This window comes from Haliotis cracherodii, unplaced genomic scaffold (genome assembly GCF_022045235.1).
Source record: "Haliotis cracherodii isolate W230 unplaced genomic scaffold, xgHalCrac1.p SCAF_1, whole genome shotgun sequence".
NCBI lineage: Eukaryota > Metazoa > Mollusca > Gastropoda > Lepetellida > Haliotidae > Haliotis > Haliotis cracherodii.
Window position 1 is genome coordinate 38072453 of NW_027266264.1, and position 118676 is coordinate 38191128.

Genomic DNA, 118676 nt, shown 5'->3' on the forward strand with positions numbered 1-118676 from the left:
TCATTAACAAAAAAAAGAAAAACACAAGAAAACAAAGGTCTTTACGGCCATTTGTCATGCCACGCCTTTCAAATGTGCAACGTGAACGTGCCATCGGAATGTTGCAGACGGGAACGTCCGTAGCTGAAGTCGCAAGGACGATGGGTTGTAGTCGACGGACTGTTTATGATTTACAGACGCGTCTACAGCAAACGGGTACCACTGCTGATCGCCCTCGGCCAGGTCGACCACGTGTGACGTCACATGCAGAGGATCGTCAGATTGCCTTACGTCACCTCCGTAACCGATTTTTGAAGGCTACATCAACAAGAAATGAACTGTTAAGGGGTAGAGTGAGTGGTCAAACTGTTCGAAACCGTCTGAGAACGGCTCCCCTTCAAGCACGACTGCCATACTGCGGGCCGATTCTGAGTCAATTACATAGACGTCAACGTCAATTGTGGGCACAGTGACACTTACTATGGACTCAGAGGAATTGGAATCAAGTCGTCTTCAGTGATGAATCCCGATTTAATCTTCGATTTAGGGCGAGGGTGTGGAGGCGCGGTCATGGACGTTACGTCCAGTGTTGTGTACAGGAAGTTGACAGATTTCGAGGCGGAAGTGTCATGGTGTGGGGTGCTTTCTGTGGCAATGCACGTTCCAGGCTTTCTGTCATCCGTGGCAACCTCAACGCTGCTGCTTACCGCGCCTTTTATGGCAGCACATGGATCCGGTTTGATCTTCCAACACGACAATGCCAGACCCACACAGCAATTTTGACAAGGAATTTCCTACAGGAGTCAACGTCATGGATTGGCCGTCAAGGTCTCCCGACCTCAATCCCATCGAACACGTCTGGGATGCTCTTGGCAGAAGTCTGCACACTCTCCAGAACCAACCACAGAATTTGCAAGATCTTGGCACCATTTTGCAGCAACAATGGCGTCGTCTTCCCAATCATATGTTCACAAGCATCACGAGGTCCACGCGGAGTCGTTGTGTGGCAGTTGTCAACGCACCTGGTAGCCATACACGCTACTGTGCCATCAGATTTTCGTGCTTGGGACTTATGATTTAAACTGTTGATGTTATTACCGAATACCGTAGGTGCTTGGAACAAATTATGGTTACCACCGTCAATTAATATCCTTCTTTGGACATTAATGATTAAAAATTACCTTCTCTGATACATTTGTCCGTTGTATATCATATATGGGATTACTTTTAAAAATGTGAAGTATTTAATTTGACTCAGTATATATTGAAAAGCAGGGAGATTATGTTGAAAAATAAAATTAAAAACACTCTTACAATTGTTCATTTTCCAAATCACCAACAATATCTCCGCCGATAGACAAATATGCGGATAGACATCAGAACTGTCATATCCTTGCATAGCATGTCCGACTCGTTTACGTGACAGTGAAACCCTCCTCTTGTCACGACACATGATTTGACCAAGTGCTTAATTAATTCCAGGTGTACATGTGTTTTAGATCAGTTGCATGATGTATCAATCATTATTTTATTAAGAACGTTATCTTACTTATCCTCTACTTGATGTTAAGTAAGAAAATATCCATTCTTCCGGTTCGATCACAGTACATACCACTAGCACTGTGTCGCTGCGACCTATACACAGGCTGGTGTTGAGACTGATCCATACCAACAAAGGGGTAATTAGTGGGCGAAACACCACACCATATCATCATTTCAGTAGGCGAACGGCATTGTAGGCGAACTGCACTGGAGGCAAAGTGACTGTAGGCGAACTGCAATGTAGGTATATTTGCTGTAGGCAAGGCGACAGTTGGCGAACTGCACTGTCGTCAAGGCGACAGTAGGCGAACTGCACTGTAGGCAGGGTTACAGTATGCAAACTGCACTGTAGGCAAAGTGACAGTAGGCGAACTGTACTGTAGGCAAAGTGGCAGTAGGCGAACTGTACTGCAGGCGAAAGCAGACCTAACTCCTAGTTCCATTTTTGGAAATAAACAGGTCTCCGCTTCCTCTTTTGAAAATCTGTGTGAATACCGAGTTTTAAAGAAGGTGAAAATACAGCGACCTAACAATGCACTCATACAACGAATCACTGCATCCACGCGGAACATTCGCATGATAACAACTGGGTGATTCAGGGGCTAAGATGCCGATGTGTCCTGGAAGAAGAATGCTCTCGTAGACGTTCTTCGTGTACGTTATCAAACGCCTAAACGAAACCACGAACCCAGGTGCTATCTTGGCCGAGACTCCGGAGACGTGATGGAGGGACATGTCACATGGCTGTAGCATTTATTCACCCGATTCAGAATGACCAATGGATGGTTGGTGTGTGAATTACATCATGGTGGTAGATAAACTTTGGTTAACCTATGAACACTGTGTTTTCTCAAAAGAATAATCTATTATTTGCCTTATATTAGTATACATAAAATTATAGGTTTTCTCTCGATGTCAATAACATTTGTGACTTTGAGGATTTTGATTCTGCATTATCGATCTTTTTACCTCCAAGTGTACATAGATACATACGCACGCATCAGCAGTTACTTAAAAGAAAAAAAAAAACACCTCGTATTCATGGCCAGTAATTCTCGAACACAGGAGTTCAAGTACACTTAAACTGAACCAGTGTCGACATATTTATCATAGTGCATGCAGAAGTACATATGCGTGAAATTCGTTGTCAATTTTACAGGAGATCAGTCAAATTTGGCTGATATAAAAAAGTAGATCCAATCCCAATTTAGAATTTAGCCCTTCCAAATATGTGCGCAATTTTTAAATAGGGGAATAATACGTTACTATGATAAAGGACGGTGAGAAGCGGACAAGTACCCCAGCAATCGGAACATCATCTAATGCAAATGTTATAGAGCAAAACATTTTAATACTTTTATTCTAAACTTCATTTATCTGAAATATCTAATTGTTTTAATATGCTTCCAAAGTGCACCGAAATTCTGTGCCCTTTGTATACAGCAAATATTCGGCGAATCCCCTCTAATAATATGCCCCCTTCGGGCAGGACCGTCAACACCCTGCGCTGTCTACAAATGTCAATTAACACCTCCTCACGTCGCTGGACGTTACGTATGTACATACACGTGGGTCACTGACCTCGTTCCTTGATCGACAATGCCAGACTGACATGGTCAACCCGGAGACGGTCCCGGGCCATCTACAAACCCAGACTGACACGGTCAACCAGGAGACGGTCCCAGGTCATCGACAAAGCCAGACTGACATGGTCAACCAGGAGACGGTCCCAGGTCATCGACAAAGCCAGACTGACATGGTCAACCAGGAGACGGTCCCAGGTCATCGACAAAGCCAGACTGACATGGTCAACCAGGAGACGGTCCCGGGCCATCTACAAAGCCAGACTGACATGGTCAACCAGGAGACGGTCCCAGGTCATCGACAAAGCCAGACTGACATGGTCAACCAGGAGACGGTCCCAGGTCATCGACAAAGCCAGACTGACATGGTCAACCAGGAGACGGTCCCGGGTCATCGACAAAGGCTGACGGACTGTACGGCTAGCCGTCGCGTCTGTCAAGGCCGTCGACAACGAAAAATCGCCGCCCAACTTTTTGCTGTGACAGAGCGGGTCTCCCGACCCGGGCGGGAACATTGGTCACTCGGTCCCGGTGTGCGTTCTGTCACGTTATTATCCACCTGTACCATTTCAGCCTGCAACAATAAACATGGCTGCCGTCTTCACCCCTGAGTGTGTTCCCACATTAAGCTTACACGTCGTGATATAACTACAATACTGTTAAAAGCGGCGTTAAACCCAACTTAATCACTAACTCGACGGCGTGAGCGTTGCTCACAATTTCAACCACTGAATTGCGACCCCAGACTCGAGTATTTCCGGGCCGCCTTTATAGAACTGGAACAGTGCCGTCATGGGCGTAAAGCTGCCTGTAATCACTTCTGTGATTCGGATCATAACTCCCGGCATTGAAACAATATGGCGACTTGTTCAATGTCACTTTCTGTTTGATGTCATTACCCGAGGCAAGCATGTTGCCTTAGAGGAAATCTCAGAACAGTTCAAACACAACGCATATTCAATGGCCGAAATTATTTATTCGAAAATTATGAATTATATTTTCTCTGACTATTGCATTTCAAAACTGATGAAGATTTCTTTCTCAAAATTAGTATTTTCACTCGCCAAAAACATCTATTCGTTAAGTATATTTATTGATGACGAAATGTGAAACATGTGAAATGCAACATTCAGAACACACCTATTAAGTTTTGCAATGAATAATAAAACCTCGTTATTCGGAACGGATCCAATGCAATCGTCCGGATTTACGTACTGGTAAGGGGGAATGTCCCTTTAACGGCATGTAGACGTTCCACACAGTAATGGTCTGGTAAGCTGGATTAACGGTATCCAGATTAACGAGGTTTTACTGTGTTATTTAGCCTTGGAATAACAATAAACATTAAATCAATGTTGTACATTCATATTGACAAACCCGTCGTTTTTTTCCAAAATAAATATATTTCTCTGTGCATTTCTTTGAATTAAGTATATAATCGTGATTTGATATATATCTACAGCACCATGACACAACTATACAGGACTTCACACAACTCAGAAACCTACGAATGGCACATATTGAGCAATATAGATTGTGTGACAACAAAACACTCTATTTCCGAGGTGTCAGAATATCAAGCGATAACAACATATTTACATATTGCTGATGACTTCTGTAGATGTACAACGGGGACAGTGGCCGAACAGTTCATCTCAATTTGATAATTTCTGAAAGTATCAATGGAGAATGTACACTGATGTGTCTCTGCACAACTAGATACCTACAAGAACAGCACAGGTGTGCGTCAGAAACAACAACTCGCATTACTAAACTACCACAAGTACATGGGTGGATAGGAGCCGCAAGTTGCTTCAGAAAATCATGCAACTATACCATAGAAGAAATAGAAACATCGAAATAAATTAGTAATTAAGTAGACATCATTTTGTCGGTCGTAAAACTAAGGCAGCTTTTTAGAAAATCTAAAGGACTCACTAAGCCATTCTTGGAAGTTATCATGAGAAAAGACATTCTTAATTTCATTTGAGAGGAAAATGTGTTGGCTGTCCAGATATTTGGTGAAATAGAGAACATCTACCATGCGGAGAAACACAGATTGAAAGACAACCAGATATCGGCGTGTATATAACGACATACCAGCAAGGTCATAGAAGTGCATATATCTATTTATCTACGATGTACACAATAACAACAGATTGGACTACTTCATATGCTCTACCACAAGAAACCCATTGCCCTTCAAGTGTAACCTTATATTGATACCACAGTCTGTCACTGATAAAACACAATACCTCCCTCGCTATATGTGCATTGCCTCAAATTTCTTTAAAATGTTGAAATTGCTTACCCCATTGGATATTTTCCATGTCTGTTTTTACAGATACAAACTTATGTAAAGGGAGGTAATACAATTGTATTCCCGATTATCTCCCCTTTCCCATGTGGGCAATCCCCAACGTCTCTCTAATAGCCCCCATAATAATAGCCGTTCAGATCATTGTCTTTCCCCTCCTCCGCCAGCTCTTCGTACAACTCCTCCAACTCACGGGGCTGGAGATTATCCAAGATGGACTCCAGAGATTCATCATCTCTCGCCACGTCGTCCTTGCCTTCTTCTAGCGGTTCCGAGGACCCTGGGGGCAAGCTAACGGTGTCCGGCATGTCCTCAAGCGCAAGGTCACCTTGTCCGAAATTCTCCCATGACCAGTTTGGTGGACCAGAAGTAAAACAGTAGTTGTCGTCCATGATCGTCTTCCCGTCCACGTAGTACATGATGTAGAAGTTGCACATTTCGTCGTTCTGGGTGGCTCTGCAATCATTCATAATCAAAGACGGGCTGCTTAGTACAGAATAGTTCACGCCCTATATATCCCTTATATAGAATATTACCATAGAATCCATTATTCTTTGTTCGAATCAAAACAATATCACCGAATGATTCATATTCAAAAGCTTCGCATCCTGCATTCATGAAACACGTGTAGGTGTTATGTTCTTAAGTACGAACTCTCTTAACATAAACAGGCTATAGAAAAGGAACCAGAATTGTTACTTTTAAAATAGAACGCCCATATACAATGTGACACGCCTGCTTGCACAATGACAAATTTAATACGACATATAATTACAAACATGAAGCAAAACAAAACATCAGACAATCAGCGATTTCAAAAAAGTTTATTTACTAAGACGTATTTTGACAATGTCAGTGCACCTGCACATCTGTTCAGTTCACAAGACATTATAATCTGTATACGAGCATTAAACGTGCGTCAATTTGAAATTATATCATTATAAATAATCTGAAGTTATGCTATATTTGAAAGTAAAATGCTTTTCAATATTTGTCACCCACATTGCGCGAAGATATCGACAGTTGAACAAAGAGCCTTACCAGCAAATTGTCTAAAGCCATTTATCTGAACAAATCGGGAAACCATGTTTCTACATAAAATAATGGGTTCGCGCACAGTCATTCGGGAACTAGTCTTTATGAACAGGGTCAAACGCGGCGGGTGACGCCTGCACTGCGCTCTCATTATTTACAATATCAGTGTGTGGAGCCTGGAGATGTTCAGAGCCATAAAACCCGACGTCACCTTAAGTATTTTGCATTAATTGATATAGATATGCGCGTTAAAATAAACCTGCTTGTCTTCATTAAAAATGGTCTACTTATAAAAAAAATATTGCTTTCTAATATTCGAAGACACATAGGCCAAAACGATATAATGTTCCCGCTTCAACTATGACCTTGCTCCTCCCTAAGGGTTTACCGACAAGGTAAGGTCAAGGTAGTATTCACTGAGCTCTTTAGTTATGATCTTATCGTCTACAAGCTGTTCAAAGTAGGAACTCCACACCATGCCAACAGGGTGCAATGATCTGGTGTCAACTGTTTCATTCAAAACAGTTGTAGTTCCTGGAATGACGCTGACGGTGTTGGGCATGGCCTCCAGGTTCATGTCCCCGTCCCGGAAGTCAGCCCAGGACCAGGAAGGCGCGCCACGGCTGGAACACACGCTGTCTTGGACAAGTTTGGTAGTGTTGACGTAGTACATGATATAGAAGTTACACATCTCATCATTCTGTGTGTTCCTGGAAAACGTAGGATAATATGTTAATATATGGATACATGTCAAAAGGTAGTGATCAAAGGTTCATCTCAAATGATAATGACGTGCAAATGTACGTGCAAATGGTATAAGATATGCTAATATCGTACTATTTGATTATATTTGTATTTGTCTTCCACTGGTAGTTTGTCATTACTTCAATTTTGTTGTCAGAAAACTAAGGATATATTTGTCTTTAAAGAACGTACTTAAAAGAAACGTTAATGTTACTACTACTCTGGCTGCTGCTGCTGCTACTACTACTACTACTACTATTGCAGCTACTACTACTACTGCAACTACTACTACTACTACTGCTACTACTATTACTGCTTCTACTGCTGCTGCTACTACTACTACTACTGCTGCTACTACTACTACTACTGCTGCTGCTGCGGCTGCTACTACTACAACTTCAACTTTCATTGTATTAAGCTGCTGTGTTAGACAGAAAGAAACATACATAACATGGAACAGCAGAGGGCTAGTGGCAGGTAAGCAGGAAAATAAATCATAATGAGCAAGCGATACACTGAACGCATACACCACAGAATACAGAACAGGAAGACAGATGTACTTGTATTCGACAAGAGGGTATGACAACATGGACAGGAAGCAGAGAAAGTGAAATACGGCGAAAAAATATGAAAAAACAAGAAAATCCAGGAAATGAAATGCCAAGCATCTCGACCACAGACGTGACGACGAAAACAGACACCATAATGTCACACAAGACATGAAATCAGTCAGGATTTACCCTTTCTAAGTTCGTCTTCTAGTAATCCCATCAAAACTGTGTGTCAGCTTCCAGATACCGCCATGAGCGAGCTCAGTCCTCGTCAACACCCTCCGTGAACACTGAGACCGGCGAACTATACACATCCTTTACTACTTCATCGGACCACGACCATACATCAATCGCTTCATATACGTTCACAAGATTGAACCTGACGTGAAATAACTGTTAATATCTTCGACGTCAAGTCAAGTCTGAATTACACTAGGGATTGGAATAGCTCATTCTCGAGTTCCACAACGGAGGCGTATTCTAGTTACATGCTAGTGTCGTTATATCTTATTGGATCAATATTCGTTTGTGAGAAACTTACCCTATGTTCACAGTGGTGTCCCGGTCATTCAACATTGTACATCTGGCAGCCTGAAGACAGACAATGAGGATTACATCCAGAAACTTACTGACTTAAGCTTGGTTTATCAATTAACTCTTAACACAAATAAAACTGTTACATAACGAAAGGTAATATTGACTTAAATGTCATTCTATTGGAGTAGAATAAGAACTTACAAGAATATCTCCCGGCTTCACGGTCAGGTTGGGCGTGGTTACGTTGTAAAACATCTGGAAAATACCCATAATGAACGAGGATTTATGACATTTAATAAGTCTACGCACAACGACAAACGACATACGTCCTTTTTAGGTTCAAACGTAACACATGGGTGAACGCAACTTTCAAGTTTACTGGCATCTTGTGTCGTGTTTTTGCTCAACAAAAGTACATTTAACCTACATGTGATTTATTATAATCCAAAATACGACTTGCCAATGTTTCAACCACTCATCGACCCCAAAACGGTAAACTGTGGTCCTGTATTTGTTGATTGTATAGATGAAATAACATATTGTTGGTGTACAGTTTAAAAACAAATAAGATCTTTGAAACGCGAACCTGTGGTTTTTGGGGATTCATTCTGCCAATTTCAGTCCACTTGCCGTCGCGGATTCTGTAACCGGACACTACCCGTCCTGGAACACATGTTTTAGACATAGAAATTAGAATGGTCTTCATTAAAACAAAACCATTGTACAAAACTTTCAGTTAAATAGAATGCAGGTCATTCAAACGCATATGGCGATATACGGTTACACATCTATGCATAAATATCAATGTGTTAATATCGCGATACAGACGGTTGACGTGCTGTCTTCTGTAAATGTAATACTTGTTTTAATCTTTGGTGTCTCTCCCTAGGTGAGATAAGTCTGATGGATTACACACGGCGGTGTGGATTATACATTCTACTTCAGGAAAACTACTTGGATTAGTCTACGTTACTCTCCCAACAGCACGTGACGTCAACTCGGTAATTACAAGACAAATACAACTGAAACGTTGAATGTGAATATCCTGTACACGTTCAAGAAAGAACGAGTTCAAATGATGCACTGAAATACGGAGGTTTGTCCTACCAAGCGTATGAGTGTGGGTCCTGAAGGCGAAGGGGTGGATTTCGAGATTGCTGTCGAACTTGCATGCAGTCTCCATGAACACTGTAAAACAAAGACGTCAACGGTAAGGGATACCAAGCGTGAGGTTCCAAAGTCGTGTATACAGATGATCAAGCCATATGCCCACATTACCATTACTTTAACATATCGTGGTGTTTTCCTTGCCCGTGTCGCCTCTTTATTCATTCACATATACTAGTACAATATAACATCATCTGACATACGTTTTACATAAAGATTCAAATGTTGCAATCAGATCAGATCACGAGGTTGTGACCCCTTCGCGCGCACGCACGCACGCACACACACACACACACACACACACACACACACACACACACACACACTGGCATTCAGATATGTTCATGAATCATTTTATGATTTGAACTTTCGAAATATTAGTACGTGCGCGTTATGTCTATTCAATTTATAATAAAATAGTTTAGATTTGTATAGCAGACGCTTAAGACTTATTTTACCTAAAGAAACATGAAACGATCATTCCTTGATCCATGGGGCATTTATTAAAAAACCTGGTGACCATAGATACAGTTATATATCTATCTTCAGAGGTTCTGAAGTTTACAGGAGAAAACAGTATGTGAAATGCTGGACTTGCTCATCTATGTAAAATCTGTGGATAAAATAAGTAGGTATCCCCATTGGCACCAATACATCGGAATTTCTGCTCGGATTGGCAACATCAAACAAAGGGATTTGGTCAAGAAATTGAACGTTTTATTCATAAGATTCAGGTATATCGATTATCTGATATCATTCAATAACGGCCAAATACCCAATTCACTTTACCAATGAAAGCGCCTCATCTGTTGCATATTTAGGTTTATGCATGAAGGTTCATAGTCAACTTATGTACTTCAAGGTTGACTTCAGACTGACAATAATCTCTCCACAAGACAGTATGACGGGAGGGGTGAGTTCAGCTTTCCAATAGTCAACTTATGTCCTTCATGTCGAGCTATATGCCAGCAGCTACAGCCTTTAGTACCTACATTTCACAACTTTTGAGATACATTCGAGCATAATCTTTCCACAAGATTTCGAAAAGCGTCATACGACGTATTATCAAGCTGTTTGATCAGGGTTACAATATTCTGGGTCTCCATAACGCTTTAAAACGTTTTATGCTAGGTATGCGGAGGACATTTCAAAATTTGACGCATCAGGGAAAAAAATGATTCGCCATTTTAACTTTTTTACAGATGAGCAATTGATTTGTCTTTGCATGTATTTCTGACGGGTGCCACCGATGGGTAGGATACGCTGACCTGTTCGCGAACACCTGGTACTATCAATATTTGACAGCAATTCGAAAACAAATTCCTATGATGTAATCGGAATTGCTCAATGGAAACATTCATATGATTATAGAAAGGCTTAGGCGCATATATTATAGAAACGAGGTTTACTGTCAACAGTACAAGCTCAGGTATGTCTAAATTAGCCGTTGTTCAGCACACTCCAATATTCAGATCACTTGGTATATTGTAAGCCCTGCATTCTAAAAGCATGTAAGGTCAGTTCCTAGTAGTTCTATAGCATACTGATGTTTGTGGCTGCGACGAAGGAGTACAGTGTTCCTGTCGTTATGTAGTCTCGTTGTTTATACAAAAATTAGTTTGCTGTAAAATGAATGCGTCGCAAAACTGTGTTACCTGTAGACTTTGGCTTGATCCTGCCCCCAGTGCCCATCAAGTAGACGCCAGCACGCCTTGGTAACCTGCAGCACAGGATTTGCATGTACATTGGAGGAATCTGACATAGAAATCAATTAATGATCATTTGTTTGTTTGTTGTTTAACGTCGTACTCAGCAATATCCCAGCTATATGATGGTGGTCTGTAAATAATCGAGTCTGGACCAGACATTCCAGTGATTAATACAATGACTATCTATCTACGCAATTCATCAACCATGACATGCATCAACCAAGTCAGCGAGCCTGACCACCCGATCCCGTTAGTCGCCTGTTACAAGCATGGGTTTTTGAAGGCTAATTCTAACCCAGATCTTCACAGTGAATTAATGATGGTGATGATGATGATGATGATGATGATGATGATGATGATGATGGTGGTGGTGGTGATTAGTGTTTATACATACTTGTTTTTCTGTGTGATGAGATTCAAACCAGATGTGTCGTTGCCATTCTCTGAAACAGTCCAAGAGAGCAAGATTACGTAACGACTGCTTACCATCAAGGATGACACCTATGACTAGCATGGAACAGTACAACAGGAATGAACTTCTGGCTGTTTACTATAAATGTTTTAGCAAGCATATAATTAGTTCTGGTGTCTTTAGTTGCCGTATACGGTGTCATATCGGGTTAGCAGAATAATATTGGGCGAGGCGTCAGCCATAACGAATTTATTACGCCGATAACTTATCACGGTCTTAATCGCACATGTCGCACATGTCATGTCAAAATTAAGAAATGGACACCCACAACGGTTGACGTTAAGAGTCAAAGGGAGACTGCTGTCCAAACCGTGGAGGCCAAACGTTGTTGAAATTAATATAGTCACGAATGTGATTTTTGAAAAAATTAATGCCCTTGCACATCACAATTAATGATGTAATGAAGAATTTCTGTACCGGAATGTCCATGTGTAATATGTGAGGTGGGTGTCTCTATGATGGCTGTAACTGACGGTATATGGTCTCATATTAGGTCAGTAACAACCATCTTGTATTTTTACTGACGGCATACGGCTCATATGGGGTTAGTAGTTGTGTCCTCTGATTGGTCAATCTCACTTTGAGGCATGGCATAACAGGAGACATGAACATGTGAAATAGCATCGACTGACAGTACGTCAACGTACGTGGGGGAAGGAAGGTGGTTACGTTCTTGTAATGGACTTGCAGCACCAGGTACTTGATGTCTGTATCGCCTCCAACTGCAAACGCCACATCTAGAAAAGGAAATATATCAGCATAAAAAAGTGCCGTATAGATTTCTAATAATGTCATGTCGTGTGTGTTGCACACATTGGTTCACCTCCTCTCGTCGCCATCAAACATCGACAGACCACAGGTGGTGTTACTGACAACTACAAAAAGCCTCTCCATGCAATTATTTACACGACAACCTCCAAGATGACAGCGTGTTTCATCTATGTAGACTTCCAGATGCCAACATTCTTACATTTAACGAGAGAGCTTTTAACACATTTTTTTTAGTTAAGGGAAACATTTGTTTTCGCTTTGCACTGAGCGATTTGTTACACTAGATGCACTGAGAAAGATGCATATGGAACTGTTTCGCATGCACACAATCAATTCTCAATATTCATATAAAGCCAGTCCTTTTGAAATATTCTTAGCTTAGACTAGCTATGGTATCGGGAATGTGAGTAAGCAGCGCAAATAGCACACACACTGTGTTGGAAGTATAAGTGATATTGTACAGCGCCAGCAGGGGCGGCAAGCTGGAGCGCAAGGCAACCTGCACGTGTACGCTGTTGTACACAGTCATAACATTGCACTGCTTCACGAACACATTCATTATATACAATACCAGAAAAATGGAAAATCTGTTTTTTCAATCTGGCCATTTTGTAGTAAAGCTACTTGCATGATAATGTGTTTAAATCTGCTAAGTGGATGAGCAATCACATCACAGTCGAGTCATACATTTTACCTAGTTCATGACAGCATTTGGCGCATCTCTCTTGGTAGGCAGTGTTCAATAACAAATAGGAAAGAGTATAATATCTACATTTGTGAACTTCAATACGTCACAACGCACAACCGCCATCGGTAGTCACGCATCTCTTTTAGTGTGTTAAGTTCTGGCGTTGAGAAACATCATTGAATTTTCTGTCCCTTTGGACAGTAATGTGATTGACAAGATTGAGGAAAAACCTGGCAAATATGCCGACCTCGCTTTCGAAATGTCACGCTTGCATCCCAAGTACCAAGTTGTCCGACTCCCCATTGATCTCGGTGCCTTAGGTTTGGTACCTCCCAATCTGTTGACTGACATTGGGAGAGTACCCGGGTTTACTGTCAGGAATACAGCCCTTCTGACGATCTGGGCTGCAGTGTTGGGGAGTCCTCACATTCTCCGAAAGGTTCTGGGTGGATTCGAATAGGCAGCACTTCCTGTGAGAATTCCTATTCGCTGTCTGGGCTGCGTGTAGAGGGGCAAGGGCCCTGAGCTGATGGGTCTAACCAGCCTGATTGTGCAAGGATCACCCAAACCCTCTTTGCTACATTTCTTATTTTAATGTGTATATAATAATAACAATTACAATAATAATATCCGGATCAACAGATCATTGTGAACTATCATCTCCCTGGGAGTATACACTCCATGTCATCTCATTCTTTCGTGAACTTCTCGCTGCATTAACTAAATTAATTAACTGCAAGCGCCTGAATTCCAAATTACCGTTCTCGCTTGAATCGGAACAGAACATGTTTTCATGACTCAGAACAATACTATAAGAGTCATCCAGTGGCAAGTGTGTTAGCAGTGAGTGTTTTACATTACCGCCGTCATACAGTGTATTTGCACAGCATGTGACTATGCGACTTGGTACTCTATGTGCGACAAGGCAAGCACCATTGCTTCTCTCTTGAGTAGCAGGAATCAATACGCAGCCACCAAAGTAGGCGAGGATCACGTTGTGTCGCGGGATTCTGAGAGATTAACAAACATACCTCAGAAATCGGAGACAATTGAAAATCATTTGGTAGTCAGGCTTGGCCCTGTGTAGATACGTCGGTGTTTCACAGACACTCTCACAGACATGTCAGTGGCTGGTTTTCATGGCATGGAAGGATATTATCCTACAAGGGATATTGTTTTATGCAAGAAGCTTGATATTTCACCACATAACCTCTGATGAAGAAAAGAAATAATTATATGAAATATGACTAGATTATTATTCGTGGTTAGGAATTGTGGTTAGTTGCTGGATGTGTATTACGGGCATTATATAAGATTTCGTCTTCAGCGACTCGCGGCCATTTCAATTTGGGTTTCTCCAACACTCGTGTATGGTTGTACATTTAGAAATGAGTGAGTGAGTCAGTGATTATGGTTTTACGCCACTTTTAGCAATATTCCAGCAATATCACGGCGGAGCACCTGAAATGGACTTCACACATTGTACCTATGTGGGAAATAGAACCCGGTCTTCGGCGTGACGAACAAACGCTTTTACCACAAGGATACCCAACCACCCCATGTTGGAATAGAGCAAATGGAGATATATGTGTCACTTCGAACCGAATTTGAAAGGAAATATTTTCCCTCTCATACGAAGAAATACATACACTTGTGTGTCATGTATCAAACGTAACGCAGCGTCAAGCATTGCGAGAAAATGTTGGAAATGTCAAGGACGTAACTGCTATCAATCCAGCCTGCGATGTGCAGATAATTAGGTACAATTCGACCACTGTTTCGATGGGAATCAACTTCTACAAAAGAGAAGATGACGTCAGATAGCAGTGGTACAAAAGTTCAAATAGCAACACAATGGCCATGCCGTGGAAACTGAATCGATGCTTAGCCTGAAGTGATAGCACAGCCCTGTACAATGAAGCTTCAGGGAGTCAGTGGTGGAGTAGGTACCAAGCCATTCTAGGTGTGATAGAGTAAAGGAAGATAAGTCTAAGATGCTGTCGCAAAGAATAGGGCGTGAGTGGCGTCGTACGCCAGCGACCCAAGGGCGAATATAGCTTTTTGGAAGTACGAAGGGTGTATATTGTGATAAGGCAATTCACGTTCAGTAATCATGTAATTGTGTCAATAATATATCAGTCCTGGTGTTGTTGTTTCAGTTTACCTCATCACCTGCTCATCTCCGAATATATGTTTAGTGTGCTTAAAAACACAGAGGGGAGTATGTACGATTATGCCAACCTAATGTGAAATAAATGAAGAAAAAAACAAAGCAAAATCAAAACCAGAAACATATTAATACTAAAAGTGAAGGTAAGTATCACAAACCCGCATCCTATTTAGGTCCCTTGTGAAACCTGTCCTTAAAAAGCCAAGTGGGTAAACAGGGAAATCGCCCACCACTATGCTAACCTTCAAATGGCCCTGTCCACCTTTCAGGAAGCCTTGTATACAGTGTACTGTATTGGTCTTTTGTTGAAACACAATACCTGCCTGCGATTAAATGTTCCCGTGACGCAAGCCTTAGTTAAGGATGAGATACGATTCAGTAGTTGGTCAGGGCTGACTGCCTTATACATAATTATTACTTACCATATACATTTTAAAAAAACCACAACACTTTATTTCTACGAATGTGATCAAATGACCGGATGTACATTTCAAATCAATATCATCAGGTCAGTGATCAGAAAGATATGTACATAGCCAGAACGTTTGACCATTATGTTACAGGTGATAACTCAAATTGTTTCCGCTACTGTGTCAACAACATGCCATGCGTATCACTCCGTGGGTATACTCCACTGCCGGACACAACCAGCGGCCACCAGATGTCGCCATACGATCACATGCAGCCCCAAAGCGTTACACAACGGCTAGCACTCTTCAGTTTGACGAAGTATGCGTATAATTGAAAACTGCTAACTGTTCAAATCAATAACACAGATTGCAACAGTTGTCACCAGCTGCAGATAAGCTGTACACGTACATTAGGTATCTGAAACATACGTAACCTTCTCAGTTCGTTGAAGATAATCACTAATTCGTACGGTTTACCTCTCAAAAATATCCATATTAAAGGATACATCAATGGATACATACGTAGCATATCAAAGACCCTAATACGCTGATCAGTATTTAAAGCTATGGATTTGTTTGTTTGCTGTTTAATATATTGACGGCGGCCTGTATATAATAACGTCTGGACCAGAAAATCCAGTGATTGATATTGTACCCCACGCCGTCAGGGTAGACGATCAGTTTTGTCATCCCATACAATCAGCATGTTCCCGGAACCTATTCTAACCCAGAGTCCTAGCGGGGTGACAGCTACGGGAGGCATGCCTTTCAAGGTTTATTCTAAGTTGTATGACACCATGGTGTGATCTATGTTAGCATTCGGAGCAACAAAATGAGGTACATAATAATATCCACGTATGTACGTTCATTCCAATGTGTCTAGGGGCCAGAGCTGTGCTTTAGCAAAATTTGATGTGATGTCGCCATTTTGCGAATTGAAACTGGACGTTCCGAAAATAGACCTGCTAATGTTCGTTAATGTGTTGACTGTATAACTGTTGTTGGGGATAAAACATCTACTGCTGCGCTACTCTATGATAAGAAGAATTCTCGTTGAGGAGTGCTTAAAATATTGGCAAACTTAATTCCTTGTTAGCTTATGAAAAACAGAGTATTTAATTCCGAACTTGCCTTTTATGTTGCTCGTACCTGCCAAAGTATTTACATGATGTTATAAATGTTAAGTGTATATCTGAAAGCGTATCGTCTTTCATACATCTCTGAGCGATTGGCCTTTTGTACGTATATTGTTTCGCTATATGTATTTGAATATTGTAAGAATGAGACGTTACTGGGTGCTTCTATTGGGGTCGTGCTAACCTATACGTACTCCGTCCTTCAAATCAATATTTGAGCGTGCGAGCTCGGGGGATCTCGACATCCACAAGTGAGGGGCGCATATGTTAAGAAAACAGTAATGCTAAAACCAGTACTGGGACGTTATCAAAATCACACCTTTGATCAACAACACCAATATAATAATCGTATTACGGAAAGACTACTAGCCTACAAACTGTTTGCAAACAAGAAAATACACAAAGACTCCTAACTTCATTGTTAATAATAAAATGTCAACAAACATGCTATACATTAACGAATCCCTATTCTGAATTGTTTGATAGGCATTTCTTAGAAGTTGACGGATGTCAAAGAGGACCAAAAATATGGATAAAAACTTCTTTTATGGATAACAACTTCTTTATTTATGGAGGTGAGGTGAGGTGAAATTGGGTTAAACGTCGCGTCCAAGATTATTGCACTTATATAGAGACTTTTTTATGGACAACAACTTCTTTATTAAACCGTAATTGCGACATTTCGGTATTGACAACGGTATAAGGATACAAGTATATACCGAAACGTCGCAATTCCATTATAATAAAGAAGTTGTTGTCTACGTTTTTTGGTCTTCTTTGCCCTATTCTGGAGCTGACTTATTTGTGCCGCAACCTTCAACTCAAGTGTAGGGAACTGAAGCTTACATGAAAAACCCATATATTCTTCAGGCTTCTGTAGCTCACCGTCGCCTGTGTTGGTCCGGAGTAATAAAGGATCTACATCAGCAGTCAGTGTTTTGAACGCCGTGACGGCTGGAATCCAGGGATACCTTTGTCGAAAGGGGCTGACACACTATTTTTTTGTTTAGAACAACCATTGCGACTATACATTTGAGACATAATGTAGATAAGGGTAGAGAAGTCTATTCATCGACCCCAGACCAGTGACACCAGTGACCAGAGTTCCATCCGGAATAAGTACATTTATTGGGGGTGCTTCCTGACTTTTATATGCCCAGCGTTTGTATCATGTTTCTCAGGGATCATCAATATCAGTTCGTCACAATTCACAGTTATGACTCTGGGATACATAGGAGGTTCTCATGTCAGGATGATTTCTATCCGCCTTGAGAATAGTTTCAACAACATTTTATTTCCATGAATGAAAACCTGGAGTGTTTAACAGCCATAATGCCTATTTGAAGCCTATCTAGTATACATATGATTTATACAATTTTCAGAAATGCGTGCCTTGAGTATGGCCTTCAGTTTGTCGCACCAGTATTCATGGGTGACCTGCGTCCTTTCGGGCTTTCCTCCAACTTTAAATTCACACTTACAGTATCAAAATGACATAAAATTGGTGAATTGTAACGAGTTTGTAACAAATGTTATATATAGGGGAACACTTAGTTAGGAAAGTACAGATTCTAGAACTTTTGGGGGTTGAGTCCCATATGGGATTCGAACTTACACTGCCCGAGTGAGGCACCTAATCGACAACTGATAGTCAGATCACGTACTTTGTGTACCCCTCTGACGAGTGTAAATTGGCACGGATCCAATGGCCGAAAGCTATGAACACACAATGCCATTTAGAAAGTGGTCAAATGTAACAAATGTTATATTGGGGATAACAAAGTGTCCTTTGTCTACTTCGAAGGGCAGTCGGTAGGTCAAATGCGTGACATAATGACACGTCCTCATCACCTGACAAGGAACTAATCAATACAATGCAAAAGGCGATTAACTTTACACGCCAAGAATATTCTAATACGTGATACAATGACATATAAATAGAATACCACTAGTATTACTGGCAAATAGGAGGTGGCATCGGAACATATCTACTGGATTGACTTTATCGTGGAGGTTTATTGGCGAAGGAACATTTAATTATCGGTGGTGTAGACGAGTTAAATTAGTTTCTATGTCCTGTATCACTGGATTAGACGTGGACAGCTTCACTGACATTAATGCCTGGTCATAACAGTAAACATCCTTTCATGTTGTAGGCATTTAACGCCTTTGACACTAAACTTATAAGGTTATTACAATTTACGTAAAAAGTTATTACATTTTACCGCAAGTTGAGATTATTACAATTTACGTCAATTTTTATTACAATTATAAAACCGTTTCGATCGTTCGAGTTTTTATATAGTTACATGCTAATGAGTATGTTCTTTGCCACTTTTTTTGGCCAAGTTGAATTAAGTATATTCATAGCTAATGTATTAAGTCTACAATGGGAGGAGCTTTTGTGATTACGTGACACTTGTTGACGTCTTACGAACGCATCGCTGTCTTTGCTGCCATTGCGTGATACGGTGTTTCACTCACAATCACAACATCAGGTATATAACATGTAGTTTATGTGTCTTTGAAGATTGTACTGTACTGTATTTGCGAGCCTCGGACAAATCGAATGTAAGGCGAGTTGGGTTGACTCTGTAATTCGCATATCTCCGAAACATTCAACGATGCACAGTAGCCCTGATCAAAACATTGACATGATTTGGCTATTACTTTCACAGCAATTCATACCCAACACATTTAAGAAAAACCTCTTGTCACCCAGCTCAATATTCATACAATACATCTTTCTCTATTTTTAATATGCAAGAACAATGCAATCTCTGCGTATGGCAAAAGAAGGTCAACTACAAGATACTTCCAACTACAGTTTTATATTTCAGAATCCCGGATTATATTCCAGGCTGTACAGTAACATGTTGTCCCAGAAAAAAGTTGTCATATTTAAGATATAAATATATCAAATAATCTAAGTGGCGCCTAGAACAATGTTTTTCAATCAGGCCCAGGGCAGAGGCAATCAGGACTTGCCAAATCATTCTAGACTTGAGTTGGATTCCTTTCTGTACATGCTTGATAGTATATATTGAGAGGGAGTGCACTGTTTCTGCAAGGGGCATGACGGAAGTTTAAATAATTTTTCGATGGTCACATACAGAACAACTTCTAAAAAAGGATAGTCTTTTCACACATGTAATTAAGCGTGAACTGTTGCTATGGCTCCCGTGATAAACGCCGTTTGCAAACAGCAAATATTCTTGCTCAGTTGACACAGGTTGACCTGCACCAAGCATCAGATCCATGGTAGGAATCATTGCCGGACTGGACTGTTCCATGACGGGACTCGGATCCGTGGTATGACTGAGGTTCATGGTAGGACTGCTACATGGTATGACTGAGGTTCATGGTAGGACTGCTACATGGTATGACTGAGGTTCATGGTAGGACTGCTACATGGTATGACTGAGGTTCATGGTAGGACTGCTACATGGTATGACTGAGGTTCATGGTAGGACTGCTACATGGTATGACTGAGGTTCATGGTAGGACTGTTACATGGTGTGACTGAGGTTCATGGTAGGACTGTTACATGGTGTGACTGAGGTTCATGGTAGGACTGCTACATGGTATGACTGAGGTTCATGGTAGGACTGCTACATGGTATGACTGAGGTTCATGGTAGGACTGTTACATGGTGTGACTGAGGTTCATGGTAGGACTGTTACATGGTATGACTGAGGTTCATGGAAGAACTGCTACATGGTATGACTGAGGTTCATGGTAGGACTGCTACATGGTATGACTGAGGTTCATGGTAGGACTGCTACATGGTATGACTGAGGTTCATGGTAGGACTGCTACATGGTATGACTGAGGTTCATGGTAGGACTGCTACATGGTATGACTGAGGTTCATGGTAGGACTGCTACATGGTGTGACTCTCAACTCGGATTAACGGATAACCTGGGGAACTTACAAACAATTCACTGGGGACAGATACGTCGCTATTCCGTGTACCTCGTAGAATATAATCTAAATTAGAGACCGCGATTACCTACATTTTTATACTTTCACTCTATTTGATAAAACTGATTCTACTTCTCATTCTATATTTCTTTTACAATTTTACAACACAACGTAATGAGGAGGTGCATGTCAAAATAAAGATACACTTGGGGTGTCTCCCACCGTGATACTGATCAATTGAATATTGTTATTGAGTATGGCGTAAAGCCATACTCACTAGAATATATATTCGCGTATTGCAATGTATTGGTAAATCGGCTCCCCATATTGTTCGTGTGCAAAGATAATACGTCTATATGTGTATATAGTATTCACCTGCACCGTGTTTCACGGTATGAAACTATCAACGTAATCTCATAAATCTAACTAACCTACTGGCATTGTTATCTTATGCTTCAGCTCGCGTGCAGGCAAACATTGTGTCATTTAATCACTTTAAACTACATCTCCAGTTCACATAACACACTAGTTATAAGGCCAGCTCTAATACATGACTGGAGCCGCGCCAATCATTGCTGGAGACTCCCACGCATACGTAACTATGGTAACGAAACATTCTGACAAAGTAGTCCTAACTATTCCCGACTGTCCGGATTAGATCAATCTGAATTTTCGGACGTGGACTCAGCACTCGGATAGCAGAACACTTACAGCCAGTCCTATTCCTTGATGAGGGCTAGTATCATTTCTCATATCGCCCACATCGAGATTACACAAAGCTGTATCTATTGATCTGAGCGACGGATTCTAGGCAAACATGCGGGGGTGTTCAAAGAGGAAAACTCACATTGATTTCAAGCGAGTTATACCATTAATGTCTGTGAGGAGAAACAGTAGGCCGTCCCCAGAGTCGAGGCAGTTGGTACTACCGGACATAGAGGTTTGCTGCCAATCAAGTTAGATGGATGGCGGTAGTTGATGTGAGACAACTAATTGTGTATATGTGCACTACATTTAAGTTAATGCATGTATACACGATGTGATGCCAAGGTCAGATACGCGTGGGGGAGGCAACCTTGACACGTGCAGCTTCCAATACGTGCACCATCACATACAGCTATTAGTTGTTGGTTGGTTGTTTTGTTGTTTAACGCCGCACTCAGCAATATTCCAGCTATATGACGGGGGTCTGTAAATAATCGAGTCTGGACCAGACAATCCAGTAATTGATAACATGAGCATCGATCCACGCAATTGGGATTGATGACATGCACCAACCAAGTCAGCGAGCCTGACCCCCCGATCCCGTGTGTCGGCTCTTCACGGGTCTGCAGCAATTAGACAATGTTTGAAGCTGCCTGGACCCACCTTCTGAACACTTAACTCTCTAAGTATCGAACACAGAGGGAATCCGGAAAAAACATGTAGATTTACTAAATCGGTGTAATTGGTTTGTAAAAAACACACCAATACACTGACAGATAGATTCATATGGAAGATAACCAGTTAGTTTTCTTATCAGCTTTCCATTCGGAACTGATTTTAGGTTCTGGTGTGAACAGTATTCATGTTTTAACGAACTCCAGGTATGAATCTTTTGACCGTTGACGCTTTGGCAAAAATAAACTAGAATAGAGCCACATATAAATAAGGAAAGGACAACACGAGATTAACATTATCTGAGGGTATGACGTTGGACGGGACACGCACTAGACTTATTACATGATTAGTGACAAGAGCAGATGGCAAAATGAATACTTATTATGTAAGTCACATACTGGGGGTGTCCGTTTGATCAGGCCCCGCTCAGTTGGTGATATTACTAAATCTGTAATCACGATAATAATATCACACTTAATCGAAATTGGAATAAAGCCAGCGCCTCATTTACGCTAATTAGCGCCGGAGAGTTACGTACCGAGGGCTGACCAGTGACCGTGTGTTGAAATGCAATAAAAGCATAAGACATCTCTGCTGATAGGTCAGAACAAGACCCACTTTGTCCAGAAGCATGACGCTTAACTGACTAACTTTAAAATCAATATCAGTTCATTACTTGACGACCAGCTGCTTCCAGTCTTACAACGTGTTAATATATACACATGATTGAACAGTACATCCATAGCCAGTCCATAATACATAATACATATAATCTAGTCATGCCGTCGGTAACGTTGATTGCACATATTTACACATTCATATCCTAATTAAATCATCGTAAGGTTTATTTTTTTTCTTTCGTGTAATCATACGTTATAATTGTTTCATGTGTCGTTTCATTTTCATATCTCTTTACAGAATCATTCGGATTTACAATTCTCGTGGTTTTTTTCATAATTTCTTCAAACACATTTCTTATTTTCACTAACTGGGCCTGTCAGTGGCCACATCATTCCTGAATGCCTTCGCCTTCAGGACATCCACACGCAGCTGTTTTAGTTCACCCGTCTTCCCTTGATAAATATTTTATAAAAATACAACGCCATGTATGCAAAAGCGTCATTATTTTCTTAGATTTCGCAAATGACACATAGAACACCTTTGACATTCCATTGAAAAACACGTCTGGTCAGAGAATGATGTCTTATGTATACCATAGTATCCTACTATTCAGATGCCCACGAACTCAGTGCGACATTTGGTCATTAACCCTTTCAACTTTTTCTGTTTCATTTAAATATCCTCATGGGTCTAGAATATAACAAAAATGGCTAAATGAAATATTCAGAACGATTGAACACACGAACATAAGACATTAGGCTTGGCGATAATAGCTCTGGGAGTTCCCCGGATGGTGAAAAGTCCTTGATAGACACATGGTTCTTTCTACTTGATAGGATTGAAATTGTGCCAAATGAATAGGCCGAGTTTGGGAGCCAGAGTTCAGAACATCCAACCAGCGAAGTCCTGCGGCCGTGAGATTGCTGAGCAAACATCGGTGTATTCATGGGGATAATGGTACGGAGGCAGACACTGGGACATCGTTATCACACACAAAACATCCACCGATGAGCTTAGGGATATTGCAATACATAGATTTTATATTCCCATGTAGCTGGTTGTGAGTATGGTTGATTTGATTCAAGTAATTGTTGATGGGGTTTGACGAATGTCTGTCCAAGTGTGATAACGAGGTGACCAAATGTTGCTGTCCGTTCATCATTTACTAAAGTAGACTATCGTGTATCCCATGTAATTGTCCGTTCATCATTTACTAGTGTAGACTATAGTGTATCCCATGTAATTGTCCGTTCATCATTTACTAGTGTAAACTATCGTGTATCCCATGTAATTGTCCGTTCATCATTTACTAGTGTAAACTATCGTGTATCCCATGTAATTGTCCGTTCATCATTTACTAGTGTAAACTATCGTGTATCCCATGCAATTGTCCGTTCATCATTTACTAGTGTAAACTATCGTGTATCCCATGTAATTGTCCGTTCATCATTTACTAGAGTAAACTATCGTGTATCCCATGTAATTGTCCGTTCATCATTTACTAGTGTAAACTATCGTGTATCCCATGTAATCTGTTCATCATTTACTAGAGTAAACTATCGTGTATCCCATGTAATTGTCCGTTCATCATTTACTAGTGTAAACTATCGTGTATCCCATGTAATTGTCCGTTCATCATTTACTAGTGTAGACTATCGTGTATCCCATGTAATCTGTTCATCATTTACTAGAATAAACTATCGTGTATCCCATGTAATTGTCCGTTCATCATTTACTAGAGTAGACTATCGTGTATCCCATGTAATTGTCCGTTCATCATTTACTAGTGTAAACTATCGTGTATCCCATGTAATTGTCCGTTCATCATTTACTAGTGTAGACTATCGTGTATCCCATGTAATCTGTTCATCATTTACTAGAGTAAACTATCGTGTATCCCATGTAATTGTCCGTTCATCATTTACTAGTGTAAACTATCGTGTACCCCATGTAATTGTCCGTTCATCATTTACTAGAGTAAACTATCGTGTATCCCATGTAATTGTCCGTTCATCATTTACTAGTGTAAACTATCGTGTATCCCATGTAATTGTCCGTTCACCATTTACTAGTGTAAACTATCGTGTATCCCATGTAATTGTCCGTTCATCATTTACTAGTGTAGACTATCGTGTATCCCATGTAATCTGGTCATCATTTACTAGAATAAACTATCGTGTATCCCATGTAATTGTCCGTTCATCATTTACTAGAGTAGACTATCGTGTATCCCATGTAATTGTCCGTTCATCATTTACTAGTGTAAACTATCGTGTATCCCATGTAATTGTCTGTTCATCATTTACTAGTGTAGACTATCGTGTATCCCATGCAATTGACCGTTCATCATTTACTAGTGTAAACTATCGTGTATCGTGTATCCCATGTAATTGTCCGTTCATCATTTACTAATAATTTCATACTTTGAGGTTTACACTGTTTCTTTCATGATGATTGGCTGAAGGGGTAGTCACGTGATCTGATATTTGGAGTTCACACACCTGTGAACGGACAGAAAAAGTTCACACAATGTGAACAATTTTTTTGTGAAATTGATCGTGTGCCGGAACTACTTTCCGGGGTTTCCCCGAATTCTCGATCGTTGTTTACGATCAACTCGATTTTACATTTTCTTTTTAATACCTGCATTTATCAGCAATATAATTAATTTAGTATTTTTGCCTGGTATTGTAACTTTTCAGCGGACTTATAAATAAATATATGCTTTGGTTCTGGTGATTGATTTCCAGTCCAATCCGCGTCGTCCGAATTGGTTTGCGATTATCCAAACACATGCAACACATTCACAAATCGGTGATATTCCCAATTTGCTCGTGTCATGAGAGAGTTCATGCGTCGGGGTGTTTTCCATAACTGCTCCATAAACGTCATTTTCAACAGCAGTAATTATAAATTTCATCCTCATGCTCCCATTCGACTCGAAATGCACCTCTTTGCAAACTTATGTGACGTCATATATAAACCCGCGATTGAAGGTTGACCTCGCCTCGGTGCATATGTTTGTTCAACTTCCTGTAACCTATTTTTAAGATTTGATTTATCCCAAATATTGTTTGTAAATTTGTTCAGAGAATGAAATTATGTTGACATATTTCTAGATTATGTTGTATATATTCAAAGAACTATTTTTCTTGGCGTAACTGAGTTTGAGTGGGAAACGTATGTGACCGAGAGCCGGCAAATACCGACAAAATAACGCAAGCTCGGAGGTTCACACAGTTTAACCAGCGCCTTTAAATCGTTCACACTTCAATGAACCCATCTAAACTGACGTTCAATTCTTAAGTGTACCCCATGTAATTGTCCGTTCATCATTTACTAGAGTAGACTATCGTGTACCCCATGTAATTGTCCGTTCATCATTTACTAGAGTAGCCTATCGTGTATCCCATGTAATTGTCCGTTCATCATTTACTAGAGTAGACTATCGTGTATTCCAAAGACAAAGGCAATTGAGATGGTAACGTCTCTCTTAATTCAGACGCGAAGCAATACCTGTCGGTTTTCCATACAGACAATGTTCACAATACACCAAACGTGATCTCAGAGTAATTGAAGTATTCGGCAGTTGTAATGAAACGATATTATGGATGATAAACGTCTTTGTGATGAAAGTAGTCAGACTGTCGAGGATCTGTCTTGTATCTATCTGTGAGACGAGTCTCAAGTACAATCTCCACTGCGCTGGACACGACATGAAGATATGAACTGCAACCGCAATTATTGTGACATGCATCTACACATTGCCTACCTTTAGGTAGAGATAGGCTGGGAGCGTCCATGGCCCAGGCGTACAGGATCTTGGCTCCAGATGCACAGGTGGGAGCCGTATCAAACATCGAGGAGTCGGAGGCCATCTCGCCACAGTTCCTGAAATAGTCAGATCCCGTATACTTATTTAGACACTTATATTAATCGATGTAGAAATATTTCGGGTGACGTATTGGCGAACAATTGCCCGAGACATTGGTGCTGATATCAAAAGACAACAATAACGCTTGTGCTGACAGCTTCATATAACTTTCTACCAGTCCTTATGATACTTTAACTATTGGGCAGTTTGGCAAGGACTACAGGACTAGTGCCAATTTCAACATAAATTGTATGCACAGACTGCCGTCATATAGCTGGAATAGTGCGCAATGGTGATAAATGTAGTTGTAGGCGCTACAAATGCTCTGGTTCCTGAGATACAAAACTGCCACCTGATATAAAATTAGCAATAAAGAAATTAGTTTGCTACTGCTTTCTATTCGTACGACATTGTGTCTATTTATAATTGTAGACGGGAACTACACAAATGACACGCCTAACCTAACATTTTCAGGAAAGGTCAATGTAGTCTAAATTTCGCTCTTCTTGCACAGAGCCGACAGCCATGGCGTGTCAACTTCATGGAGGCGCCAAGCACAACGTGACGAAGGTCGTAGACACTGACAGTCAGTAGTGGCCTGCATGACCACTTGTGTGGTGCCAACGCATGAAGGGTTATAACAGGGTAGAGCATATTGTTTGAACATGTTTATGGTGCCATGCCGTTTATACACTGAAGGTAAGATATCAATCTTGATGAAGAAGACAGTGTAGTCAGAAAAATAGGAAACGTATGCAAGACAATTTCGGATGCTGCTGTAATATTTCAGCTTTCACGTATCTCAGGGCAAAACAAAGATCGATTGGTCTTTATGCAACTAGTACAGTAATGATGACATATAACTAACTATACTAGCCGGAGATTGGGGTAATTACCCTGGAGAGACTCTCTGGCATACATCTATTCTCATGAATAAATAAGCCAATATTGCACACTTGACAGGTGGTATGTCTGTATTGATCTCGGACACCATGGTGGTGGCAGCGTGTTTCTCCTCACACACAGGAGTGTAAGTCGGAACCAATCTACAGTTGGTCTTCATGCTAGATGTGATGGCGGGAGAGCCATAATAATCGTAGCTGGATTTGAAAAAACCCATTGAGAATGTGGTTCACAGTCTACTTTAAATCAGTATCAATAACTGTGTTCCCGGGTATTCCCTGAACACCTTCCATGTGTTACCGCAATACTCCGCTCAACTACATCTACGTGTAGCCTTGCACCCTTAACTACATCTACGTGTAGCCTTGCACCCTTAACTACATCTACGTGTACCCTTGCACCCTTAACTACATCTACGTGTACCCTTGCACCCTCAACTACATCTACGTGTACCCTTGCACCCTTAACTACATCTACGTGTATCCTTGCACCCTTAACTGCAACAGCGTGTACCCTTGCACCCTCAACTACATCTACGTGTACCCTTGCACCCTTAACTACATCTACGTGTACCCTTGCACCCTTAACTACATCTACGTGTACCCTTGCAGCCTTAACTACATCTACGTGTACCCTTGCACCCTTAACTACATCTACGTGTACCCTTGCACCCTTAACTACATCTACGTGTACCCTTGCACCCTCAACTACATCTACGTGTACCCTTGCACCCTCAACTACATCTACGTGTACCCTTGCACCCTTAACTACATCAACATGTACCCTTGCACCCGTAACTACAACAGCGTGTACCCTTGCACCCTTAACTGCAACAGCGTGTATCCTTGCCCCCTCAACTACATCTACGTGTATCCTTGTACCCTTGACTACATCAACGTGTACCCTTGCACCCTTAACTACAACATCGTGTATCCTTGCACCCTTAACTACATCTATGTGTACCCTTGCCCCCTCAACTACATCTACGTGTACCCTTGTACCCTTAACTGCAACAGCGTGTACCCTTGCACCCTTAACTGCAATGCGTGTACCCTTGCCCCCTCAACTACATCTACGTGTACCCTTGTACCCTTAACTGCAACAGCGTGTACCCTTGCACCCTTAAATGCAATGCGTGTACCCTTGCCCCCTTGACTACATCTACGTGTATCCTTATACCTTTAACTGCAACAGCGTGTACCCTTGCACCCTTAACTGCAACACGTGTACCCTTGCCCCCTCAACTACATCTACGTGTATCCTTGTACCCTTGACTACATCAACGTGTACCCTTGCACCCTTAACTACAACATCGTGTATCCTTGCACCCTTAACTACATCTATGTGTACCCTTGCACCCTTAACTACATCTACGTGTATCCTTGTACCCTTAACTTCAACAGCGTGTACCCTTCCACCCTTAACTGCAACAGCGTGTACCCTTACACCCTTAACTGCAACAGCGTGTACCTTTGCACCCTCAACTACATCAACGTGTACCCTTGCACCCTCAACTACATCAACGTGTACCCTTGCACCCTCAACTACATCAACGTGTACCCTTGCACCCTTAACTACAACAGCGTGTACCCTTGCACCCTTAACTACATCTACGTGTACCCTTGCACCCTTAACTACATCTAAGTGTATCCTTGCAGCCTTAACTACATCAACGTGTATCCTTGTACCCTTAACTACAACGTGTACCCTTGCACCCTTAACTACAACAGCGTACCCTTGCACCCTTAACTATATCAACGTGTATCCTTCACTACATCACTGTGTATCCCTCACTACATCACTGTGTATCCTTCACTACATCACTGTGTATCCTTCACTACATCACTGTGTATCCCTCACTACATCACCGTGTATCCTTCACTACATCACTGTGTATCCCTCACTACATCACCGTGTATGCTTCACTACATCACTGTGTATCCCTCACTACATCACCGTGTATCCTTCACTACATCACTGTGTATCCTTCACTACATCACCGTGTATCCTTCACTACATCACTGTGTATCCTTCACTACATCACTGTGTATCCTTCACTACATCACTGTGTATCCCTCACTACATCACTGTGTATCCCTCACTACATCACCGTGTATCCTTCACTACATCACTGTGTATCCTTCACTACATCACCGTGTATCCTTCACTACATCACTGTGTATCCTTCACTACATCACTGTGTATCCTTCACTACATCACTGTGTATCCTTCACTACATCACCGTGTAACCTTCACTACATCACCGTGTAACCTTCACTACATCACTGTGTATCCTTCACTACATCACCGTGTATCCTTCACTACATCACTGTGTATCCCTCACTACATCACTGTGTATCCTTCACTACATCACCGTGTATCCTTCACTACATCACTGTGTATCCTTCACTACATCACTGTGTATCCTTCACTACATCACCGTGTAACCTTCACTACATCACCGTGTAACCTTCACTACATCACTGTGTATCCTTCACTACATCACCGTGTATCCTTCACTACATCACTGTGTATCCCTCACTACATCACTGTGTATCCTTCACTACATCACCGTGTATCCTTCACTACATCACTGTGTATCCTTCACTACATCACCGTGTATCCTTCACTACATCACCGTGTAACCTTCACTACATCACTGTGTATCCTTCACTACATCACCGTGTATCCTTCACTACATCACTGTGTATCCTTCACTACATCACCGTGTAACCTTCACTACATCACCGTGTAACCTTCACTACATCACTGTGTATCCTTCACTACATCACCGTGTATCCTTCACTACATCACTGTGTATCCCTCACTACATCACTGTGTATCCTTCACTACATCACCGTGTATCCTTCACTACATCACTGTGTATCCTTCACTACATCACCGTGTATCCTTCACTACATCACCGTGTAACCTTCACTACATCACTGTGTATCCTTCACTACATCACCGTGTATCCTTCACTACATCACTGTGTATCCTTCACTACATCACCGTGTAACCTTCACTACATCACTGTGTATCCTTCACTACATCACCGTGTATCCTTCACTACATCACTGTGTATCCTTCACTACATCACTGTGTATCCTTCACTACATCACCGTGTAACCTTCACTACATCACCGTGTAACCTTCACTACATCACTGTGTATCCTTCACTACATCACTGTGTATCCTTCACTACATCACCGTGTATCCTTCACTACATCACTGTGTATCCTTCATTACATCACTGTGTATCCTTCACTACATCAATGTGTATCCTTCACTACATCACTGTGTATCCTTCACTACATCACTGTGTATCCTTCACTACATCACCGTGTAACCTTCACTACATCACCGTGTAACCTTCACTACATCACTGTGTATCCTTCACTACATCACCGTGTAACCTTCACTACATCACTGTGTAACCTTCACTACATCACTGTGTAACCTTCACTACATCACCGTGTATCCTTCACTACATCACTGTGTATCCTTCATTACATCACTGTGTATCCTTCATTACATCACTGTGTATCCTTCACTACATCACTGTGTATCCTTCACTACATCACTGTGTATCCTTCACTACATCACCGTGTAACCTTCACTACATCACTGTGTAACCTTCACTACATCACTGTGTATCCTTCACTACATCACCGTGTAACCTTCACTACATCACTGTGTAACCTTCACTACATCACTGTGTATCCTTCACTACATCACCGTCTAACCTTCACTACATCACTGTGTATCCTTCACTACATCACTGTGTAACCTTCACTACATCACTGTGTATCCTTCACTACATCACCGTGTAACCTTCACTACATCACTGTGTAACCTTCACTACATCACTGTGTAACCTTCACTACATCACTGTGTAACCTTCACTACATCACTGTGTATCCTTCACTACATCACTGTGTATACTTCACTACATCACTGTGTATCCTTCACTACATCACCGTGTAACCTTCACTACATCACTGTGTATCCTTCACTACATCACTGTGTACCTGGAACATTGCTGATCGCGGTGTTAGACAACAAAGAAACTTAACTGAACCGGTCTACAGTTTGACATAACGTGAAGATATAGATACCTACCACACCGGCTTCTTCATCCCTGGCGAGGTACATCCGTACAGCAACATGTGGTGGGCGATGTTCATGTTGGCGTTGGGGATGAAGCCAGCTGGGGGTGAGAGGGGGCAGATTAATGTAGGGAGGTTACATATGTGAGGTTCTCAAAATACTGGGTACACAAAAAACAAATGATGCATGAATTAATCGACTTTCTTCCCTGTTACAACGCATAGCGTGTTGTAATAACATACTGCTGGGGAAAACGAATAATAGAAATTTAAACAAAGTGCCAAGGCACTGTAGCTCTCCACAACATGGGTGACATGCGTCACGTGCAGTGAAATCTGTAGCAATAGAAAAAGAAAAAAAACTGGCATTGTGGTTTCTGAGATTATGAAACCTAAAGATTGTCCACAGTTTGAACAATATTGTTTCATCCAGGTCGCATTAGGGTTCTACAAATCCTCGTGACGTGCCAGTTCTCTGGTTCATGTGGTTTTGGCGAACGATTAAATAACCTGTTCCCTATTAACTGTTATGAAAGGTTCCATTGTCCTGCTACGCATCATAATACATTTTGAAAGTTTCATAGTAAAAGACGGACAGACAGTCCACAGACATACCATAAGCTCACATCGACCTTTGGTCGTGCGAAGCTAGAACATTGATATCATGCGGACCACAAGCAATGATTTGGTGGAGTGGAAATGTTTCAACTTACTTATGTATGTTGCCGATGAATTCAGCTTCATCCCGTGACAGAGGTATGTGTCCGGCTGAGAAAGAGACAGTGTTAATATCCGATTAGATGTACTTAGATTATATGGATGTGTCAGACCTAGACTCACTCTTTGACCCGAGTGTAAGGAAACAGGGTTCTTATCTTAACCTTGTTGAGTAAGTGTGTGTTATCGAGTGAATTTTGTATTACTTTACTATTTCCTCCAAAATTAGTTCTGGGCTGGGTAATCCCGTGACTGACTACACAACGTCTGGGTGCGGAGACACGCCATCGGTAAAGCATTGTAACCACTGTAGTTCCAATAGCTTCCAGCAAAACGGATAAGTGATATGATTGTTACACCACTTTGGGCAATCTTCCCAATTGTTCACATGCGGGAATAGTATGTGTGAGTTACTATTTACCCCTAAGCTCCTAATTGTTGTCGTAATAAGAATATTGTATGAGCTAAAACAATGAAATGTTCTTGGTTCTTACACAATCTTTCTTAGCATAGTACATGTTTAAAGTGACTCGGATTGTTCCATGAGTGTGTGTACTGTGTGTCTGTTCTACTTACAACTTTAGGCTGTACGTGGGGCATGAGCAAGTCGATTTGCTTGGGCGTGTCTGGGGCAGGAGCTGAAAAGGCCCCCACACAGAGTCCCAACACCAGACTGATGACCACCAAGGCCATTGGGCTGAAACAAACAAACAAACAAACACACTCACAATAACGGAGATAAGGATAGAACCTATGGATGGAACACTCGGATAGAATACACAAAGCACAATAGCGAGACCCCAACTGATGACGGCGGGCAGGGTAATGGAAAATAGCGATTCCAGATACGCCTTTATAATGAAACCTGATTAAAACATGATTGAGATTAATGTTTGATCTCACATTGATCTTAACATCATAAACAGTCATTGAAGTATCGTCCTGGCTTTGATAGAGCTACGCAGCAATACATGCAAGTCTGTATACCTTCCAAAATAGGATATTAACTGACAGTCACAATCCATGGCCAAGAAAACAATGAAGGACGAACAACTAATAAACTCCTGCAGTGGTTATAACGACTCTACTCTTGGATGCAATAATTATAGGCAGTCCAATCATACATGACATGCGAGTTTCTCTCCAGCATAATTACGTTATGCCAATAAACCTAGGGTTGGAATAGCATTAACGGTACTACTCGCAAAAAGAAACTGTGCTTTGTTAGAATTCTTTCTGAATGTGAAAATATAACAACAATGAAAAGTTTCCATGTAAATCGTAATAGGTGGATATTGAGAACATAAGAAGACGGCAGAACAGCATGTATAATGTCCATGACGTTGACGTTACGAGTACAAATGGAGGGGCAGGTATCAAACAACAATGTCACAAACTCAGTGACTGGTATGCCCACCGTGAGCAGCGATATCAGCACTATATCGTCTACACAAATGGGCACGGGGGGCTTGTTGTATGGCTTGCCATAATACCTGAAACTCTGCTGCCAAATAACGAACGTTATCAGGCGGATTTGGTACACGGCGTAGACGTCGCTCCATTTCATCCCAGTCATGCACTTAAGGGCAAAATCCTTTGAATTTTCAGGCCATAGCAACACTTGCCGTGTGGGCATTATCCTGTTGGAATGTCAATCCTGGGACATGACGTTGAAGAAACGGAATTGCCACAGGTCTGAGAATCTGATCTATGTAGCCCACACCTGTCAAATTGCCCAGAACAACAATTGACCCGTGATGATCCGGGGTAGAATATGTCTACATCAAACCATGCTTGCCGTAAAATGCGAATATGCTTGTCGTAAGAGGCGACTAACGGGATCGGGTGGTCAGGCTCGCTGACTTGGTTGATCCCAATTGCGTGGATCGATGCTCATGATTGTCTGGTCCAGACTCGATTATTTACAGACCGTCATCATATAGCTGGAATATTGCTGTGTGTGGCGTAAAACAACAAACAACCAAACTCAACAACTAAAGGGGTTCTCTGACGTGCACTTTTCCCACCCCAAATCACCATGGAACCACCCCCAAAGCGGTTTCTCTCCATGATAAAGGCTTGAGCATAACGATATCGGCACCATCTTTGACGGTTTTGTTGATGACGTTGCGTCAGGATAGGTCTTTTCCCTTAATGACGTAAGCGGTTCCTGACAGTGTTGGGGTGGATAGGCCGAAGCCCTGGAATGGTCTGGGCAGGAGCCTGGAACCTGTGCCGGAGATGGGTCACCCGTGTGCATATGTCCTGTCTTGGCGTTGGTACGTCCTGCACATGGGCGATCGGCAACTTCATTATTGTTCTGCTAACGTCTCAAGAGTGCTGAATTGGTGTTTCGGTGGCAATAGAAATGCGCTGCTACCTGACGTTGGGACATTCCCCCACGGACAATCTCGTGACGTTGTGCAGTCGTGAGTCGTGGCATGATGTGCGGTTCATACACAAACGTGTTGCACGTGCCCATGCGGAAACCACTGACGTCACGAAACGTAACACACGCATATTTGTTCAGTTCATGTCACTTATTACTGTGTTTACATCTGTATTTGTGTATACGTGTAGTTCCAATAAATATATAAAATTTTAACATGTTGACCAGTTATCATTGTGGGCCCTTATTGTGTATTTAAACAGTAATGGCCACGTATTGTCTTCAGATAACACCCGTTTTTGTGCAGGTGAATCGATCAAAATCATGTGCACAGCACTATAGTGGCAAAAGTGTTTTTTCACGTGCAACTGGTCATGTGGCCATAATACCGAACGTGTTTTCAGCCATACTTGTTAGCAGTCATTAACAAAAAAAAGAAAAATACAAGAAAACAAAAGTCTTTACGGCCATTTGTCATGCCACGCCTTTCAAATGTTCAACGTGAACGTGCCATCGGCATGTTGCAGACGGGAACTTCCGTAGCTGAAGTCGCAAAGACGATGGGTTGTAGTCGACGGACTGTTTGTGATGCTCTTGGCAGAAGTCTGCGCACTCTCCAGAACCAAACACAGAATTTGCAAGATCTTGGCACCATTTTGCAGCAACAATGGCGTCGTCTTCCCAATCATGTGTTCACAAGCATCACAAGGTCCATGCGGAGGCATTGTGTGGCAGTTGTCAACGCACATGGTGGCCAAACACGCTACTGAACTTGTGTGCCATCATATTCTCGTGCTTGGGACTTATGATTTAAACTGTTGATGTTATAACCGAATACCGTAGGTGCTTGGAACAAATTATGGTTACCACCGTTAATTAAAATCCTTCTTTGGACATTAATGATTAAAAATTGCCTTCTCTGATACATTTGTCCGTTTTATATCACATATGGGATTACTGTTAAAAATGTGAAGTTTTTAATTTGTTTTATATATATATGAGTGTGCACAGTTTTTTTTGTGTGGCGAGTAGATGATAATTTCACGCTGAAGGCAATACAGTTGTTGGGCCTCTGGTAACATAATTCATGATAATGTTCTTAATGTTGGGTGGAGTTGTTCGTGACATTTATTGGTTTCAAATAACTGTAACAGTATGTCAGTCAGAGATAACGTTTGCAGAGACTTGGTGTCATGGTGATGTTACATTGCTTCTTACTTGTACGTCGTTAGGTAGATGAACACTCCCGTGCTGCCACTTCTAACTTAAAATGTAGATATGCTGGATGGATTTTTTATATGTGTTTGCAAAAACACTACATTTTGCTGTGGCATTAAGGAATGATGGTATTACGTGTAACATCTTACAAATACGTGGATGTGACTTTTTCCTGGACACACTACCAATACAGCATTGCAAGCTACGCTAACACGGCACTGTGTATTAAAACCTCTTGGGAAACCTGAACCCATTCCATACCAACCATTATTAAAGGTTTGGATTGCTAAAGTCGACCCTATATTCTTTTATTGCGCTGAAGTACGGGGACTTAATTCTTGTAAAGTACTGCAATATGTTTGCATGCTTGCAAGCAAGCGATGGTTGGGTATAAAACAAGCCCGGAGTTGTGGGGTGGAATGTGGCAGGTTATATATTATTGTGAAAAGGTATGTATACAATATTGGTGTTAACACCTTTCCTGACTAAAACCCGTACAACATGGCGTACCTGTCAACACCTGATGGAGCTGGGTGTTCAACATTCGGTCTAGGATGCGATGGAAAGCGATTGGATTTTCCCGAATTCGTATTACGCGACAAATTAGCCTCTTTACCGGGCCATTCACCAATTAATAGTTCTCAAATGTAATTTTACGTATAAGATATTGTTTTGATTATCACATCGTAACACCACGTACAGCCAATATAAGTTTATGTTAAAGTATGCCGTCATGATGAGGTTATATTCAGCCAGGTTTGTTGAAGAGTAGCGGTGATATGCTTACAATATATACACTTCAGATTACATAGACTACAGAATGTGTGTAAAATGTCTAAAAAAACGTTTCAATGTATATCATGCGAGGAAGGAAAACAATAGAAGCAATGCGAGGATAACAGTGTACTGAAAATATCGCCCCAAAAGTCTGTAAGACTGTTCCAGCATGTTTGAAAGAAATGACATTTTCAAACTAAACTGTTTGTACAGTAACGTCACGTGGGGTGGGGCTGGTCGGGTTGTGGAAATCTGTCCTATACCATCTTGAGGTTATATTTTAAGTTGTACATTTAAATGCCTATAGACTGGGACCTTCTTTCTTTATTTTACATTTCAGTAAAATTGCAGTGTATTTTAAGTCTTTGGGGTTATAATGGAATACTAACAAAAAACGTGGAGTGACTATACCCCGACAGCCCCCAACACACACGATGACAAGGTCTTTTCACTTAATTAACTGTGAAATCAAAATTTTAAAAAGTTTCAATTGACATAATCTTGAACTGAATAATAACAATATCACTTGTCTTATTCAGGAACATATTAAGTAAACTTAAACTAGGAAATCGAAATAATGACAAGAACAATCAACTAACGTATTGTTTTGATTTGACATCATTATAAATGCCTTTTATTCGGTAACACGTCAGGCGAAAGTAAACTAGGAAATCGAAATTATGACATCATCATAAAAAAAACCCTATCCTTATCAGGCACATTTTTGTGCAGAATGAACGTCTATGTCAGTGACTACCCCTTATGGAAACAGTCAACTGACAGTGTCAATATAGCAACAGACGTCAGAAAAGATCCCATATGGTGGCAACATCGACTCTATCGCCCTCTGTCCCAGCCCTCGTACACAGCTAGGGTCATCAGCCACTATGTGGTGGTCATCTTCTCATAATACACAGAGTCAATTCAATAACATGAGTTAGGAAATCAACACAAACAACCTCACCACCATTGTATTATTTAGCACATAGATTTGCCATACACTCACCTGTCTTTTGGAAGTGACTTGCAACTGATTGGCCTAGATAATAATCCGCGATAAAGGTAATCTCCTGACTTTAACTGACAAACAGATGTTTCCAACACAACACGAGATTATATAGTCCCAGCTACGTGCAGGTTAGCGTGCTTCGTCCACTGTGTCACAGTCGTACAACCCCAGGGTTCCGCCCTATGAAGGAAGAGCCACACGGAATTAATGAATATTTGACGCAACCCGTTGCTCTGGCAACGACCAATCGGAGATGACGCCTCTCTAAACTTGTCAATGAAAAATCGATGCAATCTCTCCTGGTTGTCTTGAAGTCTACTAGTATAACAACCAAGTGGTTCCTGGGTTTATGATTCGGGGAGGAGGATAAAAGAGCGGGCAAATTGTTAAACGTTCGGTTATCTGGGTGTCCTACACTGTAAGGGTTTATTAAACAATTGTGTGCGATGACAGGTGTGATGTGAGGTTAATCAGTCGACTCAGAACATCCCCGTATCGATCTGAGCCAGCATGCACTGAGTATTGTCGTTGTTCATAGAGTGTGCTCGCCAACATGCCTTGTCCGCTCAGGCTGACTTTAATACACCCAACTTTCTCATGACATTTATTTGATAACTCTAGCAAATGTATATTCTTATATTCAGAGTTCATTTTCATAAGATACACACGTCATTTAATTAACATCTGTGTAGATAGTGAGATAAGATTTCCTGCAGACAGAACAAATCGATCGTTAATCGTACTTGTTGATGTTTACATACATAAAAAAAGTCGTGTTTGAAAGGTGCTTTGAGCGACAATGAGAATTTACAAAATCAAAGTTTATATAACGAATGTGTCTTAAGCTAATTGTATTATCATTTTTTTAAAAAGATTTTTAAATCGTATCCTATGTTAAAAACAACGTGGTTTAGGTGACTGGTATAAGTATTTGGGTTATATATGTCTGCAAGGCATTAGACCTGATTTGAGATGGTTGCCTTAGATACAGTTCAATTTCCCTTTGATGAATGATTTGTTAAATGTCACCGGGTAAATAAATATTTCCATATTCTCTGTGATTCTAATATTGCAGGGTTCACATAACTGCCTACAAGCCTCACTAGGGTGAAGCCACTGAAGGGTGGAAGGAGTACTATAGGGTAATACATCGTCGGTAATTTAATATATCTGATTACGGGAGTCAATAGTTATCTGACTAACGGGCAGTATGTCACGCCGGCAGTCGCAGATATACAGTCAAGTCTTGTTTATCCGACAATCGGCTTTATCCGACACAAATGATGGGAACCGATTAAATCAGTGCTGTTTAGACCCGTTAATCCGACAGTCTCGCACTCCGACTCCGACACACCTAATTTGCAAGGATTTGCTGAAATCACTCATTAATCAGTCTCGTTAATCCGACACGGTGACCATCATACTCCATGGTCATCTGCCCGCGGGTACAGACCCGCGTTTTGATGCGATTTTGTATGTGGTAGAACATCTGTGACGACTACCGTAATTTGCATTTGCCTGCTGTGTTAATTACACACAACTTGGTAATCCGGACGGTATTACTGTTACTAAGCTACGAGCTAAGGGGAATTACGGTTTATCTATCCCGAATTATATGGGCAAGTTCCGATCCGTGGCTTAGGGGCGATGGGGTAGTCAAGTGGTTAAGCATTCGCTCGCCACAAGAAGACCCGGTATCGAATCCCGTATGAATACACAGTACGGAGCCTGTATTTTTGGTGTCCCCCGGCGTGATAAAGCTGGCGTATTGTTTAAACGTGGAAAAAAACACACTCACTAACACTGTGTGTTCTCGGCAGTGTGGGATCAGGGAATTGTTCAATGTTTTACAGTCACAAGGTGATTAGCATCCTATGGAACAGGTACCAACAAACCCAACATGTTGACGATCGACCCCGTTCGGGCGTCCCATGTCAACGTCAAGAGCGCAACCGAGATCAACGAAATTGAGCTCAAACGGCGAATAAATTGCTGCAAACTTCCATCAGGCTACTGGAGGGCGAGTTACATGCAGCTCATCTCCATGCTCGACGGCCACGTTTTGCCACCCCTTACAAATCGTCATATTGCCAACAGACGTCAATTGTGTACACAATGTCGAAACTGAGGTAATCGTAGATGTTCACATGTCATTTTTTTTAGATGACTTTTGATCATTTTGCACTTCCTTGAGAGGCTTGGTCGTGTCTTGCGACGTCGAAATTGACGTCAAGCCAATGTCAACCTCAGACCTCATGACAGATTTGGCAGTGGATCGGTTGTGGAGCCACTATGGCTGCACGAACCTCATTCCATTTGCGCAAGGAAGGGTCACTGGACAATACTATCGGCACAACACACTGACACCCTTTGTGAGTCGACGTTTTGTCTTTCAGGACAACGCGCGTGGTGACAGATGCATGCAGAAACGGGCAAATTCTTAAGGAAATAATCGCTCCAAATTCCAAAAGTGGATCAAACCATATTTATCAAACGCAAATATTCTTTAATCAGGAAAACAAAAAAATAGTAGTGTCCATTAATGGAGACGTTGCAAGTCCGAATTTCCAGCGACCACCAAGAGGCCACAACACACAGGAACACACACCGCCCGTAAGTGGCAGGTAAACCCTGCCAAACATAATATAGAAAAGTCTCTACTGATGGCAAACAATATTATTTAGTGTCAAGAACAGTAGATAATCGACTTTCTCATGACACAGGCCCTGCAGTCAATCATTGCTCTGTTGGTTGACTGCACAATAAGGAGACATTTCTCTGAAGGTGAAACTTCAGACAGAGCAACTGGGTGGCTAATCTTTGCGACCGTGATTATTACTTGCAAACAGAAATTCAAGAGATCTTAAACAACAGTAGAATAAACAGTTTCAGTCCACTAGTCCTTATAATGATAACATATAGCAAAACCCTTAAAAAATGACAAATTTCTACTTGTCCTTATACCTAAACTATGGGGCAGTTTGGCAAGGACTACAGGACTACAGGACTAGTGCCAATTTTTAACACTGTTAAACATAGTGGACATATCATGGGTCAAAGTAAAATGTTATTTTGCCCATGATCATGATCTGTCCGGTGAAGATGTGTTAGAATTGGTCTTCAGCATTCCATGCTCGTCATAAGAGGCGAGTAAGGGGATTGGGTGGTCAGACTTGTTGACTTGGTTGATGCATGTCATCGTATCCCAATTGCGAAGATCAATGCTCAGGACACCAATCACTTGATAGTCTGGTCCAGACTCGATTATTTACAGACCACTGTCATATAGCTGGAATATTGATGAGTGCAGTGTTAAAAAACAAACAAAGAAACTTTTTTACAAAAATGTTAAAATAGTTATCTCTTTTAATCTTTACCTGTTTCAAATTCTGTAGAATGCCTGTCACAGCTCATGTACAAGTCATGGTTACAATGATTACTTGCCAACCCACTGCTGCTGGGAACCTGCTGTGCCTTGTAACTTACTTCACACAGTCACACCATGATGATCACACCATGATGGTCACAGCAGATTTACCCAGCTTCACTTTATCAACACTCCCAGCTTTACTTACAGGGATTCATGTGCAAGTGCACGAAGATCTGCCAATTGTTCAATGGAGGCTTGGTGGTGTAAGAAGTATATTTCTTTCTGTTTACATTACCTACACAATATATATGAATATTATTAATATACATGCAGTAGTTGTCAATTGTTGGTGCATGACATATCTACAGACAGAATATTTTGTACATGGTCATAACCTCGTACAAATAGTATAAATTAGACGTGTTTGCACATACTTGCAAACATAGAAGCTGGCGCTATTACTGTCATTTCCTCAAAGCTTCAAGTTCAACTTTAAGTACCACCATGTACTTTCAGTCCAAAAATACATTACTTCAAAACCATGTCTAATGTTCCAACAATTACCAATGATGATTGATTGATTGTTGTTTAACGCTGCTCTCAGCCATATTCCAGCTATATGATGGGGGTCTATAAATAATCGAGTTTGGACCAGACAATCCAGTAATTGATAACATGAGCATCGATCCACGCAATTGGGATTGATGACATGCACCAACCAAGTCAGCGAGCCTGACCACCCGATCCGGTTTGTCGCCTCTTACGACAAGCATAATCGCCTTTTATGGCAAGCATGGCTTGCTGAAGACCTATTATTCCCCGGATCTTAACAGGTTCAACAATTACCAAAGCAAGTAACTGGCAATGATTAAATGATTAAATGTTTTACAATAACCACAAAGATAACCTTGGCCTTTGTTAGACACAGCAAAAAACATTAGATGTTTAAAGATTTGTAAAGAGATATAACCAAGCCTCAGATAAGGACATAACTATGTTTACAGAAAGCTGAATGCTGACTTTAAAGTTTGGCTAATCTTGACCAAAACCTATTTACAGCAGTGACCAATCCTAGAGAAGGTATTACCAAGTTTAATAATAAAGTTTCATGTTTTTCTATCGATTGAATTTGACATTTTCATGACATGTGCCAAAATAATTCTCCAGAGCCATTTGGAAGAAGTCACTGAAAGAATCTCTAATGTCAATGTCTGTGTGTAAAAGTCATTATGAAAACCACTGCTGGAAATGGTCAAATTCCAACAAAAACTTAAAGCTGTCCTTTCATGGGGCTGTTTATTATCAGTTGTTAACCATTACAATGATGTCACGCTATTGTTATTGCCATTAATTCTGAGCCAAGAATTCACTGGCCATTTTGTGAATGCATATTTAACAAGTGAAACTGATGCTACTAGACCTCATTATGCAAAATTATAGTGAAATTATGTTTCAACCATAGCTTGGATGAAAGTCAGGGAAGTCACTGAAATATGACGATTCCGGAAGTGGATACAACACGTCCCTTCTCCTGACATCTCAATTACTAAATACAACAGCAGAAACTAATGTTAACGAAAATACACTTTTATTTTCATTAATACAAGATAAATATATATCAAACATGAGCACAGAATACCCTGCACAATATACTAGCAGCTGATTTGATAGATTGTTAATTCAATGGTAGTGAAGCACAACTTTTCACCCTTCACACCAACAAAAACATGTTCATGATGTAGATATTCACCAATGCACTCAAAACACAGTGGTGCACCATAATTTCTTCTTCAAACTATTGAATATAATTAAAAAACAAGCGCCTGTCCAGTTAGCATGATTATTGCACATTGATACAACACAATTACCATTTAACACATAGTGAAGCACAGCGTGAACTAAATGAACTAAAACTGAACAAATTATACCCTCAACAAAGCTTTGCTGATATTGACACTTGTTTATTGTAATACAAATTTTACTATCATGATTAATAAAAAAAGAGAACAGCGATACATGAGATATGTGTGGGAACAGTGAACTACATAAGCTGTGTGTTGTAAAAGTGAGCTATATGAGATATGTGATGACAGTGAGCTACATGAGGTGTGTGGGAACAGTGAGCTACATGAGGTGTGTGGGAACAGTGAGCTACATGAGGTGTGTGGGAACAGTGAGCTACATGAGATGTGTGGGAACAGTGAGCTACATGTGATATGTGTGAGAACAGTGAGCTACATGAGATGTGTGCGAACAGTGAGCTACATGTGATATGTGTGAGAACAGTGAGCTACATGAGGTGTGTGGGAACAGTGAGCTACATGAGATGTGTGATAACAGTGAGCTACATGTGATATGTGTGAGAACAGTGAGCTACATGAGATGTGTGTGGGAACAGTGAGCTACATGAGGTGTGTGGGAACAGTGAGCTACATGAGGTGTGTGGGAACAGTGAGCTACATGAGGTGTGTGTGGGAACAGTGAGCTACATGAGGTAGGTGTGGGAACAGTGAGCTACATGAGGTGTGTGGGAACAGTGAGCTACATGAGGTGTGTGGGAACAGTGAGCTACATGAGGTATGTGAGAACAGTGAGCTACATGAGGTGTGTGGTAAAAGTGAGCTAAATGAGGTGTGTGGGAACAGTGAGCTACATGAGGTGTGTGGGAACAGTGAGCTACATGAGGTGTGTATGGGAACAGTGAGCTATATGAGATGTGTGTGGGAACAGTGAGCTATATGAGATGTGTGTGGGAACAGTGAGCTACATGAGGTGTGTGGGAACAGTGAGCTACATGAGGTATGTGAGAACAGTGAGCTACATGAGGTGTGTGGTAAAAGTGAGCTAAATGAGGTGTGTGGGAACAGTGAGCTACATGAGGTGTGTGGGAACAGTGAGCTACATGAGGTGTGTATGGGAACAGTGAGCTATATGAGATGTGTGTGGGAACAGTGAGCTATATGAGATGTGTGTGGGAACAGTGAGCTGCATGAGATGTGTGTGAGAACAGTGAGCTACATGAGATGTGTGTGAGAACAGTGAGCTGCATGAGATGTGTGTGAGAACAGTGAGCTACATGAGATGTGTGTGAGAACAGTGAGCTGCATGAGATGTGTGTGAGAACAGTGAGCTACATGAGATGTGTGTGAGAACAGTGGGCTGCATGAGATGTGTGTGGGAACAGTGAGCTGCATGAGATGTGTGTAAGCAAAGTGAGACACATGCAACAGTGTGTAAGAAGTGAGCCACATGTTTTCCCATTGTATTTATCAGAGGTGAATACTCCTACACAGCTTCTAGTCTGTATACCTGACAGAGAGCCACCATGAGTCTGAGCACCGGTGTAAGAAGTACAGTGATGACAGGGAGGCTGTAGTACTGTAGATAGTACATGACGTCCCGCACAGGAAGAACACTCAGTATGGACAATGTGCCATGTGTGGTAGGTGGTAAGCAGCGTGTACGCCAATAACTCTGCACTGTATGAAATATCTGGAGGTCAAGGTCAGTGTCCACAAGGTCACCCTGGAAAAAAGAGTTCATATTGAGCACATATTTAGAGACTGAAACTTACTGTTTTAGTCTACTAGTCCTTATTATGATAAAGTATAGCTAAACCCTTTACAATGGCAAATTAGTCCTTTTGATGCTTTCACTATTGGCCTGTTTGACAAGGACTAGAGGACTAATCCATGTATGCTTAGCAGCCATTGTGAACACTATCCCCATTTCTTATGGGTGAGTGATGTGGGGTTTCATATGTATCGTAGGCAGTTGGTATCGAAGGCAGGGTATAGGTTTTAACAGGGATGTTTATATATGTCTTATATATTTCCTGAGTTAAAAAAGTTAAATATATATAGATAAATATTCACAGCACTGCCCAATACAAATTATAACAGCAGCTGGACTATTATAACAATGGCCAACAGCACGGAGTCATGTGCAGGTCAGTGGTGCCTAATTAGCGCTAGAGAATGGCCGGTTGGCCACTGAAGCTTGACATTGTGTATGAGTAGTGGGATGCTGCAGGCTGACCAGAGAGGTATCATATTCGATACGTCAGTGATTTGACTGGTTAAAATTAGAATACTTTCTGTTAGTCAGGACTTGACCTTCTGACAGAGCTAGGCAGGTTGATGCCTCTGATATGCTGCCTGGCCATGTCTGTCCCATTACCACAATCGTGTTTATATAGATGCTGTAATTATTATATCACAAATAAAGTGTTGTGGACCCACTGATGGACTCCTGTGTTTTGAGAAGGACAGACATCCCAAACTTAACAACCCAGGATATATGGATCAAGAACTTTACAAGTAACAGCAAATAAGCTAAGGGACACAACTCTACACAGCCAACAAGCTATAGTAGGTAGGCAAGTCTGAGACAGGTGGGCCCTTGGACTTCGTAATGGACTCCTTAATGCATCTGTATCAGACAGTATGACGGTGGGTATCTCTTCAGATCTGAAAAAAACCCTCAATAATTAAAAACCCTTCTAAAGACAAGTTGTCAAGGAAACAAAGTGTTGGTTCAGTCTTATTTACAGAAAGAACATGAGAATTGAGGGTAAGTCTCAAGTAAACAAACAGTTAAAAATAGAATATTAGATTAAGCTAAAATCTTTACATACTGTGTTACCAAGCCAAAGCTGAAAAGCTTGAAAAGTCCCCGTGTCGGGTGTGTCAGACTCAACACTGCACGGGTCAGGCAAGACTGGCTCCCAACAGGAAGACTTCATTTAAGTGGTTACCTGCTGGGCTACTACCCGAGGGCCAAAGCTACAAATGCCTTCGCAACTTTAAGTGCCACATCATGAAGATAATGGCTGGCGAAAACCGTGTCTCACCTCCAAAAACATCCTTCCATGATTGCTCTAATAGAACAGTTGCTGTGTAGAGCCATGGCTGAGGCAACTGCTCTGATCTCATGAGGATAGTTCGCTCTCATTGGATCAAGGTTAGCAATCTCGTAAGTCTGCAGGATGACTGTGTGTAACCATAGAAATATTGTTGCGACTAACTTCGGTCGTGGATGTACGGGATACGGGAATGAATAGCAGTTTCCGCGAGAGGCACCTTTTTTAGCAGCGAATGAAAACTTGTAGTGTGTGTACAGGGCACAAGAGGAGTTCACCGTCATCTTCGACCCCCATGATCATAGAGATTGGTGGAATGGTGAAGGACCGGTAGTTGATTTTTAGCAATGAAATCCCAGCACAACCCGAGGTGCAACACCAGCTGACCATGCTCAGTACGGACATGGGTGATGTAAAGAGCTCACCCGCCCTGCATCGTTAAAGGATGATCCTCAACACAGCACATTCAAAACCCATGCATGGGTGACGAAATTTGGGCCTTCTGATCCTCAAGCCTGAAAGAGCGTAGTAGGGCCTGTATACAGTTCCAGGACCTTAGTGATTTTGCAACACTGAATTAAGCGCTACCAATTACTTTGTAATGGTGCTAACTTTCAAGTGTCTTTTGGTACACAAGTGTAAGAGGTATTCAGCTAAGAATTGAAGCGATGCTGTTGTGGGATCTTGATTCTTTACCTTACAAAAACTTTCAAATGATTGCCACTTGTCATTGTATAACCCCCTGGTAGAGGATTTGTTTGTTGTTTAATGCCGCACTCAGCAATATTCCAGCTATATGACAGCGGCCTGTAAATAATCGAGTCTGGACCAGACAATCCAGTGATTAATATCATGAGCATCGATCCACGCAATTGGGATCGATGACACAAACACCCGATCTCGCCTTTTATGACAAGCATAGTCGCCTTTTACGGCAAGCATGGGTTGCTGAAGACCCATTCTACCAATCTTCATGGGTCAGTAGGACGACGAGCAGGAATGTGAATTGGTTTTGTCCTGCAAAAAGTAGACTGGCAGAGGAAACAACACTTTTTCTTCCCAGGACCATCGTGAAGCGGTATCTTTCTCTATCGTAAGGTAAGCAGTAGATGCATTAAGGAGCAGGGTAAGTGAAGGACTACTACCATGATCACTCCACATCCATGTTTCGTAAATCTGGAAATGTGTTAATCCATAAGATTTTACTGGGAGCGGTACTGTCGGGATGAACAGGGTTTCACTGTATGCAAATACAAGGAAAGAAGAGAACCACAATTTATGACTTGAGAGATGAGGGTGTGTTGAACATGCAGCACATGGAAGGGTTATCTAATCATTTCGTATTTATTGTTAAAATAATAATTACTGCTTGCTAATTCCTATTCTACAGTCTATGATTAATATCATCAACATCATTTACAAACACAAATATACACACACAGAGTTGAGTTCATACAAAAAGAAACTCAGAAAATGCATCTGAAAACCTAACTGTACTGTAGGGTAAGCTCTTGAGAATGGAATTTGTTCACTATTTTGTTGTAGCCAGAGACATACAGAATGCAGGTGAGGACTGATAATATTGTTTATGGTTTATAAACAAGTAAACAATAGTAACTTACCAGTGTTTCAGAGAGACGGTGCACATTTGTTTCTACAGCATACTCTAGCTGGTGAGCCATGACTAACCAATACAACAAGAGTACGGTCCATGTGCCAATCACAGTCAGAAGAGTCACCCTGTAAACAGTGTTGGATGTATAATAAGTCAGGTAAGTATTTGATTCTTATATCTTCATATGCTCGACATATTAATAATGCATGACATTCATCTTTTTGGTAATATATACCGGAAGAACACATTGATGTTAAAATATCTATATCTTTGGAATTGGTAAAATCTTAATATTTTTTACATTTGTATACTTATCCTGCATTACTCCTAAATGCATTTACTGCTTACCTTACGACAAAAGAGACATCGCCTAGCTGGGTCTGCTTTTTGTAGGACCATCACTGCTGTCATGTGACTGGATGTGACTTCTCCAAGCCACTGACAAGAGTGGATGTGGCAGTTGGAGATCATGTGGCAGATTGTTGTCTACAAGGTTGTGAAAGTTGAAAAATCAACTACAGGAGGGCTTTCAGTCGTGTCGTGTCTGGACAAGACCAGGGAAATAGTGTTTCTTAAGCTAACCACTTCCAGCTCCCATGTAGACTAAATCAAAGTGCTCCTCAATCGATTGCCAAGGTACGACGACACACAGGTGCTGCTGTTCTTATATTGAGGTGACAGTGAAGACAGGTTCCTTGTACTCCATGTGTCCCTCGATAATGCACATGATGACACCAGTGGTCTACTGAAGTAAGTGACTCGGTTACATTGATGAACAGCAACAGGTATCTAACTGAAAGGTTGCAGCAATTTGTACCAGTAAGTATGCAAACAATGACCCTGCACCGCCCCCATTAGATTAGACCCATTAGACCTAATTCTAGGTTTTTACAGTCAGAGTTCTTAACTGTTGATATTTAAATCACTCTGTGCATTAACCTTGAATCCCCCAATATGCTGAAGGCGATGTACGAACCCCACACAACGGAGAGTCCATTGTGAACTATGTGGTAAACAGTCAAGATGTGTGACTTGGCCGGTGTAGGCGAAATTGATCTCCATGAAATTTGTGACGCCTGGCGCTGACCTGTTGACAATGATCCCAACAGGTGGGTACCGGGTAGCATATGACGATTCTGTCAAATGTCTAACTGATCTTGAAAGTGTGAAGCTCTTTAAGTTTGGTACGGCTCATGTCTACCAAATGCCACATGAAACAAATTCAGTGAGAGTACTAACCCCTCTCCGTGGAATCATTTAGCCAATGTTGAATGTACACTGCTAGAAGGGAGATTTGACAGCAACTTTCACAGATCCTAAGCAGGCGCTGCGGAAGGTTGAGGAAAAATCAGACCTCCATTGTATGCTGAAATGTTTGGTCTCATTAAGGCCCAGAATGAGAATGCCAAAGCTTAAGTGAGTGTCTGACCTCGGCCTCAATGAAAACGAACCTAACATCTGGAATGTTAAGTATGGTCTGCTTCGATGAGCCAGTCATCCTCTGAGGGTCCTTCTACCAAAAGCATCTGGTCAGCCACTTCATTTCAAAGACATGAATAGGAAAGTAAACTTTCCTACATTTGGGCGTCTTAGAAACTGGTGCAAGTGTCAACTTGGATAATTTTTTCATCTAACGCCTAATGCATATCCCTGAGTACTGGGTCCGGTGGTATCACTGTAGGGTGGGATCAAATGGTGTCCTTGTCAGACCTGGGCCAGGTGATGGACCTACCACTTGTGAGTCGGTTTGCCATTCAATCCACCATCTGTGCCAAGCTGAGGTGGGTATTCCTGCCCAGCGTTCCCGTTTACCGGTAATTACCAGTTTTTTACCGGTAAAATTAGGCTTGGATCGGTAATTCATGTGACTGCCAGTCCCTGTGGACCAGCATATAAAGTACCTTAGAAATCTTTGTTGTTGAACAAAACATCGGTGATATTCATATAACTACATTTTTCAAACAAAGTCAGCTTGTCTGTTACCATTAGGGTTTCCCCTTGTCTATTTCTAGGTTAAATATCCATTTGTAGCGACTTCGTCTCAAAATATTAAAAAAAGAAGAAGAGAAAATTGTGACTGAAGTTAGTGTGAATGACATATAGACCTAACTAAGTTACTTCAGAGATGACATCTTTGCACTGAACATTATGTTGAAAGAATTGAAACCAAATAATTTTCATATTTTCTTTTATTTGTTGAAAGTTGAGACTGGCAAAAATTAGGGGGGACTGGAGATTTTTAAAGCCAAGTGTCTGATGTACAGCAGACGCTGACGTACTCACAAGTGCTTGTGTTGTCTCCAGCGTTGAGGCTCAGTGGCAGGAGTGGCTGGTACATTGCCGCCAACGCTAGATACCACTGTGTCATAGACTGCTACCACATGGTCATTTTGAAGGCGTTGAGTGTATCACTGGCATCTGGTACAACAGGCGCTGATGTAATAGTAAGGGCTAGGGTTATTTCATGTGCTAGTGGCATGTAGCTGGTGCATCAGCGCAAGCACTGGATGCCTCTGTCATAGACTGCTGCCACAAGGGCAAACCAGTCTATGTGGCAGGTGGAGGTGGAACACAGGCGCAGGCCCCTGAACTGCATGAAGTTATGCATGATGAAACCCACACATGTGCTGATGTGTTGGCCCTAGCTGACGGCCCTGCTGGTCGACGTGGAGCACTCAGCTGGAGTCGCTGACGTCTGGTGTGAGGCAGATGTTGATTGGATTGGATTGGATTGGATTGGAACACAGGCACAAGTGCCTGATCAATCTGTGATGTATGGTGCCATAGGCTGTGTGTACATAGGTTGCCCTACACCGGGTAGATAGGTGGTGCAGCTCTAAGCTGACCCAGCATTGAAGACATCGCAGGATACGCTGGAAGCCCTGATGCTGTAGTCATCGTTGAAGCATCCAGGAGGGCGTAGGCAGATACTGCGCTCAGCACAAGCACTTGTGATGAGACGCCTGTAGGTGTTGACTGGATCATGGCTTGGCCGGCGTCGACCCAGTAGAAGCGCCCAGGGACCGTCACTGTGGAGGCCATAGATACCTGAAAAATTGAATCAGGTGCGACACTCACGATTGAGTCCGAAGTCGTAGAACATGGAGTTGAATGAATGTCAGCAGCCACTATAACTATGGACAAGGCCTCACCCGGCGGCAAGGGTAGGGTGGTAATAACCAGGGCCTTGAGGACGGTAGCCTCCTGTGACTGAGACATCTTCCTGGCTGTAAAATACGCTTGTGAGTGACTTATCTAAATATGGAGAACATCGGTGAAGAGAGAGGTGAACAAAAATTTGAAGTTTGGAGTGCAAAACTGCATGTGTTACACAAAATGAGAAGTTGTAGTTGAAGAAGACTTGAGCATGCCAAAGAAGACCACTCGGTTGCAATCGGCAAATATTTTTTAAAGTGTATAAAATACAAACGCCCAAAAACACTATGCCAAAGGCTACAGTTAATTTAAATGTACAAAAGCATGTTAATACCTAACAAAGAATTGCAAACAAACTTGACTATCTCGGTAAGAGATGAACAAATGTAATGCAATTTCAAAATGGCAGAAACAACAAGCCAGGTGGTGGGGGTCTTTTTACAAGGAAAACACTCGCATATTAATACACAATCATGTGAAAATAATATGAAAGGAATACATCACTCATCGCAGTGTGGTAGCAGTATGCTAACCACTGAATTAAACAAATAGATCATGGGAGAGCCAAGTGAGACATGTCCTTCCCTGTCGACGACGAGCAGTAATATGATTTGATGTGAAGTCACATCCGGTCACATGACAGTGGCGATGGTTCTACAAAAGGTTGTAAGGTTAGCAGTAAATGCATTAAGGAGTAATGCAAAATAAGTAAAAAATTGTCTGTATAACTGTATATAAAGTGTATGTATTCCACATCTGAATTTTGTTAAACACCGGCATAAACACATAGATTGAACAGTTGTTAAATACATCTCTAGTGTAACATTTATCTTATACATGGAATAGGCATGTAGCAATTACTGCTTCAACATTTTCAAGAACATAATTTTTATCATACCTCCAAATGTCCAAACGTTGAGGTTTGATTGGTTCACGTGATTTTGATAAAATACAATGCATCCCGCCTGGGAGGGAAATAAATTTCTGAGCACGAGAATAAATCCCTTATACCCCGCCACAAAGAAGACAGGCTCCATGTAGATTTCTGAGCAGGAGAATAAATCCCTCAGAAGCAAGACACCGTACGCTTTTTCCGGGTCAATGAAGGTTACATGACATAGCACAAGTTAACCTCAGCTCAAACAAACAGCTGTTTTCTATCAGTTTTGAATTTATTTTTATTCTTCTGCAATGGCAGATTAAAACATGTCAGTAAGATAAATTTGTTGTAGCAGGATCACGATGGGTACATGTGGCTTTATGTGGCCCTCGTAGGTTTTATACCACCTGCCTCCAGGTCATGGTATAAAACCTGAAGTGGGACACATAATTAGCCAACAAGTGGTGTTAAACATAACGAGGGACGCATAAAGCCACAAGTACCCCTCGTGATACTGCTACAACATATAACATCCTACATCCTGGGCTATCCATGCATATGCACATCTATGATATGCAACACCTGAGGCCCAGTTTATATTGCTCGAGTCATCAAGGTGTATAAGCCTGTACCAGCATCACCTTGAGTACCGTGTATCTGGTTGTCTAAGCAAACATACTCTGTAGGAAACAACTTGGCATTGACAGTTTACAAATATCAGCACCTTCTGCTAAAATTGCCTTTATTTGGTGATAGTAGCCAAGAACAAACATGCAGAATTCTATATGGATTTTCTCAATACTGTGGCAATATACATTTCCGAGCAGTACATCTATATTGGCTGTAATCTACCATCAAATATCTTAAACACTTATTCAACAGGTATATTTCTAAATTTACTAATAAACTCCTTGGCTGAATACATTGCTTTATCTACTTGCCTTGAAAGTGCTTCACTTGCTTTTGTAAATAACTTTTGACATGATACTACTTCAAGTCTTTCATGATCAGGGAACCATTTCTCATGTTTAGATATCTTTTTACCTTTCTTGAAAACAACAACTTTTGTTTTCTAAGTATTTTACAGATGTACACCATCTGCAAATATTGCAACATCATCTGCAGACAGTAGAATCTATAATGCATGTGTGTAGCTTGTCTTCAACAATACCTCAACAATGTTCATGATATCATTCAATAGTTCATCAATGTACCAGATAAAAAGAAGTGGTGCTAGGCCTAGAATACATAAAATACAGTCCTATGGTTTCCATAGATCCAGGGTGATTTCTCTGTTTACTCGTATTGAGTTGATTTTATGGCACAAAATGCTGACACGGCAACATCAGAGTTTCAAGTAGTAACAGGAGCAAGTTTCTGTTGCTCAGTGACAAACTGAAACACTCACCAGTTTTTTATTCTTCTTGGTGACAGTTTGCTCTTGGCGAACATATTATCAACGAGATAGTACATCAAGACAGCCAGCCCCATCAGGTAGCCACAGAGAAACACGATGTCCACGCCAGACGAAGAGTTGATGTCAAACCTCTTGTGTATCAAAGACTGAAAAGCACAAGCACATATTCATATGCAAATATGTAAAAATACAAATATTATACAATTAATTACTGCACGCTTGGTACGGTCAGTCAACCTCAGGCGATTGGCCCTTGAGTCCTTGTTTTCACATACTGACCTTGTCACGATTTATCAGTCTTTTTGTTATACCGAAATTCACTTTAAAGTTTATGAAACCTTTAAACCACCCTGGGCCCCATCCCACATAGCGATCGTAGTGCTGAGACGATTATAACTCAATCGTACAATCGTAGCGCTAGGATTGCTTTGTGGGCCCTGTTTCGTTACAAAAACTTAGCTGTGAACTGTGAAATGATAGTACCAGACCAGGGTACGATTTCATTCTGTTCTACCACCTGCACCAGGTACAACCAAGTGAATTAATCAGGTTGCACCACCATATTATCATGAATTGAAATAGTTCTGAATATGGCTTCTCACATCTTGCCATCCAGTAATCAACCTTTAACAAAAGTTCCAATGTGTCTATTTATTGTGATTGTAACCAAATGAGTGGCTGTTCTAGTGGTAATTGAGAATTAATTAGTTTGGGCACAAAGTTCTGCAAGTTCACTGCATTCAGAGCCCCTGTGTATCTATTTTTTTTCATGAACGTTTATTTTCTTGAGTCTAAAAGAGTTGCAGACAGTTCTAAAAGAATTCAACTTTTCACTTTTGTCAATGTTTTGCCAAATACATGTATGACAGTACATCAAGCTTTCTGTTTCTTCATAATGTCCCTATCATCACTTTAGCTATTTTTAAAAGAGAGTTTTCACTTTCTTTCTGATATCATTACTGATAGAACTACTACTAGAACATTGTCTTTTGTTGCATTTTAAGTAAGCAGTTTCACTGAAAGGGCTATCATAACAATCCTATCGCTGTCACTGACAGCAGACGATTCTTTATCAGCAGAGGTATATATATTCATAACCAACTTAACTATCTCCAGTAATCAGGAATAAGAACTAGTAAAATCCTAGATATATTTTATATTTGTATACTTACCCAGCATTACTCCTTAATACATTTACTGCTTGTTCTTGACAGAGATCTTGCTTGAAGAAGTTTCAACTAGTTGAGAGGCCAACCCTATCACACATCTCCCACAAGACTAAGGGAAGTGACATCACGGATCCTCACATTACTTGTTAAGACTGGAACATCGGAAGGCATAGTGGGGAGGCAGACTTGAGATGAGTGGGTCTCTTTAGACACATTAATGCATTTTTATCTGACAGAATCGGTGGAGGGCAAACCTTCAGCTGTGGACTTTCATCTCAGAATTCCCTCAGCCAATCATCCACTGTGCAGTCAGCAGCAATCGACCAGTTTGTAGACGGGGAAAACAGGAGTTAAGTATGCAGATTGTCAAGGTACGACGCAGCCATACACGATAAATGAGTTAAGGTTGTAGACTGACATACCGAGCCGTAATGCATGGGGCATTGAACCTTCTATACCAGGGCTATAGCCGGGGATGTCGTGAGGCCGGCTCTGGACAGGAGGCGAGGTTAGTGGTGTCTGGTAGTGGTGACCTGCTGGGCCACTACGAACAGACCAAAACAGTGCGCATGCCTTGCACATCCTCAAAAGCAACATCTCGCAGTTAGTGACTGGTGAAGACTGGGTCGATTACCAAAAGCAGCCTTCCATGATGGCTCATGTTGAACATTTACTGTGTGTCGCCATGGTGGAGACAACCGCCCGGGTCTCATGTGAGTTGTTGGAGCTTGAAGGGTCCAAAGCCGCGGCCTCATAAGCCTGGAGAATGATGAAGCCGGAGAGAGATGTTGTTGTGGCTGACTTCTGCTTGCGAGGTTGCTGACACCAGTATGAAGAGGCACCGTCGTTGTCTACGGCATTCCTTGGACTGACGGATGCAACAACATAATGCTCTCCAATCCCTAGCCTCATAGGCCTGGAGAATGATGAAGCCAGAGGGCAATGGTGTGGTGGCTGTCTTCCGCTTGCGAGGTTGCTGAAACCAGTATAAAGAGGTGTTCTTGTTGTTCTCTCCCGCATTCCTTGGATTGGTGGATGTAACAACACAATGGGTGAGAAATGATCTATCGGGCTGTCCTGAGAGATGATTCTTGGCAATGAAGTACCAGCACAGTCTGAGATGCATGGCGTTCCTTGCTCAAATTGGACATCCATGATGTCCAGGACGTGTAGTTCACTGACGCGGGCGGCTGTGGAGAGTGCCAAGAGGAAGACCATTTTTTATGCAGATGGTAGAATGACGCTGTGTCGAGGGGCTCGAAAGGCGCATTTCTCAGCAGGATGGGAACGATGTTTAAATCCCAAGCTGGTTGACGAAACTTTCCATTCTAGTCTTCCAGCCGGAATGAGCGGAGCAAGGCCTGTAATTCCAGGATTTTTGTCATACGCTGATCTTCCGGAAGGGCCAGTACAGAATTGAGAGCTACAAGGTAGGTCATGATGGTACTACCCTTTAGCCGATGATTGTGGTGGAGATAGAGCAGGAATTTGTCCAAGAATTGAGGTGATGCAGTGGCTGGGTCTTGATGTTTTTCTCTGCAAAAACTCTCAAAAGATAGTCACTTGTCATGTGCAAGCACCTAGTGGATGGACAATGTGCCATCGTGATGGCCTTTGCTGCTCTGGCCGAGTATTCTTTAGCATATAACGCTCTCTGTAGATGGACCAGATGTGTAGACATAATCTGTCTGGTCCTGGATGTGGCTGCCTGCTGTGGGGATGAGTTAGCGATGGCTATCTCGCCAAGTTCACGCCATCTTGCCACGACCAAAGTCAGATCAAGGCTCAGCCTCGACTTGATCTTTTGGATTACCCTGGGAAGGAGTACAGGCGGCAGAAAAACATACGCTTTAAGTCCTTCCCAGGGGACGCTGAAGGCATCGACCGCCCAGGCCAGGGGATCCAGTACCAGTGATGAATGTAGGTATCTGATGGTTTTGGCTGGTGGTGAACAGGTTGATGTTGGGGTGACCGTGATCCTGACAAACAAGAGCAACGGTGTCTGGGTGGAGCTTCCACTCTGTGGGGGCAATTTTGTCTGGTCGGGATAGATTGTCTGAAATTGGATCCATGATCCACCATGTTGAAGAAGCGAAAAGTCTGTTAAAGGAACGAGTGATTTGTTCCCCGTTTCCGCAGGCACCAGACGATGGTCATGTTGTCCGTCAAAATGGAGAGTCGGGCGTGTCGAAGGGTCTGCTTCCAATGGGAGAGAGCCAGAATAAGCACCTCCAGTTCAAGATTGTTGATGTGCCACTGGAGCTGAGTGGCGGACCACAGCCCCGAGGCGACCAGCCCCTCTCGATGTGCGCCCCATCCCTGAATGGAGGTGTCAACGCGGAGGTGTAACAAGGTCGTAATCCCTGGCAAGAAGACGCCGTCTAAGACTTTTGATTCCGACGTCCACCACTGGAGATGAGGTTGGAGGTGATCCAGAAGGATGATGGAGATCGAGCGATCCTTATGCCTGATGTAGGGAGCCAGGAACATCTGGACTGGGCTCAGTTGGAGCCTCCTCTGTAGGTCAAGTCCTGTGCTGAGGTTAGGAGGCCCAGGAGGACTTGCCACTGACATGGCTCTGGAGGGCCGGGACCAGGTGTAGTTGAATATGCGCCCACCCGTCCCTGGGTACAGAAAATAGATCGAGGCGGTCTGAAAAAGACTGCCATTGAACTGAAGGTGGAATGATGGTGTCAACTGTGACTTCCTGAGGTTGATCTTCCATCCCAGTTGTTGGAGGAGACGCAGGGTGAGTGAGTGAATGAGTGAGTATGGTTTTATGCCGCTTTTAGCAATATTCAAGCAATATCACGGCGGGCTTCACACATTGTACCCATGTCGGGAATCGAACGCGGGTCTTCGGCGTGACGAGCGAACACTTTAACCACTAGGCTACCCGACCGCCCCGACGCAGGGTGAAGTCCCTGTGACAAAGTAGAGGAACCATGCCCCATTGATTTAGGAGGCAGTCGTCTATGTAGGCCTCATACTGAATATCCTGCAGGTACGGCAAGGACGAGGTTACTATGCAACAAATGATACAGCACGTGAACCACATTCATTCTAGACCACGTGGCCACATAAAATATTCAAGATGGCTACTTGAAACAACAAGACACCTCAGATTACCTTGGTGTTCTTAAGAACTCAAATAGGTGTCAAAACATTATGCAATGCTTAAAACATATACAGTTATGCCTCGTTTATACGGACACTTGCGTCATTTCAAAATTCGTCCGTATAAACGAAACTCCGTATAACTGAAACCAGCTTTTTACTGGAAGAGTTACTTCCCTTCAATTATGCAACTCATGACAGATGACAGAGCAAACAGATACATCCACTCAATCTTTATTCAAGACATACACGTTTTAAAGAATCTGTCATGGAAGTTTGAACTTTACATTTTGAGGTTTGAATTTAAAACAATAATTCCAAATTGTCCAGATCGCCTGTGTTCTCATAATATGTAATCAAGGTCTCTATACAAGCACAAGCTTCCTTGTGAGTGACTGTAGTGGCTGTACATGTACAATAAACAAGCTCGTCTTAAACGTAACTCAGTGTCACTTGGTTAATTGACTTCTCACGAATCAAAGGATTACCACCAGCGGAAGGATTACCACCAGCGGAAGTGTATTGTCCGCGTAAGTGAGACAATTTTGTGTGCATTTCAGTGTTTTGTGTATGAAAATGACCATCCGGTTCCAGAAACTGAATTTACGTTTATACGGGTAAATTTATATAGTAATTATTTCGTTTTGAATGAAAATCGTCCGGGAAACGAGGTTTCCAGAGATCTGAAGTCCGTATAAGCGGGGCTTGACTGTATAATGTATGAAGAAACAAACCATAAGCACAACACAAGCACAAGAATAGCAACTCAAAGAAGCAAAACATGTGAGGTTTTCAACAAGTTTTACGAGCAGATAAATAAATAGATCTTCACTCTCCAAGTGACAAAAGTAAGTGAGGATCCGTGACATCACTTCCCTTGATTACGTTGAAGCTGTGTGACAGGGTTGGCCTCTCAGCTAGTTGAAACTTCTTCAAGCAAGATCTTCACAAAACTCTTTCTCTCTGTCAAGAACAAGCAATAAATGCATTAAGGAGTAATGCAGGATAAGAAAATAATTTTCAATTGAGCATGATCCATAATTTTTGGGTGTTTATGGGGGGTTCATCAGAATTTAACAAATTTGTGGTCAGTAAAATACCCAGATCCGTGGAAGATTCTCATCCCTGAGTAATGCTCACATTATCTGGAAGAATGTTTTGATGGATGCTTTTTAAATGACATTTTTATTCATAAATTAAAATTATTTTCCATATGAACACAGTGGGAAAATGTGTCAGCAAATTCAACCTGTCCACCATTACAAGTGACATATTATCTTGCATGAAACATCACAATACTGAGTTACAAACTAATTAGCATAGCCTTTCCTGATGACATATGACATATGACACTGTGACCTATCTCACCTTCCACGAAACGTCACAAGTTTGTGTACACAGCGCGTGGTCTACGTTACTTGTTAATGGGCATGAGAACAGACACGTTTACGTTTTTTCTTCAGCTAATTGATTTTAATCTGATACACACGATAGGAGTAAACATTTTTTAATTAAAACTGCTGCAATTCAGTTGTGGTGGGAAATGTTAGCTGCACTGGGTGCAACCTGACAATAAACGTTATCTGCACTAGCAATGTTTTACCAGCGCTTGTGCAGCTTGGATATAACGAAATCGTTACCTTGACAGGCCAATACTCATCATGTGACAAGTCAATATTTAAGATCAGTGTCAGTCACATGATTTGGGGGTCTACATTGAAATGTATTGTTCCATCACGTGGTAAAGAATAACTAATGGAATTGCAAGATTCTTATTACAGGTATAACAAATATATATGTCCACCTGTCCTTCAGCAAGTGCACTGCCAAAACCCACATCCCAGCTGGAAACTAGTCTGGATGTAACATCCGTGTGTGTTTTGTGTTCTGAAGGGCTCAAAAGTGGAGTTACCAGTTTCTTCTATAATCACAAATGGTTACTTTGAGACAAATCTTTAGTAAATCTTGAATTTTAAGACAAAAACTTGTTCACCATATGGCAGAATGTGCCGTCCTAGTGACAAGACATGTACAATGTTTAAAATCATCTTAAAAAGGCTGATAGTGTCATACATGCCTTAAGTGCATTGATGATCAACTGAATTAGCTGTGGATATATTTGGATATTAATAATAAATCAAATGCACAAAGATGTGCACAACATCTATTCATTAGCATGTAATAAATAATCTAAAGTATTCACTAAAAAGAAGTTAAGGACCATTCAATACTTTCATAACTGTAGTTAATCCGTCATGCCATGACATATTTTCTATAGTTATTTGAAAGAATAACTTAACTTCCTTGGAGTAGTATAAGGCTGGGACGAGTCCAAATTTACTACCCGGGTACCCAGTGCAATTCTCAAGAGTAGGGAACAAAATGTCTGATTGGTAATTACCGCAGCCATGGCTAAAACTATTTTGATACATGTATCAAACAATCAGATCATGCGTTCACTGAAGCTTTATCTTTACTCAAACATAAACAAGTCAAAAGGAATGTCTGCATAGTCAGAAAGAAATGCGAACATTGGCGACTTGTAGTGTAACCACTGAGCTATAATGCCTTTTTGTCATTAAACAATATATCATGTGACTAACCACGGGTCCGGGTACTCCTATGGGTACCCGGGACCTACTCAGGACCCACCTGACCCGAGTACCCGAGTTACCCGTCCCAGCCCTAGAGTAGTATATAATATATACTCGGACCCCAATGTACCGCGGCATTCATCGTATCGCGGCATTTGTGATTTCCGATAGTTCACGCGGGACACGCTTCTTAGCGGCTGTCTATTAATGCAAATCAGTAACCAGGAAGTGCTCACTTCATAAACAATTTCAATTTCCTCGGAATGTCCCGTCTGCTGTAAGTAAGGAGTTATTAATCCGTTGATACATATTTCTGGCATCTGTTGTAATATTGCCTTACCCCCATCTATCAATGGCCAACGATATAACCCGCAGTTCCCCAAGTAAACTTTCTCTATCGACCTGAACTAGGCCATCTGCATATTCATGGCGACTAATGAGGTAACGGAAGTTACGTAGTCCGCACATTTTTTCCCGCTCTGTGCCCAGAAACTATTGGGAGATCATAAGGGCCATAATGCCAAACTTAGAAATACGTTCTTCACCAGTAACCAAAAGATAAATACATACTTTGGACATACTAGGAGTGTTTTTTATTGTATATTTATTGTTGACTTTTAACATTTTTCCATTTTGTGACAAATTTTTGTCATCCAATTTTTAAAAAATAATCTTAAAATATCATTTCTGATATTTTGATGTTGACTTATAAAAATATTTTTCTCTTACTTTTCGGTAAGTATGCATTGAATACCTATTGCTGATAACACATTTAGAATTTTACTTGTGCTGTCTTTGCACTTGTCTGGACAAATCACTGATGTCCTGCATGATCATACCAAGTGGTTGGTAGAATTATGTCCTCTTTTTGTCCAATTCGGACCTCCATACACAACTTTTCTCTGTACCGCGATACGATGGGGTTCTCTCCCTTGCCAAACAGAGCGCGAGGCCCGGCTTTTACTCGGAGCTACTAATGTAAATAATGAACTTTTATCAGTAAAATATGCATTGTTTGATAACATGAATGATATCTGATACAGAGAACACGAATAAACATAAAGGTTAGTGAGTGCATTTTGTTAGGTTTAGCGTACATGACAAGTACCGCGATACCCCGAGGTTGCAGGCTACTTTTGAAACTTGATTTAACTTGCTTGTTGACATGAAAAACTAGTTGCATCCTGGTTCCATGAGTTTATCAAAGTTGAAACAGAGATGCATAACTAGTCTAAATAAGTACAATCTCAGATCTCTGATGACTGTGTCATGAATTACACGTACATAACACAGGGATTAGTGATATAGTATGGTACCATCACAACTGGATGTTGTGTTAGTCAGAAAAACAACTGAATTCTTTTTACATGCACTTTTCAATAACAGGTTGTATTGTTCCAAGTTTTATATAGCTAAATCAAGCTCTGAAATGTAATGTTGTTGGATAGTTAGAAAAATTGTTGAACTGCATTCAGTATAGTGTAACTCACCAGTAATGTCTTGTACTTTGTATGCCAGGAAATGAGAGATGACTTGAATCTCTCCTGCCCTTCATTAATGCCAATCACATGATGTCTGGAGAAGGTGTTCAGCTTCTCGGTGTAGGCTTGTAAGTCTGCCAGGGAACAACCTGAACCCCACATAGTGTATACACATTTTAGTCAAAAGAATCATTTGAGACAAATTCTTTCCCACCTGTTGAAGTGTTTTTCTAGTGTTTAACCCTTATTCCTGATATTTTGTGTTACTTTGTTCATGCCTACGGATTTTGTGTCTCAATAACACTGGGTCTTACTGCTTACCGTGGAACTTATAAAAAGTAAACACCACTGTGAACATGAGTCCGAGTGATGTCAGGATGAGCTGAATTGTCTCCCCTGAATTCAGCTTCATCCTCTCCATCTGTGGCCAGAGTGAGACACCTCCCCCAACACTGAGCTTGTCTGCCCGCTGCCGCACTTCCTCATGCTTCTTTATCAACACTTCCTGTTTGTTCCTTAATACGCGACCTGATGGGAGAAGAGACATCAATCGGGAAAAAATAATGTTGTGAAAGTTTAAACACAAGGCTTTTTTCAGCAGTTCAACACTTCAGCGGTATATTGTATGAAAGAATTAGAGTACAGTGTACTATAGGGACCACTAATATTTATTTTGTTATTACCTGAAGTTCATTGAAAGCATTTCAACTCTCAGATGTCTTGGATTAGGTTTCCCCACCCCCTATAGTCATCACATTTTATAGACACAATATGTTCACTTCAAAGGCTATGGCCTTGAAATCACTGTTTTGCTATTGTTAATTGAGGGTGTAAATTGAGGTGAGTGTCAGTACTTAAACCAGTTAATCATTTGCCTTCAATTATTCATTGCCGTTTTGAACAACCGCAGATGTTTTGCAAGGCTGATTGGTGACAAGTAAGAGTACGCAGGGAGTTTGCTATATCCGTTATAAGCATGTATGTGATATACATCAATTTTATATGATAAAATATACAGCAAATGTCAAGGACCAAAACATACAGTTTGATATGTACGTCAGTTGAAGGTAAGTGTGTTCATTATAAACATAGTTTACTGTAGTTGTAAAGTCAGTTGTATTGTAACCACCATGTATCAGTGATGATAGCTGCTAGTCTTAAACCCCAGTCAAGTAACATTTCTGTAGGACATGTAAATGTTGCTAATGAAACAATGGAAAATTATTGCACTCCTCTCAAATGGAAATGTGTGGGGCCCCAATTGCCGGACAGTGTCATTACCTGGAGTCATCCTGAGTCGTGCCAGACCTGGACTTGTGTTGTCTTCAGTCTCCTCACTGCCTCTTCCCTCCAGACGGTCTTCTAGCCTCTGTCTCAGATGAGAAATTCCATTCTGACTTGGTGTGCTGATGACTTCTGGGGTATTCATTATGTTGACTGACCCATTTGATGATGAGTGCTTCAATGTTGTGAAGTGATTGGTTAGTTTGGCTTGGCTCCGTGACCGAAGCCTCACTGCAGCAGGTTCTGATGTTCTCGACATTGCAGTTGAGGTGTTTCTACAAAGAGAAATATCTAAAAGATAGTTTTGAATTTTAAAATTGACTGATTGCTTTATGTAATAAAAAAATAAAAACATAAAAGATATTAATAGTACCCGTGCCAAGGTATAATCTCTTATCTGAGATCCGAAACACAAAAAGGGTTCCAATGATTTGTCCATTGGAACAAAGAGTGAGGCCTGTCAGGAAAGGTACAAGGTACTCTGACACATTCCTTGTCATGCAACACTTATACCCCGTTCACATGCCAGCTGATACTCATGTGAGGAGTATCTATACATATCGGAGTAAATTTACTCCTGGTGTGCTTATGGGTAATGTGAACACATTTACTTACATATGCAATATTGCTCCTGGAGTATGTTTACATGACCTAAAGAGGTCATGTAAAAGTATATTTACTTATAAGTATGTATTTTGTGCCATGTGAACGCAAAATACTTTTGCTTAGGTACGCAAAACTGTTTCATCATGCCTAAAAATAGCAACATGTGACAGGATCTCTATTAATAGCTCAGATCAGACTATCATTCAAAACATTTACACAAGCCAAGTTGCTTACAAGCCGAACAGAACAGCTGAACTTTGCAAGTTTTACAACAGACTGAATGAAATCCTGGGAAATCTGCCAGCCACCTCACCTGTGAAGGTTGTTAAAAGCATAACAAGAAAGCGGAGATTGATCGAATCTGATGATACAGATAACTCTGATATTGTTAATGATGATGATCTGGAGACGGAGACAGAAAATAGTAGATACTGAAGCAAAAGAGACCGGTACAGATTTTTAGTAATTGAAACCAGAGAAGACAAAAAGAATGAAGGTCCTGGAGAAAATACTACAGAGGGTGGAGAAATAATGGCAAAGGAAACTGGAAGGAGATGCATATATTCTATACAGTTCAGAAATCCCTAAACCGATTCAAAGCCATCCAGCACTGCTTTCAGATCCTCCTCCTTTGGAAATTTGACATAGTTCAACATCATTGTGTCAACAAGGGCTTCACAGACATCACTCAGGAAATTTCCAAACAGTTAATTTCCCAACTCCACATAGATTTGCAACTGTCCTGAACTCTGCAGAGGATGCAAGCCAGTAGACTGCTACAGCTACTTTATGGTCAATGTCAAAATGTTCCCTAACTGGCCTCAAACTCATTGGACAGGGATTCCTGTCAAATATATCAACGAGTGTCGATATATTTGATATCAAAAGACACAAGGGTAAGATTTTATTTATCATCCAATATCATTCTTTCATTGAAGACCTGTGAAGATCCAGTGTAGAAAAGGTCTTCAGCAACCCATGCTTGCTGTAAAAGGCGACTAACAGGATCGGGTGGTCAGGCTCGCTGACTTGGTTGATGCATGTCATCAATCCAAATTGTGTGGAACGATTCTCGTGATAATAATCCCTTGATTGTCTGGTCCAGACTCGATTATTTACAGACCGCCTTCATATTGCTGGAATATTGTTGAGTGCAGCGTTAAACAAACCAACCTTAAATTGAAATATGTGAAAATAACAAAAGCGATATCTACAATGTAGATGTAGGTGGTCCTGTAAACTAATGAAATGATGTAGAGTACTGTACGTTTTAATAATTATTTTAGAGCATGGAATGAATCATTGATCATTAGGACAGCAGTCATGATGGATGAAATAACAGACACCAATAACTGCGCTGATGCGCTGTCGGTACAATTGTGCGCCCGATTGGCGCAGTATATATTTTTTTCTTATGCGTCCGTTCTCAACATTTGTGCATCGCATAAAACCCTGAACACCCAGTCCAGAACATCAGCATTATCAGCAGGCATGCTGGTCTCTGCTTTCAGGTGAGCTTTCACCTGTTTCAGCTTTTGAAGAATACCTTCATTGACTTCATGATCACCTGGTACTTCATTTGTGAAATGAGCTGGTCGCTTACTTTGATCCATCTTGTGAGTGAGTGAGTGAGTATGGTTTTACGCTGCTTTAAGCAATATTCCCGCAATATCACGACAGGGGGACACCAGAAATGGGCTTCACTCATTGTACCCATGTCGGGAATCGAACCCGGGTCTTCGACGCGAACGCTTTAACCACCAGGCTACCTGGCCGCCCCTGATCCATCTTGAGAGAAAATCAGTATGGCGTGGTAGAAAACAAGAGCTGTCCAATTTAATGGATAGTTGGAGTCAATGAACAGTGGTCAGTCCCTGAAGTGATCTCATGCTAAAACAAAGCAAGGTTCATTTGGGGGTTTGGGGGTTATGGGTTGGAGAGGTACAGATTGGTATATTATTATAAGGGGCTTGTGAATTTTAGGCTATTATAAAGAATTTAGGAAAACAAAGGTTAACCATCAAATAGAATGAAAATTAACTAGTTGAAGTGTTGGTATTGATACAGATACCAAAGGGACAATCAAATGTTCTTGTTGGTGCCACTGTCAAAGCAATGATATTTATTGGAATGTAATTTAATACTACTCTGCTTTGCATCAAAAGACAGTTCTGTGCATAGGCTTGAACCCCGGCCTTTAACTTCTGACATATAATATCACACAGTTAGGTGACTTTTAACCTTCAATTGTTCACACTCAATCTTCGCACTTTCGCTTACCATGCCACGTCCGCCATCTTGACACTAGACACACCTGCGTAGAGGTGAGGGTCGGTCCTCAGTTCTGGTATGACGTCACTATGACCTCACCAAAGCAAGTTCGCGCGAGGATGAGCACGACCATGCTCACCATATAATTTTGCGCCATAAGTCAACCCTTCTCTATCGTCTTTGAACTTGCCGCCAGCGGAACCGGAAGTATGATGGGATACACACATAATGTACTGGGATAAAGGTAGTCGTTAACTCAATATTATTTGTTATTTCCGCCAATTAAACGCAAGTAAGTCTTATTTCTGAAAAAAAAAAAAATATTATCCTTGTACAATCATTACTTAACCAGCTTGCGCAAGAGTATATGAAAATATCTTAATGTATGTTTTCTGTACCTCTTCCGGTGTTATGGACTCATCTGTTGCAAAACATGGCGCGGGAGGGCCAACAAATTTGGATAGCGTTTTACAGATCGGATTGTGCACTGTGTAGAACCGCCTTGAAATTATCGAGGCCCTTCAACTGATTAATATTCCTAGTGTACGCATGTTACATGTCTTTAGCATTTATATCGTTTGGCTTTGTCAAACAATCAAATATGACTAGAAATTACCATTCACAAAGTAATATTTCCAACATCAATACAAATGGATACCAGACATACCACTTTAAATACACGCAAAACCTAAATTTGACATGATTGCTTTTTGTTTCAAATGTGTATTGCGACCGAACAAGAAAACAAGAACATTTTACAATCTCATTTTACGAAGCCAGGCATTTTCTCTTTATTTTTCTCCTTTACTGATCCAAGTTGCACAAGCAACAGCTATCCAAAATTCCACGTCAAATTGTTGAGTTTCTATAGCTACAGAATCTGTTTTACTCTCAAATGATTGCCTTGATCTGATTCTCATCTTTAACATTATGCACATGTATGTAGAAGTATTTCTCATATTTTAAAACCAATATCAGAAATGGATTTACTGTCCTGAAATAGAGCACTGTTCGTACGACTACCAGGTGTAAGATAAAGGGTTAGCTGTGTCGTCAACCATGACGTCGTACAGAAGTGATGACATAATACAAATGTACCAAATCTGATGACTTGGTAAACATTCTATGAACCGTCCATGCTTGTCATTGAATATATTACACCAAGTGTTCATGAAAAGAATAAATACAGCTTCTGTACATTTCTAGTGGTGTTACAACACGGTGATACAGTATTGTATTGCGATACAGGGCCCACGAGACCATGCATCAAATTAAAACTTGTGTGTCGCGTAATATGATACATTTCATCACAAGTTATTTTGGTGCAAAAACAGGTGAATAACAACAGAAACTTTTCAACCACCAGCTTACGCAGATTCTGTTGTATTTCATGGTTGGGCACAAATTGCATTACATTCACAGTGCCATATGGCCAATATGTTCTGTCCTGCAGGTCTCTCAAATTTTATAACAAATGATTCAGGGTTGTGATACTCCTGCAAAAGGAATGAATATCAACTTGTGAAAGAAAAGTACTGTATCGGGGTACAAATTGTATTGCACCCATAGTATTGTGATTCGTATCATATCGCGACCCCACCATATCGTAACACTTCTAACATTTTCTTTGTGTCCATTGAACTTGTTGAGATGCAAAACAATGTCTTATCCATTAATAATGTAGTATGACCCATAGATGATAGTTGCACCTGTTTTCATGGATCAACACTTTTTATTTTGTTGTATCAGTACAGGCTATGTGCACTAAATTGAAAGTAAATGGATTTTTCAAGAACAGATACACTAAGGTTCATTATGTATATAGTATATTAATACAGAACTAGGACTTTCTGGATTATTATCAGATTATTATGTTGGTCTGGTCAGACAAAACTACTGAAGCAAATTCTGTAGTCTGTTTCATACTGATTCTGTTGCTTTCATGTTGGGCATATATGTTGAGAGACAATAAGGACTTCACCTTTACTCCATTACAGATTGCCAGAATGAGCATCAGTCAGCAGACACCCCCATACAGTATAGCTGTGGACATAGTGGAGGAAGAATCTATTTCAACTGACAATCACATTGTCCCAGCTGAGACAGTCAGTGATATCATCGCCACCAGGGACTGGCTAGATGGCCAGTTGGTTAACCAACTCAGTCAGATCCAAGCAGGTTTGTCATACATGTTTCGTTTCTTTTTAGTGCGGGGTCGTTATAGTACTCATCTTGTTTGTCAGTCTGTATGTCCACCTGTCCGTCTGTCAGTATTTCGTTTCTGGAGCATAACTTGAAGACCATGAAAGATTTTTCCTCCAAACTTGGTACATGTATTAACCAGGGGCTGAAGTGGTGCCTTTTGCTATTGTGGAGGCCGGGGGGGATTTGTCACCATCTGATGACTCTTGTCACAAGCCGTGCATGCTTTCTGTTATTTAAAGTAATATTTGTAGCTAAGATTCAGTCCTTTTTACTTAAGTTGTATGTCTTGTAACACCACCTCTGTGCTGAGCCCTGTAAGCGATCTTGATATTGACTAGTCGCTACACAGAGCTATGGGCTGTCGAGTGTTTTCCTAATAGATCCCCAATCCGACTTTTTATGCTTTAGTGCAAGTGTCATGATCTAACAACAGCTGCAACATGATTTACTTCCTAATGTTAGAACGTGCAAGTTCTTGTCGAGTTGAAAACTGGACTGGTAAAGATATTTTATACGCCTTTCCGCTAAGGGATGGTGGCCAAAATTCTGTAGCCTCTCAATGATTCCAACCTGGAGTAGCTGTTCTCTTTATTTTTCAGATCAAGCAGATGTGCCATTAACGAAAGATGTTGAAGTGGCAAGGGAAAGGTAGAAGAATTTCAAACGTCCTCTCATTGCTTTCACACGTCATCCTGTATCTTTTGTGCAGGGTTTAATTGAAAAATGCAGATGTTCACCACCCTTTCTTTTAATACAGATTTTATGTAAAATGAAGTAAGAAATTCGAATACAGTTGGACCCCGTTCTCAAAATCAGCTATCTTGAATGATATCAGATATCTGAGACCTATTCTCAGTTCCCAACCGCCTCACTATACTATTACAAATACATTTGATGTCTTGTCTCGAATTTGAGATACAAATACATAGCACTGTGTAGAACCTTGGACTCAGTCCCAACTTTGACTTCACTGTAGACTTGTGTACCTTTGACTTGAAGTTTGCATTTGAAAATTTAGCAGCTTTGAGAAGCGCAAATAAGCATTTCACATAGCTGAGATCAATTCTCCTTGGTACAGGTTGTGAAAATCGAATTGAAGTCGCAAACAGCGAGCACTTGTAACATTGTCTAACTTAGTTACATCCACAGATTCCATGGGCATTAAGTGCAAACACACATCTGTCCAAGACATTTTCCGTGAAAAATAAAGTTAATTTCTTTTATCTTTTCCTGCATTACGACTAATGCTTCTACTGCTATTCTCTGGACCTAGGAGACGGATCTGTGAGAGGTCCTGGCTACAGAACAAGTTGTACCTACCAAGTTGTGTGGCTTGCACCCTCATTTCTGACCCCACGTGACTTACTGTAACATCACGTAGTATCACATTGATAGATTGACAGACGTCTGTGAATTTGCTCAACAGTTCAAGAAACAGATAGCATCCTCGGCTTATCCTTTTACATATCCTTGGATAACCTACATGTTCTCTGTCATGTACAATCTAGTCTGATATACGAGGGTGGTCCGTTCGACATACGATAGCATGTTTTTGCCTACTTAAGGTTTTTCTGGCTTTCCACGAGCACGTGTGTTGTACCTCCTGCCATCTTGTTTGGCACGCTGTTGTGTTTACATGTCTCGTGCTTTGATAATTCAGAGTCTGTCTTCATGGTCTTAGCTCTTCTTTCATTTATTAAATAGCTTTCTATCAGGGGCCCTTAATAAGTCTCAGTTTTTAAGTTGATCAGTATGGCTGGCTGGCAGGCCATGCCTCGTCATGGATGTCCGGATATCTGGAAGTTACAAGATGCTTCTGGTTGGTTCAAGATACCACTGTCCAACTGTATATTTGTTTTAGCTATTGGTGTCACTATACCAAAAAAATCTCTCACAATTGTATTCACAGTGCAACAAGGGATGATACAGTTGACAGTGTTTAATTGTGGAATGTTTTTGTAAACAGGATGAGTAGGCTACAAGAGGAGCTGCTGTCCGAGTCCTCCAAACTGTCCTTGCGGGAACTCACTTTGAAAAGGTAAGAGAGAGCTGATAGGGAAAAATAGTAAGTGAAGTGAGGATGCATGTTATTATGCTTCTTAGATTTTTACTTTAAAATAATTGATGTGTTTTTAAGACATTTCAAAACTGAAAAGATATCTGCAAATTTCTTCTCAAATTTGTTTGCTTTAAAACAAGTTTTAGCACTGCAAAGGAAGTCTACCAAGTCCATACATGCTTTAAAAAAGGCCTTGAATTGTAATGTCCGTCTTGAAAATCCTTGAAAGTTACAAACAAACTGACATTTACTTGTTAATAAAACTATTAAAGCGTATGAAAATATGAACCAAGGATGTTTGAGTGAGAATTTTCACAGTGATAGATTTGTGTGCCAAAGACAATGAAGAATTCATGAGAAACTTAATTTACTTTTGTTTGGTGTGAATATCGATCTTGTTGGAAAGTTTCTGATGATCATACTGCTTTTGATGGCATAATATAAGAGTATAGTTTGGTTGATTCTTAAAATATTAACAGACAAAGGCCTTTGAATTTTGATGTTTCATACAGATCCATATCTGTATGAACCTTGGAAGAATACTTATTTAAGATGATGAGGCATGCCCTGAAATATTATTTCTGTTTCAGACTCCAGCTAGGCACTGCACTTTCCCAGGAATTGTTTGGCCCAACTGATCCTGATGGCCCAACAGTGGACAACACCGTCAAGAAGTGAGGACTTGTGGAGCTGCCCCTGAATAGCATGCTCAACAGACCAACAAGTCCTTTGAGTTGGAAATACAAATCAGTATACAAATGTAAAAAAATGCAGAGTTGCATCCCTTGGCTGTGCCAGAATCTGCTGATAGAATAGGTTTACTTTTAGGATGCCCAACTTGAACTGTTTTGTATTGGTAGTCCTTGTATTTTAAGTCAGTCTATTGCAAAAAAATAATAATAAAATCAAACACTAGCCAGTCTATCCATCTGTCCGTCCGCCCGTAATCATTTCCTTTTTTCCGGGGCAGAACTCGAAAACAATTCAGTGTATTTGATCGAAACTTGACAAATCTATCAGTCACATACTGAACTGGTGCCTTTTGCTATTTAGGAATTTTAGAATTTTTTATTTTTTACGTTTCCTAAGCAACAAGTTGGATTTAAGTTTTTAATACAGGGTGGGTTCACTTATGGAGTATAACAAATAAACTGTTAAATATTTCCTTGTGGAACATTGCATATCTATATATGAAGCACATACTGAACTGGTGCCATTTGATATTAAGGAGTTTTAGAAATGTTTATTTTAGAATTTCCATTGCAGCTAAGAGAAATGTTGGATCAGTTACCTGGTTTGGGACCATAAGGTTAAAGTGGGCTGGGGATATAGAAGACTTTGTTGACCATACGCTTGTTTAGTTATTGTTTCTTGTAATTTGTCATTTGTTTGCATAAAAGAAACACACTTGTTTTACTTTCCATTTCATATGGATGCGATTATGGTGGATCTTTTGTGAGTAAGCAATGTATGCTTCTTCAAGAACATTCAACTGTTGACTCATTACATACAGAATTGCACATTTACTTGTGGTTACTTTACAGACAGCTGCCGGGGGGGATATGTCATCTTTCTGATGACTCTTGTTTAGGAACGAAAAAAGAATGTGAAATACATAGTGAGAAATAGGATAAGTATAAGTTGACTGACAACACCGAAGACACAATTTATGGATAACAACTTATTTGTTTTCTGTAAAGGCGTTTCGGAATAGATCCTTATACCGTGGTCAAGCAAGGTTGGGTGAGACTGTTGATGGTGTTGCATACACTTTATCATAACATTTGCAATTACTCTAAATACCGACCAGCAGACATCATAAAAGCATTATTGATAAACGTTTGTGAGCTGTGCCACTTCCATCATGTTATCCTGCAGAGGATATGACTGAAGGACTGCGTAACTACCTGCTCAGAAGGGACATGGTCGCTTGCGCACACCAGAAACCTATGCTTTTAGGTTCTAATCCTGGTTGACCCTAATTATGTTTCTAGTTTTGCCAGCACCATACAATGTGCTCTTAGGTTCTACTTCAGTAGTGATCGTCTGAGACCTGCATCACTTCGGGCTTTCCTCCCATATTAAACTGACACGCCGCGATATAACTGGAATACCGTTTCAAGTGGCATTAACCCCAACTCACTACTTCGTGAAGTGCAGGAAGAAGAGACCACCAGTCCCCACATCGGGCTGCATGATGCCGTCATGCTTCACCATCTGTACCCACATAACAGTCACGGTACCATGGAGTTTGTCTCCTGAATTATGGCTTGTAATTACCCAGACGGAATCTGTATCCCTTTCCTGGTGAACATGCTCCTATCATCGTGCTAGTATGCAAAGTGTAGTGAAGAATTATGTATTTCAGAGAGCTGGAGGATATGGTGCTGCAACAGAGCAACCTTGTGTCCAAGATTATGAAGGAAGAAGCAGAACTCGAGATGCTCCACACAGAGCTCAAAACACTCAGAGAGAAAAACTTTGGTGAGCATCTTGTGCTGATTAATCTGATGCCGGAATACATTTCAGCTTGTTTACTGGATAATTAAGATTTAGCATATTCTCCCTTACTCATAATGATTGGTTAATAAATGTCATGTTATCTACTGCTGTATTAGTGTACCTCAAATTTATGAACTTGCATCAACACCGAGGAATGTGGGTAGCAGAAATTGTACACATTTATAATGATCAAAAGCAGCAGAATCATGCTCTGTTCTTTAGTTAAAGAACTTTTTATGAATGCCTAGGCAATGTTTAGAAAAAAGTGTTGTAACCAAAACAGACACGGGTCATTCATGATAAGTGAAATGGTACTCCAAACCTGGAGGTGTCACCTGTTCTGTTGATATTTGAATGCATTAAATTTGCCATAATTGCCTGAAATGTTAGGTCAACCTCAATTGGCATGTTTCAACAATGATATGACTCTTCAAGATGATATTTTGATCAAACTCGATACCCCATCTCAAGATTAATGTTCATATCCTCAAACATGTCACAGACCCTAAGACTATATATTTACAGAATTCAAAGCATTTTCTAATTAGGACATAGGTGTTTCAATGAATTCTATTTGCCGTTATTTTTCATGTTAATCATAATAATGAAGATATATATAACTGATAACAAATCCTTTTAGTAAGCACACTTGGCACTTTTGCACAATATATATAGGTAACCCATATAAATAAACATAAAGTATGTTACATGTCACAATTATTTCATGCCATTCATAATTAGTGGAAGGAAATATTTAGATTTTATATCTTAATTGGTAGTTTGAGTAATAAACTAGCATTTTGCAAAAATTGAGTATGCTGTATTATTTCAGAAATGAAGGCTCAGAACAGAAGGTCAATGAACCAGATCCGACAACGACAAAAGCTTCTGGAAGAAAAAGCTGATGACTTTCGCCAGCACAAGGAGGGCCAGAGGTAGTGTGGGGCATATAGTTGTGCTTGGATAACTCACGGTCATGTACAGGCTGTGATGGAGTTGATACAGGCTTACACACTGTGTATTAGTAACCACATATTCTGCAGTAACGGCACTAGCTCCACAAACATGTTACGAACCAATTGTTATTGTTAATATGAATGCGTTCATTAGTTAACTAGTGTAGAACTCCTTGAGGTATGCTCCAGCACAACCAAGGGTCCACTGCAGCAGATTTGTTGTTTATTATTTCAGTAAGAAGGAGCAGCTTGAGGGTGAGATGACAAAGATTGTGATCCAGCGCCACACACTGCAAGGCCTCATTCTGGGCAGTGGAATCAACTGGGCAGCTGACCCTGCCATGGAAGAGCTCCTGCTCAGTCTCGGGGAACCACTCAACTTGTGACAGGCTTCCTTCTGACATGGGATGTTAAACACGACCAAAGGAAGCTGCATCGCTGCAGGCTACATACAGTGCCTTATCAAGTCGACATGTCCTCAGATGGTACACAGAAACTGTTGGTCATCGTCATTTTCTTTCCAGAAGTAACCGTCCTGTTGTAGGTCCATCACAAATCAAGCTGATGAAGAATTTTGTATTTGTCTTTTTATGGAAATGATCATTCATGTTTCTTGAGGAGCAATCAAGATTAAGTGCAGAAGTTAAAGGGATTGCCACTTTACTCTTGGTACCAAGGCCTGTGAACATATTGCTATGCTGGACTCCTTGAGAGAACATGAATGTGATGAAGTATACTGAACTGTCTTGGAGATGAACAGTAACACTGTGCTGCATACAGATGTTAAGGAGGAACGGCTGGGTCAGCATTCTTATGTATCTTAAATCAACTTTGTATACAGCTGGTTTGATATTTCACAGATATTGACTTTCTTCAGCAGTCAGAGTGTGTGATTTTGGACCATTTGCTTTGAAGACATGACAAGCCTGTAAAAAAACAAACATAGAACTTGATTGGTAACAACTTCTTGTTTATTGCATAAAGCACATTTAAATGTAGATTCTTACACCGTTTTCACTCCAGTTTGATAATGGTGTAAGAATCTCCATCAAAACATTGCTATATGCAATAAACCAGAAGTTGTAACCAATCAAGTCCTATGTTTTCTTACTTATTCACCAACTTATAGAAAGCCAATCAAACAGTTGACAAGCCCTTATGATTTGAAAGTTGTTGTTAATATACAAACGTTTTGGTGAGTAATCTTTCCTTTTGCCTAAATCACCACGTTTATGTCATTAAAATAAGACTGAGAGTCTTTAGAAAAAACTGCTATCCCCAGATTCATTATGTCACATGAACACTTCGTTTAAACGCCACACACTCTGTGGAAAACACTTCAAGCAGATCGTGGCTTTCGTGGCATGTGCAGAAACGAGCTTCGCTGATTTGGTTGATGCATGTCATCGATCCCAGTTGTGTGGATTGATGCTCATGATACAATTACTGGATTGTCTGGTCCAGACTGGATTATTTACAGACTGGCGTCATATAGTTGGAATATTGCTGAGAGGGGCGTAAAACCACAAACCAACCAACCATCAGAACCACATGATCAGTACATTCACTTCAGCAGTACCACAGAATCAGTGCACTCGTTTTAGCACTGCAAGGGGCGGTGGGGTAGCCTAGTGGTTTAAGCGTCCGCTTGTCACGCTGAAGACCCAGGTTCGCTTCCCCACATGCGTACAATGTGTCTGGTGCTCGGCATTAAGGGGCTAAACACAAGGCTTGGTCGGCCGGGAGTCAGTATACTGTGTCCGATTGGGGTATTCATGTTAAACTGCGGCATGGTATCTCAGTGGGCTAGCACTATAAATCGGCATCAGTCCGGACTGGTACAAGCAGCCACACACATGTGCATGCACATCGCTATATAGGTGCAATAATCTTGGACGCAACGTTAAACCCCATTTCACCTCACCTCACCTCAGTACACTCATTTCAGCAGTACCACAACATGATTAGTAGACTCAGTAAATACTTGTTGTGAAACAGATGTGCATGCTGAATTTGTTGATCAAATGTAAAGTTGCTCTAAATCACCCAACAACATTGAATTAAACAAAGCAATTCTGCAGTTTGAAGAAGAAATAACATAAATTAAATTTTACATATATTATAATTCTGATAAAAAAAATCAGCTACACTATTTCATGTTGATACGCTATAGTGAATAAGTCCCACCCCCCCTCATAACATAACATAACATAACATAATATAATATCTGAGTGACTGTTTCAATACACTTTGGCCTCTCTTAGTATCCTCTTGTTCCTTACAGGCTGGATCTTGTCTGGAATTTTGCTTTTGGTCTTTCCGGTGTACGATCTTTGTGCCTTTTTGGGATGGGCTGGAGGAGCTATGACTGGGAAACTTGCCTGTGTCTTGACAGGTCAGGGCCCCAAGGAGGGTTGCACGCTAATGGAAGGATTGCAGCTCCTCCTCCAGCTTCTTATCTGCTCCACCTTCGCCTGTTTCTCCAACTCTTCTTGCATTGTTTTAGTTCCTGGAGTTCGGCATGCTCCATTGTTAGACAATGCTTGTGGTTTATATATTCTAGTCAGAGGTCTCGCCTTTCCATTCCAATTTCACACAGAAAAAACGATCGTTTAGTGATTAAACAGTAAACTAAACAGCTTAATGTCTCCACTTTTAAAATGCGTTTAGCGTTTTGTTTCTGAACACTACTTGTCAGTTTCTAAACACCAACCTTTAGGTTTCTAAATATACATGTTTAGTTACTAAACACCTTGTATTAAACACTGCGTTTAGAAAACTAAATATGCCTAAACGGTCGCCTTTTTAACTGAATTAAGCTAGAATCAATATCATATGATGTCTTCATACCTATGAAAAGTACATAAATGGGATATACACATTTTTTAAAAAGAAAAGTAGAATTAAACATTTTATTTTGCCATTAGGAAATATGTCAATCTAGTCTAGTCAATCATGCATGCTTCAACTTTCTTCAAGAAGTGAACACATTTTTTTGCTTTTGAACCAAAGGTTTCCTTGAAAAAGAGTTCTTGCATAACGCCTAACATCTGTGCATACTGCCTCGGGTAATCCAGCCAAGCTACATAGTATATGGCCAGCAGCTGGACCTGTGCCTTCCTGAAGTTCCTTATGACAGGAAGGTTTACCCCATCAGCGTGTATGATTGCCTCAGTTATCCGGTTGTCGTTTATAAAGATCTGAAGCATTGGCCCTACTGGCAACTTTGTTTTCTCGGCTTCCTTGTCAATTTGTTTAGGAGACTCCTGCAACCAACATATATGCATGATAAAATATGATAATAATAATGATTATTGGCATGATTTCCTTCACGGCGTTGAATAAATCATTTGTTGATTTTTCCACTGACCTCCAAATTTCCCCGGCTTTCATTACTTTGATCTCCATGAAAATCTGCAATATATGAATAGATGTATGTTTGGGTTCCTGAGCTTATGGTACATAAATATATCAGCATAGAAATTCAGTGAAGTGGTCAGGGTGGGCATTGTTGTCAATCTATCTAATAAAGCTCACTAAAATGGCAATGTAATTGGTTCTTTTAAAAATAGCCCTATTCTCATGCCGAAATTTGCTTACATGAGTACTTTTGCACACTATGTAAATATACACACAGGAGCAGAAATTCATTTACTTTCTGTTCTCATGGGAGTTTAGAAACTAGATGTATTTTCAGAATACATATAGACTTTATCTATCAAAAACTGTCAGTCTTGTGTCACGTTGCAAGATCTTAAGACTTCTTAATGCAAAGAGAAGAACAGGTTTTCACTAGCCCACTTTCTTTCGACAGGCTTTGCATTTTGTAAATTTTTGGAAAGTAAATGCTGTGTTTCAGCAATAACACAGTTCACAGCGTTTTCTGAAAGCTTGTCTTTTGTTTGCAGTGCGAGAACATAATTTATCTCAGTGAACTCTATCAAAGAAAGAAAGATATTGTACATCTTGCTCATTTTCATGCTTAAAAAGATTCGTTTTGTTCCAACCGTTTTCATCATCTATTGTTTCCTCGCCTTCCTGAATATCAATTGGGGATTTTGCATGTTTCCTATTCATGTGTTTTCTGAAAGCCAACAAACCTTTTGTAGAATACGAGCAAGTGCATGTCACAACAAAGTTTCGGTCATGTTTGTGATATCGGACAAGGTGTTGTTCATAGTTTAAAGGATTACTTGTGGCTAGAAACACATTGAACAAGTAAAATTATCCATTCTTTCCATAACAATTAGGACAGGCAAAAACAAGTTTTTCTGTGATAGACCTACAAGACCATGCACCCCACCAGAGAAGAATAAATTCCACAAGTAGCAACACCGCTGCTTTCTTAATCAACGTCAAATGCATTGTATTTACAAAAAATGTATGTAAATCTTCATTCTACATATCCCTACATTGTACTGATTCAATGTATTGCCTTAGATGTTGACCAAATATGTGTTTTAACTGCCAAAATAGAAAAGAGAAAAAATCACCTGGAAGATCCTCACTGTGGTGTAAGATGGCGTCTCCGACAAGGGTAAAAGGACGCGTCGAAAGGGCAAGGTCTCAGGCGGGATAACTCTTAATCTACACATTAGTCGTTTAGAAACTAAACAGGTGATGAGCCTTTAATTCATACATGACGAATGTGTCCAAAACTATTTATTCACATTAGTTTTTGTTAAAATAGAGACAGTACCACTTGTTTCTTTAATATAATAACTTCTGGGATATTTTGTAAATACATATATACACGATATGTGTTTAGAAACTAAACCACTATGTTCATATACATATATAAACTAAACTATGATGCTTAGAAAGTAATCATGCATGTTAAATCAAACTAAATACACTTCGTTTAAAATGAGGGCGTTAAGAATTCAAACTAGTTTTATAACAGCTACACAATAGAAAATGCAGTTGTAGAAGTCCACTGTATGTTAAGATATGTGTTGGGTTATTTGTATGGTCACTGAGCGTGTTTTTTTTATATTGTGATCTATCCGTTACTTAAGTGCAGCGTGTATTTCCGTTTTTCAGACCAATGGTAAATTGAGAGATGTCTATGTTCACATGGTTTCTGCTTACCTCTCCTCCATATCCCCAACTTGCGATTTTAAGTCCATGTATTGAACTGAAATTGACGTGAACTGTTTTAAACATCGGAAGTTCCACGTCTGCATGTAGACAAAGTCTATCTGAGGATGGAGGGCGGTCGGGTAGCCTAGTGGTTAAAGCGTTCGCTCGTCACGCCGAAGGCCCGGGTTCGCCTCCCCACATGGGTACAATGTGTGAAGCCCATTTCTGGTGTCCCCCCGCCGTGATATTGCTGGAATATTGCTAAAAGCGTAAAACCATACTCACTCACTCACTATCTCAGGATGGTTCTTAAAGGGCCTACATCCACTTGCCAATAATGGTTAGATATATCGATGGAACAACACATTCTTTGTAATGGAAATACATGAAGACACATTATATTAATTTCCGTGGATTTGCCTACCTCAGCAGTAGTAGTGTGGAATGAAATAACCAGCAATCCTCAAGAGTAACAAAATCTGAGTTTCTAACTAGAAAGAAATCTCTGATCTCAAAACAATGTGCTGTGAACTTAGGTTTTGGGTTCAGGAATGTCGTGGAACATTCTGTGACCTTATTGCTATTGTTTAACGCCGCACTCGGCAATATAAAGCTATATGACGGCGGTCTAAATAATCGAGTCTGAACCAGACAATCCAGTGATTGACATTAGTGACATCGATCAAGGCAATTGAGATACGATGACATGCATCAACCAAGTCAGCGAGCCTAACCACCCGCTGAAAACCTATGATAGTAAGATTCCAATACCTGATCATGTTTCTATTTAAAGTCGGCACCATACCCGTGCCCGCGAGTGGCACCAAAGTTGTCAACGCCTAAGACCAGCATTACTTCGGGCTTTTCTTCCACATAACACTGGTACGCCGTATTATACCTGTAATATTGTTCATTATGAGTAGGGGCGGTCGTGTTATTGCCTTATTAGTTTATCCTCTAGACTCAGTTTCGACGCGAATATGACTGCAAGATTGTTGATGATGGTTGGGTAAAGCAACAATTTCTTGCTTAACATCAACGAAAAAAATACTAAATATGTTACTGATGAAACGTTTTTATGGACACAGGAGTTACTTATAAGGCTTTATCTTCTCTATAGGATCATAAGGTTTACAATACAACCAAATATATTTTAGACGTTGTGCGGAACTGATATAATATAAACAAATATGTATTTGCAAATGAAATCGTATTGGCTAACATCAATGTAAGCCATTGACATGTTCAATAGTCTATATTTTGTTTACAGGGTGTACCCTATCTTGTGCAATGAAGCCTGAACATCATCTGCCAAGTCATTTGATTCAGTCTTTCCACCAACCAGATGCCTGTCCACAACTGATATATGCATTTTTCGAGATGTAGAGAGAGGATTCCAGGCACGTCTGAAAACCCGTGAAGTCAGGTTTTCCGTACCGTGTCCTTTGGACGTGTTTAGGTCTGTGTACCATTCTGATGGCGAGGTGCATCTCCAGCAAGCTGATTTTACCAAACATTTTCTATCCGACCACTGGTGCTATCATGTCAACGTCCATGGAGAGGGAACTCTGTGGACTTCCCTGCGAGGGCCTGGCCGCGTGTGAGGATGACTTCCACCTGGGTGGTCCCGTGATGGTCGTGTGCTGCTCGTGAAGACCCCCGTCGAGACAGAACAGTTTGCAGTGCTCACTCGAGCTTGTGATGCATTTCAAAGTGAAAATGAACTCACAACAACTCATGGCTTTTTGTATACTGAGTCAAATTAAAAACTTCACATTTTTAAAAGTAATCCAATATATGATATACAACGGACAAATGTATAAGAGAAGGTAATTTTTAATCATTAATGTCCAAAGAAGGATTTTAATTAACGGTGGTAACCATCATTTGTTCCAAGCACCTACGGTATTCGGTAATAACATCAACAGTTTAAATCATAAGTCCCAAGCACGAGAATCTGATGGCACACAAGTTCAGTAGCGTGTTTGGCCACCATGTGCGTTGACAACTGCCACACAACGCCTCCGCATGGACCTTATGATGCTTGTGAACACATGATTGGGAAGACGACGCCATTGTTGCTGCAAAATGATGCCAAGATCTTGCAAATTCTGTGGTTGGTTCTGGAGAGTGCGCAGACTTCTGTCAAGAGCATCCCAGACGTGTTCGATGGGATTGAGGTCGGGAGACCTTGACGGCCAGTCCATGACGTTGACTCCCGCATTCTGAAGGAAATTCCTTGTCAAAATTGCTGTGTGGGTCTGGCATTGTTGTGTTGGAAGATCAAACCGGGTCCGTGTGCTGCCATAAAAGGCAGAAGTTCTGGTGCCAGTACCTGGTCGCGGTAAGCAGCAGCGTTGAGGTTGCCACAGATGACATGAATCGGGATTCATCACTGAAGAAGACTTGATTCCAATTCCTCTGAGTCTATCGTAAGTGTCGCTGTGCCCACAATTAACGTTGACGTCTGTGTAATTGAGTCAGAATCGGCCCGCAGTATGGCTGTCGTGCTTGAAGGTGAGCAGTTCTCAGATGGTTTCGAACAGTTTGCGCACTCAGTCTACCCCTAAAAAGTTAATTTCTGGTTGATGTAGCCGTCAAAAATCGGTTACGGAGGTGACGTAAGACAATCTGACCATCCTCTGCATGTGACGTCACATGTGGTCGACCTGGCCGAGGGCGATAAGCGGTGGTACCCGTTTGCTGTAGACGCGTCTGTAAATCATAAACAGTCCGTCGACTACAACCCATCGTCCTTGCGACTTCAGCTACGGACGTTCCCGTCTGCAACATGCCAATGGCACGTTCAATGATAATGATAACTGGTCAAAATGTTAAAATTTTAGGATTGTGAAGTTTTTAATGTGGTTCAGTATATATATAGTGTATATAGTTTTTTCCACAGTGAATATTACCTTAAATTGTTTGTTCAAAATGTCTGACAACATTACGTATGCACAGAACTTTAAATTCAAGGACTCTTTATTATTTTCAACTGACGTCAGTCCGTTTCTGAATAAGAAACATTTAGAACGGGCTGACAAAATTGCTATATCTTTGTTTGTTACTCATAAATTTCCGAAACAGCTCCACACTGCAAAATGTCGCTATGGTAACCTATCATACATAGCCATTGTAAATACATGCAGTTATGTCAGACAGACAGGATGGAAACACACATTGGACGTGTTTGTGGCTCAGTGTCCTCCAAATTGAAAAGTAAATATAAATCTGGCAGAAAAGGGCAACTTTTTATGGGTGAAAAACACTGTTTTTCTGTATTTTCAAGTGAGCTACTGTGTGTTCAAGGGGGTGGTAACGCTACAGTTACTGAGTTTTTAAGCGAAAGAGTAGAGCAGGAATCAAACTGCCAAGAAGTTTGGCACACGCTCTCTAGTCAAGGGCCTTCACCTATACACCAAGCTAAATCTGATTAAACTCTGTCGTTTCTTCATGAATTCGGTTTAACGCCTACAACAACCACCAGCGGTTCAAAAAACAGTTTAGTCAGTTTACCGGTGTCAACTCCAAAACATTATTCCGACTTGCCAGAATCTGAAAAGCTAGAGCTGCGCTCCCTTGTCAATGTTTTGGATCGTTTTGGCGTAAGCGATTCATCATATCACGAAATTTCACAAATTCACAGAGAATTTCCTAGAACTACTGAGATGTCGTCTTCTGTAGTCATTCAACGTGTGCCAGGTAATGTGCTGGTGGCGATGCTTAGCTTTAAAGATGAGCTCAGGAAGAAGGTAGCGCAGCATATCAAAGATAATCCTGACGTAGATAAGGTGTGTGTTAATATTGGCGGTGAAGGCACCAAAGTTAGTAGGATTTCTAATTTTGTCATCTTTACATTCCACATTGTCGAACCTGGCAAGACACTATCATCTTTAAATTTAAATACCCTCGCCATTGTACAATGTAAAGAAGATTACCATAGTTTAAAATCCTGTCTTTATCCAATGTTTAATGACATCAATGATATTGTAACTGTGGGTCATATCCAAGTGGGTTGCAGAGAGATAGGCATTGACATTCTTTTTTCGTCAGACATGAAAATGATTTCAACAATGTTAGGCCTTGGTGGCGCTACTGGCAATTATGCTTGTCCCTGGTGCAAAGTGCATAAGAATGATAGACATGACACAGGGGAAGGACATTACACAATGTGCAGACAAAAGTTCCCATGGTGCTCTCCGTGCCCCGCTTATAAAACCTGAGGTTCAAAAATACATTGGGGATGAGTTGCATCTACTACTTAGGATAACAGATGTGCTAGAAAGGAATTTGATAATGGAGGCATGCGATACGGATAAGTTTCTAGTTGAAAAGAAAGAGAAGGCAAGACATGTTGACGAGATAGCACAGTGCATCAGGTCCTGTGGTGTTTCATTTTCTGTTTGGGAAGAGAGGGAGAGAGCAAAAACTTAAATTGGACAAGTCTATCTGGTCAGGAAAAGAAAAAGCTTTGAATTATCTACCTACAAAGCTTAGAGGCAAATTAAATCCTGACACCGAGAGCATCATCATCAACCTTTGGCAAAACTTTTCAGAAATCTATTCCAAAATTTGTACTACAGGTACCTCAGCAATGGAGGTTTTTGAACCGTCGAAAAGCTGGGTTCAGTTATTCGTTTCAATTGGCTGTAAAATGAATCTGTACCAAAAGATGCGAATAACGCCATATATTCACTGTTTGGTTTACCATGTCCCTGGTTTTGTTGACCGCTCAACTTCAAGGCCTAAACTTATGGAGATGGCCAGCAAACTGAACTGATGTTTGCAAACCTGTTTATGTGTTTAGGACATGTGACTTCCTTTTGTTAAAGATAAGCATAATGCATTATATTATTCATGTCTTAATGTAAATACATATTTTTCCTCAATTCAAAACTTTGTTTATTAAGTTTGTTAGCTGATGTTTCGACTCGGTGCTTGTATAATTATTTTATGCATAAGTATATCGTCTCTTGTGGCAGTTTTTAAAAACAGGTAATATCGCAAAATACACTTCAAATGATTACATTCCGATTACATCAATATAAAACGGGGATAATACAGTATTACATACCAAATTATACATTCATGAACTTAATACAAAACAATGTTCTTTTAGTTTTCCAAACAAACAGAAATGTAACTACACGTGGGTTCGAACGTAGGATGTACAGCACGAGAGTCGTGCCATAAATAAACACTAATTAACCTCAATTAGTACTGCAGGAGTTATCTCTGATGACATCAAGATACTATTTTACAACGCATTATTGGGTTTATATCGTTGTGAAATAGTTAGGTTCCATGTATTCTTGGGTATTGCCTGGTAGTTAAAGCGTTCGCTCGTCACGCCGAAGACCCGGGTTCGATTCCCGACATGTGTTGAATGTGTGAAGCCCATTTCTGGTGTCCCGCCATGATGTTGCTGGAATATTGCTAAAAGCGGCGTAAAACCATACTTACCCACTCATTATGAGTAATCTCAAGACTATTTTCGCAACTGGAGTTCGTTCGATGCCGTTAAATGACATTCTCCAAGTTGAAACATTACCGCCCATAACTAACGGACGACAGAAATGCACGTGATAAACAATTGGAGAGGTCATACTATAAAATGACCTACAACCGCCAGTTGGTTTCGAAACACGCGAGGATTCCTGGCATGAGAAGTATGTGTTACTGAAGTAAGTTCATGCTATTGCTTTCTGTGAGATCGTCTCGAAAAGAAAATATATCGTCATGATACTGAGTGAGTATGGTTCCACGCCGCTTCTAGCAATATCACGGCGTGGATCACGAGAACTGGGCTTCACACACTGTACCTTTGTTGGGAAATTTTACACTGTATTGGACATGCCTATGCACCAGTGGGCGTTCATCCACTGATACCTACGACTGTGTTTGATGCTAGATTCGAGGTGTGTTTTTTTTTACCAATCTCTGCCCCCGACCAACGACCGAAACTGGACTTTATTAACAAAGGGCAAATCTTTCCATTCACCAAATACCTTCTACCTTCATGCTGTATGTTAGATTAAGAAGCTTAATATGTATACAGGTCTTTGTTATGAACTCTCAATGTTAGAAGCCCATTTCCGGTGTCCCCCGCCGTGATATTGCGGGAATATTACTAAAAGCTCTTGGCGGTGGGGCAGTGGTGGTGTATATGAGTTAAATGTCCGCTCTCACCAAAGCACTAAATGTCGGCTTATCTGAATTTGATGATACCTGGAAGCGAACCGCCGTTAGCGTGAGGAGCTGAAGAGCTATCCAACCCACCCATTTGTTATTTTGGACAAATGTTAATAATTGAAACAGTACGTGACTTCAAACATGGATGAGAATATATTCTATTTATTACGTTTAAACAAAGTGATTTAGTAACTTCGAACACAGGTCGATCAAATAAACTCGAAACACCAACCTTATACCAAGTAACGGACACATTTGAAAACGTTGCCAGTGAACGACCGTACATGTTCTGAGGAAAGAGACGGGTCGCCTTTATGTGGTGCTATCGCAGATGTTGACCATGATACGTTGTTGGAAGGTGTATTTCATTACAATTATTGACAGTTTCTGTAACACATCCAACTAATGAAGGCTTCCAAAGTTCCTGCCCATTATTATACCCCCGTCCATTATTTATACCCCAAAGGGCGGGGTATATAGTTATACCAAGGAATTCACTCCGATGACTTTATTTGTGTGACCTAAAACTTGAAAACTACTGCAGGTACATAGATTCTTTGCAAACTTGGTGAACACTTCTTATTCCAGTCGGGGAGGTGCAGGGGCGAAGTTTGATTTCAATATTTAGATTTTCTGAAGAAAAGAATAGAGCTCTTTTTTCTCTTTTCTTTTTACTTAAGAGAATATTTTTACTGAAACAGTTGTGTGACCAATAACTTGAAATCTATTACATGGATTATTTTCATAGGAGAAAGGAAGGAAAACAGTTTCCATACTAACAGACGAGGTGCAATGTAAATGTGGATTTCTGACAAAAAGATTTTTTTTTTTCATCTTTTAAACAATATTTGTTTTACTTCAACATTTGTGAGACCTATAACTTGATAACTACTTCATGGATTCTTTTCCAGTTGGGGGTACTCTTTCTTTGCCAATATAGGAGACGTGCAGGTCAAAATATTGCTTTTTTCATGTTTTGAACAATGTTGGGGTCGAAGTCGGTGGTATTAGTGAGCCCTGCTCATTTATGGTCTTGCTATTAATTTGTATTGAGGTCTCTAAAAGTTACTAATACTCGCATAACTTGGATCAAGCAGGGTTAAGGTAAAACAGACTCACTCGCTCTTCCACAATGTTGATTGACCACTATTGAGTTTCACTAAAACGTATGGTGAAAAATACCTCAGACATCCTCAAACTTTCAGGATGATGTATACAGCTTAAGAGAAGAACGTAATGTATAAAGTAATCCAAGTATTTATATATACAACATGTATGGACGAACGTTGTGCTTTACGAGGAGATACGGGTTAGAATTGGTCTCCAGCATGCAGCCTGTGCTTGTCGTAAGAGGCGATTAACGGTATCGGGTGGTTAGGCTCGCTGACTTGGCTGATGCATGTCACCGTATCTCAACTGCGTAGATCGATGCTCTTGATATCAGTCACTGGATTGTCAGGTCCATACTCGATTATTTACAGACCGCCGTCTTAGCTGGGCTATTGCTAAGTGCGGCGTTAAACAACAAACTGTGCGATGAATGAACGCGAATATGGTCGAGAATGTGAAGTAAACGTTTACGAACGAACAGGAAACGCTGAACAGTCAATCTCTATCAGGCAGGGTTATGCAACTACTTCGCCCGTTCATTGTTTCCAAACGTTTAGACTTCGACAGCTGATTATACACTTCGATCCTGATTCCCCGCGTAAATCTCCGGAACTATATAGACATATAAGGTAACAGGGTCACAATTATATTAAATCACTATCGCATAATATAACATATTACACATTATTTGACCAGTATTCAAGATGGTGTCTCAATAAATCAAGTCTTATACAGTCATGTACAAACCCCACATGTGGGTTGCCTGTGTCGGACATGTTTGATGTGGCAGGGACCACATATAATACATGACATGGTGGAAAAAGCACGTTCGGAGTGAGTCATCGCTGTCAGCCTGTACAACATCGAATCATACCAACTAACATTGACACATGCTTGTATACATACTGCTGTTACAGGTAACATTTTAAACAAATCTGACAGCAATGACAATCGTGAAATGCATTGAATTGACAGTGATTTGTTCCGTCGACAATGTATCTAACATGGAATGATAATGGAATCGTGTGTGTGTGTGTTTAAGAAATGAAATACTGCAGGAAGAATAGTCCATGATGGCTGTGTGTATATACATATATTTACGTACATTTTATCTAGGCTCCCTGCAATTATGGAACAATTAAAAGAGGATATTTAAAGTCGTTTATTTCTAAATATTCTTATCCTAATTTATACAAACGGTGGCAGTGAATACGTGTGCTTCTCATTTATTACATCAGAAACTTGTGCCGTTTTACTTGTGACCCCTGATGGGTCTCTTCGCGATTGGTTTCTACACTGCACGTGATTGGTTGGTAAAAATAGAAGTGATTCATGAATAGTGTGAGACTTAACGTGTAATATAAGTTTCGCATTAGTTTCGTCACACATTCTAAAAATATGTGGGTATTTGTCATATCTAGATACTGTTATATCTATATGCAGTACAATGTCTACTAATATATATACAGCAAGATAGGTTGATGTGACCAAACCGATACGAAACTAAATTTACAATTGACTCTGCACGTAATGTTGTTGTTTTGATCTAGCTGTCAGTCTTATTTTGCCAAGGGAACAACCTTGTTACAACTCGGCTGAGTAAGGTAGATCATAAGTTTTCCTCTTTCACTTGTCACTGTCATCTTTCATTGGTCTAACAATCTGGTAACGGGTGTTTATGCATTGTCGGGACACTATGAGGACTGTCTGCCAAAGTCAATGTCACTTTGTTTCCAATGTTTTGTGTGTACAGTCCATAATGCACTAGCCTATCTGCCGTCGCAGTTAGTTGCAGCTGTGTAACCTTGGCAGAAAAAAAGTGCTGGTATCATTGTCATCATAGCCATTGCCAAGCGCAGTTCATAGGACTGTGACGTAGGAATCCGAAATTAACTTACAGATTCGAATAAAAAACTCTTTCACCTGTGTGTTCGTGTATACATAGGCTAGCTGTGAACTCGTTATTATGAATAATACAGAAATCCGCGTTTGATTAGACGTGCTGATTAATGATAGAAGGCTGCCTACCCAAGCTGTTGCACATGCAACTTCATTTGAAAGAGAAGATTTATTTCTTGAATTGTCCTATCCTTATCTGATTTTGGTAACTTTATAATATTTTTGAAAAGATTTTGATCTGTATACAGAAACGTACGTGGGGTACATATCTGTAGTATACTCGGACCCCATGGTATCGCGGCATTCATCGTATCGCGGCATTTGTGATTTCCGGTAGTTCACGCGGGACACGCCTCTTAGCGGCTGTCTTTTAATGCAAATCAATAACCAGGAAGTGCTCACTTCGTAAACAATTTCAATTTCCTCGGAATGTTCCATATTTTTCTCTTACTTTTCGGTAAATATGCATTGAATACCTATTGCTGATAACACATTTAGAATTTTACTTGTGCTGTCTTTGCACTTGTCTGGACAAATCACTGATGTCTGGCATGATCATACCAAGTGGTTGGTAGAATTAGGTCCTCTTTTTGTCCAATACGAACCTCCATACACAACTTTTCTCTGTACCGCGATACGATGGAGTTCTCACCCTTGTCAAACAGAGCGCGAGGCCCGGCTTTTACTCGGAGCTGCTGATGTAAATAATGAACTTTTATCAGTAAAATATGCATTGTTTGATAACATGAATGATATCTGATACAGAGAACACGAATAAACATAAAGGTTAGTGAGTGCATTTTGTTCCGTTTAGCGTACATGACAAGTACCGCGATACCCCAAGGTTGTAGGCTACCTGTGGTAACACTGTTCTGTCGTTACTGTCAATCAAGACAGCACATCAACATCACTTATTGATTGGTGAAATAGTTCCTTTAAACTTATCAAATAATTGAAAATTATTCTCTGGCAAGAAGTTGTCAACCATCTCTCATGCCCAAACCACTGTGTTTGCTTTTATTGGCAGCTGACAAAGTGCTAAAACACCTTTCTTATTCATTATAATCAATGAAATAAGTGAATGTGATCACTGGTGATCCCTGAGAATATAAGACTTGTAATTTGTGTAACTAAAGCGGTGTGCATGACCAGCTGACACATACCCTTGGAGATAACTGATACAGTTAGTCAATGAAAAGTATATTTCTGCTGTTGGATTTCTCATCTCAGTATATATGGGTTGCTGAAGACCTATTCTATCCCAGATCTTCATGAGTCTATTATGTGCTTAGTTTGAGCAGGTACGAAACTTTATAGTTTGTTAGACTCATGTTATTTTTCTCTCTCAACATGCTCAATAATGTTAAGGGGACACAGATGGCCCAGTTGTCTAAGGCGTTGCAATTCGGTCTGCAGAGTTGCATCCGATCCCTTGGGCATGCAAGAAACATATGATTGTGGGTTCAAATCCCGGTTTGCCCCAATTATGTTTCTAAATTTGTCAGCATCATACCCGTGCTCATTGGTTTCACAAAAGTAGTAAGTGCCTGACAACAGGATCACCTTGGGCTTTCCTCCCACATTAAGCTGACACAATGTGATGATGTAACTGGAATACAGTTCACAGCGGTGTTTAACCAAACTCACTCAATGGTGGGGAGGGAGTCTGTTAGCCTAGTGGTTAAAGCGTTCGCTCATCACGCCGAAGACCCAACATGGGTACAATGTGTGAAGCCCATTTCTGGTGTCCCCTGCCATGATATTGCTGGAATAATGCTAGAATCGGCATAAAACCCAGATCACAATGATGAGGATTGTTGGATACAATGAAGCTGCTTGTTACTGTGCTAATGACCATGATGGCAAATGAATACAAACCGTATGAAGTATGCTGGTATCATACTAGGCTTGGCTGGGAACATGTTCCTCGCGGCCTCGGGGGAACAGTCTGTGCATGACTTATCCCGGGGCAACAGGTTAATGAGACTAGTCTATTCCTTGTGGCCATGTTGTGCTCATTCAGGTGTTTGCTGAATGGTCTTGAGCTGTACATCTTAATCTTTTCCATTTTCTTAATCTCATTAAATTATGAGTGATGATGAAGTTTGCAACTGAATATTCCTGCATTTGTATTTCTAAAACATTGCTCTCAGAATTTTAGTTCTATTTGAGATATTGCCTACTTTACGGTAGCAAATTAAAAATATGAAATTGGCCCCTCTCAGTATAATTTCTGTATGTATCATTTGACCTTCAATTTCTCCCATAAATCTAGTAATATGTATGTGCCCCACCAGAAGATAAGGGACCTAATGGGTAAAGAATCACATTTTGACTTTCCATTTTATTTTAAAACTACAGTATCTAGGGACAACAAAAATACAAATGATAGGCTTCAATTCATATTTATTACAGAGTGAGTGAGTGAGTATGGTTTTACGTTGGTTTTAGCAATATTCTAGCAATATCATGGCGAGGGACACCAGAAATGAGCTTCACACATTTTACCCATTGCCTGAAGAGCTATGGAAACCTACTTTCTAGATCTAGTTATGTAACCAGGAATTGTTTGGTTCTATTTGTGTAATGACACCCTGAATATAGGCAAGTTTGTCATAATCAGAATAAATAATACTTTGCATTTCTCAGATGTTTTTGGTGCTTGCCTCTATTCGGATTGATTAATGTTTCATCCAGTGCATCACATATAGCAGCTACATATATACTTCCAGATTGTAATACAATCATTCATCATTGTTGGGTGGTGTTTTCAGCATGTACCAGCATGACTAGTGTGCCTGTATACTTCCTGAATCAACATGGTGCACTGTAGTCAGTGCTAGATCATTAGATGTCACACCCACAACATGAGATCAGCATGGACTCAGGTGACCAGATGATTGGACACAGCATGTGTATTATATTTTATATGTTGTAGCAGGATCACTCGGGACGCATCAAACCCCATGTACCCCGAGTGATCCTGCTAAAACTAATTTATCTTACCGACATGTTCTAATGTGACATTGTGAAAGAATTAACACAAATTCTAAATTAAAAGAAAACAGCTGTCAGATTGAGCTGAAGTTAACTTGTGCTGTGTCACATGACTTCCATTGAAGTGTCTTTTTGCTTTGAAGTGGGATGTAAGGGATTTATTCTGCCTCTCAGAACTCCATGTGCAGCCTTACTTGCTCGTGGCAGGGTATAAGAGATTTATTTCCCCGCTCAGAAATTTATTACACTCCAAGGCGGGTTACATAGTATTTTGTCAAGATCACGTGGACAATCATATCTCATCATTCTGACATGGAGGTGTTGTAAATGATGTTGTCCACAGAACACTCGTTTCTCGTTTTGGTATAAGGTTTCAGTCCTTGTAAAGTTGTATTAGCCCCTGACTGTCGAGCAACAGGCAGGGTAACAACAAGTACCATCTTTTAACATCTTTTGGTTTATAATCCACATAAAACTACACAACTTAGTGAAAGTAATATGAAGAGAATACATTAGCCATCACACATAAAATTTAGAAATATATCCAAAGCTGAAGGTCTAAAATTATCCAAATTTGGGGAGCTCTACTGAGACACGTCTTTGCTGTAGCGACAGGCAGTGATGGGAGGAAGGTGACTTGTCACTTGTGACTTTCTTCACCAAGGACCATCGCCGTACGCTGACCTTTAGTTGTCGTAAGGTAAGCAGTGAATGCATTAATGAGTAATGCAGGATAAGTATACAAAAGTAAAAAATATTTAGATTTAGATTTCTTAGATACACTAAGTCAATTCCTGAGAGAGAATAATTCATAACATTGGTAAAAAGTATTTAAATGTCCAAGTGAAAGTGCTGAAATCACACTCCATAATTGGAATCCGAAACAAAACTATTTTGGAATGTGGCCTAAAGCAGCCAACACAACGGTGCAGCGGTGTGTGATAAATGTTTTCATTGTATGATATGTAGACTTGGCTGCAGTGTCTAGCCACTATATAATCTATCTCGTGTAGATCAGCATCAGAGGGGCGGTGGGGTAGCCTAGTGGGAAAGCGTTCGCTCATCACGCCGAAGACCCAAGTTTGATTCTCCACATGGGTATATTATGTGAAGCCAGTTTCTGGTATCCCCTGTGATATTGCTGGAATATTGTTAAAAGTGGCACAAAACCAAACTCATTTAAACCCTAGGGGATACATCAGGAAGAGGTCGATGTAAGTGTTGCTATTTCTATTAATCCTACAAAAATAGCACTGCATAGTATGTTCAGCGTTTGAAACGAACTTCACTTTTGACATTGTGAATAATTTGCAATTAATGTCTGCAACTATCTTTCATGACTAACGTCCTGTTCGGATACCATAAACCACTTGCTGCCCTTGGTCCTATTGCACACAGTGAATGCCTGTCAGGGATTAATCCTCTGAGTAGACGACTGAAGGCATCGTCAATGTTGTTACCAATAAGGCATGAATTGCCATAGGTTCTGGACACCGTAATGGATGAGCAGAGAGAAAACACATGTGAATGCGACTATAAAATACAAGGCGGTAGCAGACAGACTGGGAGCCAGCCTGATTGATGAAATTGCACAGCGCATAAAACACCTGGAATCTTTTTAACCCCAATGGCATATGTTTTCATTTGGTATGTTATTGGGAGGATTTCCATATTTTAAGTTTAGTTTTGGTTATTCAAATGGGATTATTAAAGTACTAAAGTTATAAGGTTGCTTTGTTGAGTATATTTGCAGTGAAATGTGTGCAGACACTAGAGTATAATTGTAGATAAGCCACCATGTGTTGAGCTGCTCATACAGATTGACTGCAGCTAACATTGGTTGCCCCTGACACCAATCACTGATCAATAACATTTTCTCTTGATTGGCAGGTGTTGATGGAAGCTCAAGACGGCATCAATGTTTGCCTTGTATGTCTGTTAAGTGTTTCCCATGCTTTCAGACTCAGGGTTTATTTTGATCATATTTATCATTTTGGGGCTCAAAAGTAAACAATGTGTTTAGCTGTTGTTGCCGTGTCCTCTTATCGGCACGTTCAATTTCTGGTTTTGTATAAGTTTTTCTTTTCCATATATCCGTGCATATTTTAATTTGAGAGTTAATGTACATCCCCGTTTTACTGATATATACTAAGAACAATATTTTAAAGAAATGATATGTAAAGAAATGGCGTTGTGGAATAGTAAAGTCAATATTTGATCCACGCCCCGTGAACATTGAATGAGGCACATCTTCTGGGCATTTTGGATATCAAATGTCAGATTGTCTCCTGTGGTAACCGTTGCCATTCTTGTAAGGCCTACCCAAGCTGTTGCAAATTCTGTAAACACCTAGCTCGGTTGCGAACCCTCTGGCCCAGAACATCCCAAAGGTGTTCAATCAGTGACGTGTAGAGATTTGGCTGGCCAGGGCAATGTTGTGACACTTTGCTGCTTCAGACAGTAGACTGCAACATGAGCTCTGTCAACTCAAAGTTCTGACCTAAGCGCTGGGATGACCACTGGACATAACAGTTGGTCCACATAATGTTGATTGGTGATGTTCCCTTGCACGATCATCAGATCGATCCTGTTGTTGTGAGTCATACCAGCCAAACCAATGATGCTGCCTCCACTGTACCTATCATGCTCGTGGACTGCAGCCGGAAAGTACCTCTCTCCACACCTACTCCAAACACGTTGTCTACTAGTTACCATCTGTAAAGCATAAACAGAACCTTGATTCATCAGAAATCATAGTGTATCTCCCAATGCTGCTGTTGATGACCACCCAACTGCTGAGCTCACTGTTGTCTGAGGTGCCTCTGTGTCACAGTCAGACGCATTCCTGTGGAAAGACATCTTGATTTCAGACCCGGCGGTTTACAACCTGTTTCGTATCGTTGAGGTCAAATTTGCAGCCCTGAAGATGTCCCTCAGTTCTGGTGCAGAAATGAACCTTTTCCTCCACATGCTCAACACAATGGTGTGGACAAAGAGATCCTGCTTTGGAGTCGTCTTTCTAGTCCTTCCTCTTCGTACCCATCCCAATCTTATCCCTGCTCTTTGCCAATATCATTCTATCATTCGGAATATCACACTTCTTGGTTTACGTTGTTCATTTTCATGTACACTTTGGGATGCATTTTCCTGCTATGTACCCGAAAAATGAACCATGTGGTCGTCATGTTTATTAGCACATGCCAGACACCAGGATGTGTCACCGTGGACGGATGCAATGTGCAAAGCTTGAGTGAGTTAGCTATCTGCGTTCAGTAACTGTGTCTCATGAACAATGATAGTTATTTCATTCTTACTGCTGAAATGACAGAGGTTTTCTTAGATGTTGTTCCTCTTATATATATCATAACACTAACAGTGAGAGGGTCATTTTGTTGAAAAGGCTATCAAACTGTAATTCTCTTTTTGTCATCTTGGACGGCACAGGTAATCCCAGGTGTTACAGGTAAATTCTCTTCATGCACATCTGTAAACAAATAAACAAGTTTACAACTCTTGGTACTGACTTTGTTTTTTATACTGATGTCACATATTACTTATGATACACTTACAGCCTCTTAGGTAAACTCGTTAACACGGGTAAACTTGTTAACGCAGGTAAAAACACAAATAGTTGATTTATTTTGTTCTTTTTCAGGATTTGAAACAAAAATTAAGTTTTTAAGTTTTTAAATAGTAATTTATCACATTACCTGAACATTGAACACAGCTGCTATAAGAATGACATCACAGAGAAGATATCACAGATTGATCTGAAAGGAGGGAAAGATTGTAAAAGGACGGAAAGATCGTAAATTCAAGTTCTGCAAATATACAAGTTGTGATAACATATTTACAATACACTGCTATTTACAATTGCATAATAAATTAAATCAGTACTTTATTACATCAATAAATAAATAAATAATTATTACAGTTACTAAAATTTAAATTAAGATGTAAAAAACAAGAAAACAAACATGAATATGGAAATAAATTTTATTCAAATTGAGCGAAATATAAGGACATACGACAAACTGGCAAACTACAATTCGGATTGCGATCAGAAAATTAGATTTAAAAAAAAAGAAAGAGATACGTCATGCCACTCATCTTTGTTGTTGTGATCGCTCGTTCACCTGTAGGCTGCATTCTCATTCGTCGCACTGATAATCTGTTCAAACACAGAATCATTGTAAAACAGTTGGAAAAATCAATAGCACGATACTTCACTCACCGTGTCAATATATATTCTTGAGTCCGGTCGCCTCTTCAAAATCCCTCATGTCTCCACTGTTGTGGTCCCTCTGCCACTCCCTTTCTTGAAAGTTGGCGGGGGGGGGGACACCTCGTCGAAACCGTCAAAATCTTCATCAAAATATTCACGGAATTCCCTCTCCCCTTCGCGTAAATTATTCAAATCAAATTTATTATTTTTCCCGATAGAGTCGTTGTTAGTCATCTGATCGCTATCCGAATCGTAGTTGGCCGCCATTACGCTAGATTTACGATTCAAGCGAGAAAAATACCTGTCGAGAAAACAGGTGACATCCGCGATTTTCGCGCCAAAAAGACTGGGAAATTCCATCGAATGACATGTCAATCACGTGTAGATCTCATTTCCATATTTAGAACGAGATTACACACGAGAAAGGATTTAGAAAGAGCGATTTTGTAAACACGGTCGTGCCGCCCGATTTGTCGGGCAGCCGTGTGTGGGGCTTGGACAGTAGCCGCCCAATTTTTCGGGCAGCTGGGTACTGGGACACGGTTTATGCTGCCCGATAAATCGGGCAGTCGGGGCGAAAGGGTTAACTGACTTTATAAGTCCAGTTTCCACCCTTGCTGAACCAGGCTGGAATTTCTGGGCTCGATTGTAGCGCCACCAGTGGCTATTACCAGTTATGTCCCTTCTAAGCCTGTCCTATAGACCAATCAGATTCCATCTCTCATATCACTTGCGTTTGCTTTACACAAAATGGTGGCACCCAGTCAGGACGATCTGATTGATAATCAAGATCTATATTGTGATAAAACGGGTCTTACATTGCGAAATGCTTCAAATCATGTGAGCACCTTGATCAAAAACATGAAAAGATTTGGAAAATATCTGCTGACGAGTTGGCGGTGCATGTGCTTTGCAAATCCTGCAATTGATCGAAATCTGCACCACAGTTTATGAACTGGATTTCGATTTCGGTGCGCGATTTTGATCGGACAATGCATAGACTCGTTAGTCCAGCCAAAATGTAACTCCATAATACCAGCCTAGTTCGACAAGAGTTGAAACTGGACTTTTAAAGTCAGATAACTCTCTTGCCTCGGGAAGATGAGGTCACCTTTGTTGCAGCATGATTTGTTGATCACTGTTTAGGATTTAAGTAAATAATCTGTAGACGATAAAACTTTGCTGAATTATTGTATGCATGTCACCAGGGCTGCCTGGGTAATATCACAGCTTGATCAGATCAATTTGATGGACAGCTGATCTTGCTGATATCAGTGACATCAGTTGTTTTCTTGATTGATATTGAAGTAATTGATAGAATGTGTATCTGCACGCATCCTCTGTACACTGCTGGTTTATTATGATTCTGTGTGTGCATCCTGTTCATTGATGTGTATGCGAGGACAATATTACTCTTTAGGGACTTGCCCCAAGCATCTTGACCCTTTGTTAATGTTTAATAAAGATATCTTCATGTGCTGTTGAGCAAGAAGGGTTGTTTTTTTGACAGTGTGCAGATGCATCTTCCTTCACATGATAATAGTGAGGATCCCATTATTCATACGATGCATATCATGATTCATAGGTCACAATTCGATACATATTGTTGTACACATATTTACGTCAGATTGTGTGGACGTATCTTAACAATAAATATTTCAGAGCAAGTTCAAAAGGAAAAGTTAGCTACAGACACACTATGTAGAGGCTGTTTTTAGTTGTTAACTTTAAACACTTATTGCAACACACTTCACATTTTGCTATATTTGACAGACAAAAACACTAGGGGTCATTAAACGAGTAGTAAGTCATTGATTTTAGCAAGTGTCTCATCTTGTATCGATACAGAAAAATTGTATTGTGTATCATATCATCGCAGGAACACTCACGATGCACTGGTACCCCAGTGTATCATTGCATAACTTATGCACACACCCTCCCTGTCCCAGCTGAAGGAGCATGATGAACATGTGGTGGATTGTTGATGATGTTATCAACAACTGGTTTGCCTGGCCCACTGTCAGTGCAGAATGCTGTGATAAGGCTGGAATATTGTTGACCAGGGCTGACTACAGCAACTTTCATGTGTTTTCATAAGATATGTTATATGAGATATATGTTGTTGAACATGGTGACATTGAATGACAGATTTCAGTCCTTAGTAACCATGATTCATGTTGTTCTATGAGCATGATGAATCTTTCTGTCATTGTTAAGTTTAATATCCACTTATTTTACCTTATTCTGACTCATACACTTAAAGTTAAAGCATTACATATGTGTCAGGATAAGTATTAATGATATTTTAACTCTTATAAAATACATTTTCAATCTTAATTTCAGATTGATGGTATAATTAAGAGGAATGTCTCGTGACAGCAGCGAGGGAGAGCCTCTTGCAGACTGGGCCCTTGTCTCAAGTGAAGGGAACATTGAGGTAGGTGGATGCAGCTGGTTAGATGACCACAGTCACAGGTCATGCAGGTGTAGGACCTCGTCTCCAGTGAAGGGAACATTGAGGTAGGTGGATGCAGCATGTTAGATGACCACAGTCACAGGTCATGCAGGTGTAGTACCTCGTCCCCAGTGTTGGAAGCACTGAAGTTGGTGGATGCAGCTGGTTAGATGACCACAGTCACAGGTCATGCAGGTGTAGTACCTCGTCCCCAGTGAAGGGAACATTGAGGTAGGTGGATGCAGCTGGGCAGATGACCACAGTCACAGGTCATGCAGGTATAGTACCTCGTCTCCGGTGAAGGGAACATTAAGGTAGGTGGATGCAGCTGGTTAGATGACCACAGTCACAGGTCATGCAGGTGTAGTACCTCGTCCCCAGTGAAGGGAACATTGAGGTAGGTGGATGCAGTTAGGCAGATGACCACAGTCACAGGTCATGCAGGTGTAGTACCTTGCCTCATGTGATCTTGGTGATTAGCAGGGTTAGAAATTAACACATGCCTGTTGGCCCAGGGTTAGTACAACAAATTCTTGTAGGCTAGTAAAAATTTCCAAATTAATTTCCAAACTTCCCCATTGTTTTAACATTACAAGGGCATTTAATCTTTACCCGGACTAGTGAAGTTTTTAAGTTGAGCTCTAACCCTGGATTACTTTGGAACCATGTCTCCAGCACACATCCTGATCACGGCTTATAATGCTTTTATCTGAATTGATCAATATGTTGTTGGATGTTATATCAGCATTTATGTTTATACCACAGGCAGAGGAGGCTTCGAGTGGTAGTTCAAGTGATGAGTTTGTCAGTGTCACTCATCAGGGGGTGGTCGTCTTTGGTAGACACCGATCTCCTTCTGTAGAGACTGACTCACAGCCTAAGAGCATGGGTAAGTTGTTGCTATGCAGGTGTACACATCGGAATAAAGCAAGACCACTTATCAATATATAGGAACGGAGATTTCTGTCTTTCTGTCAGTCCACTTCTCAAAGGGGACAAATTTTCTCAAAAACTATTTACCGGTTAGTCAGAGAAATGAAATTTTACACAGATTTTACTGGTCATGATCTCAAATGAGTTTGACAATTGGTGTTTTTTACAGAGTTATGACCCTTGCTCCATGCTTTTCAACTTAGTGCATACTTGTGAAATGGTGACAGGTTTTCTCAGAAACTACTGCAGTTACATGAATGAAAGTTTGCATGCTTATCTAAGAGATACTTGTCAAGACTGAGTAAATTGTTCCCTTGAATTATTTCTTTTACAGAGTTACCATGTTATTTTACTAGGTGCATAGTGTGTGCAATGGATAAGTTTGCTAAGAAATTACTGAACTTAGCTAATCTAAGAGATACCTATCAATATATATTCTATGATACAAAGATATCTCTCAGTAAAAGGAGGGAAGTTATATGCTCTATTTGTAGATTTTGCAAAGGCTTTGAAAAGGGTTAACTTGTGATCCCTCTTTCAAAGACATGGGTTAAGTAGCAGAATTGGAAAGTTATTTTGTTCTTTATATAAAAATGTGAAGGTGTATGTTCGGAACAATGGCGCTATATCGGATAATTTTGTAAGTACCATGGGTGTCCAACAAGGGTGTATACATCTTCCCGAGGCAAGTGAGTTAACTGACTATAAAAGTCCAATTTCAACCCTTGCCGAACTAGGCTGGTATTTTTGAGTTACATTTTGGCTTGACTAACGAGTCTATGCATAGTCCAATCAATATCGGGCACTGAAATCGAAATCCGGCTTGTAAACTGTCGTTCAGAATTCGGTCGATTGCAGGATTTGCAAAGCATGTGCACTGCCAATTGATGTCAGCAGATATTTTCCAAATCTTTTCATGTTTTTAATCAAGGTGCTCACGTGATTTGATGCATTTCGCGATGTAAGACCCGTTTTATCACAATATAGATCTTGGGCGCCACCAATTTGGGTGAAGCAAACGCAAGTGATATGAAATTTGGAGTCTCATTGGTCCATAGGAAAGGCTTAGAGGGGACATAACTGGTAATAGCCACTGGTGGCGCTACGATCGAGCTGTAAATATTGATGAAACCAAAGTTGTAGTTTTTTTTAAATGGTGGTAACGTATCCAGAAAAGATAAAAAATGGCATTATTGAGGGAAACCTGTAGAAGTTGTTCCATTTTATAAGTACTTAGATGTGTGTTTTACAAGTAGATTAACTTGGTTAAAGAATGCACATAACATTTCATAGCAAGCCAAGACAATTTTTGTAGGCATATTAAAAAGTCTAAGAGTTTGGGACAAAATTACATATGATGTTTACTTTAAAATGTGAGACTAAATTGTGCATCAAAAGTGTTATACGAATTTGGATATGGTTATATTTGGTTACGGCAACATGTAGACATGCCACAGCATTTCTTCACCCGTATGAAACAGACTTTAAGAGATATGTACATCCAAAAATGGCATGGTTCCTTCTCCAGTTCTAGAAAAGCAAATTACTACACCTCATGTAAGACTATTATGGTACTAGAACCTTATCTATAAGTGTAAATTTACATAAGTTTAGAATATTTATGACAAATTTATCTATGTTCATTAATCATGCTATGAAACTAAGAAAATATATGAATTTGTAACAGCCCAGACTACTATAGGCCTTTGGCCTCATCAGCACCATAAATAGAGATTGATTGATTGATACTTATCAAGTTATTTTTATCCAGAGAAGGGGCCTTTTGTGTGTATTAATTTCACATTTAGTCATTTTTTCTGATGAAATAAAGTGGTTCAAAGTGCCTATCTCTTCTTAGGGCTATATTGGACTCTATTTTATAGTTTAAACTGAGATTTGTTTAAGAAAAACATTTTAAGGTTCCTTGAGGTGTATAATTTCATCATAGCATGATGACAGTAGTCGTTTGATATGTTGCTGTTGGGCTTAATACTTTTATGCTTGCAATCACGTATCTAAGAAACTGGTGACAAATTTTGTCATTCTGAATTCAGCTTCATTAGAGATGTCGGCCCTGCTACAGAGCTCCCTAGATGAGATAGATCAGAGTGGGGCTATGGAGGACATTTGGCCTCTGGCTGACAGTGCAAGGGAGGAGACGGGAGATCCAGGTCACAGGGAAGATCTTCTCGGTGCCTCTCTGACAGCCAGTGCAGCCTCCACTGGAGATGAGTCTACTGACATTATATCAGAGGATGAAAAGGATGACAAGGGAGAGAATGCAGAGCCTTCTCATGTAGTGTTGCCGTCCAGCATCAATATATCATCTTCCCTGTCTTCCCTGTCTCAAGTCCCAGGACTTAATGCCTCTGCTGACACTTCTCGTCTGAGTGCTGATGATGGTGCTGAAGCCTCTGATGATGGGGTAATTTCTCTGTCCACCGGTTCCATGAAGAGTTCCGGGTGTGAGAGAATGAGTTACCAACACTCCGGGGCTGAAGCTGGTGTAGAGGTGGATCCAGATACTGAGATTCTTGAAGCTGATCAATCTCCTTGCTTCCCCATGCTCTCAGGTTTCGGGACCACAGATGCTGATGATGTTGCATCTCCTGTTGCTGGAGGACAGCACAGTGAAGAAGGTGCTGAGAGTGGGGATGAGGGAGCTGGTGGAGAAGATAAAGAGTGGCTCAAGTATCCATTGGAGAACTCATCAGATGAAAGGTGCCATACTATCAGGTGTGATTGAGAGTGTTTTGTATTTAGTTGTTTAAACATGTTAAAAGTGGTAGATAATATAAATGCATTTCAAGTTAATCAGAGAAGATAGCTGTTGGATGTATTGTCTGATTTTGAAGTAATTAATAGAATGTGTATCCAATGCTTCTGTACTATGTCCACAGATTGGGTGATGGGCGTGTGATAGTAGCACCACCTGGTGCTGACCTAGCAAGTTTGGCAGCCGATCTGGATCTAGTCAACAAATCTGACACATCCAGTGACACTAGTGGTAGGAGTTGTGTATTCCGTAGTTACGCTTAACATCCGATTAGGAGATTTCCAGATAAATTTATTTTTTTAACTTATCTTGCATTACCCCTTAATGTATTTACTGCTGTAAAGGAAAGTTGTTCCAACATGAAGGGTGGTAAAACCCTCACACAGCTACTACATGACCAGAAAGTGGTGATGTCACATTAGGAGGCACATTACTGCTTTGTCAGTCTTCACAGACAGACATGAATTTTGAGAAATAAAGCTGTACAGTTTCCAGCATTCTCTGTTTATTAATACTACACCGTTTTTCAACTTCCCATTGTGTTGTTGTGTATGGTTTGTGCCCTCTGGTATTATCAATACATAATTTGTAGCAGTTTGCTGCTCGTTTGTGGCTCTCAGTCATGGTAATTACCGGCCTATTGTAGTTCCAATCCACCATCTTGATTTCGCCATGCGGTCTCGATCTTTGTCGTGTATCATATCATATAATGTCTCCCTTTTAAATGTGTTTGCATTTTTTAGTTATAAGTTGTTTTTTTCGTTGCCCGTTGCGTGTTTACACGTTTGTCAATATGACTTTGCTTAAGTTACAGATTTATGCCTCGTATTGTAAGTGATTGGAACAAGTCTGGCAAGGACCCTCATCTGTTGTGGTCAGACTGCACAGACCCTTGCTCCACAGAGTCCAAGTGTTGTTTTTCTACTCCCCTGTCTACTGCTGACTTCATGCTCTACATGAAAGCCGTTAGTAAGTGCGTACTCAGCATGCTCGCCGACACCCTGGGATGTCTGATGTTGCAGCTACACCATCTTCTTCGGCTTCATATGACGCGCCAGTCTCTTTGTTTTGCAGTCGACCACCTCATCGTCTTCGACGTTGACAAGTACAACATCAGCTCTGCTGATGGTTACATCCTCACAGTTGGTGATGACTCGTCAGGAGAATATGACGATCCCGACACCGACGTCTGTGCCAATCTATGTCTTTGCTGCGGCTCCGGTGCTTCCACCACCTTTGGCGATGTCAACTCCCTTGATGTCTATGTTGACGGCGCCGGCACTAGCACTCTTCAACCCTTACATGATGACTATGGCGCAGGCAACTGTGGGGCCACCTGGCTACGGGCCTCTTCCCGCTTTCCCTGTTCCAACCGTAGCCTTACCTTCCGTGACTTTGATACCTCCTGCCATGACACCCGATTTTTCCATTAACAGGATTGAGAATTTTCTACATATCCGCGAATTTTAGTGACCACAAATTTGTTAAAATCTGATGATTTCCCCAAATATACACCCAAGTTATGCAAAAAAGATTCAGCGGAAAAGGAAAATATCCAATTCTCATCACTGCATTAACCATGTTAACTGTACCTCCTGCGGCGCTGCCAGCACCTCTCTCATCTACACTCTTGGCGCCTATTGTGGATAGGGATCAACCATTATTAGATCGGCATGTGGATCGGCATCAGCCAGCTCCTCTTAGCACAGTTCTAAATTGTCCCATTCACGTACCATGGCGCTCTCGGAGTTTATTAATACTACATCGTTTTTCAACTTCCCATTGTGTTGTTGTGTATGGTTTGTGCCTTCTGGTATTATCAATACATAATTTGTAGCAGTTTGCTGCTCGTTTGTGACTCTCAGTCATGGTAATTACCGGCCTATTGTAGTTCCAATCCACCATCTTGATTTCGCCATGCGGTCTCGATCTTTGTCGTGTATCATATCATATAATGTCTCCCTTTTAAATGTGTTTTCATTTTTTAGTTATAAGTTGTTTTTCGTTGCCCGTTGCGTGTTTACACGTTTGTCAATATGACTTTGCTTAAGTTACAGATTTATTGTTTGTGATTGGAACAAGTCTGGCAAGGACCCTCATCTGTTGTGGTCAGACTGCACAGACCCTTGCTCCACAGAGTCCAAGTGTTGTTTTTGTACTCCCCTGTCTACTGCTGACTTCATGCTCTACATGAAAGCCGTTAGTAAGTGCATACTCAGCATGCTCGCCGACACCCTGGGATGACTAATGTTGCAGCTACACCATCTTCTTCGGCTTCATATGACGAGGAAAGGAAGGATCAGACATGGCTTCAGATCGGACTCATCGGAGGGATCTTACTTCCTGAACTATGAGCTGCCCTCTCCGGAGGTCGACACACATCTTGCTATGACTCAAGTTATAGACTGCATGGCTGACTGTTTATCATCTGTTGCACCGTCTCCGGGACCAGACATAGATGAAAAGGATACGATCTTGTCCCACCCTACGTCTTTACCTCCAGATCCTATGCTCTCACCTCAGCACTGAATGAGGACAAACATTCTTTTACTCCGTTATGCACTCCATGCATTAGACGTCACACGGGTCTGTTTTGAGCATGGCACTCTTGGGCTGTTGTTGGATTTCATCACTATAAATCAACTGCCGGGACAGCCAGAAAGGTCTTACACCATCCCACCCCTCTTGTCAATCGTTCGAGCGGACGACGAAGAGCAGCTTTTATTGTGCCCTGTATGTGCGTGTGTCCTCAGATGCTCTAAGGCTCAATGCAAGTCTTGGAAGCGGCGGAGGTATCCCGTAATACCATCTCCTTATAGCTACGTGCAATTTTTCTTCCAGCGTATGGGGCAGCCGGTTTAGACCCTCCCAAGGCCAACAACCTGCACAAAATTAGAGCGGTTGCATCAACCATGGATCGCCTTAGCAACTGCTCCCTTAAGTCTGTTATGGAAGGGTGTTTCTGGCGATTTAATACCGTTTTTGCCAGTCATTATTTACATGATATTGCATTGGAGGATGTCTCAACAAGTCACCAACCTTTATCGCCATTGATGATCGTAGTCTATTGATCAGGCCCGTCGACCTGTCCGCTTTTTATCACCTCAGATATGGGACTCACATGCTGTTAACATTCCCCCAGTAGGTCAGTTTGAGATTTTTGCGCATGCTTTTTTCTATTACTGTTCCCTTATCTGGTCTTTGTATATTCCTTCACTTTTGTTTTCATTCAGACAGGAATGGTCATTGCTAAGGGTGTTGTACTGTTTCTTGGGAGGGGCCCACATCCCTACTATCTGATAAATATGCATTAAGGAGTAATGCAGGATAAGTTAAAAAATTTGGTAAAATCTAAAGGCCCTCCCATGGACTGCTACATCCCCAGGAAGTTTCAAATGTTACGTTCCAAAGTAGTAATGTGCACTAATAAGAACCACTTCCGGGTCATGTGGCGGCTTTGTGAGAGTACTACCGCACTTCACATCTTTTTTTTGCAGCTAAACCTCTCACGTCTCCTCTTTCTGTCAAAAGACAGCAGTAAATGCTTTAAGGAGTAATGCAGGATAGGTATACAAATGTAAAAGAAATTTAGATTTTACTAAATTTATTATTTGAATCTTGGTGTCTGTTTATTATATATATATTCATTGCTTAGGTATCAACGAACGGGTATACATTATTTTTCAGATTCAGATTTTGTCCGTCTTGATGCCCTGTCATCTTGTTCATCATCTAATGAAAATTCTGATACGGAAGGAGATGAGGTGTTCAGGGAAGAGTTATCGGCCCCAAGTGCAGCAGAAATGCAAGCAGCAGCCACAACTATAGACGTCATGGCAGAGTCTGTGTCATCAGTGAGTTCAGGGTTCCGTTTCCTGCCCCAACAGATCCAACCAGGTACATGAAACTTATCATTATTGCTTGTTTTCAAAACTAGCTTTCTAACGTTCCAGTTGTGTCTTGTGCTTGTTGAACATCAAGTAGAATTCCATTTAACCCTGCTAATGTTGCATAAATGTACTAATACTTTACTCTTTTGAAAGTCAATCTCCATATGCCCATAGTGAAATTTGCAAGTACAGAAAAACATGTTTCTTTAAGAGGTACGACCAGGAAATAATACAAGTCTTCATCATGTTTATTGTGATGGTAATGTCTTACAAATGTCTGATTTCAGTAGCTACAGTAAAAGTAATTAGTCTGGGTCCAGAAGTGACACTCCAAAAACATATCTCAATAAAACATGTTCGATATTTGTTATCACTGCAGTCCAAGCTGTGCAGGATCCACCAATGCTGCACCCCAATGTGCTACACCCCCTGATGCAGGATCCACCCATTATGGACCCCCATATGCAGGATCCACCAATGCTGGATGCCCATGTGCTGGACCCCCCTGTGCAGGATCCACCAATGCTGGATGCCCATGTGCTGGACCCCCATATGCAGGATCCACCAATGCTGGATGCCCATGTGCTGGACCCCCATATGCAGGATCCACCCATGCTGGATGCCCATGTGCTGGACCCCCATATGCAGGATCCACCCATGCAGGATTCACCCATGCTGGATGCCCATGTGCTGGACCCCCATATGCAGGATCCACCCATGCTGGATGCCCATGTGCTGGACCCCCATATGCAGGATCCACCCATGCTAGATGCCCATGTGCTTGACCCCCATATGCAGGATCCACCCATGCTGGATGCCCATGTGCTGGACCCCCATATGCAGGATCCACCCATGCTGGATGCCCATGTGCTGGACCCCCATATGCAGGATCCACCCATGCTGGATGCCCATGTGCTGGACCCTCATATGCAGGATCTACCCATGCTGGACCCCCCTGTGCAGGATCCAGTTGATGACCCCCCTATGGTTGTAGCACCTGCTGCTGAAGAAGATGATGATGATGACAATGGTGATGGTGATACCGAGTCGGTGACAGGAAATAGCGTGGATGACCGTGTTGAAAGTGATCAAAGCGATCAAAACTCTGTGCACCAAAATGAGGATGAGGACCAGCCTTTTGATGATATCGGGGATATCCCATTGGATGCTGGCAATGTTGCAAGGCAGTACATCCACAAGCCCAACAAGAGTCTCAACTGGACTCTGGATGTCATAGTCATCATGGTGGTTCTTCTGGCGATCGGCATCGGGATTGGACACTCAATAGGTAGACATTATTTTCATTGCCATAATCCTGTTAATTCTAGTTGATGAGATGATCCTGTCTTCATGTTCTGCCTGACAATTACAGTTGGAAACAAAACATGTCCTTATTAGCTGTGTGACCATGGTAACCATGTCAAACAAATTGCTTTATCACTTACCCCATGGGACAATGTAGAAGAGGGATGGAGAATGTTATCTTTGTCACTGTTTGCATCAGTGTGCCAAGGGACATAATACTGGATCCATGTTTCATTAATATACAATCTCATTAAAATCAAATCTTAGTTTTCTCTACCACTAAACAAGATCTGAGGACATCCCATTACGGGTCACGTCAGACCGACCTTTCACAAATTTTGACCTACAATAGAAAATGACTGACAAGAAGTCGACATTAGCCAATCTGAAGGCAGCTTTCTTGTGCTTTAGGTGACCAAACTGCAGCATGACAATGCTGACCTGACATCTAGACTAGCTGCCATGCAGTACAAAATTATCCTGCCAGAAACTAGTGGTTTACGTCACTAGTTTCAAACTGGTTACTACGCTTTGAAACATATTTTTACAAATTCTCGATTTAGAATTGGGAACAAAAAAACTTTCTGGAATGGCTAATGACCTAGATTGTATGGATTCAGTCATAAAGCCTGTAACTGTCGTTCGGAATACCCTGTGTTAAGTCTTTCAAGGTTGCATGGTCAGAAATCACATTCCAACCGTCACTTTCACGATCCGTTAAGCGACACTCTGATTGGTCGGATGAAAAGTCTTTCTGATGTGACCCATAATGGGATGTCTGCAGATCCTTGTCTAGCGGTAGCAAGAACTAAGATATGATTTTAATTAAATTGATTGATATGGATTTGTTCATCAAATTCCAACTATTTGCACATATTATTTGCACATTGGTATTCATTTACCAATTAGGTTTGCAAGTTAGTGGTTGAGATACCGTGACTGTTTCAGGTTCAGTGAGAGAGCATTTCCTTCAGCATGAGATGAACTTGGCCCAGGAGAGTCGACTGTCTGTCCTCAAGGGTGACCTGTTCCAGTGTCACCAAAAGAAGAGGTACATCGAGGACAGGAGACAGGTACAGCATCAACGGAGTGGAGAGGCGGCATAAATAACCCCTGTCAGACAATAGGTCTGAGGGATAGTCATCTGTAATCAGTGCAAGTCAGTAGCACTGAGACTGTCAAAAGGAGAGGGGACTGTTACTTGGGAAGCTCTAGTATGTTTTTATTCTGTTGTGAAATGTGATATAGTGTTTGGCTTGGTACAAAAGGCAGATATGTCAGTTTTAAAAATGGTGGTCATATGCATCTTCCCAAGACAAGGGAGTTCACTGACTATAAAAGTGCAGTTTCCATCCTTGCCAATCAAAGTCGTGTAACAAAATCGACATTCGGTTCATAAACTGCCATGCAGATTTCTGAGGATTGCAGGATTTGCAAAGCATGTGTACTGTCAACTCAATGTCAACAGATATTTTCCAAACCCTTTCATGTTTTGAATCAAGGTGCTCAAGTAATTTGATAAACTTTGCGAAGGTAAGAATCTGATTGGTCAATAGGAGGAACAAAGAAGGGACATAACTCGTAAAAGCCACTGGTAGCACTGTTGTCGAGCCACGAAATTCCAGCCTAGTTCAGAAAGGGTTAACTCCCTTGCCCCGGGAAGAGGGATCATATGCTACACAGCTTAGGAAACCATGTCTTTACAAGCAGGAAGTAGTTTGCTGGGCTGTTTTCTGATGCATGGTTTCCCTGTGGTGACAAATGAAATTTGACTGTGTAGGAGGAGTGGGAACAGAGACTTTGGATAGTCGCCAAGCAAGAGAAAACCAACAGTCAATTGAGAGATCAGCTGGCCATCTTGGAGAAGGAGATGATCACCAAGATATCAACTCTAGAGCAGAGTGAAGAGGTAACTATGCCCCTAAGTTAACTGTGTTGCAAGATGCTACATTACACCTTATTAAATTGTTAATGATTTTTGAAGAATTATCTGAAAATGTTTTTCAAAATCCATTCTATCTAGCGATATGAAAAATGACAATGTAATTTATTGCTGACAACCTTGAATGACATAAAACTGTAAGCACTTTTTTGTAGATTAAGAAAGATCTAAGACAAACCAGTATTGATCTGAGGAATGAGGTGAACCAACTGCAGCATGACAACGCTGAGTTGACATCTAGACTTGCTGCCATGCAGTACAAAACTGTCCTGCCAGATCACAAGGCCAAGGAGAGTGAGAGGGTCATTGAGGAGTTGAAGACTAGAGCTGTCCTTCTGGAAGTTGAAAATGATGATCTGAAGGCTGAGATTCAACGTCTGCGTAATCTCCTTCATGCTAGTAATGGTGCTCACCTGACCGTCAGTGTGGAAGATGATGGCTACGAGTCGATGGAAGAAGTAACTGAAGTCACAACAGCATCTTGTCTCACTGAAGGTCATGGGCATGTGACGGATCTGAAGGCACGTATCAACTTGTTGGAACAGGAGAATGCAGACATGAGAGCTGAGATAGGTCGGCTGCGGTACAAGTCACACCCTGGGAACGTGCACAGCAAGGTGCAGGAGGTGCAAGATATGACTGAAGACTATGACTGGATTGTACAGCCAACACAAGATGACATCAGTGGTGAGTTACTCAAGGCAGGATGGCATGATGCTAGATTGATTTCAACATGACATTTTGATACTTGAGTAGTAGAGAAGTGGGATGTATTTTAGATTATCAGTACCAAGGGGCTGTTTAACATGTTTAAGCTCATGTTATGACATATTGTTCATTATCTGTCCATCAATCATCTGCCTGTAATTCTGTCTTTTACTTTCAACTTGTTCTCTGAACTGGCTGAAGGGATGAACCAGGAACTTTAGGGAGGACATCTAGATTGGTATTGTGACCAGGGGTCCGGAAACCGTCATATGCGCCGGACATGTCCGATTGGGAATCTCAAATGTCCGGTTTAAAGTATTGCTTACCGGACATTTTAAAAAGTATTGTCCGGACATTCTTAAAATTTGACCGGACATGATCAACAGTTAGGACTGAGCAGTTTCTGTCTGCAGTTGTAACACAATGAAGATTATCTACACTGACAAGCTTTATTGTTTGATTGCTGTAAATACATCGTACGTACATGATAGTCCAATCGGTCAATCACTGTAATAGGCAATAAACTGAGTTGACACTGATTAATCGAGGATTAATTTCTGAGAACATCTTGTTAATTTGAGTGAAAGGTGTCTACAACTGTACATAAATACCTTGCATCATCGATGTACCTCATTATCCTCACAATGCTACGATACGTAACCTCAGACAAGTAGCGAAAGCGTGACGACAGCCAGTCGACCGATGCAGATCAGTCGAGCGGATCTACCAAACCCTCATAGTCTGGACGATCATTTGTAAGTCGTGGCTAACGACTTTCACTTGGTTGACATACAATGAGGATTTGCAGATTTTATTGTTTTCAGTAGCTATTCGTATATTGAATCTTGATTGACCGCCATTTTGCTTTCTGTGACGATCGATATCATTTTTTTATGGTCAATAATTAAGTACAGATGAAAAAAGTATTCAAATAACTATTGGTATCAACGATATTTTAGTATTTGTGATCATATTATCTGTCTTGTTTTTAAATAATCTTTAGTTTAAAAAAAAACTTTTCCCGTGATGTCACGTGATAACCAAATATGGCTAATAGTCTCAATCCAAATGTTACAACGCGTACACTTGAGCAGACTCATGAATATAACTCATGAATATTAATTAGACCATTCACTACGTTAACAGATCGTTATTATAATAGAAACAAACGTTTGTTTTCCATGTATATCTAAAATGATATTATTTGTTATTAATTGTCCGGTGAATTAACAATTTAAATTGAAACAATTCATAATTCATTATATTATGAATACGTAACAACTTGTAACAACTAAAATACGCTATTTGAAGGGGGCGTGGCCTAAATGCAAATGTCCGATTGGGATTTTAAATTTTCCAGACCCCTGATTGTGACACATAAGAATCTTCTTCAGCTAAGAAAGTGTGAAGGTGATCAGTGTCTCCAGTGTTTAATGTCTGCCAGTCATAGGGAATGGCAGCACAAGAAAATACTGGACATCACTACATTTTTCTTATCATGTTCATTGACATCTTTTGAATTCTTATCAAATACTGTACCGTTCTTCCTCCTAAAATATGTTGAAAGTGTCACCTGCATTATGGCAGTTTCCTTGGTCTTGAATCATGTCACCCTTTAGCTCTGACAGGCTAAAAGAAACATTGTTTTAGTTCTCAGGCACCGCCACATCATTATTAAGTGTGTTGCACGTTTTGTGTTTATTTCCATTTAAAAAATAATAAAATTGCTAAATATTCCGCAAGTCAAACATGACCCCAGCAGTGAAATTATTTCTTTTCGAAAGCCATTACCTGAGGACCAAGTTTTATGTTTTTTTAAGCCATAAATTCCTCAACTCCTAGCTCATGGTATCCATCTACTGCTAGATGGACTCATAGTTCCCTACAAATGTACCATCCACAAAAAGGTGTCTGGTCAGCGATGGGGATGCAGGTGGCCCAGCCATCGAAGCTGACACAATTAGCTGTAAGGAAATGCATCCTTTACTCGTGCCCAATTTTCTTTAAAATCAGATCTCAGAGCTCGCTACCGCTATAAGATCTGAGGACAGCCCATTACTGGTTCATCTGATCAATCAGAGCATCGCTTAAGCCACTTCTTGTTAGTCATATCATTGGTTGGTCAATGTTTGTGAAAAGTCGTTCTGACCTGTAATTGTGGTAATGGGATTTGTTTACCACTTTGCTCATGTAAGGTACAGTTACATTGTACAGGCAAGTGCTGAATTGTTTTTTTTTGATGTTCTAAAATACTTGTAATTTTTATCTTTTACTTTTCAAAAGGCAGCAAGTTCAAATGAAAGTAGGGTTCATTTCCTGGAGCTGAACCTTTCATTATTTCTCCATTAAACTTTGCACAGAAATTATGTATTTACAATTGTAACTTTGCAAGGATGGCAGGGGGTATGGATGACAGTAGGCATGAGGGTACCTGGTTATTTCCATATTGAACCAAAACCAAAATATTGGTTATTACATTGTGTTTCATCATGTTCATTATGATTGATCCATTGATTAATTTTGGATAATTAGTGGAAAGAGGGTGAAAACAAACATATTAAAGATCATATTGTGAAACATCGGAAAAGAGTTGTAACCATATTCAGAATGAATAGACATAACTTAACAAATGTCATGTGTTTTTTCTAGAAAAGGCTCCTAAGCTGCCCATGTCTGAGGAAGAGATCCAGCAGCTGAGGGCGGAGTTATCCTGGTCTCAAAAGCAGGCTGACAACTGGCAGAGACTGTACATCAACTTGAAGGAAACACATGCTCACACCACATGTAACATCTCCATCAACTTCCTCACATGCATGAGAATCTTCACCCAACAGCTGAACAACTCCATCAACACCACATCCATCAAGGAGTTCCTCAATGTAACTAAACTGATGCTGTCAGTGGAAGATGTCAAGGAAGCATTTATGACTGAGTTTCAGAACATCTGGAGAGAGTTTTCTGGGTCCAGGAATCCAGAAGATGAGGGCAGAAGTAAAGAGGGCCCCCAGAATGCCCAAAAGAAGTGGTCAGACAGTGTAAAGGATATCCTCAATCGGACTCAGAGCTCCATGTCAAACATGAGCCAACAAATAAAGGAAACCTGGAATCAAGTGAAGAATTTGTCTGAAGAACTGTGGAAGAAACATGAGCCTGCTTTGTCCAAGGTTGCAAGTAAGATTACAGAGAGAGTCAGGAAGTTCAGTGATCATGTTCACGATAAGATCAAACAGAAGACAACCAGGTGGTTCAACAAGCAGAAGAAGAGAGAAAGGAATGAAGCAAACAAAAACTCAAAAAGATGGCATGAATCACAAGATGGAGAGAGACATGGATCAAAGAGGGGTCAGAAGAAGAGAGAGTCTGGCAAGTGGCATCAATCTCAGAAAAGACGTGGACAGCAAAACCTGCAAGACCAGGTCACACCAAGGAAGAGGCATCAGGAAACAGTGGAGGAAAATGGTAAAATGTCCAAGAAAGGACACAAGAGACAGGAGACCAATGTCTTAAGGCACAGGATGAGGAAGCAGTTCAAGCAGCTCAAAACAATGATGCAGCAGATGAGTGAGGAGAGGCATCTGGAAATGACTTCGGGTAATCTCCAAGATATATGTGACTTCTTCATCCGTTTTCAGACCGACTGGGATATATACAAGTGGCTTGAGAGGTCTGATGTACAATGGATCATTTGTCAATCGGCCTGGTGGCATGACCGTCTCCATAGTTTGATTCCGTCCCGCAATCCTGTCTGCAAGGGGAACATCTATGGATGGCAGTTTGAGTGGGGTCCGTCCAGCAACAGAAAAGGCACGTTTAGGACAAAGCAAGGGAAATCAGAGCATGGGAAGAAACCTAAGAAGAAGATACTGGAGAGAAATCTTGCAGCAGGCCAGCCTTACAGCTACGAAAAGGAGAAGAGGATTGTTGAGGAGGAGTCTCATAATGAGACAGAATGGTATGAACAGAGGGCCAGGGACAGGAAAGAGATGAGAAAGGAGTGGAGGCAGAAGAGACAAAAGGCATTAGATGGAGATTGGTATGATGTCATGATGAAAAATAGATGGCAACAGAGGGAGGCTGAGCACAAGTCGGACTGGATATTTGACAGGGCAGCAGACCGGGAAGAAGAGAGGTCAGAGGACAAGTATATTCCTTCTCAAACATTTGCAGAGCCAATGCATCACAGTGGCCAACCTGATCCCAGAACTGCTTGGCTGTTTGTCCGAGCAGAGGAACGAGACTATCACCACACTGAACCCAACTCCTGGTATTTTCAAAGAGAAAAAGGGAGACGTCAGGGTAAACACAATGATTATTATGATGATGATGATGATGATGTTTATGATTATTCTCATGATGATAGATACGGAGATTATGATCCCCGAAATGATCTTTGATGACATCTTGTAGTAGAGATAATGCATTTGGATATTGTGAACATGGTACTACCTACAGATTTCTGTTTGTGGTAGCCATGAAAAGCAACAAAGTGATAACGAAATGAGATTGTGATACGTAATTTGGGAGGCTGTAATTTTGTTTTCAATTGATTATTTAAGCTCACAGACAATTGTTAAGACGTGATAAGCTTCATATATATTATGTTAATTTCTTTCACTCACCATGCTTATTATATAAAATTTGATTTTATATAAATAAGGGTTTGTTTATTATATCCATTTGCTTAAATCTGTCTTAAAGTCTGGATTTGTCAAGTATGATTCTGTTTGTTTTTGAAAGTTTTTCATGGAGTTCAGTATGTCCGATTTTGATGTGTTTCAAGTACCAGAGATTCTTTTGATCTGATGGACTAGATATGATATTTAGCTTGTGATATTGATGCTTTCATTACTGAAAGAAGCAATTGAAATTGTTGTATTTTACAAGAGAACATAAGAACTTATTAAATGTGTATTGATGGTGTGCTTATTGATATTGTGTTTCTTTTGTGCTTCTGGATTAAAATATGTTGGAATATGTTGGAACAAGAGCTGCCCCAACCCTAGTGTGACAGTATGCATGGTACAAGAGTTGCCCCAACCCTAGTGTGACAGTATGCATTCTATAGTTGTTGCTCCAACCCTAGTGTGACAGTATGCATGGTACAAGAGTTGCCCCAACCCTAGTGTGACAGTATGCATTCTATAGTTGTTGCTCCAACCCTAGTGTGACAGAATGCATGGAACAAGAGTTGCCCAAACACTAGTGTGACAGTATGCATGGTACAAGAGCTGCCCCAACCCTTGTGTGCCAGACTGCATTCTATAGTTGTTGCTCCAACCCTAGTGTGACAGTATGCATGGAACAAGAGTTGCCCAAACGCTAGTGTGACAGTATACATGGTACAAGAGCTGCCCCAACCCTAGTATGACAGTATGCATGGTACAAGAGCTGCCCCAACCCTAGTATGACAGTATGCAATCTATAGTTGTTGCTCCAACCCTAGTGTGACAGTATGCATTCGATAATTGTTGCTCCAACCCTAGTGTGACAGTATGCATTCTATAGTTGTTGCTCCAACCCTAGTATGACAGTGTGCATTCTGTAGTTGTTGCTCCAACCCTAGTGTGACAGTATGCATTCAATAGTTGTTGCTCCAACCCTAGTGTGACAGTATGCATTCTATAGTTGTTGCTCCAACCCGAGTGTGACAGTATGCATTTGATAGTTGTTGCTCCAACCTTAGTGTGACAGTATGCATTTGATAGTTGTTGCTCCAACCGTAGTGTGACAGTATACATTCTATAGTTGTTGCTCCAACCCGAGTGTGACAGTATGCATTTGATAGTTGTTGCTCCAACCTTAGTGTGACAGTATGCATTTGATAGTTGTTGCTCCAACCCTAGTGTGACAGTATGCATTCTATAGTTGTTGCTCCAACCCGAGTGTGACAGTATGCATTCTATAGTTGTTGCTCCAACCTTAGTGTGACAGTATGCATTTGATAGTTGTTGCCCCAACCCTAGTGTGACAGTATGCATTTGATAGTTGTTGCTCCAACCCTAGTGTGACAGTATGCATTCTATAGTTGTTGCTCCAACCTGAGTGTGACAGTATGCATTCAATAGTTGTTGCTCTAACCCTAGTGTGACAGTATGCATGGAACAAGAGTTGCCCAAACCCGAGTCTGACAATATGCATTCTATAGTTGTTGCTCCAATCCTAGTGTGACAGTATGCATGGAACAAGAGTTGCCCAAACCCGAGTCTGACAATATGCATTCTATAGTTGTTGCTACAACCCTAGTGTGACAGTATGCATGGTACAAGAGTTGCCCCAACCCTAGTGTGACAGTATGCATTCTATAATTGTTGCTCTAACCCTAGTGTGACAGTATGCATTCTATAGTTGTTGCTCCAACCCTAGTGTGACAGTATGCATTCTATAGTTGTTGCTCTAACCCTAGTGTGACAGTATGCATTCTATAGTTGTTGCTCCAACCCTAGTGTGACAGTATGCATGGTACAAGAGTTGCCCCAACCCTAGTATGACAGTATGCAATCTATAGTTGTTGCTCCAACCCTAGTGTGACAGTATGCATTCTATAGTTGTTGCTCCAACCCTAGTGTGACAGTATGCATTCTATAGTTGTTGCTCCAACCCTAGTTTGACAGTATGCATTCTATAGTTGTTGCTCTAACCCTAGTGTGACAGTATGCATTCAATAATTGTTGCTCCAACCCTAGTGTGACAGTATGCATTTGATAGTTGTTGCTCCAAGCTTAGTGTGACAGTATGCATTTGATAGTTGTTGCTCCAACCCTAGTGTGACAGCATGCATTCTATAGTTGTTGCTCCAATCCTAGTGTGACAGTATGCATTCAATAGTTGTTGCCCCAACCCTTGTGTGACAGTATGCATTCTATAGTTGTTGCTCCAACCCTAGTGTGACAGTATGCATGGTACAAGAGCTGCCCCAACCCTTGTGTGACAGTATGCATTCTATAGTTGTTGCTCCAACCCTAGTGTGACAGTATGCATGGAACAAGAGTTGCCCAAACCCGAGTCTGACAATATGCATTCTACAGTTGTTGCTCCAACCCTAGTGTGACAGTATGCATGGAACAAGAGTTGCCCCAACCCTAGTATGACAGTATGCATTCTATAGTTGTTGCTCTAACCCTAGTGTGACAGTATGCATTCTATAGTTGTTGCTCTAACCCTAGTGTGACAGTATGCATTCTATAGTTGTTGCTCCAACCCTAGTGTGACAGTATGCATTCTATAGTTGTTGCTCTAACCCTAGTGTGACAGTATGCATTCTATAGTTGTTGCTCTAACCCTAGTGTCACAGAAAGGCTCAATGTGGCTGCAGAATACCAGGCCTCCAGGTAGAAGGTTAAACAAGTATTTTGTCGAACACTCTATATAACACTGCTAGGTTATGGTGACATGTAGTTAGCCCTTGCACGTATACATCCTGGTAAAGCACTACATGATGACTCACTGTGGGGGCCATATATCTGCAATCCCATAACCTGGCTGGGTTTCCAGTAAAGTAGGGTGTAGATTTCTGAAGTCATGTAGGCAACTCTTATGAGGTTTGTCCTCCATGTACATGGTTTTCAACAGTAGCTAATAATGTGACATAATCTCCCTCGGTGATGGGAATGAGGTGATGGATCTACAGCTTTCATCACATTTTTGTTGAAATATTTACTTTGGGGAAAGTATTGAAGCCATACTGTTGTTGGTGTAGTTGGGAGGTGTTAAGCAATTGATTCCATCATGTTCACGTGAAGTTCCTAGACCTGTGCTGGGAAAACTCTCATAGTTAAAAAAAATAGAACATTGTTATCGTTTTTATTTCTTTTTCTCAAAATGATCATCATATTTTAGTGGTTCACCTGGTGAAAGAACATATTAAACATGTTTGGATTTCTGTGACTATTCATTTGATATTATAATTGTCCATCCATTTGTTTGGATGTTTTCTTGATTGCCTTGGCAGTGATTTGTTTTAGCCATATATGTCAAGAATGTTAAACCAGCACTGATTGTACATTTAATGCCAATATGTGTCAAGCCAGTGATTTACAATATATAACTCACATGCATTTAAAGGGAGTCATTTGCAACTGACGGTCAAACCTCATCTAACTAATAAATAATTTATCTTCTTTAAAATGATAGAACTTTCTGTTCTGCGCAGAATCACTGTTGTACAATGTTTTGATATTGGTACTCTCCTGTCTCAATATCTGGATAAGGTGATATTTTGTTTATGGTCCCTCATAAAAAATATTAAAACAAAATTTCAGGGTTGTCTTTCTTATATTGCAAAGAATGCCAAATAAGATATGTGTGGCCAAAATGTAATGCTCTTGGAGAAATAATGTCAGAACAGTTTTGAAACTTGACATAAAGGAAGATTGACTTGTTGCTGTTTCCCTGTGTCCCACTGTGTGATATTCTCCAGGTAGTGGATCTTCTTGTTGTACCACTTGTACCTTGTTTCTGTTTTTATGGTGTGATATCAGAGCATTTTGTTTCTACCCCTCAGAATAAATTCTGATTTAATTAAACAATGTTGTATTGTTCTTATTGGCCCATCTTGGCCTTATAATAAAGTTTCCTTTGAGCTTATGTGATGATGGTGTGTCTGTAGGTCTGAAGATTAGCCTGGATGATCAATATCACAACAATGGTTTGACATCAGAATCGCAATGTTGTGATCGGAGCACGTTCTCAAGATTATTTCAGCTCAAGTTTATGATAAATAATGTCTATTTGAAGGCTTAACAAAGTGTCATACACTCCCATTAATGACTGGTTGCACTGACCATGACAGTGCATTCGCAGGATGGTGTTTAACTTATTTTTCTCTAATCCCCTACTGGGACGTTGTGTGAATATTTCTCAAAATCAGTCATGGAGGTGTCCTGCTTAATGCGGAGTAAGAGAGAGGGTGGGGAGTGTCGTCTCGAAAGCAGAGAGTGAATAATTCAAGGTCAAATTCATGAACTTACATATAGATGTACTTCACAACTTATTTTCATTATTTTTTATTCAATATCTATATACAAATACACACTCAAACTTTAGCTAGTCCTTCATGGAAGAAACTTTCTAAGTGAATTTAAATGTCAGTATACATATTTTTCTGTATGCTTGCAGTGTTCAGGTCTCTTGATGCACATTCTTACTGTTGGTGGATTATATATAAATAAATTGACAAAACCCTTTGCATAATCATAAGAAATCTCTGCTGAAAGCAGAATCCATCATACATTTCCAAGCATATCATGAGCATGTATTTATGAATCACTATCAAATAGTGATGATACCAGGTGTTTGCTGGATGAGCGTATCCTGCCCCACCATGGCACCCATCATGAACACATGCAAAGGCAAATCAATTCTTCACCTGAAAAATGTGGACATATGGTAAAAGTCAAAATAGTGAATTACTTCAGACATTGTCACTGATGCATCAAATTTGGAAATGTCCTCTACCATGAAACGCTTTGAAGGCCTTGGATGTTGTTACCGTGATCAAACAATATTTGAGATAAGGGTCACATGATGCTCTTTGAAATCTGCGTAGAAGGAGCATCCTCGACTGTACCTCAAAAAATGTGAAATGTAAACACCAAAGGCTAGAGCTGCTGGAATACTGCTCAATATAAAGGTAAAGTTGACACAAGTTGACGTCATACCTCTTCTACAGTTTTGTGGACAGTTGGTTTAGGCATGCAATAACATATTCATAAGGGACGAACCATTTCAAATATGCTACCTTTTGAAATGAAGAATGTTTGGTGAGCTGATTGTGTCCCACACCCTGTGATATCAACAGCATTATTCGTGTTGACAAAGGAGAGCGTTTGAATTGAAATGTAGCATTATACGACTGTACACATGCTTAAAGCCATTCAGAACATTCAGAA

General features: G+C 40.8%; 4 protein-coding genes across 9 annotated transcripts; 2 read left to right on the forward strand and 2 right to left on the reverse strand.

Annotated features, from left to right (window-relative positions):
* Positions 1–4060: 4060 nt before the first annotated feature.
* LOC139477440 (probable peptidylglycine alpha-hydroxylating monooxygenase 1) lies at positions 4061–37922 on the reverse strand. Of its 2 annotated transcripts, XM_071260017.1 has the most exons (14): positions 37730–37922; positions 32916–33036; positions 32336–32390; positions 31636–31723; positions 26509–26627; positions 12284–12373; positions 11559–11607; positions 11111–11175; positions 9396–9476; positions 8875–8951; positions 8490–8543; positions 8293–8342; positions 5615–5877; positions 4061–4774 (listed from the first exon to the last, which is right to left on the reverse strand). In XM_071260017.1, the coding sequence occupies exons 2-14, from the start codon at positions 33030–33032 to the stop codon at positions 4755–4757; spliced, it is 1128 nt and encodes a 375-aa protein (XP_071116118.1). In that variant the 5' UTR covers positions 33033–33036; positions 37730–37922; the 3' UTR covers positions 4061–4754. The 2 variants fall into 2 exon arrangements, with proteins under 2 accessions (XP_071116118.1, XP_071116117.1); XM_071260016.1 differs by having other exon boundaries at positions 4061–5877.
* A 4798-nt stretch (positions 37923–42720) lies between these two features.
* LOC139477467 (uncharacterized) lies at positions 42721–65738 on the reverse strand. 3 transcript variants are annotated; one of them, XM_071260018.1, is made up of 7 exons: positions 65563–65738; positions 62674–62951; positions 61714–61920; positions 61402–61541; positions 53023–53177; positions 47586–47703; positions 42721–44627 (listed from the first exon to the last, which is right to left on the reverse strand). In XM_071260018.1, the coding sequence occupies exons 2-7, from the start codon at positions 62933–62935 to the stop codon at positions 44388–44390; spliced, it is 1122 nt and encodes a 373-aa protein (XP_071116119.1). In that variant the 5' UTR covers positions 62936–62951; positions 65563–65738; the 3' UTR covers positions 42721–44387. The 3 variants fall into 3 exon arrangements, with proteins under 3 accessions (XP_071116119.1, XP_071116120.1, XP_071116121.1); XM_071260019.1 differs by having other exon boundaries at positions 65553–65571; XM_071260020.1 differs by lacking the exon at positions 65563–65738 and adding an exon at positions 63292–63369.
* Positions 65618–77222, forward strand: LOC139477503 (centromere protein H-like). Of its 2 annotated transcripts, none has more exons than XM_071260022.1 (8): positions 65618–65797; positions 67551–67731; positions 68358–68406; positions 69725–69796; positions 70408–70491; positions 72186–72301; positions 73152–73254; positions 73511–77222. In XM_071260022.1, the coding sequence occupies exons 2-8, from the start codon at positions 67560–67562 to the stop codon at positions 73659–73661; spliced, it is 747 nt and encodes a 248-aa protein (XP_071116123.1). In that variant the 5' UTR covers positions 65618–65797; positions 67551–67559; the 3' UTR covers positions 73662–77222. The 2 variants fall into 2 exon arrangements, with proteins under 2 accessions (XP_071116123.1, XP_071116122.1); XM_071260021.1 differs by lacking the exon at positions 65618–65797 and adding an exon at positions 65989–66096.
* Positions 77223–87182: 9960 nt separating this feature from the next.
* LOC139477530 (uncharacterized) lies at positions 87183–117305 on the forward strand. 2 transcript variants are annotated; one of them, XM_071260023.1, is made up of 11 exons: positions 87183–87263; positions 97124–97217; positions 98001–98124; positions 100223–100904; positions 101069–101175; positions 104632–104841; positions 105214–106122; positions 107088–107212; positions 107920–108048; positions 108237–108768; positions 111439–117305. In XM_071260023.1, exons 2-11 carry the CDS (start codon positions 97146–97148, stop codon positions 113181–113183), a joined length of 4635 nt encoding a protein of 1544 aa, XP_071116124.1. In that variant the 5' UTR covers positions 87183–87263; positions 97124–97145; the 3' UTR covers positions 113184–117305. The 2 variants fall into 2 exon arrangements, with proteins under 2 accessions (XP_071116124.1, XP_071116125.1); XM_071260024.1 differs by having other exon boundaries at positions 87226–87258.
* The last annotated feature ends 1371 nt before the right edge of the window (positions 117306–118676 follow it).

Bases quoted from the DNA above. Each gene is read 5' to 3' on its own strand.
- LOC139477440 (XM_071260016.1), bottom strand. From the start codon at position 33,032: ATGGCCTTGGTGGTCATCAGTCTGGTGTTGGGACTCTGTGTGGGGGCC. The intron at 32,391-32,915 runs GTAAGTAGAACA...TCTCTTTCTCAG, and splicing joins CCCACGTACAGCCTAAAGTT to CCGGACACATACCTCTGTCA. The intron at 9,477-11,110 runs GTAACACAGTTT...TTTGTTTTACAG, and splicing joins GATCAAGCCAAAGTCTACAG to TGTTCATGGAGACTGCATGC.
- LOC139477467 (XM_071260018.1), bottom strand. From the start codon at position 62,935: ATGTCGAGAACATCAGAACCTGCTGCAGTGAGGCTTCGGTCACGGAGC. The intron at 61,542-61,713 runs GTAAGCAGTAAG...TGTGGGGTTCAG, and splicing joins TACTTTTTATAAGTTCCACG to GTTGTTCCCTGGCAGACTTA. The intron at 44,628-47,585 runs GTAAGTTACTAT...TCTTTTTTCCAG, and splicing joins ACCGTCTCTCTGAAACACTG to GGTGACCTTGTGGACACTGA.
- LOC139477503 (XM_071260022.1), top strand. From the start codon at position 67,560: ATGAGCATCAGTCAGCAGACACCCCCATACAGTATAGCTGTGGACATA. The intron at 72,302-73,151 runs GTGAGCATCTTG...GTATTATTTCAG, and splicing joins ACTCAGAGAGAAAAACTTTG to AAATGAAGGCTCAGAACAGA. The intron at 73,255-73,510 runs GTAGTGTGGGGC...TTATTATTTCAG, and splicing joins CAGCACAAGGAGGGCCAGAG to TAAGAAGGAGCAGCTTGAGG.
- LOC139477530 (XM_071260023.1), top strand. From the start codon at position 97,146: ATGTCTCGTGACAGCAGCGAGGGAGAGCCTCTTGCAGACTGGGCCCTT. The intron at 100,905-101,068 runs GTGTGATTGAGA...CTATGTCCACAG, and splicing joins GAAAGGTGCCATACTATCAG to ATTGGGTGATGGGCGTGTGA. The intron at 108,049-108,236 runs GTAACTATGCCC...ACTTTTTTGTAG, and splicing joins CTCTAGAGCAGAGTGAAGAG to ATTAAGAAAGATCTAAGACA.